At 36.2% G+C, this 144,179-nt stretch overlaps 7 protein-coding genes and 2 long non-coding RNA genes across 14 annotated transcripts in view; 6 read left to right on the top strand and 3 right to left on the bottom strand.

The window, feature by feature from the left end:
- LOC120334975 (uncharacterized) overlaps positions 1-8,336 on the bottom strand; it is a 9,718-nt gene extending 1,382 nt beyond the window's left edge. Inside the window, exons 1-6 of the mRNA XM_078120059.1 lie at positions 8,263-8,336; positions 5,589-7,914; positions 5,325-5,444; positions 4,157-5,040; positions 3,242-4,078; positions 2,755-2,923 (exon numbers count right to left, since the gene is read on the bottom strand). Coding sequence (XP_077976185.1) covers positions 2,755-2,923; positions 3,242-4,078; positions 4,157-5,040; positions 5,325-5,444; positions 5,589-7,914; positions 8,263-8,336 — 4,410 coding nt within the window. The remainder of the gene's footprint in view (positions 1-2,754; positions 2,924-3,241; positions 4,079-4,156; positions 5,041-5,324; positions 5,445-5,588; positions 7,915-8,262) is intronic.
- A 5,719-nt stretch (positions 8,337-14,055) lies between these two features.
- On the bottom strand, positions 14,056-17,964 carry LOC144432177 (uncharacterized). Its single transcript, XM_078120330.1, has 3 exons — positions 16,792-17,964; positions 16,230-16,346; positions 14,056-15,498 (listed from the first exon to the last, which is right to left on the bottom strand). The coding sequence occupies exons 1-3, from the start codon at positions 16,915-16,917 to the stop codon at positions 15,427-15,429; spliced, it is 315 nt and encodes a 104-aa protein (XP_077976456.1). The 5' UTR covers positions 16,918-17,964; the 3' UTR covers positions 14,056-15,426.
- Positions 17,965-20,465: 2,501 nt separating this feature from the next.
- Positions 20,466-21,601, top strand: LOC144432046 (uncharacterized). The gene is made up of 2 exons (XM_078120058.1): positions 20,466-20,559; positions 21,066-21,601. The coding sequence occupies exons 1-2, from the start codon at positions 20,466-20,468 to the stop codon at positions 21,599-21,601; spliced, it is 630 nt and encodes a 209-aa protein (XP_077976184.1).
- A 7,862-nt stretch (positions 21,602-29,463) lies between these two features.
- Positions 29,464-31,503, top strand: LOC120328743 (uncharacterized). 3 transcript variants are annotated; one of them, XR_013480331.1, is made up of 4 exons: positions 29,464-29,541; positions 29,841-30,033; positions 30,327-30,402; positions 31,024-31,503. It is a non-coding gene; the product is annotated as an uncharacterized LOC120328743 (long non-coding RNA). The 3 variants fall into 3 exon arrangements; XR_013480330.1 differs by having other exon boundaries at positions 29,466-29,541; positions 29,833-30,033; XR_013480329.1 differs by lacking the exon at positions 29,464-29,541 and having other exon boundaries at positions 29,575-30,033.
- Positions 31,504-39,316: 7,813 nt separating this feature from the next.
- On the top strand, positions 39,317-51,197 carry LOC120334958 (nuclear receptor-binding protein-like). Of its 2 annotated transcripts, XM_078120158.1 has the most exons (6): positions 39,317-40,735; positions 40,951-41,514; positions 44,979-45,393; positions 45,558-46,102; positions 47,839-47,958; positions 49,639-51,197. In XM_078120158.1, the coding sequence occupies exons 2-6, from the start codon at positions 41,185-41,187 to the stop codon at positions 50,857-50,859; spliced, it is 2,631 nt and encodes an 876-aa protein (XP_077976284.1). In that variant the 5' UTR covers positions 39,317-40,735; positions 40,951-41,184; the 3' UTR covers positions 50,860-51,197. The 2 variants fall into 2 exon arrangements, with proteins under 2 accessions (XP_077976284.1, XP_039258412.2); XM_039402478.2 differs by having other exon boundaries at positions 39,317-41,514.
- Positions 51,198-64,817: 13,620 nt separating this feature from the next.
- LOC120332657 (uncharacterized) lies at positions 64,818-72,420 on the top strand. Of its 2 annotated transcripts, none has more exons than XM_078120157.1 (3): positions 64,818-64,958; positions 65,037-65,096; positions 65,180-72,031. In XM_078120157.1, exon 3 carries the CDS (start codon positions 65,517-65,519, stop codon positions 71,490-71,492), a length of 5,976 nt encoding a protein of 1,991 aa, XP_077976283.1. In that variant the 5' UTR covers positions 64,818-64,958; positions 65,037-65,096; positions 65,180-65,516; the 3' UTR covers positions 71,493-72,031. The 2 variants fall into 2 exon arrangements, 1 of the variants encoding a protein (XP_077976283.1); XR_013480393.1 differs by lacking the exons at positions 64,818-64,958; positions 65,037-65,096 and adding an exon at positions 72,158-72,420 and having other exon boundaries at positions 65,203-71,936; positions 72,015-72,074.
- An 11,288-nt stretch (positions 72,421-83,708) lies between these two features.
- Positions 83,709-89,338, top strand: LOC144432176 (uncharacterized). The gene is made up of 2 exons (XM_078120329.1): positions 83,709-84,444; positions 87,800-89,338. The coding sequence occupies exons 1-2, from the start codon at positions 84,159-84,161 to the stop codon at positions 87,886-87,888; spliced, it is 375 nt and encodes a 124-aa protein (XP_077976455.1). The 5' UTR covers positions 83,709-84,158; the 3' UTR covers positions 87,889-89,338.
- Positions 89,339-93,253: 3,915 nt separating this feature from the next.
- Positions 93,254-137,158, bottom strand: LOC120340841 (uncharacterized). 2 transcript variants are annotated; one of them, XM_039409221.2, is made up of 25 exons: positions 132,937-137,158; positions 131,797-131,874; positions 131,059-131,244; positions 123,048-123,161; positions 119,134-119,226; positions 113,401-113,577; positions 113,232-113,282; positions 112,959-113,071; positions 112,007-112,083; positions 111,217-111,332; positions 107,199-107,320; positions 106,469-106,560; positions 106,177-106,325; positions 106,018-106,101; positions 105,231-105,352; positions 104,957-105,051; positions 103,601-103,805; positions 101,392-101,494; positions 98,755-98,851; positions 97,803-97,948; positions 97,322-97,460; positions 96,658-96,915; positions 96,046-96,151; positions 94,758-94,856; positions 93,254-94,418 (listed from the first exon to the last, which is right to left on the bottom strand). In XM_039409221.2, the coding sequence occupies exons 1-24, from the start codon at positions 136,996-136,998 to the stop codon at positions 94,772-94,774; spliced, it is 6,870 nt and encodes a 2,289-aa protein (XP_039265155.1). In that variant the 5' UTR covers positions 136,999-137,158; the 3' UTR covers positions 93,254-94,418; positions 94,758-94,771. The 2 variants fall into 2 exon arrangements, with proteins under 2 accessions (XP_039265155.1, XP_039265153.1); XM_039409219.2 differs by having other exon boundaries at positions 93,254-94,856.
- Positions 137,159-139,365: 2,207 nt separating this feature from the next.
- LOC144432101 (uncharacterized) lies at positions 139,366-142,063 on the top strand. Its single transcript, XR_013480394.1, has 3 exons — positions 139,366-139,564; positions 140,100-140,171; positions 140,260-142,063. It is a non-coding gene; the product is annotated as an uncharacterized LOC144432101 (long non-coding RNA).
- The last annotated feature ends 2,116 nt before the right edge of the window (positions 142,064-144,179 follow it).

Raw genomic sequence — 144,179 nt, 5'->3', positions numbered from 1 at the left:
GGCTTCCCGCTGCTTGTCAGCAGGGAACCTATTGTATTCATGTGTTTTATTATTATTATTATTTATTTTTATTATTTTTTTTTTCAAATTGGTCCTACAAACTTGAAATTCACCTCAAATGTGCAGAAGTTCTCAGCTAGCAATAAAATGCAAATTTTATGCATGACTGACCACGCTTTCACGCTCCAGTGAGCAAAACGCGTTTTCAGTTTTTTTGCGATTTCTCAAAATTGATACATGCTATTGGGTTGCAATTCATAACAATGATTAATGGACATGTTCTGGATACGATATGTCAAGGATACGCATGAGTGATCTCGGCGATACGCTCCAGTGAGCAATATAGGATTTTACATTTTCATCTTCTTCTCGAGAACGACACTACTTAGAGACTTGAAATTTACATCACATGCAGATAATAAGTCCCCCATCATAAATTGCAAATTTTATGCATGACTGACCACGATACGATATGTCAAGGATACGCATGAGTGACCTCGGCGATACGCTCCGGTGAGCAATATAGGATTTTACATTTTCATCTTCTTCTCGAGAACGACACTACTTAGAGACTTGAAATTTACATCACATGCAGATAATAAGTCCCCCATCATAAATTGCAAATTTTATGCATGACTGACCAGGCTTTCACGCTCCAGTGAGCAAAACGCGTCTTCATTTTTTTTTACGCGGGAAGCCTGTTAAAGCTGCACGCAGCTCTAGTTAGGCTTCCCGCTGCTTGTCAGCAGGGAACCTATTGTATTCCTGTGTTTTATTATTATTATTATTTTTATTATTTATTTATTATTATTTATTTATTATTATTTATTTTTATTTTTTTTTTTTCAAATTGGTCCTACAGACTTGAAATTCACCTCAAATGTGCAGAAGTTCTCAGCTAGCAATAAAATGCAAATTTTATGCATGAGTGACCACGCTTTCACGCTCCAGTGAGCAAAACGCGTTTTCAGTTTTTTTGCGATTTCTCAAAATTGATACTTGGTATTGGGTTGAAATTCATAACAATGATTAATGGACATGTTCCGGATGAGATATGTCAAGGATACGCATGAGTGACTTCGGCGATACGCTCCAGTGAGCAATATAGGATTTTACATTTTCATCTTCTTCTCGAGAACGACACCACTCAGAGACTTGAAATTTACATCACATGCAGATAATGAGTCCCCCATAATAAATTGCAAATTTTATGCATGACTGACTAAGCTTTTACGCTCCAGTGAGTAAAACGCGTTTTCAGTTTTTTCGCGATTTCTCAAAATTGATACATGCTATTGGGTTGAAATTCATAACAATGATTAATGAACATGTTCCGGATACGATATGTCAAGGATACGCATGAGTGACCTCGGCGATACGCTCCAGTGAGCAAAATAGGATTTTACATTTTCATCTTCTTCTCGAGAACGACACTACTTAGAGACTTGAAATTTAAATCACATGCAGATAATAAGTCCCCCATCATAATTTGCAAATTTTATGCATGACTGACCACGCTTTCATGCTCCAGTGGGCAAAACGCGTCTTCAGTTTTTTTTACGCGGGAAGCCTGTTAAAGCTGCACGCAGCTCTAGTTATTATTTATTTTTATTATTTTTTTTTCAAATTGGTCCTACAAACTTGAAATTCACCTCAAATGTGCAGAAGTTCTCAGCTAGCAATAAAATGCAAATTTTATGCATGACTGATCACGCTTTCACGCTCCAGTGAGCAAAACGCGTCTTCAGTTTTTTTTGCGATTTCTCAAAATTGATACATGCTATTGGGTTGAAATTCATAACAATGATTAATGGACATGTTCCGGATACGATATGTCAAGAATACGCATGAGTGACCTCGGCGATACGCTACAGTGAGCAATATAGGATTTTACATTTTCATCTTCTTCTCGAGAACGACACTACTTAGAGACTTGAAATTTACATCACATGCAGATAATAAGTCCCCCATCAAAAATTGCAGAGTTCATGCATGACTGATCACGGCTTCACGCTCCAGTGCACATAGCATAATTTTCAGTTTTTTTCGCATATCTCAATTACTATTGAATATTAAGAACTCAAACTTGGTATTTGAGGTCGGTTGATACACCACAACTTATGTTAGCCTTTTGGGGTAGCACTCCCGGTCACATGACTAAATCATACATGAGTGATTTTTTCATATTTTACGTTATTTATTAATATTTTTATTATTATTTTTTTCAAATTGGTCCTACCAACTTGAAATTCACCTCATATGTGTAGAGGTACACAACTAACAACAAAATGCAAATTTTATGCATGAGACCACGATTTCTTCCAAAGAATATCAACTATTCACTACGTGTGTATTTTGTACGTTTCTCTTCACAAAAATAGATTAATCACAACTTGCGTATTTTGAATGTATTTAGGGTGAAACGGGGACTGGGATGAAACTCAAAGCTATTCGAATACCATTATGGTAGCTATAATAGGTCGGCAATGATTCTACAGTTACTTTACATGTTTTCATTTTTATGTACACGTGATCCAAAAGAGTACACCCGTCTGTGGTGTAAGAGTGAACAACCTGAGTAAAGCCAGCAATGCTGAACATCTGCTCGATACATTTATTGTCAGCCAACAGATCTTCATTGAAATCGCCCATTATGAGACAGTCCATATCCAGATTTGCAAGTTCTTTTAACAAAATCTTTAACGCATTGCTAAATTTCGACAAAGGATAAGATGGCGGCCTGTAAATACTCACTAATACGGTATCTTTTTCGACGAGCAGAAGGCATAAAAATTCCAGGTTAAGAACTTCAATGTCCATCACCCTCACTTTCAATTCGCTTCGAAGCAAAAATCCAACTCCACCTTGCTTTTTTGTTTTAAATTGTCCGAAAAAATCATCGTTTTTATCATAGCATTCACTTCTGTTTCGAATTACGATATTAAAAACAGAAGATTGAAGTGAGCAGATTCCGTGCGTTTCAGTCAAGCAAATAACGTCGCATTCTGTAAACCGGGAATCACTCATCAAGTCTTCCCAATGTGCACGTAATCCTTGAATATTTATCAAACATATTTTCAATATAATATCGATATTATCAAATATTTTGCATTTTTCAGGTAAAAATCGAGACATATTTGACATGGCACTTTCAATTCCTTCGTCGCAATATATAGCGCTTTCCCTGAAATTTTCTATGATGAGATTCTGAACACATCTCACCCTACTGAGCGCGACATACATTTGACCAGCTCTAAAGGCTTTTTTGAAGTCAACGAGAGCTGCGTCTACTGTAACACCTTGCATTTTATGAATAGTGCATCCCCACGACAGTTTAAGGGGAAACTGTTTGTAACTGCCGCGGCCTGAAAATGAATCTTCGACTTTTGTGATAGGAACGCCGTCCTCATATCTGCATTTTGATCTCATTCTCAATGTGGCGCCAACACGATGGTCGTCAAATCGGACATGGATGACATCTACTTCAATTGTACCTTCTGCGCGGTGAATACTCACAATGGTACCAATTACACCGTTAACAAGTCCATCGGTTGCATCAATGTTGCGCAGCAACATCACCCTAGCCTCAACAGAAAATTTCAAAGTCTTTTGCAATTGAACCATTGGTATATGTGTCCGACAACTGGATGAGCGATTTTCTGACGTGGGAGTTAAAACATCAGCAGCTATTTCTACTATTTCCTTATCAAGAGAAAGAAGACGTTTCAAGTTGAATTCATTCACTTGAGCGTTTGTTGGGTAAATGTGGATGATATCTGATTTTGTTTCACCAGTTTCACGCTGAGAGAGCATCGAAATATCACATGCGTTCATTATCTCGCCTTTTTTCTTTGTGCGTATACGATTAAGCATTTCTGCAAATTTTTTATCGCCCTTTTGCCCCATAATTTTGTTAAGCTCTACTAGCTTAAAATAACCATTCCATAGATCGCCCAACGGATTTGGCTTAAACAACGGGGATGCTTTAACCGGAGGAAGTTGATAGAAATCCCCTACTGCAATTATGCTTACTTTGCCAAAAGGAAACTCATCGCTTGCGCTTTTTATTTGGCGTAATCTTCCATGAATATATGATAATAATTTGTAATCGACCATTGATATCTCATCAATGATCAATAATTACAAATTTTCATACCTGCATTTCAAGGTGTTGAGTTTTTCTTCTGCAAGTGGTCTGTATGGAATTGTCGCTTGTACTGGGATGCTAAATGTACTGTGTATTGTTGTGGCTTTGATATTGTATGCTGCAACGCCAGTGGAAGCGGTCAGTAATACTCGGATTTGAGAAATGTCTTCTGCTCTGTTGGCGAGCACCTTGGATGTCTCGTAATAAATTGCTTTCACTAAATGTGATTTCCCGGTTCCAGCTCCGCCAGATATAAAAAGATGAAACGGATCTGGATTTTTTCCATTTGCTTTTTTTACACACCATTGTCGAATCGCGTAAAAAATCTCAGTTTGCATTTCGTTGAGAGATCTTAGGATTGGCAAGGCTTCCTCTTTACTAATAAAAACATTTTTTACGAATGTTATCTCGCTTGTCGTCTGATGGAGATCAGGTATATCATCACATTCCTGCTCGTCTTCAACAGTGTTTATTACGTTGCTGTCTCTACCCTCGTCACGAGTACGCTGTTGGAGCTCTGTTATTAGATCAGCCCACTCATCTTGTGAAAGCTGTTCATCAGCTAACATATTTCCGGCTTCCGAAAGTTCTTCGCTTATATTTTCAAACTTCCGCATATTTTCTGTCACGAGCTCTTTTACATTCATGCTTCGACCATGAACCGAGCACTTGCCAAATTTGTGAAATTCTGTATAATTTTTGTAATAAAGCGGCTTCAGATCTTCGTCGGTTCGGTGTGGGAAAAAAAGTTCCAATATACTTCGATAATATTTTTCACTATTTTTTTCTTTACGAAAACGGGGGTATCGAACTATCGCGGGTTGAGTTGTTTCTCTCTTTTGTACATGATCTAATCCTTTTTCCAGTTCCAGAGCTTTTTTATTTCCTTTTGCCTGTGTTTGTGACAATACGCGATATCTTGAAAAAAAAACTCACCATAGCATATTTCGTCAATTTCCTGTTGTCTTGGCCTTGCCCTATATTTTTCTATCATACTTGTCATCCACATATCAGACGGGTTGAGCTCGCCGCCACTTGCTTTCAACTTATTTTTCAGCACTGACAATGGCAAGCTTATTTTTACAGAATCATTCCCAGTTGGTAAAAACACTACGTTTCGTGAACATCCTTATAAAGGCATATTGCAAGCTCTGAATGCCGACTCCTGTGCACTCACTTCCCTGTTTCTCAAATACAACATCCCAATCTTTTTCATAACGTCCTTTCCAGAATGATGGCCTTGGTTCAAGCATTCGTTAACGCATCCTTCCATTAGAAAGCTCATTTCTCTCTCTCCCTTAGAAATATAGGATAGAATATAAACTACACATGCTTATGCATCCGTTACAAATTACACATCCAAATTAGCGTTCAAGGCCCGCAGCAATGTAGGGTTATATGAATTAGTCCATATGCTACTACATTCTCTTTGTAATATCACCGAGACCCTCTTTGTGATCATCCTGCACGACATTTCGATATCGTCCTGAGTTATGTTCAACTCTTCAAGCAGTTTCGCTAAATTTGCATCCTCAGCACATTGCCATTTTTCATTGAAGATGTGTGACATTATTTTTTTTAATATATCCTTGGCCTTGGCAATGGCCGAATCATCTGCAGCAATACCTTGGTCACACCGAGCTATAAACGTCCTGGAAGAAGGTGGCCTGGGAAAACCATATCTACACACAGTGCCTTTCTTCCGGCACGATTTGGTGTGGGATTTACTATGCTGTTGTACACTATTAACTATGTCAAAGAGTTCTTTGTCTTCATGCTCTTGTGGAATCTGACAAGTTACGTGCTTATCTATATATGCTTCAACCTCCGTGTTGCTGTTGACCCCGTATTTCGGGGAATCTTTCACCCACAAGAGGCAGTGAATGTGAGGGGATCCGCGTTGTTGGAACTCTACCCTGAAGAAATAATCTTCCACTTCTCCAAGAGGTTTACATGAAGAAAGTATAATACTTCTCAAGAAACTCTGAAACCGATTTTGAAAAAGTCTGGCAGTCATCACACAGTTTTCGCGTAGAATTTGACATTTTTCCAACCAATCGATTTCTGATGACAAACGCTTATCACCCCTTTGACGAAGCAAACAGTCAAAAACTTCCGGCCATCTCATTTCCGCGGACGAAAAAGAGCAAAACCAAGTCGACAATCCAAGCTGGCGGACCATTGCCAATAGGTCTTTCTGCGCGGCCTGCCAGAATGCTGGTGTCCCTATGTCAGGTCTTAAAAATTTGTATGCCTCATCTGATGTTAATAGTGACCGAATATATTTTCCATCTGTTATATCCTTAATAGTCATTTTTCGAATTGAAGAATCAGTTCCTTTGCGCAATGCAATTGAAATGTTTGATAAAATTTGATTGAGTTCACTCCTATAATGTGAAAAGAATATGTAATCTACGTTTTTCGAAAATCGATCATCAGCACTCATCAAACGACAATTAAAATATCTCGATAAAGTAATTTGTTCGTCCCGAAATGCGCCAAAGGTCACACGGCCTGAGGGAAAGAGTGTTGGAAAAGCTTTGGCTTCATTTTTGTCATCCATCAATATTGAAATTGGGCGGTTCCCTTCAGCGGGAGCAATGCACAGAACGTCTTCGGAAATTTGGTCTAAAACTTCTTGAGCAATATCTACAGGTTGCAAGCAAGTGTCAAGAGTGGCATCTGATATAATAACATTTTTGGAAGGTGCCTCCAACAGTTCTTCATCTTCCTCCTCTTCACGTAAGTTTATGTCAGGATTCCAGATTTCGTTAAACGTTACATCAGTGTAAAAATCATTATTCTCTTTTAACCACATGATGGCGTCCCTTAGGTTACCTTTATCTACAACTTGGTAATCATAGTAACCCTTGTATGAAAGTTTTCTTTTTATTTTTATTGTCAACATTGGGTCATCCACTCTCACCCGTGGTAGGACGGTAACCGTTTTTTGGACATTGGAAGGTACACATATCACTGGACCATGAATTCCGTATTGGCGAGTTTTGGGCAACTGACTTATTTTCATGAAAGGAATATGTAGCGAGATTAGATAGCGCTCAATTGAGTTTAGTCTCGCTAACTCGGGCGGAACTTCCTCTACAAGCATGTTGTTGTCCCACGCTTTGACAGGAACTTTACCACTCTTGAGTTTGCTGCTACAAGTATGACATATCCAAATATTTCTTGCGTTAACAAATCCACAGGGCTTCGTGCAAAAAGTGTTACATTTGTGCTTATATTTTGTACTGATGTTCCCGCATTTATACTTATTTCTTTTGTATACGATAACGCTTTTACGGAAAAACGATCGAATGCATATGCAGCATACGCAATTTGGTCCACATTTTATCGACTTTCCGAATTTTTCAATAGAATTTTTAGCTGACATATCGCGTTTACTGCACCCGTATTTCTTTTGAGCTACGTTTCTGACAAGTTGGTTATGTTTTGCATCAAATCTGTACATATTGGCACTCCTGGTTTTAACTTCCTGCCTGTGTAGTTCGTCAAGATCGTATTTCTTCACGCTTCTAGTTTTCATTCTCTCCCTGTGTTTTTCGTCATGTTTGTACTTCTTGACACTTCTGGCTTTCATTTGCTCCCTTTGTTTTTCGTCATGTTTGTACTTCTTGACACTTCTAGCTTTCATTTGCTCTCTGTGTTTTTCGTCAAGTTTGTTTTGCTCAGCACTTCTGGTTTTTACTTGCTTCCTGTGTTTTCCGTCAAGTTTGTACTGCTCAGCACTTCTGGTTTTTACTTGCTTCCTGTGTTTTTCGTCAAGTTTGTACTGCTTCACGCTTCTAGTTTTCATTCTCTCCCTGTGTTTTTCGTCATGTTTGTATTTCTTGACACTTCTGGCTTTCATTTGCTCCCTGTGTTTTTCGTCAAGTTTGTACTGCTCAGCACTTCTGGTTTTTACTTGCTTCCTGTGTTTTTCGTCAAGTTTGTACTTCTGAATATTGCTAGCTATTACCTTTTCTCTGTGTTGTACGTCAGTTTCGTATTTCTTTACGCTTCTTGTCTTTAATGCTTCTCTGTGGCTTTCATTATATTTATATTTTGCTGAGCTTCTCAAATTTGATTTTTTGTTGTAGTTTTGATCGGTTTTATACCTTCGCCTGCTACTTTTTTTCACATTCTCTCGATATTCTTCACATAATTCATAGCGCATATCGGCTTCACTCATACTTGACGTTGTTTGCTTTTCTATGTGTCCGACCTCATACCATTCGGTATTTCACGTAACTTCGTGCTGAGTAACCATGGCCGGATCCCCCTCATCATCGCCATTCTGCCAACTCTTGACGTCCGTAACAATTTCATAATGATTTCCACCTTTGTTATTTAAATATATCGATCCCCTTGAATGCGTAACGTAATTGCGATTCAGTAACGCTCTGGAATACTTCAGCCACCTGTTTTCAAAATACGTGTATATGTCTAATGCCAGTAAGTCACAAGCAGAAATTATTTCCACTTCTGTTGCCCACGTGCCGTCATCAAACATCTTGGACTGTTTGATATAATTCTCAACCCCATCTTCCGCGTATTCATCGCGCAAAATATTTGAAAAGACGCATGGATTTTCTTCGATATTTTGCGCAATTGCTTGCCTAAGTTGTGCGTTATTGTGTTCAGTTCCGGACAGCTCATGAGATAACGCATTGAAAAAGCAATTTCCGTCTGCCTTGACTGAAACAACTTTTGCAGGTTCGTTCAGTCGTTCGTTGATTGGATTTTCATCTATTAACAATTCGATTTTCAATCCCAGTTTTTTACAAATGTCAAATCTTGTGGCATAGTTTAGTCTAGAAAAAAGCATCTCGTGTTGAGTACTTTTAACTTCTTGTACCACATCTGTGTCATTTCCAGCAACAACCTGGGTGATTTCGACGGCGACCATTTCAAACTGACAAGCAAAATCCTCCGAGGGCGAGATATTTCGGTGTAGTTTTTGAAGGTGACAATGAACGTCATCTAAACACCCAAATTCAAGCGTAATTGACGTGCCATTATAGCACACCATACCATCTCTATTACGAGAATGAGGATCAAAAACAAAGTACGTCGATTCGTCCTTGATTATTCCCAATGTGTTGCTGTTCAGCGTAAAGAGAGCACATACGCTGCTACTAAACGTCTCTGCAAGCGACATTATGCCAACCATATGTTCGGACGGAGCTTCTGACGAACCAACAGCACCAGTTAATGGGCTCTGGTACTTTATTTCGTACAGTACGTCGTTCAACTCATAAGTTGAGGGCAACTCTGTGACCATGAGATAGTTGTCAATATAACCCAAAAAGTCTTGGACCCCACGATATAGTTTGTCGCCTTCTACGAGAATTTCATCCAAATCATTTGAACGCCATAAAGTTGCACGAGTATTGGCGTGCTTAATAAGCGCAATCAGGCAGTTTGCAATGCATTGTCGTCCACGGCTGGCGAAGTTAAATCTAGCATCAGACTGGCTGAATTCACCAGTAACCACCTTAAGAGCAAGGCGTTTACGCGTCATTTTCTAGTATCTTTTTCGTGGCATTTCTACGCACAATAATAGTTATACCGTATTAGTTAGCAACCAATTCCAGAAAGTGCTGTCAACAACGATTTCTGCGAAGGAATGAATTATTATCCTTTCGTAGATCGTCTTATCAAAGAGAGCGCTTATCGCGATGCGTTTTTTCCTCGCGTGTATGCGTCTCTCGCTTACTGCGTCGTTAGCTTAATGTTACTATGAGTTCCGCGTTTTATTGCGGAGAGTAATCACTACGTGAATTAATAACATGCTTGAAAATGAAATTAGACGCTTTCTTAATATGAAATTGTTCCTGCTGTGGTTTACATTTTCGCCGTCTGAACGATAGTCAAAAAGATATTTACGCTTTTGCTTCTGTCATCCCCGAATAAACTAATAAAACTTCATTCGCGGTATTGTGTTGACTTTTTATTACATTGTTTTTATTTTGTTAGGAGGTAGGCAGTTATGAACACGATCGATTAGCGCAAGTTGTTGAGTCAAAAATGAATTCACGGCGAATGTTGTCCGCGTAGTCTCTGCTATGTTTCCCCGTCAAATACGCGTCAATTTACGAACCCAGAAGAGTTACAGAGAAAAAGTTAACACTTTACTTCAGTGTTTATCTAGCTGCGACTCATTTTATTACATGGCTGCATTACGCGGGAAGCCTGTTAAAGCTGCAAGCAGCTCTAGTTTATGTTTGTTATGGAGTTTTCAAAATAAACTATCTATCTAACGCGTGGAATCCAACGGGACCAAATGTCTACATTTGCGGTAAGCCCTTTATCAGTGGTAAGTATCCATATGTTTGCCAATAGTTTTTTTTTATTTCTGGAATTGCTCTATTTTTGATAAGTAATTAAACACTTGTAATGCTCTTTATTGTGTTTTTTTCCTGACTTACCTTATGCATGTACCATTGCACTTCTTCATTGGTGAAATAAACTAAAATATTTTAATTTCTCAAAGTATCTGACTTGTTGTCATGTCGAAAAAAATTGCAAGAAATTAATTTTTTAGGCAAACCAGTTAGAGATTCCTGCAATCCAGACTATATTCCATCAATTTTTGTATAATCCAATTAAAAAAGATCTTCCAGATACAGCAGTGCAAAAGATAGAAGTGTGCATATCAATCAATCGTTTATTTATCATCACAAAAACAAGTTCAAATAAAAACGGATACAATGAATAAATATACGGTACAGTTCGCATAAAAAAGTGAAAAGTCATAAAATAGAAATCCAGAACCAATCGATACTGCAGCTTCATCTCATAGTGAGTCAAATGCAACCGCCAAAGAAAATCAATTGGAGTTACTCGAGGGGAAAAATTTACAAATCAGAAAATAGAAAGATGGAGCTTTAGACAAATTAGGTAATTTAGAAAATTTTGAGGCAGAACTTTTGCAGCTTAGAACGGAGCAAAATGAGGCAGTGGAAAAACTAGAAAATTTTTAACATTTTCAGTTACCAAAACTTGAGCAAAAAGCCAAAGAAATTTATTTACTATACTGGTTTACCAGTAGAAACATTTGATGTTATGTTCAATTTCCTCTGCCCCTGTTTCTAGATCCGTGCCATTATAAAATTAATATATTTAGATTTAAATGCTCATGTTCATTTCCTGTTGACGACATCCCATTAAAAGCCCTTGTGCATGATTTACAGACACACAGTCATTCTCCATACTGCAAGAAAAGTGGTGGATGTAGATTTAATTACTCAAAACCGCCAAGTGAAGAAGTAATAATAGCAAAAGAAGCCGATGAGGATAAGAGTGAAATAATGGCCCAGTCTAAAATTGTTTTAAAAAAGTCCGTGTTACGCTATCGTCTTCGTACCGAGACACCAGTTCCGATGTAAGTATGGACGATTTACTACAAAATTTTTAATTGACAAGTTAGACCAAAACACCTAGCAGGTCTGATCGGAAGCCGGCAAATGTTAGTTTATAATAGTCCCGATTGTCTAACTCTAAAAAGTGTTTCAAGCCACGAAAAATTTATATGTATGATACAGTAAAACAGTTTAGAAAACTTTTATCTTACACTTAAAGGGGGGTCTGGCAGATGCTTGGTCTAATATGGTATATCACATGTTGAAGGTACCAGTATTTGGAGCCCTTCATACGCTGGAGAAGCAATGAAATGTTGTTGTTTTTTAAATATGAATACAAAACAGTGGCGGCGCGTCAATAGGTTTTTTCGGTATAATAAAAAATATTCGAAAAATACCTCAATATCGGTTGCACAGACTGTCTACACTAGCCATATTCTCCCGACATGGTTCATTTTTCGCTCGCAAAGCCTTCGCCGAACGTCGACGGGGCGACGCCGATTTTGCCCCGGTTGCTCATTGTATATCGTATTCTCTCTTTTATCTTCCACTCGCCGCGTTTGTCTCGCTTGTTTTCTGTTTCTTTTACTAAATCATCGGGGCCGATCTGGGCTTGCCCCGAAATTATGACGACACAATGCCGACGTTTCTTACAACAACGTGTTGACATATTCACGCATTCCTTCTCGTTCGTTGGTTGCTTGAAGAGTTGATAGTTTCCTCGCCTTCGTTTTTGTCGCTTGTTTCGCTATTTGAATCAGTTAGAGACCTTTAGTCCATTTGCTTTCGATTTTCCACATTCCTTTTGAGCTCCTCACTTCTTTCCGGCTTCGCATTTCTTAGCCTTAGACCTCATAATGAATAAGGTTGATGCACTACTTCGCACTCCGTTTTCGCAGCTGCCGCTGGAACAAAAATTAGAGGTACAACGTCTTGGGCCTTATCAACCAAAAAACTGTTCACTGGAACAATCCCATGACGGAGGAAAGCGTCGGCGTACATTCTGCGCAGAAACTTGGTATAAAAAACATTAATGGTTGTGTTACAGCGAGGACAAAAATGCACTTTTTTGTTTTTATTGCCTACTTTTTGCTACTGCCCGTGACTCACGTTGGTGTAAATTTGGTTTTAGAGATCTTAAACATCTTTCCGAGCGTGCCAGGGATCATCAATCTTCTATGGAGCATCTGGACAATGCAGTAAAATACCGAACATTCGGAAATGTTAATATTGCAGCACAGTTGGATGAAGGACGCGCGGTTTCTATTCGTCGGCACAACCAAAACGTCGAGAAAAACCGCTCTGTTCTCGGTCGATTGATAGATGTTTTGAAGTTCGTTGGTTGTCACGAGCTGTCCCTCCGTGGGCACGATGAACGGGCTGGCTCTTTTAATAGAGGGGTTTTTTTGGATATGGTGGAATACACCGCATCCCTAGATACAGTATTGAGAGATCATCTTGATGTCGCAACTGTTTCGAAAGGGACATCTAAGAATATTCAAAATGATTTGCTCGACTCAATGTATAAAATTTATTTACAACATTTGGCTCTGGAAATTGAGAATTGCCAGTTCCTTTCGATTCAGTCTGACGAGACAACTGACATCACGTGCGTTTCCCAACTGGCTGTGATTTTTCGGTTTGTGAAAGATGGTAAACCTACCGAGAGATTTCACAGCTTTGTACCAATCGTTGATCGCACGGCTTGCGGGATATCGGCTGTACTGAAAGAAGTGTTACAGCCTTACAACGCGAAGTCAAAATTGATAGCTCAAACTTATGACGGCGCGGCAGTCATGAGTGGGTCGAAACATGGTGTTCAAGTTTATATAAAAGAAGATTTTCCTCATGCGCATTTTTTACATTGTTATGCACACCAATTTAACCTCGTTATTAAAAATATGTGTCTTGATACCCCTCTCGTCCGTATATTTTTTGCAAATGTTTCGGGGTTTTCTTCATTTTTTTCCGTTTCGCCAAAGCGCTCTGACCTCCTTCGCCAGATATGTAGCCGCCGTCTCCCAGCTTGTGCACCAACACGTTGGAACTTCCAATCACGCGTGGTGCAGGGCGTGTCCGAAATTAGGTCTGAGTTCATTGAGTGTTTCAATGGCATTCAGAGCTCTCCGGTTTAGGACGAACGCTCTGTGAGGGAGGCGGCGGGTCTAAAGCGTCTGCTAGAAGATGGTGCGTTTTCATTTTTTCTCGCTTTTTTCTCCACAATATTCTATCACGTGGATGTATTATACGGCGCATTGCAGTCAAGGCTAATGGATGGAGCGTCTGTGCAGTCGTGTATTTCAGACTTCTGCGATGCTGTATCTCGTATCCGGGAAACAATAAAATACGACGACACATGGAGTGCTTCTTCACGCCGCGGGCAAACAACGCAGCGTTTGATTTTGTCTGCAAAGGAATGCTTTGACATTCTGGTGAATCAAATAGGCAATTGTCTGCGCACTGAACACCTTGCCGCGTTCTCTTTGATGAACCAAAAAAAATTTTCAAAATTTGCACGTCAATTTCCCATCCATTTGTTGGCTACTGTCTCCAAATTTTACCCCATGATAAACGTGGGTAAATTGGAAAATGAATTGCGATGTATATACACCAATCAAACTTTTTTGAACATCACATCAACTTGCGCGTTCTATGGGTTCCTCATAGATAACACTCTAGTAACTACCTTTGCGGCGTCTGCAAAATTTCTGGACATCATTTTGACGACGCCTATTTCTTCCGCCGACGCAGAGCGAACATTCAGCACGCTGAAGCATATTAAAACGTATCTCAGAAACACAATGAAGCAAGATAGATTAAATTCCTTGGCTGTTTTATCCATTCACAGAGACGTTATTTCTGGGATGCATGACTTTAATCAACGCGTTATTGAGCATTTTGCTTCCAAGAAACCGCGGCGTGTTGCATATATGTTCAAGCAGTAGAAGTCAAGCAGCATATATATCTATGAGTGAGCGACGCATGTCCTTATCTTTACATTAACTTTCCTTTCTTCATAGTAACGTTTTAAACCTTATTTTAGGTTTTGTCTGCTTTCCCGAAGTTTCTGTTAATATGTCATTGTATTTATCTGGGTAAATATTGCCTTTCCTTTTGAAAGAGGTTTCAAAATAAACTATGTCTATATTTATTAATCCCTTGACTTGGACCGGTTTTAAAGACACTTTCTTATCGTTAAAAATTGTCGCTTTTGCCGATTGGTTGTTACCGATGGAATTTTTTTTCTACTCATAAAATGATGGGAGAACTTACAGCGCTCATCCTGTCCCCGTAGATGGGGATGACTTGGTCCCGCAGTAGCTTGCCCCGGTTGTCAAAATGACCACGCGCCGCCACTGCTACAAAATGTGTTGCATGTAGCAGTTATTTTGTTTAAAAATCCTTGAGCTAATCACCTGTTGTAGACTTCCATTGTGTAAAACTTTATGAAATTTTATGTGATCTACTGCAGTCTTTTGTCTCCAGATGTTTCAGAGAGTAATAATAGATTTCCGTTTTTTAAGGAAGCCACGTCAGTAGTGCTGTTGCATATGTCAAAAAAAGGATTTTGCAGTTTGCAAAACTTGGCAGTTGCTCCAAATTCAGACATTTCCGAAATTCTAGCAACAGATGCAGGAAGAACCTACAAAGAAATATTTCCCCGGTTCATCTGTTATTAATGACCTGAATACTGTTGGCAATTTTAGAAATAATATTCATGACCCAAGTATATGCTCAATAGGAGATAGATCTAATAAAAAAATACAAATGAATTAATATCCAAAACAGTTCTTTGTGCTACACCTGTGCTTAATATTTAACAGACATTTTTATCAAGCTATTGAATTAAACATGTTGGTCTGTTAGTTTACATGGCTGTTTCAAATGTTTTTTTAGACATATCTTCATTAATTCCCTCTAGATGTGTTTCCATGCCAAAATTCCATCTGGTGACAGCAAACCATTCTTCAAAAGTAAGTTTCGAGAGGTCTACAAAAAATTATATTTTAGTTACGGTATTTTGAAATAAATCGCCCACAACAATTGAACCTAGTCTACCATTTAAGCATGTATGGGTTTATATATAAGTATAACAGCCACTTTGACAAAGTATTATTTGAAACAAAAATGTGAATACCCCACAAAACAAATTGGAATTAATAAAATGTAACGGTTCCAGGAGAAATATTAATGCGTTCAATAAATTTGGTGGATTTTGCAGTAGCAAAAAAGTTATTGCTATTGGTGACAAATCCATAATTTAAAAACACTCGACAAAATAATTCAAAACTTTTTGGCACATCTAAAATTATAAATATATATATATATGTTGGTATCCAATTTATGTAAAAAATGTTATTAGTACCAGCCTGAAATCAAGCAAAGTGGATTATCGTGGCAAACGTAAAACACCTCTTATTGGACACGTTTAGTGGACATAACGATCGTTTCAAAATTTTGTTGTTATTGTTATTTGTCTCCATCATTTTTAAAAAATCGCTTTTCTCTTCGAATACTGGACCAATTGCTTTGAAATTTTCAGTGGTTAAAGATAAAGTATTTCTCCAGAAGGCTATTACTTTTATTTATTTCTAAATTTCGCATGAAATCTGATATTTTGTCTAAAATTTCGCTGTATTATTTTATCCATGGGAACACTGGCTGTCCGGTTTGATTCTGTAAATTATTTCTACGCGAAACTCGGAATTTTTTGTGGGTACCGGTGGCGTCAAAGGTAAATACTGCTTCGCTCTGGTTAACGTGTCCATATATTTGAGCACAGCTCTCTTGTGTTGTAATATGCAGCTGGTGATTTCGTATACAATGACAGAATGAGTCTAGGAAAAAATTATCAAGATCAGTACAGTAGAACTCCATCATAAAACACTAATTAATTGAAGTTAAAATATGTGTGTTTAATATATGTTTTTCATACAGACGTCACAATTTCAGGGTGGTATCGCTCCCACATTTCTTTTTTTTTTGCTGACAGTTTTAGTTGCTCCACCAAAAATTTTCATTAATATGGTGTAAGCTAATTCTGATTTTTGAGATAAAGCATCACCCATCAGTCAATTTATATTCTTGCTTACTGCTTTGATCACACTGCAACTTTTTTATGATCCGAAAATATACATATCTCTTATAAAATTTACATTCCTTGACATGGGTTCCCTATAAGAACATTTACAACTTACTCTTTTTATGCTGAGCAATCGTAGCACAAAGCGGCTCTCTACTACATCTACTCATGGGAGCTTTGAGGTGAATTTAAAATCTTACTGTCAATATGCTTTCGATTGCTGGACCGGTCCTAGAGCCTTCCCACTCAATTGATTGCTCTTCTATTTTGTTTTGTAATCTGCATTCTATCAGTTCTATAGTCAAGTATACCGTGTAATATTCCATGTGCACAACTAACTTGAATATTTATAAGTCACTCACTTAATCTTGACGCGAGACAGCGCCGCCAGAAAAACGCAGAAAGTCGCACGATGATTTTCAAAGCAATAATAATCTGTCAGCACCAAGTCGAGCGTGACGGAAAATTCAACACCGGTACCAAATTTCCGGAGTTACACGGGGTTTGTTTAATTAAGTTAAAAATAAGATATGATCGAATAAAGGAATCTGTCCAAATTTGAAAAACTCTACATTTTCAAACCATAAAACAAAATAAATTGCTTGAACTCAACTTACTACCCAATCTACTTCGGTGATTAGATTACAGTACCTGTATTTTGCCTGTAGCCAAAATTCCCTATTTCAAAATTTATTTATAACGTCGTAGGCCGTGAGACGAAGCCCTGGAAAACGACTAGAAAATGAGTGTCGTAGCGCACATACGGTAACAAAATCAATTATTTAGTTTGGTATGAAATGAAAAATACTGAACGCATTCAAGATTGTTCCCACTAACGAAAAATGCACATTTTATATGAAAGTTGCTTTAAACACCATGATGCAAATATGGAGATTCCCCGAAAATTCACAAATTAACATCGTGAGCACAAAAGCACAAGTAAATCGGTTATTTCTCAATGAGAACTATACACTGAAAAGTTTTTTGACATCTACAAAATTAAATGAATATGAACATAACATAGTAAACAGAAATATTACAATTTATATATTTACAAATTATGTAGATGTGTATTCAAAACAAAGGCAATATTATTTATAGAAACAGGACTTTCGATACTAACAGTTATCTGAGATAAAACTAATAGTTATTTAATCGATTTCAATATCGAATTCACTTCCATCTGAATTGCTTCCGAAATCCTCATCCTCGAAATCGACTTTTCCTCTAGGTGTAAAGTGTACTACTTTTTTGCAGTCGATACAGATACTGTGCTACTGAGGCTGTTTTTGATACACGTGTATGAATTATTTTGACACCTATTTTTTTACACCTGCAGTTTGCCAACTCATGTACTGATTTAAGGGCTGGAAATAGGTTCGGGGTCGATTGTCTTGATTGTCGTGGCGTGTTATTTAGGGTTCCATTATCGTACATGGACATTTGCACCCAGCATACTTTTGAACCCACGGACATTTGCGCCCGTGAACAATTGCACCCATACATTTGCAACCGCAGATATTAGACCCCACACACAGATCGCACCCATGAACATTTGCACCCACGGGCTTTAGCACCCAATACATTTGCACTCTACTTTTGCACATGCGCGAATATTCACCCACGTACAATTGCACCCGCGTACATTTGCACCCACGGATATTCGCATCTATTGGCACTATTGACATTTGCGCCGAAATAGGGACTTCCTAATGTTATGAATGGTAATGAAGACGAACTCATTGCAAACCCGAACGCGATTAATTTAGATTCCCATCCATTTTAACTCAGATCGAGGAAAACAACCTCATTTACTCTATGGGATTTTATATAAAATTTTGAGATATTTCTGGCGGCGATAGCGAATTCATAAGATCTCATATTTTATTGTCCACAGATTGCCGTGGTATTTGAGAGTAATAATGTTTTTTTTTTGTCATGAGAAGACGCACTCCAGAGTTGCGTTGAACACAATTGAATTAATATAGTGTGACCCTTGTTTTATCTGTTAAATGATGTCATGTGATATTGTTTCCATATTTGGTATTTTGGCATTGAAAACACTGGGGGCGCGGTAACACTGTCGACCTGTCCTTTTGGTGTCCTAGGTTTGCAGTTGTCTCAGTGTGGTTGTTTTCGGATGGATTTTGGGTGTTTTGTGTCTGTGGGAGTGCCTCAAGTCTCTGGTGGGTGATCGGGGATGTTTGTTTGTGGTTTTGTGACTGTTGGATTGGGCTTGGTTGGATGTTTTTGTGTTGGACAGTGAGCTAATGTTGGGTCCCTGTTGCTGTTTTCGTGTAGTGCCATTGCAGCTCACTTAGTGTTGTATTTTCAGTTTTATCATGGAATTAGCTATCATCAGTACTGTTCAAATGCTGTGCACATATAGAATTGTTTACAGTCTTTTAAAATACCTGTCATAAGTTATTTTCAGCCTATTTTGCAAATTGTAGTAGCTGGTTCAGGGGCCGACAGTGTTGTTATGGTGTATATTGCTATCTTACATTTTATTGCTTGGTATTGTTGTTTTTGCTGTGTGCTTTCTTTGGAATGTTTGGTTGTGAACTCTATATAGCCTTTCTGGCTGGAGAATTTTGTATCCTCCTCCTGAAAAATGTCATAACTTTTTGTTCAAACGTGCGAGAACCTTCAGTTTAATTCCACCGGAAAGCGGTATTTCGCCGCTTTATGCCAGTTGTGTCTCTTGATGCGTGCGATATTCGCTTACCCGTGCGCGTTGTAAATGAGAGATTTTTTTTTTTTTTTGAAAATAGTTTTGTATTGCTCATCGGTGTGATCAATTCAAGCGAGACCGACTCGACAACAAAGTCTCTCAAATTAGACAATTACGTAAGCTTTCAGACAAATCCAAACATGCCGCTTCAGACGGCGTCGAACGCTAAATATTCAAGAAACAAAAGAGCGGGTTCATAGCGAGAAATTCTCAGCGAGGACGCTGATTGTTTCTTTATTATTGTGATTATTACCGTGTTTACGAGCTAAAACGATTACTGGCCTGCCCAAATAGCTTTCTTTCAAGTAATAACATACTCCTATGTGCATATCTTAGATTTCAAATACTTACAGATATAAAATTTGTAGAATTGGAAATATGCCGAAAAGGGAGTGACGCACATCCCGGGTTCATAAAACTCGGACAAGCATATATCATGCTTGAAAACGACGCAAAAGTTTATTATTGATTTTGTGTTGACTCAGTCTTTTGACTGAAAAAGTCGGCTCTTTCAACGATCGCGTAATCGCGGCGACTGTTTCAGAAGAGAATGGTAATTTCCGATTTTGAAACCCCTTCTTTTGAAAATCTTGGCCGCGCCCTGAGTAGAAGAGTATGGTCCATATGTTTGCCAGTTTTATAAAGACGTTCCCTGGCAGCATTTACATTCTTCATATCATCTTCATACAGTGAACAAATAAATTTTTCAGTCTTAGCCTGCGTTAGGTAGAATTGGTGAATCATTGCCGTTTTCCTCTGTAGTACAGTATCTAAAACAAGGGAGAAAAAAGGAAACAACGCAAGTGTTTTTCGGCGAATGAAAACACCTCTAAATACTGATTAATACTTCTCATACGATAATGCATTTTATCTGATGTATTACAGTCTACTGCAGTGCAGTGTTTGTATACTAGACCAGTGATTCCCAAAGTGGGCGATATCGCCCCCCGGTGGGCGAAAACGATACGGAAGGGGACAAAAAAGCCGAATGGGACGAAAAAGCCGAATTTCGCAAACAATGAGGAATTGCGAGTTGCTGGAGACGATTTTTGGAAATATGTAAAAAGACAAGAATTTGGAGATGTTATTGATGCCTTGCTGAAAGACAATCATAGAAGTACATCTGGAAAACCAGTACTGATGAGATTGGAGATTGCAAATTTCCTGCATAAACTCAATCCGATTGTGAAAGATGGCTTCGTCAGAGTTGATGCGAGATTGAGAAATGCACCTGGTAATTTTGATGTTAAACGTCCGATTGTACTCCCACACAAACATCATGTAACTAAGATTATTATACGAAAACATCATGTATCTTCACATTATTCTGATATGGGGCGTACATGGGCTTCTCTGAGACAACGATTTTGGATTGTTGAATGAGGCGCTATGGTGAAATCTGTCAGAAAAGGCATGCACTATCTATGTTCTGTCGAAAAATAGTTCACCTGTGAGTAAACAAATTATGGCAGATCTTCCGAAAGAAAGAGTCACACCAGGTGAAAGACCATTTGCCTATGTTGGAGTGGACTACTTCGGATATTTTCTTGTAAAGCAAGGACGAAGTGCCGTCAAGAGGCAGGGCTGTTTATTTACATACATGACAACTCGTGCCGTACACTTGGAAGCTGCATACTTGATGAATGCAGATTCATTAATAAATGTGCTAAGAAGATTTATTGCGCGTAGAATTAGACCATTCCAAGTTCATCTGTGACAACGGTAGTAATTTCGTTGCAGCAAATAAAATTCTACGTAAGGAAATAGAAGTTTGGAATTCAAGCAAAGTTGGACAGTTTTTGCATCAGGAAAATATTAAATTCCAGTTCAATCCACCTACTGCTTCAAATTTTGGAGGATGTTATGAAAGATTAATTTATTCCGTTCGAAAGATTTTGGTTGCTCTTTTACACGACCAATTGGTGTCAGATGAAGCTTTGGCTACTATTTTTTGTGTAGTGGAATCACAGTTGAATTCCAGACCCATCACTCCAATAAATTTTGATCCAAAGGATGATGAGCCACTCACTCCAAATCATTTGCTATTACTAAATCCTGAAAGTAATTTTCCTCCTGGCATATTCGACAAAAAAGATTGTTACACTCGAAGAACATGGCGACAAATTCAGTATTTGGCTGACCAGTTTTGGATCCAGTGGACAAAAGAACACTTAGCCACACTTCAGACACGACAGAAATGTACCTCGAAAGAACGTAATATGAAAATTGGTGATATGTTGCTACTTGTGAACAATACTATACCAAGAGGAAAGTGACAGACAGGACGTGTCATGGAAACTAGACACAATAAACTTGGAGATGTGCGTCAAGTTACTGTGTAGACATCCGAAGGTTTACTGAAAAGGCCAATTGCAAAGTTGTGTTTAATTCATAAAGGTAATGAGTAAAATGTTTTCAAGTGTGTGATATTCTCGATGTGAGAAATTTGTGAGTAAGATGCTTTTACTGGGTTCCAACATCTGGCTGGAGGAATGCTACATCGAGAATCGAATTAACTTGAATTTTGAAGTGACGTAGTAATTTATTTCTTTTTGTTGACGCCGTAATTTCCGTGTGTGCTTCTACACACTTTATTGCGAAACGATTGAGAGAGTCTTCGTGGGAAATTGTTTGCCCATACCCGTCTAGCATAGTCGGTACAGTATCTCGGGATAGTTTCGGTACTTTGCTTTTAGATAGCGCTTTACTTTTGTAGAGAATGGCGCTCGTTTCGTTGTAAATAAGTTGAATTGGTTTAGCGGTCTTGACTTATTGTTTTTACATTAGGATTGTTGCATGCTAGACACGATTGAATAATGTAGATCAGAATTGATATAGACATAGGCCTATTTTATGAGCATTAGATTGCTATTGTGATTGATTTTACAGTCATAGTTTATTTAATTGTTTGGTTGGATTTCATTGACGAATGATTTCATGTTCAACGTATAATATTTTAGGCCTAGAATAGCAGACAAATTCGGTAGGATATGATTCGTAACTCTTTTTGATCTGAAGGCTGCAAGTTATTTGATAGTAATTTGGTTCGACTTGCTAATTGACTATATTTGATAATTGTGTGCATAAATTTGAGTAGGCTTCCTAAAGACCGAATTGATTATGATTATTTATTTATTGAAAGTATTTGTGCTGATTTGTTTTACATTTGTAATAAGATAACCGTGTCAAGTGTATACTTCGAGTTGTGGGATTTTTTGAATTTGAGGATACAAACTTGAGGCGTGGAAGACCGCGTTATTGAACTGTTAATAAATTCTAGTATGCAACCGGTGTCGTCCAGGACCAGATCAAAGAACGATTGTTATATTTAGTGGTTGCTCGCAATTATCAAAAAACAGTTCCTTCTCCCATGTTTCCTTCACGTATTCCATCAATCTCTTCGGTGAAACCGTGGTAAAGGATTCCTCTTCTCGAAATCGGCGTTTGAAGCTCTCGAAGTCACCTGTAGACGCTCATTTTCAGTTCAGCGATACCCACCATCAAAATTCAATGAATTAATTATGATTGAAGTTTAAAGAGCGCTAAAAAGTTTAAAAATTAAAATCTCACTGAATGGGCTACAGAGAGACATTTACAGATTAACAGAGCATTAATATATCTTCGAATTACAGTTGTGCTCCTGCCACAAGATGGTAATAATGAGCAACATTAGTGTAAATTCGATAAAAAGTTGAACTTTGGAAATAGCAAGAATAATAGAAAAAAATGGGGAAAAAATGTACCTGATCAATTAATATGTTGATAAATTTTTGATTCCATATGGTGTCGGTGTAGTGATTGTGGATAGAAACACAATTCTTTTCTTACAAAGTTTCTGTATCTTAACTACCAATTATTACGGCAAACAGTATCATTATTGATCATAGTCGGTAGAGTATCTCGGGATAGTTTCGGTACTTTGCTTTTAGATAGCGCTTTACTTTTGTAGAGAATGGCGCTCGTTTCGTTGTAAATAAGTTGAATTGGTTTAGCGGTCTTGACTTATTGTTTTTACATTAGGATTGTTGCATGCTAGACACGATTGAATAATGTAGATCAGAATTGATATAGACATAGGCCTATTTTATGAGCATTAGATTGCTATTGTGATTGATTTTACAGTCATAGTTTATTTAATTGTTTGGTTGGATTTCATTGACGAATGATTTCATGTTCAACGTATAATATTTTAGGCCTAGAATAGCAGACAAATTCGGTAGGATATGATTCGTAACTCTTTTTGATCTGAAGGCTGCAAGTTATTTGATAGTAATTTGGTTCGACTTGCTAATTGACTATATTTGATAATTGTGTGCGTAAATTTGAGTAGGCTTCCTAAAGACCGAATTGATTATGATTATTCATTTATTGAAAGTATTTGTGCTGATTTGTTTTACATTTGTAATAAGATAACCGTGTCAAGTGTATACTTCGAGTTATGGGATTTTTTGAATTTGAGGATACAAACTTGAGGCGTGGAAGACCGCGTTATTGAACTGTTAATAAATTCTAGTATGCAACCGGTGTCGTCCAGGACCAGATCAAAGAACGATTGTTATATTTAGTGGTTGCTCGCAATTATCAAAAAACAGTTCCTTCTCCCATGTTTCCTTCACGTATTCCATCAATCTCTTCGGTGAAACCGTGGTAAAGGATTCCTCTTCTCGAAATCGGCGTTTGAAGCTCTCGAAGTCACCTGTAGACGCTCATTTTCAGTTCAGCGATACCCACCATCAAAATTCAATGAATTAATTATGATTGAAGTTTAAAGAGCGCTAAAAAGTTTAGAAATTAAAATCTCACTGAATGGGCTACAGAGAGACATTTACAGATTAACAGAGCATTAATATATCTTCGAATTACAGTTGTGCTCCTGCCACAAGATGGTAATAATGAGCAACATTAGTGTAAATTCGATAAAAAGTTGAACTTTGGAAATAGCAAGAATAATAGAAAAAAATGGGGAAAAAATGTACCTGATCAATTAATATGTTGATAAATTTTTGATTCCATATGGTGTCGGTGTAGTGATTGTGGATAGAAACACAATTCTTTTCTTACAAAGTTTCTGTATCTTCTGTCTTCTGTATCTAACTACCAATTATTACGGCAAACAGTATCATTATTGATCATACATACGTAATTTTAGCCTGACTCGGAATCTACATTTGAACCACTTCACGTCATGCGTCAACTAGATTTTTTCTCTTCGTGATATCAATCGTAATTTTATCCAACATAAGTACAATTGAGAATTTCCCGGTAATCATTTTAGGTATAACAATTGTTGTGGTACATTTTTGTTGGTAATCACAATAGGTTCTTAACCCTCTACTAGACACAAAAACTCTCAAGTTCAAGGTTGGTTTTTACAAATTTTTGGGTGCTAGATCGCATAGATAAAATATTATTGAAGAAGTGCTTTTTAACGATATGTAGCCGTATAGAACTCTAGTATACGCTATCTTAAAAGCCATGAGTGAATTACTAGGGCCCAATGGCCGGTGATAAAAAAATTTTCTTAAATAATTTTGCAAAATGAGCTAGAGGAAGCGGCCTGAGACGAGTTCGCAAGTAATCTCAAATTCCCAGGAAGAAAAATAAACCCAAAATACAAAAATTACAATGATTTACACCAACTCCTAAAAATACTCCGAGGAAAAATCCCTTTGTCTTTTTGGCGCTCAAACCCCTACCCATTTTGCATGGTTATTTTTAAAATTATTTTTTTTGTCAACCATTAAGCCCTAAAGCTTCTCTCATGGCTTTCTAAAAGCGTGTGCTAGAGTTCTATTCAGCATATATCTTCAAAACACACTTCTCCAACAACAACAAAAATTGTATGCGAAAAAATTTCAAAAATTTTTAAAAAAAACCCTTGACTTTGAGATATTCTGTGTACAGTAGAGGGTTAATAATTAATTCCTAACTAAATGATTTTATTTCAACGTTTTCGTAAAGATTTCCCAACAGAACAATACCAAAACGACTATTATAGCATAACTGGTTTAAAATGGTTACACAACTGTATTTACAGAATTATCATGTTCAAGGCTTCAATTACCAATTTTGATGACGTCCCTGCTCTAATTATTACTGCACAGACCCCCCAATGCGAAAGATGTAAACAATCCAATACGCACAGCTACGCGTGAAAATTACCATTAATTTTGCTTTTTTTTCACCTACAAAAAATCTCGATACCTCTGCCAAGTATGGTGCAGTCGAAATCATATTTATCAAAACATCACAGTGCCAGGGATGGTATGTATGACTAAAAATACATGCTAAACCAATACCGAGAATATCGGACGGATACCGAAGACTTATCGATCGAAAGTTAGGGATCCCACCGTGTGTCCCATCACTAATTAATTAATAACTCGCCAATTATACGACATAATTCATCCAAAATCAATAGATCCGAGATATGATGAATGCACATGCAAAATTTGAAGCAGATCCAACCTCGCTTTCGTGAGATATCGCGAGTATCTAACAGACAGACAAACAAACAAACAGACAAATACCTATCAACATCGATCTTAAGATCGATAAGTAATAAGTCATTATAAAGGAGTTAATGTTATTGATTTTCTGTCTGAGTCGCGTCAACAATTTCAGACATCTGACAGGCGATTTTAAAATAAACGCTACCATTCGCACTTTGCGTCACGACTGGAAGGTTTTATCGCTACTCTCTTATTAGGGCATTACGTCAATAAATAGCTAGAGCGATATTAACAGTAGGTTACCCGTCGCTAATGTACATAGTGCCGGTAAGCTCATATGAAGCCATAACCGACCAGCGGTTACGTGAACCACCCAACGACGGCGAGGAGTCCAGCAATCCTCTCGCACATAACCATCCCTGCATGGGATTCGAACCTGCGAACCCACGCAGAGTAATTAGAGGTGCGGTGGCGAGCGTATTCCTAACGCTTAGCCCGTTGAGCCACACCGCCGCGCCAAATTACAAGTCACCTGTAGACGCTCGTTCTCAGTTCAGCGATACCCCACCATCAAAGTTTAGTGAATTAATTATGAATGAAGTTTAAGGAGCGCCAAAAAATTTAGAAATTGAAATCTCACTGAAGGGGCTACAGAGAGACATTTAATGTTTAACAGAGCATTAATATATCTTCGAAATACAAGTGTGCTTCAACCACAAGATGGTGTTAAGAGGGAGGTGGTTCAATTTCCGCGCAACATTCGCGATTAAAAAACGGATGACGAGATTTCTGTTGCGTAAAATATTCAATCCATGACCGATGCGAGCATTTAAAGTGTCTCGTCGTTATAATGTACTTGTGCTCATCTTTACTCACCTTTGATTCGAGATTACTATTAGGATTACTAAAATGAAAGAATACTATTCTAATAACATAAAATATGTGATAAACTGCCAACTGTAAATAAATTGGAGTCGTATATTTGCGATCTTGGGATTTGTCAAACTTGATTTGTTCTTCCGCACTTAAGATAATTATTAAGCAAGATATCGCCGTTCAAAAAATCACAATGTCTGGACAAAATACGAACAATTGAAATTTATTTTATTGCATTCGGCTCCGTCGGTAGTTTCAGAATGAAAAAAGGTACATCACGGATCGCGCGCACAATTGATTGCGTGCGGCTCCGTCGGCAGTTTCAAAATGGGTAAAAAAGGTACATCGCACGCACAATTGACGATTTCGCAGTTACTACGATGAAAATTTAACATAACAGCAAATTTTGTGATTTACTATGTCTATAAAAGCGTTTTCAATCTGAGGTGAGTCTGCTGAAACCAAACATGTGATCTTCCATTTTAAGTTTTAATATTTTGGAATGCCGCTTTTCAATCAAAAAATTTGAGTTGCGGATCTACCTCTTCATTAATTATTATTTTCAGCAGTTCGTTGCCGATGACTATAAAATGGTAACATATTTTTCACATTGAACTCATAATTCCCCACGAGAATAAAAAAGCAATTAACGTCGTCCGTCATTGTGTAACAATACATGTATATATATGCCGAGGGAAATTTTTTTTTAGGGAGAATAAACACCGGCGTAAAGATTGTAGGTTCAAATACACGCCGCCATGCTGAGGAAAAAATCGGAGATTGTAACAAAATGCAATCGCGCACATTATTAGCGGCCTTTTAAGTCTTCCAAAAATGTCAAAAGATTCGAACCCGAATTTATTAGTATGTTTGTCAAGTGTCAAATTTACAGCTTTAGTATATATAATTTATGTTTGAAATTTAGATATATTTATGTTTTGTATTAACTCTATTAAAAAAGGTTCAGCATTTAAATTGAGTAAAGTACTTTTAACTTGCTCGAGAATATTAATCTGAAAGTAACAATTTTAACATTTATTTTGGGGCTCCGTGAATAATAGTCCACAATTTTAAGGGCTCCGCGACACCAAAAGTTTGAGAACCCCTGGTCTAGTCTATAATATTGAGATGAAAACCGCCACGATGGTTGGCACCTTGACGTGGTGTGGTGGCTTTCTACTAAGATCAACCATTTTAAAATTTTTTTTAAATATAGGATAGATCCCCGGTATGAAAGAACGAGATGATTTCACAATTCGTTTATATTATCTTACTTAAATTGAGGTACGCCATTATAATGTATACAGTATCCTGGGTTGTGATAGCGTTGTTTATTAATTTTGAGTCGGATTCTTGTTTGGGCCATGTTTGACAAGATATTATTATATGTTCCCGACATACAATTTTTCTCAAATTATTTTTGATGTAAAATTCCTGTTTGGGCCAATTCGTGTTTGGTTGTCCAATTCGCGTCAAATTTGGAATATATTACATTGATGCAATTCTCTGCACATGCATTTAATTTTCTCGTCAATCGGATCATTTTTTCTATCTTAATTGTCTCATTTTTCACTACACCACTAAATATCTAACTTCGGATGGGGAATCACCTCCATGCGTCACCGCAACTCGACCGAAAATTGCGTGCGCGAAGATAAAACACGCTTTACGTCGTTGCGAAAATGCCAGATGTTCAATCCACGTCGCGAGTGGCGGTGATAAGATGACCGTTGGATTTCTGGTGCGGCACTTTCAAGTTGTTTTTATACTAAAATGTCTCGTTTTATTTTCTCTTATCGTAACTTTAGATCCGAATATTCACCGATCATAGCCGATAATGTTTGGATAGCGTTTATATATTCCACATCGTATATAGTCGCACGATAAATATTATTGAGCATGCATATGACCGGATTCTTTACTAAATTGACCTATTAAAATGTCCGCCGTGCATAAATCACGACAAAACACCGATTTGGCAAAAATTACTTTAGTTAAATTCATTAAACGGAACTCACTTGCAAGTGTTGCAACTATGATTCTTGTTATTTATCGCTGATTATATATTTTTATATTTACGCAACATTTCTTGACTGCTTACAATTTTTCTATTTTAAACCATGCTGCCGTTCCAAATGGTGGAATTTGAATCGACAAATCGAACGAAAATATTCTTCGTTAATTGCCATTTCAATAAATTTAATTAAATTACATTTCCAACATTTGACGGCATGAATTTAAGATCCACAGGAAACTGTTGATGTGTATATTTTAGCCGATATTGATCCAATCGAACAAAATATCGCTGTCATTTTCAAATATACGCCAACTCGTCGGCGCCCGAATGTTTGGCGTCAAATCTGTAACGGCGACGCAACATGACGTCGTCTTCGAAGCGAGCGACGTCAGGGTGACGTCGGTTCAATGTGTGCGTCAAATTCTGTTATTTTGATGTAAAAAGAATATTTAAATTTTAATTGTTTCTCGAGTCTCCTGCGACATCTCGCGATCAGTCTAATTTTGTATATACATTGGTAACACCCTCTATCGAATGACGGTGTTTTGACGAAGTTAGCGTAGTTAGAAGTCACGATTTGAGCCGCTCGAAAACGGAGTGTCAATTTTTTGCTAAAACGTGATTTTTCAATCAAAAAATAAATAAAACTGCGCAATTGATCATGATAACAGATTTAGATATATAAGGACTCAGTATAGAACCTACCAGAAGCACAATATGACGCAATTTGGTCGAGATATAAACAATTGAAAATTTCATCCGAAGTTACAAGGCATCCGAAGTTAGCCGGTTTTACGGTACCTACCGTACTACACCCGAACAAAATTATTTACAACGTGGAATTGGGCTATACTATAATAAATCTAGTAAGGTAAATACATACCTGGCGTATTGATACCGTATATTTCTGTATGTGCGTTTTTTTAAATTTCTTAGCAGTTTTTGTGAAGATTTATTTTAGCTTAGATCGTAGACTACAGTTGTACCAGTAGTCTATTGCTATATGGGTTCTTGTCATAAACAGACATAGGGCCCAGTATTTTGGTATAGTTTCGATGGTAAGCAGTTGCGCAGTGGTACCGGTACCGTCGAACAGATACTCCTAGTTCTAATACAGTAATATAAACTTCAAAATGTTTTAACAAAAATGATATATTTTCAGATATTTAGATCTACCAGTGCCCAAAAGATTCCTTTTGGTTATATTTTGTGTGTGAGCAGAACTGAGATTTACCTACGATATCCATGTATCACTTCTGCACTGTGCCCCGGTGTATGTATCTTGTCATCGGCTAATTCACAAGTCTGCAAGTTCCCGAAGTTGGATCAAAAAAATAGGCAAGAAGCGAATAGATAGCAGAAGGTTGGCTGGATATTTTGATTACACCAATGTAAAATCATATTGCATGTTATTCGTATGCTGTATGCACAGATGTACGATATTTATGGTATTAGTAATTCTGACTCTTGCTATATAAAATGAATCTAGAATATTGTAGTACCATGCCCATGAATTTCACCACATGCTAGAATGCAGGAATGAGTATATTGATATCTATATATTGCCAATAACTTATCATGAATGCAATGGTTCATGCTATCATAACTATTCCTTTAATCTAACATTATTTTCTGATTTTTCATTTATTTCTACAGCTGTTTCAAATCAAGTAAACTGTCTGAGTGCCATGATGATGATCATTTTCATCAGCTCCATTGGAAGAGCAAATTTGTGAGTTTGTCACTATTTAAATGTCATATTATTTGTATGTAAACTGTCCTAAATTTATGTTCGCAATTTTCAGTAAAAATAGGAGCTTCTTTAGTATCAGCTGTTAAATAAAAATTATTTTTAGTTTGTGTGTATAATCTGTATTATTCGTATAATGTGACTCACATTATGTGAGGATACTTTTATCAACCAAATGCTTAAGGTAAATTTCTTATTGGTATTGTCCCAGACCTGTTCAAGTAACCGAGATGTGACAAACTTTTCAAAATCATTCCCATTAGTCATTTCTTGTTACATGCAGGCAAAACTAGTGTCACATGATTTTAGAGTAGAGCAAAGTTGTTCGACATGCAATCACAATCGAAGACAAAAGAGCCTTCATTTAATATCTGAAAACTAAAAATACTCTACTGTTTTACTTTTCCAAATTCATATAATTAGATATACATTGGATTTTATGTAATTCAAAAATATCATTTCAGAATACAAAAAAATCTGTACAAATTCGAATACAAATTATTCGGTTTTAGTCATTGCCTAGGTCGAATTTGCTTCTTTAATATCTAGCGCACTTCATCAATATACTATCTTTAACCCTGTATTTTCATTTATATTGTTCAGGTCATAAAGACAGACAACTGTTATGGATAGGATTATAGTAAAAGTGTTGTCAAGTCAAGGTTGCAGCAGTGTTTTATTTTACGACTTCGTGTCAAACAAATATGTGGAACCCGCCTTTGTGTCAAACAAATATGTGAAACCCGGTTAACTTAAGCTTAACAAACAAATAATTCTTGTATGCTAAAACATTTGAAGCAAACGTAGTTATGTCAATTTTTCGTCACTTGGCGAGCCTTCCGCAGAAGAAATAAATGAAACTTTAAATAGCAACGAAAGCAACAACTATGATTGCACCTGTGTCTGTGTGCATCTGTCTCAAAGCTGTAGAGCCAGGATAAAATTTAGCACCTCTTCCGAATTGATTCTATCCTTTTTCCATTTCTTGAATGCCAGTACATTTTAGCAGTCATTTGAACGAATGAATATTAGTTATTTTTGCAATACAAATTTTCAAAATAATAAAATGTTAAATATGTAAAAGCCTGTGGGGTGGCCCAGAACTTGCCAGGGATAGGTTTTCAGCTGAAGTGTGTTCATTTCGTCTGTTAAGTAGGATGTGGGTTCTATAATTTGAGTCTGTTTGTTGTTACGCTGAGGTTTTAGGAGAAAAATATTAGATTCAATTGGTGTTGTAGACCAGGGTCGTCCAACTCGTGGCCCGCGGGCCATATGTAGAAGTATTTCTAGGTGTTTGCAAAAATAGCCTGTCGAGACAGACCATAACTCGTCTTGTTGAAGAGCTTGGGAATTCTATTGCGAGAATTTTAATTGCAAAAGCGGGAAATTTTTTATTGTATTCCTTGGCGCTTGAGGAAGCGCTGACATTAAGTTTACTGCTCAGTTGGTGACTTGCTATCTTTTTGCGGGTAGTTAATGATGATATAAAATTACCGTGGAGACCGCAGCCATTGTTAAGGGTACGACTAGAGGCATTGATTTTTTGAGAGCTGTGATAAAAATGATTAAGCGTCTTGTCTTTGGCTAAACTTTCGGGAATAACCACTGATGGCGACCCGTCAATGGTTGGAAAACAACAGTTTTATTGTTCTAATAATTGTGAAAGTTTGATGTGAGGGTATTTTTTTATTATTAACCTGTAGTAGTGTAGCAAAACTAGATCATAACTACCATGTCAATTGGCCCGCGCAATTATTAATGAATTACATGTGGCCCTTCGACCAAAAAGGTTGGTCGACCCTGTTGTAGTTGTAGACTGTACCAGTAGTGGGAAGAATTCTATTTATGATAAATTGTTATTATTTCGATATTTCGTGTAATGCGCGTCAGCTCTTCGTAGTTCTACCGCCCAGCTTGTTTTGCTTCAGCAAAATCAACAAAATACATCAAAAACCGACTTTGCAAAGACAGCAAATTACAACAAAATTGTGTTCGCGTTGTCATCGCCATGGAAATACGGGGTCAAAGAGCAACATGCCACGACGTTTTGATGAAATGCCTCGTGGCGTCGGACTTAAACCAGGATTAGTTAAGTAACCGCTAAACTAGGTTTTTGATCTCCGGTTAACTATCGAAGTTAAACCGAGTTTAACTAACCCGAGATTAGTCTTAATCCAGGTTTAAGTTGAGTGAGGTTTTTGATCTCTGTCATGTTAAATCGTTTTCTGGCAACCCTATTTTACCGTTCCGAAAACGAGAGAGATGTCCGCTATTTATTCTTTAATTATTGATTAATCCACATTGTGGAAACATTAAAAAAAAAAAGTAAGTAGTAAGACCGCATCTAACAACTTGCAAAATTTCTGGAATTGTAGTGTCACTTGGAATAGCCCGTATTTATCCCGGGGAGAGGAAAGTCAATGAGACGGCTTAACCATATGGCGAACCACGACCACTCGTCCGGTTACCGTACCGGTCGGCCGGTACCCGGTACCATTCCATGTCGGGCATGGGATTAGTCATAGTTGGTCTATTTGTTTTGGAAGCATGGACTTGATGGTGGAGGTAGTCGTAATAACCGACCAGTGATTACGTGAACCACCTTACAGCAAACCTCTCGCACATGCAGACATGACCATCTCCGCATGGGATTCGAACCAGAAAATTCTTCCCTTACCGTACTTTACCAGTCTAAAATTCATTTTTTTGGTGCTCATTTTAAGAGTGGTTTCGCGAGTTGTTGCCTATAAAATGAGGTATTTGTTTCATAGTACCGTATCATTCTAATTCACACCATTCAACAATCTGTTTTTTTAAAAGTACCGGTGAAGAATTTTAGCCTAGTCTATCACAGCTATTTTTACACTAATTTTTGATTACTGTAATAAAACTGAAACTCCTAGGATGATCATTGATTTGTTCAGCCAGAAACTAAGGAATATAATCCAAAATCGCGAAAATGAGGTAATGTTCACGACCAAGCCTGAAAGTCTGTCTGAGTGAGGAATGTGTCTGAGCGGATGTGAAAGGGGGCATTGTTACCGTACTTTTATTTTTGCATCTTGCTGAATGGCCAATGTCACGAAGTATACAAGGAAGCATCCAAAGGCGGTTTTAACGATGATTTAATTTTATTTATTATCTACGCTCAAGGAGTAATTACTTTTTTTACATAACAGAATTTATCGTGCGACACAGTTAGACTGAATTTTAATATATCCTAAAAATTATATTGAACAGCTACTCGTTCAACGAGCCTACAATTTATTTATAATTGGACAAATGGAAATACGCAGAAATAAAATTCATATTCTATTCGAGAGATTCATCACTGCGCAATTTTTGTAAGAATGTATCTTTTAAAGAAAATCTTTATCAAAATTTCAGAAACCATGCGAAAATATTCACTTCGATGTTTGGAAGTACATATTTGTGCGAACAAATATTTTCGAAAATGAACATTACAAAGAACAAGCAAAAAACTAAGATTAGTGATGCCCATTTAGAAAATTTCGGCGTCGTAAAGCTATCAAACGAGATGCAGCTACAAGACAGTGTCATATTAAATGTCCTTGTAATAATTTTTTAATAAGACGACTGATTTGAGTTCACGAATTGTCGCAGTTTTCGTACGATGTTTCGTTTTTAACTTTCAAAAAATATATGTGATCCTCAAAAGAATAGCAACCCCAAATTTTGTCCCGCGAGCGACATAAAATTTGCCGACCCCTGGGCCATCCGAGTCCACGAATCCAAAACAAATGGTTGATTGATTATATGGACTGGGGAGGGTATCCCTAAAACCAGGCACTTGCGAATTCAGGCACCATTTCAGGCACTTTGATATTTTTTTATTTTTACCGTACGTTATTGGGGTTTCCAATTTACCTGACAAGATAATTAGACTTTAAATAATTTTTTGCATCCCTATATTGCAATAAAACAATATTATTTCCAATTTATTAGAGTATAAATAATTTTTCAATAATAAAATGTGGCAACATTGATTACAAAATACAGAAATCAGGCACTTGTGAAATTTCAGGCACTTGGTCAAAACCTATCTTACAATGTATCTGATTACTCTAAAGCAGAAAATTAAATATATACACTTTGTATGGTTGAATTTACAACATTTTGGTAAAATACAATACCGTTTGTGACTGATGGAGACGTGTCATATTTCGCAAGTGCCTGATTTTTCATTTTTCTCGGTGACAGTTGCCATATCTTTTCGCAATTATTTTCTTAAATTATTTGCGTCAGCACTTACTATTCTTTGCTTTCTAACGCAAATTCATTGTTCCACAACAATTTGAGCGTTTTTAATATTGCAATGAGCAATACCATTTGACAACATATGGTCAACCATCGTACTTTCTGGATTTATTTGAAATTGAATATGAATAATAAAATCTGGCAACCTTAAGCACAAAATACTAAAACCAGGCACTTGTGAAATTTCAGGCACTTCGTAAAAACCTATTTCTCGATGTTTTTACTTACTTTGAAGCAGAAAACTAAAATATACACTCTTTTGTATGATTGAAATGACGTCTTTTTGGTAAAAAACAAGAACGATTGGGACTGGTGATGAGGGGTCAAATTTCGCAAGTGCCTGATTTTTCATTTTTTCCGATAACAGTTGCCATATATTTTCGCAACAATTTTTCTAAATTATCTGCGTCAGAACTTACTAATCGTTGCTTTTTAAAATAAATTCCTAGTTCTACAACAATTTCAGCGTTTTTACAATGAGCAATATTATTTGACAACATATAGATAACCATGGGATTTTTTGGATTTATTTGAAATTGAATAGGAACGATAAAATCTGGCAACCGCAAGCACAAAATACTAAAATCGGGCACTTGTGAAATTTCTTCAGGCACTTTGTAAAAAACCATTTCCCGATGTTTTTGATTACTTTAAAGCCGAATATCCAAATATACATATTTTGTATGACTGAATTTGGTATTTTTATTGTCCAGAACAAGAAGAACTGTCACTGGTAGGAATGAGGCAAATTCAGCAAGTGCCTGATTTTTTGGTTTTGTCAATGGTAGTTGCCATATCTCTATAATTTTTGTCTTTTTTTTATATGTTGTTTCCCTATTGCGTTTTTTTATAAAAGTCAATGTTTGTATGAGAGCTCCACTTAGCATAAATGGAATTAAAATTTTAACATCAGTATCTACATCCGGAAATCGGTATTTAATTAAACCAATCACGCTTTTGCAAAACTATTTGAATATTGTAAAGTTTGAATGACATTGTGTTGTTTATTTTTATTAATTCAAAAGTATGACATATCTATTATTTAAATACGGGTTTAAATTTGACAGATCTGTAGGGAATATTAGTTATTCAGACGACATCTTTATAGTAATGTTCGGAACCCTTGAAATTGGTTCAAAACTTCTTCTAATTTGTTATAAACATTTCGACGTAATATATTACCCAGGTAGTAGCAATCGCATCTTTATAAACAACCTAATTTGTCTTCTGGCAATATTAGTTCGAAATTCCAGTTTTAATTGTTATCGGACGACGATTTTAATAATGTAATTTGGCCTATGACTTCATATAAACTACATAACAGAAACAATTGACTTATGTCGTATAGAATCTTTTATAATACGTATCCAAGTCACATTATCCCCTAATAGAACATAATTTACCGTTCACAAAATGTATAAAAGCCTGTGCAAAATCTATATTGACAACCAGCGGTGTTCAACCACGGCTACAATTAAGATATTCAATCACTTGCTGTTGCTGTTGTATAATATTCTTTACAACCTGAAGATCTGACTGTAATATCTTTTCATGGATAGTTTATGGAATGGATTTCATGGATAGTTTACGTAGAATTATTTGTACATTATTTCATGCTGTAACAGCTAACTGTAAAACACGTAGTTCCTAAATAAGAAGAATGGCTACAGGATGGTAAATACGAAATGGCAATGTCACCTAAACAAAATTCGCTCGGCGAATGACATCAGGTAGCTGATATGCCCAAAGTTAGGCTTAAAAGCATCGTTAAACGAATGTTACAATAAAAATCCTTCAATATTCAACACGCCAGTAGTCAGTCAACGAATTTTTTTGCGTTATTCAAAAAGTTACAAATATATAAAAACGTAAAACAGTAAATGTTTTTAATGTCACAGAAGCCGTATTAAACTCTCGATTATAGATCTTTCTCCATCAGTAATTGGGGATATAAATTTGAATTTAAATTTATTAAGGAGATAAAACATTAAAAACACTTCACAAAGGAAGTGTATGAGTGAACACTAATCGAAGCTTTCAGTTTGAAAATTATTAGAAATATTGAGTATCCAATGAAAATCCTCACTATTTGTTCTATTTTGACATGATATGATTTACGTATCTTGCAATCAGGTAAAACCACAGATCTAAGAATTGAAAATTTTAAATGTCAGTTCTGAAATTAAACATGAAAAGGTTTCGTGTATATTTTCCTACTTTTATATGTCGGGCGTATAGTATCTTCATGTCGCGAATGAGCATCAGAATAGGTTGTGCAGAAAATGGTGCTCCCGTAGTATGTGCACAAAGTTGGCACACAACCCGAACATAGTATGTGTACCAAGATAGAGGTATTAGGTTGTGCGCCATCTTGGAGCACATAGGCTACTACGGGAGCGCCCTGAAAATACCCACAGTTGCAACACCAACTTACCGAATACAAATTTTACACTTCCACAATTTCGCTTTCGATACTTTCTCATATGTATCATGATACCAACGCTTGCAAACGCAGCATTGGTATTGTACGTGCTCCTGTATACAGTTCGCGCTTTAACAGACACTCCAATTATTATTTTCCAGAAAGCAAAATTCATGCATCGGAATGTCAGAGTATATGAGTGGCGACGATGCAGTGCGACAACGTTCCAAATGTGATTGAATTTTTGTTGACTCCGCCTTGTTCAATCTTCCATTTGGGCGTTTTGAAGAGCTATGTACTCACTTCAAATATAAATACTTGCACCATCTTCGGGCAGACGTCGAATTGAAATTAGCGATAAGAATAGCACTCAATATACATCGGATTGTCTTAAAAACATTTTACCGAGAAAGCAAAGTATAGTAAGTACTAAGTTCTGACGAAAATGATTTTATTAAAAGTATTGCAAAAATATATGGCAACAGTAATCGAAAAAAATGAAAAATCAGGCACTTGCGAAATTTGACTCCTCATCACAAGTCCCAATCGTTTTTCTTTTTTACCAAAAAAGACGTCATTTCAATCATACAAAAGAGTGTATATTTTAGTTTGCTGCTTCAAAGTAAGTAAAAACATCGAGAAATAGGTTTTTACAAAGTGCCTGAAATTTCACAAGTGCCTGGTTTTAGTATTTTGTGTTTGCGGTTGCCAGATTTTATCATTCCTATTCAATTTCAAATAAATTCAAAAAGTACGATGGTTAATTATATGTTGTCAAATAATATTGCTCATTTTAAAAACGCTGAAATTGTTGTACAACTAGGAATTTATTTTAAAAAGCAATGATTAGTAAGTTCTGACTCAAATAATTTAGAAAAATTGTTGCGGAAATATATGGCAACTGTTAACGAAAAAAATGAAAAATCAGGCACTTGCGAAATTTGACCCCTCATCACCAGTCCCAATCGTTCTTGTTTTTTACCAAAAAGACGTCATTTCAATCATACAAAAGAGTGTATATTTTAGTTTTCTGCTTCAAAGTAAGTAAAAACATCGAGAAATAGGTTTTTACGAAGTGCCTGAAATTTCACAAGTGCCTGGTTTTAGTATTTTGTGCTTAAGGTTGCCAGATTTTATTATTCATATTCAATTTCAAATAAATCCAGAAAGTACGATGGTTGACCATATGTTGTCAAATGGTATTGCTCATTGCAATATTAGAAACGCTCAAATTGTTGTGGAACAATGAATTTGCGTTAGAAAGCAAAGAACAGTAAGTGCTGACGCAAATAATCTAGAAAAATTGTTGCGAAAATATATGGCAACTGTTATCGAAAAAAAATGAAAAATCAGGCACTTGCGAAATTTGACCCCTCATCACCAGTCCCAATCGTTCTTGTTTTTAACCAAAAAGACGTCATTTCAATCATACAAAAGAGTGTATATTTTAGTTTTCTGCTTCAAAGTAAGTAAAAACATCGAGAAATAGGTTTTTACGAAGTGCCTGAAATTTCACAAGTGCCTGGTTTTAGTATTTTGTGCTTAAGGTTGCCAGATTTTATTATTCATATTCAATTTCAAATAAATCCAGAAAGTACGATGGTTGACCATATGTTGTCAAATGGTATTGCTCATTGCAATATTAAAAACGCTCAAATTGTTGTGGAACAATGAATTTGCGTTAGAAAGCAAAGAATAGTAAGTGCTGACGCAAATAATTTAAGAAAATAATTGCGAAAAAATATGGCAACTGTCACCGAGAAAAATCAGGCACTTGCGAAATATGACACGTCTCCATCTCCATCAGTCACAAACGGTATTGTATTTTACCAAAATGTTGTAAATTCAACCATACAAAGTGTATATATTTAATTTTCTGCTTTAGAGTAATCAGATACATTGTAAGATAGGTTTTGACCAAGTGCCTGAAATTTCACAAGTGCCTGATTTCTGTATTTTGTAATCAATGTTGCCACATTTTATTATTGAAAAATTATTCATACTCTAATAAATTGGAAATAATATTGTTTTATTGCAATATAGGGATGCAAAAAATTATTTAAAGTCTAATTATCTTGTCAGGTAAATTGGAAACCCCAATGACGTACGGTAAAAATAAAAAAATATCAAAGTGCCTGAAATGGTGCCTGAAAAAGTGCCTGAATTCGCAAGTGCCTGGTTTTAGGGAGACCCGACTGGGGATCGGACTGGAGGACGTGGTAGGAAGAGAAATCTGGGATGAATTTTACCAAAGACCGTTATTAATCATGTGTTTTGGTGTAGGTCATCAGGCTGTTGAGATCAATGAGATGTACAAAATTAATATTTATTAGTTTTGGAAAATTAATTTTGTTTTCATTATTTTAATGTGAAATGGGGTGAATTTAGAGAGATAAATGCTATAGGGCAAGAGTACATGGTCTTTGAGAAGGTAGAACCCTGGATTTTTTCATTTCCGACCTCTAATATGGTGAAAGAGGGGTTTTCAGCCTTGCTGCTATTGCTATCAAAACAACTAAATCGCTTTTCCATCAGTAAACGGGGTAATTTAGATATGATAAAAAACTCGCTGAAGAACACCAAGCTCATCCATCTCAATAAAAAACACTATAAACTATGATTTGTCTCCTTATTTGGTCTGCAATATATATATTCGTTTCAGACTTTCAATTTTTCTTGCAGTGCTGGGAGGCGATGAAGTTGTATAAACTACTTTCAGACTTTAGGGGTGCGGTGGTACAAAAAGTTTGGGAACCACTGATTTAGATAGAGAGAGAAACAGTTATGATATGAAGTATGAACCATACCGGTACGATAATTCAACACCCAACTGTACTGTCACCATATAGTATTGCAAGATCAAGTATACCACTGAACAATTATTCTATGCTGTTCCGGTACCGATCATATTTTTTCATCGTAATCTGCTTGCTGAATATAAATAATTGTTTATTCATTGTTTAGTCACAATTAAACTGAGACTTCAATTTTGAGCAAATTTATTTATCGTTGTATTTAAGCCTCATGCTGTCATGATTGTTCTTTTCTTGTCATTGTTGTAAACTGCTTGTCTGAGGGACTCTGATAACTGGATAATGGTCAGACGAAATGTTGCAGAAAGACATTTGTGTTAAGTGTGCAGCAGGACTCCTGAATTCTGGAATTGCGTATTTTTAGAATATGTCCTTATCCGTAATTAAAATTTTTAATCAGAGTCTCCGAACAAGTGAAAATATTACTTCTGTTTTGCACCTGTTGACAAATCTAGTTTTAACATATTTTATTGTGTACTAGCAACTTCAAAAATGTTCTGCACTGATGATTTTTATGTTCATTACACCCACATTTAAAAGCTATGAAGACTATGCATTATCATGTTTAAAAAGGTCCCATTTGAACATTGCTGAAACCAACACTACATGACCCTTAAATGTATTACAGTTTTATACTATTCACTACAACTCTGAACATTGCAAAGTCTGTGTTACTGCGTAGCACACATTGCTTTATAAAACTGCATAAATGCATAGCGAGACATATTATCAAGTTTACAAGTAAAAATCAACGATCATGTTGTTTCGGTTGCATTGTTAAGTTCACTACCACTTTCGTTTCGTTGATTGTAATAATGAAATACTTCAACGAAATAATAACAGAATAACGAAATACTTGATGATGACTGTTCGATACATGAAAAAACATCTTAATGATAGACATGCTTTTTGAAAATTCTATACCTGTATGCTGATGTATAGTATAGGTACGCCAATCCAATCTCATTACTGATCCAAATTTATATGTTGACTATTGGAATATGTGCAAATATATAGGTACCATATTTCTGTATTTCATTTTATTTGTTTTCGATAGCTTCAATTATCGTATTTCTGTAATATAATTTGTAAATGCAAATTTGTAGAGTTTCTGAAATTTATTATACTTTTTGATTTGAAGTACCGGTACTCATTTTTAGATCAGACTATACAGATATAACTGTATACAATCATATTTGTGTTATGCATTCAGATATTTGAATAACAACAGCCAAGTGACTGCCTGTTCTGATGGAGGAGAAAGTGGGTGAAACCAAGAGTGAAGAGAGTGAGCATGAGAGTGAAGAAGATGAAAGTGAAATTTTGGAAGAAAGTCCTTGTGGGCGGTGGTTGAAGCGAAGTGAGGAAGTGTCTCAAAGGAATGTTCCTGGAATAGATAGAGCATATTTGGCGATGGATTCAGAGGAGGGTGTCGAAGTAGTATGGAATGAAGTTCAATTCTCAGAACGAAAGAGTTTCAAGCAGCAAGAAGAAAAAATCAAAGCTGTCTTTGATAATTTAATGAGAATCGATCATGCTAATATTGTTAAATTTCATCGATACTGGATCGACTATTCTAAAGTAAGTTTGTTTCTCTTCATATATATGTTAAGATTTAAAATACAAACTGAAGCATTTCAATTGGAGCTGGTCCTTTTGTACTCCTATAATGCTTATCTGAAAACTGAACTACCGGTATATGTCCTGTGGTATCAAATTCAGAAGCCCAAATGTAATCAAGGTTGACTTTGGGTTATCTGTATCCGTATGTACATTACAATTTATGTCTGAGCGATGATATAGCAAACATAACAGAAATAGACTGTTTGAGATAAAGTTAAAAGTTCTGATTGGAGTGTTGTTTCAATAAGGGCTGTTGCCTGTTACCATACAATAAAATAGTATTGTAGCAATGCAATAGAGCAGTGATTTCCAACCGGTGTTCCGCTTAACACTGGTGTTCCGCGAAAAATTGCATTTTCGAAGTATTATGACGTTATTCGAATAATATAAATAGAGTCGATTTGAAAACGGCGAGTCAGAGTTTTGGAAAGTCTGTATAAAAAACTTGTATTATAACCAGATAGGAAATGACAGGCCATATTCCCTTTTAATAGACTTTATCTCGGCGTGTATTTTTAGTGATCCATTCCATTCTTGACCAAATAATGTTTAAAAAATGTGAACATTATACTCGACCATGAATGGAGTCATCATCGGAGTTGATCACATTCGTTGCATTTTGAAGCTTTTCTTGCAGTAATAATTAGGGCGTGGCATCATCAAATTCGTCAAGTGAAGTGTTGAATTTGCAAATTCCGTGAATAAAATTGTGAATTTGTAGGTAACGATTTTAGCTATGATAATGGTCGCGGTATTGTTTTGTTGGAAAAGAAAACGTTAAAACTCAGGTGATTAATTCTAATCAGCACAAAAGCAATTTGGCAAAAAATTGTTTACAATTTTTTTGGCATCAGGTCGCGCTTGTAAGATATCGTTAAAGAAGTGCTCTTCATCGTCATCTCGCCTAATGACCACGTAGAAATGCCTTTATTTCAGCTTTTAAATCAACATTCTGGATTCACGCAATCACAGATTTATCTAATCACAGTATCTAATTGATTTATTCCGGAAATAACACCGACACCAGTGTGGTGCATAAGAAACTCAATTATCGTCTTGATAAATGTGTGCATCCCGTTGTCGATAATGATAATATTATTTGCTAAACTGGGACGTTTATTTGCAAACGGCGATAAGTTAGATCTAAGCCAGCGCAAAAGATAAAAATCAGAATAAAATTAAGTTGGAATTTAAAATGGCTCCTTAATGTCATTAACATCTGTCGCCGATGTGATTGCATATAGTTATACAAAAATATGAAACTTCGATCCCCGCCAATCGGCAAGAATTAATACTTGCGCACAAGAACAAAGGCGGTAATATGAAAACAGTCAGCGGGCAAAAAAAATAGCGATTATGACGAAATCAAACAGTAAAAATCGCTTTGCTGCCAATTTTCAATGTTTCTATTAATGTCCAAATCGACCTCCGACCTTCTGGACTCCTGTTGCGTATAAAAAAAAACGCGAGAAATTGAGAGCCGTTGAGAAAGAGCTGCGTGTTTGTCTCTCCTCAATTACAAAATAAAATATTTGAAACTCATCGAAACAGACCCAAATATCACACTAAAATACCAGTTCTGTTTTTAGCTACCGTAATCATAGTATTCTTAAGCAAACTTGCAAAAACATTTATTTGTACCGAACTTTAACTCCTGTAGCCCTGAATCGGAATGTGTCACGTCTTTTCCTGAAGTTGGCAAGCTAATTTTATTGATTTCGTTATTTTATTTTCATGCCGAAATGATCGACGTCAGTTAATTGCATAATATAGTTTATTTCCAAAAATTTCGTTTGGTGTTCCGCCACAATTTCAGATTAAAAAAGGTGTTCCGCGGTACAAAAAAGGTTGAAAATCACTGCAATAGAGTTCCGTTCCCTGATTGATGCATTGTGCAAAGGTTGGGAATATGCTGGTGATTATGCTGCTCTGGTTCCAGGTTCGAATCGTGTAGCCCAGGGTGGTCCAAACCGCAGCCCGCAGAACAATTTTAGCAATTGTCTTGGGTGCCAATTATGAATACAAATGTATGTGGGTGCAAAGATAATGGAACCGACATTTGGTATTCAAGCGTGCACTAAACCACATCTACCATGGTAGATATTTGTATTTATTGGCAGAACACTTTTGAGTTATTTTTAAACTATTCCAACTGGGAATAGCCCATTTCCCAATCCCGATGTCGGGATTGATGTTTGTTAAATCACAGAATTTCAATCTTGTAAATATATACGTCAAGACGGTGCCCATATGGGAATGACGTCCTGTGATTGGTTCAAGGAGAATGAATTGTCTTGTACAGATTTTTATCTAAACTTCGCACCTTGAGCTCACTTCAATTAACTCCTCATTTGGAGAGATGTTTTGTGCCTTTATTTAAGTAAAACACACTTCTAGTTTCAACCGTTAGGCATGTGACAGCAGTGACAAATCGCAGGGCTGACTTAGCCCGCGTGATCCATTTTTTAAAGCTGGGTCCGGAGTCCCAACTTAGACGGACTTGGTTATTCTTTGACGACAGCACAAGGCCTGCCCGCGCTACAAGTAATAAAATTAGTCAAAAATAACAATTCATAATAAAATGAGTGTGAAACAGGTCACCGAGGTAAACTGGGAAAAAACATATTTCCTTACCCACAGTGTCTGGTGTGTTTTCAAGTAATATCTGTCACGAAAGGATATGATTTTAAGCGACATTACGAACCAAACACGAGAAAAGATATCGAAAATACCCCGGTATTTCTCGGTAAGCAATTTTAAAATAAATAAAGGCTTTATATATGTTTCCTGAAAAACCGATTAGAACGATAAAATCTCATTCCTAAATATATTTAAAGTGAGTAAACTCGCGATGTTTTGATCACTTTTGAATTTTCTCCTTCTGCGGGGCCCGCGAGACATCAAAGGTTTTTGCGGTTCGCAAACCTCGCAACTTTGGACCACCCTGGTGTAGGGGATATACAATATGTTATAGTTTCTGGACTTCGTTCCCATGTCGTTTATGTACGGTAACTGCTGGTTACTTACGGCTAGGGCTGGGAATAATTCATCGGTTAACCGATTTTAGATGGTGAACGGATGGTTAATGGATGATTAAAAATACCATATACCGGTATGTATTGGTGAGCACCTAAAAAATTTAAAAAATAATTGAAGTACTAGTATTGGAAAATTTCTCAATGAAAAGTCATTCTATTAAAAATATGCCGTAGTTTTTATTATGAATATTTGGTTTCCGCAAGATTATTTAGCTGTAGTCTGGAATCAATTTTGAGTTGGAGTTTTTCCGCGAATTTTCCTCGTTCAGCTGTTTATCTTCAGCTTCATGATTCGCACACCATTAAAAGGAAACTATATTTTTTTATTGGGCTTTGGTCCTATCTTAATGTTTTTCATGAATAAATTCATTGCTGAATTCTCAGGAACACCAAAAGACAAGAGTTGTTTTCATAACTGAGTACATGAGCTCTGGATCGGTAAAAGAATTTCTGAACAAAACCAAGGATATTCAAAAATACAAAAGAACAAAATCGTGGAAACGTTGGTGCACACAAATTTTATCTGCTCTTACATATCTTCATAACTGTGTACCACCTGTTATTCATGGCAACATGACTTGTGATACTATTTTTATCCAGCATAATGGACTAGTCAAAATTGGCTCTGTGGCACCAGATGCTATTAGAAACCATGTCAAGACCTACCATGAAATCAAAAGAAATATGCATTACTATGCACCAGAATATGGAGCTGCTCAAGGAATCACTCCTGCTGTTGATATATATTCATTTGGGATATGTGCATTGGAAATGGCTGTTCCCCGATCTCAACTCCATTGTAAGTTTGCTTTAATGGTTCCAATTATACTGTTTTAAATCTAGTTATATAATTTTTCTGTTGCATTTTGAAAAATTCAATGAAAAACGTTACCACAATTTGTGTTACTATATTAGATCGACCTGACTTAATAGATGGGAGGAACTTTTTGAATATTTTTCCAGATAGAGAATCAAAAAGCGTAACTGCATCTGATATAGAGAGTGCTATTGATGTGTTGGAGGATCCTCATCAACAAGATTTCATCAGATTATGCTTGCAACAAGATCCATTGACACGACCATCGGCGCGGTCACTCTTACTACATCCTTTGCTCTTTGAAGTTCATTCTCTAAAACTTTTGGCAGCACATGCATTTGTGAAAAATCAAAGAATTTTGCCAGAATATAAGCGAAAAGAGCAAGACAAAGATGTGGTTCTTGCGCAAACTATCTCCACCAAGCCAAAGCCTGTGATGGTAAGATTGAAAGATGTTCCTGTTTTCGATGTTGATAAATTTTTGGAAGATGTCATGAATGGTGTTTATCCTTTGACATCTTTTGCTTTACCCCAACCACCTTGGGTGCCTCCTTCATCAGCACCAGCTCAAACAAAAGGTCAAGTTGCTGAGGGACATGCACCGACTGAACAAGCTGATGAAATAGCACCAGAAACAAGAAAGATTGTCCACGCTCAAGGCACATTAATGCCAATGGAAAAATTTTACGGAGTGAGTTGCATTATATTATTTCGAATACATGTCCTGATTTTGTGAGCTTCCAAAGCATTTTTGTAAAGATTCTAAAATCTGGAAAAAGAAATTTTTGAGTACGCCGAATATAGAATTATTATTTGAATGAATCAATATAACTATTTATGAAAAGTAAAACCAGGCAAAATATTCAAATAGCGAATCGAATATTAAGATATCTGAATGGCATTTTACCATTCGAATTTATGGTTATCTGTGCTTGACTTTGTCACATAACTGCCTATGTTTCGTGTTGTCCATCATCTCTGTGTTATGCGCATGAATTTCAACAATTTTTTTCGTGTGCAGTTTCGTAAATCAAGAAACATTAAACCAGGTAATAAAAAGACATCTGAGATTTTCAAATTTTTTTATGTTCTCGCAGAATGCTGTTATTGTAGATTTAAATACTTCTCTGCAAATTTGAATTATCCTATTAGAGGAAAATATTTAATTTTGCCCATCTATAATGATAAGTAGGGCTGTCCAAGCGAACCAAATATTCGAAATCGAATCGCAAATTATTTGAATCGTTTTTCGGCTAATTTTCGAATCGCTGAAATTAGTTACATAAAGCGGAAAAGGCTAGAAACCACCTTTCCAGGACGTTTTTCATCGGACAAGCGGCGGCGCTACGAGCTTAGACCACTATCGCTCCTGGCTTAATTTGTTTTCCGATATTTTTCTCGCCCTCATTTTGCGATAAACATGTCATTCCCAATGGCCGGTGGCACGTGATTAGCCATTTCATGCATGGTCATCATAACTTGAAAGTTATAATCGGTAATGACGTTTTTGAGAGAGAACAAGGAGAAAAAGGCAATTTAGTACCGTTAATAAACCATAGTTCTATAAATAGAATCAATTTGAAGCTAAAGAGTTAGTTATCATAGGAACATGGTATGGGCAACTCAGATCTGAAACAGGTATTGTGGGGTTCTTATGATGGCAATACTGTATTATTCATCTATTTACCAAGACAAATAATTGCACTCTTGCATTTTGATGGCTGTTGAACACTAACAATATAAAATGATATTGTCATCAAACTAGATTTGAATTTGTTAAATGCAATTATGAATTTGAGCAACAGTTTTATCTATATTATTAATGATTGTTATCATTTTGCTGAAAATCTACTTGGCTTTACATGCCCTATTAAAACATAATCCATTAGAATTGAGAGTGCAATTTTTGAATTGTGCAATTTTTACTCTCAACATTCAACAGTTTTCGAAACCCTAATTGGAGTCCTCCAATTTTTTTGACGGGTTCATACAAGCGTGTGATCTCCATCTATTTCATAAATCAACATCGAAGAGCAGGCGTTTATTGTATAACAGAGACAGATTTAGGATTACACAATGAAGCACAATAAATAATATTGCACAATAAATAATATTAGATTATGCAGTTCGATTCGGCGAAAATATTCGATTGTACACTGTCCATTGAAAAGAAAAATTAACCTGTATTTATTTGATCAATCCAGCACTGTTTATTATTAACTTAATTAGAACAATGTTCTTCCTTTGAAATATTCATATTTGTGCAAATTCACTTTTTCAGAAACAATGAGGGCAATCTGAATGGTTGTTCATTGTTTCATGAATATTTTTGTTGTTGATTAACAATCCCATACCAGTTTCCCACTGAACTGCTCATCATCTGTCTTGTTTGCTGATCTGCCAATCTATATTTTGTTGTTTTTTTAGCTTATACTACAATTACGCTTTGAAGACAAGATGAATCGACATTTAAATTGTGAGATGAATCAAGACGAATCTGCGGAGACACTTGTAACTGAACTTGTTGAACACAGACTTATAAAAGAGGTTGGTTTATTGTGAAAATGTTGACAGGATTTCATATTTATTTGAGAAAAGAGAAAGGCCAACTGGACCAGGTTCAGTCCAGTCCAAGGTCCAGCGAACCTTCAAAATCAATGCAAAATGTCAAAAACACAAAACATAATTAGCGAATGTAATTTACGACAAAAGTATGCAATTTAAAAACAGGATATTCAATTTAGTAATGTGAAATTTGCTGTTGCCTACCTGATATCATATATCGACGGTGGGCAAACCGCGACTCGGCGGAGTTTTTATGCGGCTCTTCTCGCTAGCAATAATTATTATCCAAATTTAACTAAGAGAAACTGTAGGGTGACAGTTTTTTTTAATTAAGCGGTTGAAGAAGTTTTCATCAATGATTAAAATAAATTATGTTTTAGTATGTGAATCGTAGCGTGAAATTTGAAGTTAAATCAGTGAAGAATCGTAGCGTGAAATTTGAAGTTAAATCAGTGAAACGACAAATCTTACATCAGAATGATCAAATGTCTGTGGCTGCGTTGGCACATATCACCAAGACTCAAAAACTTTCAGAACACACAAGTTTACCGTTGTCAATACAACCATACAATCAATCTGATAATTTTTTACCATAAAATTATATATATTGACTTGTTTGTAAAACAAAGAAATAGTTTGGTTACTGTTTAGTGTCACTGTCATTAACATAAAACTGCGTGCCGTAATGTATTCCATCTTCTCATACTTTACCGTTGTCAATGGAACCATACAATCAATATGGCATCATTGAACAGTATTGTTTAGTGTCACTTTGCTGTAATGTATTCCATCTTTTCACACAAGTCAGCTACTTCTGATATGGCCTCACAATATATTATACTTTGCAATATAGTTATTATACGCTTCTGTAAAGTTCTTTTTCAGTTCATGGTATTCTAATATTATTAGTTTCAAAAAATATGCGGCTCTCAAATATTTCTGACTTGCCGCATGCGGCTCTTATACTAAAAAATTGTGCCCACCCCTATCATACATATTAAATTCGATTTCATGGAGTTGGAGGTGAAGTGGAGCGTTGACTTCCAAATGATTTCTTTGTTCAGTCTGGAGTGGGGGTTGAGAACCGCTGAACTAGATGATTTGATCATTAGAGAGAAGCACAGTCCTTGTTGTCATTGACTATAGGGCCATGCTCGCCAACCGGGTGTATAGTAACCTCAGGGTGTACCAAAAACCTCGGAAGTCTGTGCCACATCGTTAGGGTGTACTGGGGTGTACCAAATATTGTGGGTTATACTCTGATACACGATACGATAGTCACGATACGATAGTTTTAAATTGATTTTTAAAAAATTGGCAGCTTGTCACAAATAAAGCAACGTATGTGTTCACACTTCATATGTCTACCGTTTTTCAGTCTTGCACAAAAAGCTGTTTCTATTCCAGTCCAAATGTCTTCAATTAATGTTTCTGAATGAGGAATTTTTGTTCGCGTAGAATAATAAAAGGAAATTCAATAAGGGAAGCAGATACACTGAGAAGGGCATTCGTAATGTTCATTATTACATTGCTTTGTACGACTTGCTGGTGAAATCCAAGAGCAACACTCATTGAATATATAATGAATCTTAATGCCGCTTTTGAGGCGACAAATTAATATTTGAATGATTACACCAAATTTATTATTTTATTTATTAACAGGCCGACAAGTCATTAATTAAGCAGTTACTGGAAGACGGTTTGAGAGGAATCAAAACCAACAAATCTACTGTTCATTTTTCTACTGGTCATCTTGTAGGAGCAGAAGACATTTCAGTGCAGATAACACCGACCCTACAACCAGTGTCGCAAACCCCTCTAGTAGATACCAACAGTTATATATTTTACTCAAATCTTCTCCCTAAAACACAGCCTCAAGTAAATGGTGGAATTAATACTCTTATTCAGCAAATTCCACCTCATACTCTGCCTATTTTTCCCACTGCCACACAGACTGTTTTATCGTCTGCGCAGACTTTGCCTGCTGTATCCCCCGCAAGCCAGACACTATTGTTGGGACAAGTTGTGCCAGCCACAGTACAATCTACATCACATCAGCAGCCACATTTATCTTTGGGACAACACTCATTGACTCTTGCTCAGCAAGTCATGCCGCAACAGCAGACTGCTGTATTGACACAACAGCCATTACAAATACAATATATGCAATATTTACAGCAGCATCAGTCTGCAAGCAGTTTAAATCTTCTGCAGCAACCACCTAATCTTTTACAAACTTCTGCGGCTACTCAGGTACAACCTCAGTCACAAGCCATACTACAAGCGCACCTTCTACAGCAGCACCTGCAATCACAACAAGCTTTGTATGCCCAGCAGCAGCCTATTATTGTTCAGCAGCCTTCCAATCAAGCGGCCCCACCCATGCCACGTCATGTTCACTTCCAAAGTGTCGCATCACATGTTCAACCACACAATTTAACGCAACAAGCTGCAATACCAGTCAACCTTTTGCCCCATGTGCTCCAACAGCAACAGCCTCCGGTTATTTCACAAACTCTGATGAATCCTCCTCTAAATGCAACACAAATTCAATCACAGCAGCATGTAAGAATGCAGGGAAAGCAAAATTTCATAGGAGATATTCAGAGATCGACAACTTTTTTCAACTTACCACCTCAACACCAACAGGCTCAACCACAGAGTAACAACAGCAATAATAGTTTTTACTCGAGAAATATTAACAGAGTTGATGATGTTGGAAGTATAGCTTTAGCAGCAGTACTCCCACATGCTGCAACTCATCCATCTATGGTATCAGCAAATACTGCTGTTCACGACATTGATGTTACAGGAACCTCTCCCTCTCCACCAACATCATTTCAAGTTGTGGGAGTGGATTCTGTTACCAATAAGGCCTCTTAATATTGTTTCACGGTTATATGGGTATACAATTTTGATTAGTTTTTTGTAGATGCTGATACAACAAACTGTGATGTGTTTTGATTGTCGCATGCTCTGGGTAATCTGCAGAAATTGAGAAGGTGCAGTACAGTTGGAGCTTTTCAAATCCCTCGGTGACTGTACGAGGTAGTACTGTAATATTCCAGAAATGTATGGTAATGCTTGTTCTTTTCATTACTAAATGCACACTGTCAAATATTTCAAGAATAACTCTTTAAAATCATGTTGGTTTTGTATTGCCATAGGCGTACAGTCCTATTAATATGTGTTCATACTTTTTAATATAGTGATATGTATTATTTTTGTGGGTAGTTACTTGAAAACAAGTGCAAACCATACCTTCTAAGTCAGGGTATTCCAAAATGGGGGTCCGCAACGATATGAAAAGAGTCTGATCGTCTTTAATGATTGATTCCAATCAAAAAGCCATGGGCAATTAAAGTTTTATTGCCTTTCGCAACGGTCTGCATGTGTGAGGCGACATTTTAAGCTCTCACCAATGTGATGACAAAATACAGGTCGAGACTTGCCATAGAGTCAGACCTATGAGTTTGCTTGTCACACGCTGCTCGGAGAATTGATAAATTGAGCTGTGTGAAGCAACCTAATCCATCATATTAATGTCGTTTGTGTTGTAAATGAAACTAACTTCCTCGTTGGTTAGAAATTGATACGGCATAGAGTGAGGGTCCGTCAAAACTAAGATTCGCAAATAGGGGTCCGCGGCCCAAAAAGTTTGGGAAACCCTGTTCTAAGTCCTTGTATGATGAATCAATTGTTTCCAATGTTAATTACTGCTGCATTACATAAGTCTATTTGAGGGGAACAAATCAAAGGAATTTTTAGTTATTGCACAGGAGAGTAAAGAGACATGATTTAGATGGGATAACGTTTAGATGTGCTGCTGAACATAGGCTAACGTATAAATCCAATACAAAGCCGTACCTACAAACAACGGACTACGTGAAGTAACATCTCAATATGGAAAATATAAAAGCTACTACCGGTAACAACCAAAGTCAACTTATGAAAGAGGTGCTGGCGGCTTTACAATGTTTACAAAAACGGCAGATAGAAATGCAACAAGTGATGTAAAGGAAAAGAAAGCCAGGGCTGAAGTGGAAACGAAATTATCAAAGATGAAAAAATTCTGGCAACGTTCAAGTACCGGCAAAGCAAAATACTAGAAAGCCAAACTTGGAGGTCAACAACATCAGACTACCGGTACCGTACCCAATCTTCCCACAAACAAGCTCGATGCCCTGGAAGAAAAATCTAGCTGCTTAAACAAACTTGAAAGTTTAGCCAAAATAGTTGAACAAATTAAAGAAAGCTCCACAAAAATGAAATTGCAATCTATCATTTAGAATTTTAGAACAATATGGGAGGAGGAACTGTATTATACCAACCCTGTGTAACTGAGTGAGTACGGTAATTGATTGAACCCCCGATGTTGGGTTAGCCGTCACGCCCGACTAGGTTCAGACATATTATTGCTTCGAAAATCATCGCGCGACGTTCTGCGTTTTCCTGTGTTCTGACGGCGTTGTCGCGTGCCAATATTAAGTGAGTGACTTTATAAATATTCAAGTTAGTTGTGCACATGGAATACTACACGATATACATCAGCATTAATAAGATTTGACTATAGAATGCAGATTACAAAACAAAAATAGGAGAGCGATCCATTGAGTGGGAAAGCTCTAGAACCGGCCCTAGCACTCGAAAGCATGTTGACAGATTTTAAATTCTCTTTAAAGCTTCCATGAGTAGATGTAGTAAAGAACCACTTTGTGCTACGATTGTTGAGCATAAAAAGAATAAGCTGTAAATGTCCATATAGATAGCCAATACAGTGATGATTTGTCAAGGAATGTAAATTTTGATAAGAGGTCAAGATATTATGTAATATGCATATTTTCAGAAGGGTTCATAAAAAAGTTGCAGTGTGAGGATTTATGATATGTTGCCAAAGCAGTAAGCAAGGATATAAATTGACTAATGGGTGACGCTTTATCTCAAAAATCAGAATCAACTTACACCATATTAATGAAAATTTTTGATTGAGCAACTGAAACTGTCAGCAAAAAAGAACGATGTGGTGAACCAACGACTAACATACCATGATGCGCAACTAAAGCCTTGACCAATGAGGAGTGTCTGACGCGATACGCTCTATTGCGGCAACTTAATTCGTTAACGCCCACTCGAGTTCCCAGCGTTTTGCTGCAGTTTCACCATATCTGTTGGTCGCATCGGACTCACTCACGGGCTGTAGTTATTATATAATCAATGGCTATGACTGATAAAGGTAAGTCTACCATTTCTATACGTTATATATATATTATAAGTGTGTTTTCCTTAGCGGGTGACTATTCAGGTAGCTACCATGTGCTGATGTATGACAGACAGAGCTGCCGAGTTTAAATCCCTGAATCAGATCCTGAATTTGATGATACATTCAGACATTACCTGTCTGCCTGTACTGTACTAGACTCATTCATGTTAGAGGATAATAAACTGACAGTATTCATAGATCTTGACGAGGCAATGGAACAAAGTTTACCTTGAATGAGCAAAAGTAAGACAGCTATTGAAAAGAGAGCTACAGAGGGCAAAAAGTGTTAGGAGAGGTTTAATGCAGGACCACTAACAGATCATGCATTCAATTATCTTATTATCAATATATTTTCTGGATTTCATTCTATAGATAACACATACTTAAATGTGATATTTTCATGACAATATTTTTGCTAATAAACAACTTATTCTGTGATTTATAAAAAGATAACTAACTTATGTTTTATTTCAATGTGCTCAACGTGTCATAAGGTATTTTCCAGCATGGCATCTTTGGCTCAACATATTCACAAACAAGGTAATATTTACATAATAGACTACATAAATTCTATGATTACTAATACAACTCAAGATAAACACGATGAGGATTTTTTTTTATAAATCTGGATAAATCTGTCATAATAATTTTGATTTTTTTCATTTTTAGGCAGAGATATTAGTGTGGAAAAATTGTAGTGGAAGATCATTGCAGCCACTGTCCCTATTTTACCAAATGTAGTCAAATACTTACAATTGTTGCTGAAGAAAAGTACCAAGTGATCAAATGTTATCCTTCATCTGTGATGCAGTTCGCGTAATCCTTACACTGGAAGGTGCGGTGCTTAATATTTGTCTGGATTTGAGTATGTTTAGATACCATAATTTGACGGACCATATGACTTACTGGCAAAAATTGCTAAAATGAGTTTTTATTCATACATAGGCTATAAAACGCAACTGTTTTCTGGGCAATATTGGTTTTGAATGTAGGCAATAAAACACTACCTGATTCATGCATTGTGCACACCAGCTTAACAGGCGCTTAATTCACTTTAATTCATTTTAAGTATTGACACCGTTTGATTAACATTCATGGTAATCAATAATGCGATATCTTAATATTACACCCCTGTTCCCTATGTTTTCCAGATTTACTAGATTCAAGTTCTATCATATTGAATGACGATGAGGTCCATATAATCCAATACATTGCTGGGTTTATTTTACAAAAAATGCAAAAACGATGCCAAGACCCGGAAGACCGCAAAAGATTTCAGTCATTATTTAATCCCGAACCGGACTGTTTGATAACTGACTCTATGATTGCAGTAATGCAGGAAACTGAATATGAACGCCCAACCGTACCATTGCCCAGTGTCCTTGAACTATGCTCATGAAGGTGTCATAGCCACAGTTTTTGAAAATTTTAATATAGAATCATTTGGTATCGCCCAAAACGATACTAGCATGCAGGACATCTTGGAAAAATTATGTATGTTCTACCTGAAAATATGGTGCCATCAAACAGCCAGAATCGTCAATAACGCCCTCTTGAAAAATAACCAGAATTTATTCCTACGAAAACTTCTTGAAAAATAAATGTAGATGAAGAGCATGATTTCTTTTCACTTTATTTTGCAAGGTAGTGCATTTAGATGTGATTCCAGTTTTATTTTTATCATTTCAGCAGTAATTAAACAAAGTAATCTTTTTTCATAACAAAATGTTCACTGCATGGAATATAGTATATTTTCATGACAATAGGCAATGTAAGTTGCATAATAAAAATACGACATTTCTAGAACTGTTTGAGTTGTCCCAGAATAGATGATTTCCAGTTGTGTATTTCTGGAATGAAAATTATTTTCAAGCTAAATCAGTGGCTCATCAATGCTATAGAATGGCCGGAGCATTTTTAAGGCGCTCCCGTAGTATGTGTACTAAGATAGCGCACGACCTGGTACACATATTACGGGAGCACCCTTTTTATATCCAAAATTTGGCCAAGTATTCATAATATCGAAACATTTATCCATAGACAATGCTGACCAAGAGCTCTGGCCCACCTCTTTGCTGCATCAATCTTGCAGCAGTCTTAGATAGCATAGCACCTGGGCTGCATATTTGACACACACTTTTGGGTAGCTTTGTAAGCACAAGTGGGATTCCGTCAATTTACAGGAGCGTAACTTTTCGGACGAAACTGCACGAAATTTTTTAATAGGCGAATTCCAACAGCGTGACTCGCAAACACAATATTGTGTACTGCTTTGAGTAAATGAATTGATCAGGACCATTAATACATGTATATGGGAAAGTTAACTTCAAATTATTTAACTCTTGGAACAATTTACGGTTTGCACTAAGTCCATCTGTAATGAGTGCGATGAGCCCTAAACCCACATTCTTGGGAGTTCTCCCAACACTTTCCCAGAAAATGCTAGCGAGATGGTCTGAGCGGATAACGTCAAGGGCTTTGAAAACTTTCCAGTCAAACCATGTGCATAAACTTGCAGTGCATTATGTGCATAAACTCTTCCTCTGCTTTCTCGACTCTCCCAAGTCAACAAAGCCAACCATCATGTTTTTTTCAATCGTAGACAATATTTTCTTTGACTAAAAAGATAGGTTTATCTTCAAATATAGCCTTGAATCGACCAAGTTATGCCAGGTTTTGAACCAAATTACACACAACTTACCAGATTTGTCTCAATTTCGCACATTAAAGTTTGTTTAATAATAATAATTGTCTAATTATAAATTTGGGCACTCAACTAATTTTGTTTGCCCACTTTACATTAATTTGTGTAAAGGAACTGAAACCTATGGACAGGTGTATGTGAGACGACCACGTCTATAACCCTGTTTTATTCTGTTCGCCCATATTTATTCTTACCACTTGAGTCACTAGTGAGCAGCTGTGTAACATTCGCTTTCTGCTGGTTTGTCAGACTGCCGGCAGTGTAGATATTTCCTCTGTGTATTAGGTTATTATTATAGTGTTTTAATGCCGTAAATCTATGTAATTCTTGTTGTAAAATGATATTAGTAGTACAGGTTTACTATTTCTCAGGTTTGGCATAGCTCTGTTCACTAGTTAGCTTGTAGTTAACACTTCCGTAACTAGTCTATTTTCGCAGTTTATTTCCTGTGTGATTTCTATGCGTATTTCCATGTATATTACGTGTTTGTCGATAAGATAGGATTTGTGTTGTATCTTTAGTGTCATACTAGTTATTCTTATGTATATCTAGGTATGTTTTACCCGGTTTTTAGTATCCCATTATAAGTAAATAGTTCATGACTGTGACGTCATAGACCAATTCCGTATCTTGTGTTACGTATGTATCCTACGGTATTTGTACTGTGTTTTATGTGTTTATTGTATTTCTTATTGGAGTATTTGGTTGCATTAAGTTCTTACAGGTGTATAATTAATCTAGTTAGTTAACTTAGTTACTCTGCTGTGGTTGGAACCGCAAGAAGATTATTTTGTGATCGACATCTATTGCAACTTCAGTGTCCAAGAAGCTGGCAGAAAGAACCTGAGTGGTGATATCAATTTTGGTACGCCACATATACGAATTTTTGGCACGCCACATATACGAATTTTTGGCGAGCACACGCCAGGATATATTATTTGACACAGGGACTATTAAGACTAAGCCGATTAGGTAGGCTAGTCTGTGACAGATAATATTTGGAAAATATTGGACATTTGAGGTTGCCGAATTTTTTTTCAATTGCGGTTGCCTGATATTTTGGAAAAATGGTTAAGAGAAGAAAGTTTGTACCGGCACCAAAGCAAGCCAAAGAGGAGAATGAACTTTTGCATCTGCAAATACAGGTATTGAAGGCGAAATTGAGGGAGTCAGAGGAAAAGCAAGAGGAGACTGACAGCCGTTTGCAACTGATAGACAGTCGTGTGCAACAGATTGGAAGTCAACTAGAATCAGTTGAACTCCAGAATGCGAAAATTGGCTCATCTTTTGAACATGTTTACAACATGCTGCAAGATATTTCTGGCGTGGTTAAAACAGGAAAAGTTGCTGATTCTGAAGAAACGCAGCCCATGTCACATGTCCCAGATGTTAGCTTGATCACTTCAACACCCGCAACGGTTGTTCCAAAAGCAGCGCCTGTTCTCAAGCATGGTGAAATTTCTGATTTTGGATCAGAAGATGGACAGCCAGAAGGGAAGCGGAACGCGTTCTCACAGACATTAGAGGTGAAATTTTTGGAGAATGGTCATGTGAGTAACCTTGCACCTACAATTCCTTTTTTGAATGATAATGGTAATGAGGGCACAAATGTCAGAAGGCAACTTAGTACTAGGCCGAAAATGATTACAGTGGCTACACAATCAGCTCCTCCAGTGAGCGCTAGTAGTGTCTCAAATGCCAATGTTAGTCGTAGTGTTCTCAATAGCACAGCTAATGCTACGTTGATGGCAAGAAATGCCAAAAAGCCAATGTATTTCGATGGATCCACTGTCATTGCGTGGCCTAGTTATTTATGCCATTTTGAATTGGTTACCAGTTATAATCAGTGGGATGACGACACTGCAGGATTAGAATTGGCTACTTGCATGACAGGTCAAGCTCTAAATGTGTTGAAAGATTTACCAGATATGAAACGTACTAGCTATCGTGATATTGTGGCTCATTTTAATCATTATTTCAAACCTGCCGGAAATGCGAGCTCATATCGTACTACATTTCATGGTCGTAGGATTAAGCCAAATGAAGCGCCACGGGATTATGGTAACAAATTGAAAGAGCTTGTTATTCTTGCCTACCCAAATCTGGATATTGCTGGTCAAGATGATATTTTGAAATCGCAGTTTCTCGCCGGTTTAACCGATGAAAGCATGATCAAACATGTTACCATGCAACAGCCTGATACTTTTGAAAGTGCACTGTCTCTTGCAACGCTGTATTACTCTGTTGATACTAACCACTCTGAGAGAAGAGACATGCCTAAACCTCGCATTGCCGCAGTGAAACAGAGTAACACTGGTGATGCAGCTAATCAGCAAACCGACCTTTTTCAGTTTCTCGAGAGCAGTTTTGAGCGACTTGTAGCAAAACTGGATGAGATCATAGGATATGTTAAGCCACGCGCTAACAACAATCGCAATTTTGATGGTGTACCACGCAACCCGTGTCCTCGTTGTGGTAAACATGGTCACTGGGGCAGGGATTGCAAGGCTTGTTTTAATTGTAAGCAGACTGGTCATCTTAAACGGGATTGTCCACATCTTCAGAACCCCGCTGATCCTGCAACAGCTGCTTCCTCTTCGACCGCAAATTTAAACGACACTCAGCGGGCTTGAGGTCCTCAGTGTCCGCTGAATTATTACTTGATGACGGACCAACGAACCAGAATATAGACCTGAATATTTGTTCCTTGCAATATGACAATAGTTGGCATGCGAAGGTACTTGTAAACAATCAACCGTTCAATTTTCTTGTAGATAGTGGTGCTATGACTACTCTGATCGACATTTCCATCTTTGAGGCTATAGGTGGGAAAGAAGCACATTTAGCACCGCTCGAAGAATCTCTTGTTGCAGTGGGAGGACATGATTTATCACCACTGGGTACATTGGAAGTTGATTTGTCTATTGATTCTTTTGCATCGCGACGCACTGTTGTTGTTGCCAACCTAGGTATGTCTAATGGTATTTTGGGCATGGACTATTTCCGAGAACATGATTGCGTTCTTTACTTATCATCTGGACACATGATGATAGAGGGTCATGAAATCAAACTGTTTACTGAAAAGTCTGTACCGTGTTGTCGTGTAACTGTTCGAGGAGATATTACTATACCGCCGTATTCTAAGGTTGTTATCCCTGCACAACTTAGTCGTCCTTGGCCGAAAAGCAATTTGTCTGACGTTGCTGCTCTTGTCGAACCGTTGAATTCTTCTTTCCTTGCTGATGGCGTTCAGCTGATTTCTTCTGTAGTGGATCCAGGAAAGTCCACTGTTCCTGTTCTAGCGGTGAACCAAAAAGGCAGACAACTTAAGATCAGGGCTGGATCTTTGATTGGTATTGCACATCCTCAACTTGTAGCACAAATTCAAGTTGACGAATCCGATAATCTGGTTATACCTTCTGAATTACCAGAACATCTACATGACATAGTCAATTCCGTTGAGGATCTAACCCCGAGTCAACGTGAACAGTTGGTCAATTTGGTTTGTGAATTTCATGATGTATTTGTAGGACCAGATCGTGAACTTGGCCGTACTTCAGCAGCAAAGCATAGGATCATCACAACCACACCACAGCCGATTCGGCAGGCTCCTCGTCGAATGGGATGGGCGCGTAGGAAGATAGCCGAAGAAGCTGTTGATAATATGCTGGCTCAGGGTGTCATAGAACCCAGCGATTCCCCATATTCTTCTCCCATTGTCCTAGTTCCCAAAAAGGATGGTTCTACCAGATTTTGCGTGGATTTTAGATTGCTTAATGACGTCACATACAAGGACGCATATCCCTTGCCGCGTATTGAGGATATCATTGAGTCCTTAAACGGAGCACAATGGTTCTCAACTCTTGATCTCGCTAGCGGATATTGGCAAGTGGAGGTTGATCCTGCAGACCGTGAAAAGACAGCATTCAGCATCCCAGGCCGTGGTCATTTTCACTTTGTAGTGATGCCTTTCGGTTTGGCGAATGCTCCCGCAACATTCGAACGGATGATGGACAATATCCTTGGTGATCTCCTGTGGAACGGGTGTTTCAATTTTCTTGATGATGTTTTGGCTCATGGTAGTGATTTCTCAATGGCACTCTCAAATCTTCGGGAAGTTTTTATAAGACTTCGCCGTGCCGGTTTACGCTTGAAGCCCTCGAAATGTAAACTTTTCCGTCGAAGCACCTCTTATCTTGGTTATCTTATTTCATCTGACGGTGTCTGTTGCGACCCTGGAAATGTTGCGGCTATCAAAGAATGGAAAACGCCTAATTCTGTCAGCGATATTCGTAGTTTTCTAGGCACAGCGAACTACTACCGGAAATTTGTTCAAGATTATTCAACAATTGCTGGACCTCTTATTCGATTGACCAGGAAGAATATTTCTTTTGTATGGAGTACTGAATGTCAAAAGGCTTTTGAAACTTTGAAGCATTGTCTGACATCTGCCCCAATTCTTAGCTTTCCGAGGACAATCGGCGAATTTGTATTGGATACTGATGCCAGTGGTTTTGGGATTGGTGCAGTGTTATCTCAAGTTCAGGACGACAATGAACGTGTACTTTCTTATGCCAGTAAGACTATGTCCAAGTCTCAACGTAGATACTGTGCTACACACCGGGAACTATTAGCTGTGGTGTGGGCTGTTCGTCACTTCAGTCATTTTCTTCTCGGGAGACCGTTCAGAATTCGCACAGATCATGCTGCTCTGAAATGGTTGATCAATTTTCGTGAACCTCAAGGAATGTTAGCAAGATGGATATTAACACTTGGCGCTTATGACTTTAAAATTGAACACAGACCTGGCGTAAAACATGGCAATGCTGATGGATTGTCACGCCAAGTTCGCAAATGCAAGCGAGAAGATTGTTCTGATTGTGGTACCAATGGTGATGTGGCTGTGAGTAATGTTATTGTAAGTGCAATATCAAAACAGCCCGGTCAATCATTGTCAGACGGTTCCGATTGTAATTGGCTAAATACCTACACGGATGAGCAAATTAAATATTGGCAAAGTGAAGATCCAGATATTTCTGTTGTTTTGAAATGGAAACAACTTACTGCTCAGAAACCTGATATTCAAGAATACATGCCTGAATCAACAGTGACCAAACGTTTGATGTCACAATGGGATTTGATTTTTGTAGATAATGGACTTCTCTATCGTTGTTGGATTCCTGATTGTAAATCGGAGGAATCGCATATCCAATTGATTGTTCCATCAAATTTGAGGCAGGATTTGTTCCATAAGCTCCATTCTTTGCGCACTGCAGGTCATCTTGGTGCCAATCGAACTTTCAAGAGTATAAGGCGCAGATTTTATTGGCCTGGTTTCAAAAGGGACATTCTCAGATGGTGCAAATTTTGCAAGTCTTGTGCTTCAACAAAGATGCTTTACGGAAGAAGGCAAGGAGATCTCAAACAACTTATATCTGGAGCTCCTATGGAAAGGATTGCCATTGATTTTCTTGGACCATTGCCTGTAACTGAAAATGGAAATGAACACATTTTGGTTTTGTCGGACTATTTCTCTAAATGGGTGGAATGTTTTGCTTTACCAAATCAGCGAGCTGACACCACTGCTGATGCATTGGTTACTCAATTCTTTTCGAGATTTGGGGTACCAAGAATTCTCCACTCAGATCAAGGAAGAGACTTTGAATCAAAATTATTTTCAGAAATGTGTCAATTGTACGGGATTCAAAAGACTCGAACAACTCCATATCATCCTCGTTCAGATGGACAAGTTGAACGTTTCAACAGGACCATACAGCAGATGTTGAAAGCTTTTGTAAATGAGAATCGAAATGATTGGGACGACCATCTCCCATATCTTTGTATGGCATATCGCTCCACCGTACATGATAGTACAGGATATTCACCGAACAAGTTAATGCTTGGACGAGAAATCGAGATGCCTGTTGATGTTATGTTTGGCAAACCAGAGTCATCAACTCATCCTTGTTACACTGAGTTTGTCGAATGGTTTTCCTGTGCAACTGAAAAAGCTTTTCTTCATGCTAGGCAACATCTAAATGCTGCTGCAACCAGACAAAAGCGGAATTTTGATCTGGGTGTTAAACCACTTACTTTCCAGAGAGATGAATTGGTGTGGTATTATTATCCACCTAAGCATCGCAAGCTGAGTATTCCTTGGATTGGACCTTATCGAATTGTGGACTGTTTACCTAATCACTTGTATAGGATTCAGAAGAATTCGGGAACACGTTCTCGAATTGTACACGTTGACAAGTTAAGACCTTACCTTCATGAAGATGAAGAAGACAATGACATTGACTTAACTGGATGTGACATTTTACCTGATGTGGAACCTATTATGGAAAATGATGAGCAGATTGCTCATGATATTTTTGATGTATTACCTTTCTCTTCAAGGCCAGACACTGTACCAGAAGAAGTTACAGTTGATGCGAACTTTGATAATGGCCAACGTACTAGGCGAAGGCCTAGATATTTGGATGATTACATTTGATTTGACTGTGATAGTGCTTTTAACAATTGATTGTTTTGATTTTAGATATACATTTCGTTTGAGTGTACAGTTCTTTACAATTTCTTCACATTTTTATGGATTTTCAATTTTGAAAATGGAAAATTTCTTTGTAATTTCCCATCTGAAAAAGGGGGGAGTAATGAGACGACCACGTCTATAACCCTGTTTTATTCTGTTCGCCCATATTTATTCTTACCACTTGAGTCACTAGTGAGCAGCTGTGTAACATTCTCTTTCTGCTGGTTTGTCAGACTGCCGGCAGTGTAGATATTTCCTCTGTGTATTAGGTTATTATTATAGTGTTTTAATGCCGTAAATCTATGTAATTCTTGTTGTAAAATGATATTAGTAGTACAGGTTTACTATTTCTCAGGTTTGGCATAGCTCTGTTCACTAGTTAGCTTGTAGTTAACACTTCCGTAACTAGTCTATTTTCGCAGTTTATTTCCTGTGTGATTTCTATGCGTATTTCCATGTATATTACGTGTTTGTCGATAAGATAGGATTTGTGTTGTATCTTTAGTGTCATACTAGTTATTCTTATGTATATCTAGGTATGTTTTACCCGGTTTTTAGTATCCCATTATAAGTAAATAGTTCATGACTGTGACGTCATAGACCAATTCCGTATCTTGTGTTACGTATGTATCCTACGGTATTTGTACTGTGTTTTTATGTGTTTATTGTATTTCTTATTGGAGTATTTGGTTGTATTAAGTTCTTACAGGTGTATAATTAATCTAGTTAGTTAACTTAGTTACTCTGCTGTGGTTGGAACCGCAAGAAGATTATTTTGTGATCGACATCTATTGCAACTTCAGTGTCCAAGAAGCTGGCAGAAAGAACCTGAGTGGTGATATCAATTTTGGTACGCCACATATGTATATTCACTTGGCTATCAGTCCCCGAGCTCGTAATAAAAGTAAAACAAGGAAAATCTATGAAACACTGTTTGCATCTTTTCCAGAAGAAATAAATATTTCACAATTTGGTGATCTAAAATATTGATAAGAGACTTTCTTATTATTGCTCGAAAGAAGTGCCCATATAGCAGTGTTGTTAAGTCATTTGCAAGATGATACTGTTAGTGGAGGCATAAATAGACAGTACTACACTCAGGCGAATGAGCTGAAGTTACTGATTAATGTACTTTTTGAGTGAGAAAATTTTCAAGGTAATTACATGATGATATCAACACCAGTGGTGATCATTGTGAATTCTTGAAACAGATGATTAGAAAAATATGTAATACCTTGAAGCAAGCAATCTAAGCTGTGGAGGCCCTTGTTTGAATTAGATCTTGAAAAGGACACCTCAAAATGTTGACTTGTTGTAGAACTGGAATTGCTGCTGCCAGTAATCCCCTCACTGAGAAAAAAATTGAATATTGTCTTCTAAATCCTGGTATTTCCAGTTCGGCAGTTGGAGGGTGAATAAGTTGATGCACTTTTTTTCAAGTCTTGCAAATTTTTATGACATATTTTTTCAGCTACTTTCCTCTTTTTTGGAGAAGATCTATTCAAAGTTGGCGTTCATCTTGGGTATTGCACCAATTTTAAGACGCGACTGTGAGGCTTTGTTGGATATTCCTCTCTTTTATTATAAAATTAAAATCTTGAAGTTACTTTTTTGAATGTCATTTTCTTCCAAGTGCCCTTCACAAATTTTATTCGTCACGTAAATACAGGTGTTTAATATCAGAATCAGCCTGCAGACATTTTTTTCACGCGTCACATTTTTTTCAACTTTGTCTGCCCATATAAATTTTTCCCTGAAACAAAATCGCTTGGATGGGGCCAAAAACAGGGTGCAAGATCCACTGACACTGTGGCATTGTGGAACGCAACATCGATTACTTATGTTGATGAGTGATGTAAATAAATAGCCTATAATACAAATTATGTAATTTTAAAAAAAAGGTAGCCTAAAAGAAAAAAGGAGTTGACTTTGAAAAAAAGAATTGGTACTTTCTGATTTTTAGTGTTTGGTGAATCTGTGAATACTATAGTGCTGGTATGTTAGTCGTAAGTTATAATAGTAGAATTGTATCTCCTATAAAATGGGGGGTATGTAACTAAAGAGATCGTAACCAAGTACCGGACTCACAGAACATAAGAAATAAAATAGCTTAGGCCCTAGGTTACGATAATCGGGTAGAATATTGTGTTACGTCACGATCCACAAGATCCAAGTATTATTGTTTGGCAATAATATTGTTGCCACATGTGGGCGCTGTTAAGTCGAGTTCGCCGCCATTAATGGATATTGCACCACGTTTTGCTGCCAAGTCAAGTTTTTAAAGTTTCTTTGTGTTGGTATTATTGTGATTTAATTATTGCTGTTTATTGTGTTTATCTTGTAGATGACTTAGACATCTAAATAAGTTAGTTACTGGATTTTATTGGGTTGTTGCCCTTGGTGTTAAGATATTGTGCCGTACATTTGTTACTGTGAAGAAAGTGTACTGATGTTTCCAGAATGTATTATGCAATGATTTTTGGGTAAGAATGCTAGTACTTTAAGTTGCATAATTTGAAGTTCACTGATGTATGTGTATTAAATATTGTCATTGTTAACAGATTGTGAAGTATTCTCGTGGATTCACAAAGTTTTCTTACCCGGTGTCATAAATATTATCGGTATGTTATTTATATTTGGATCATTGCTGAATTTGGTATTATTTAGTTTTATAAGTGTTCTAAGACATGTTATTTTGTTTTAGAAAACCGTCTTCCATCTTTCATTTCCGTCTATTGTGATGTTTGTGTATTGCTGAGCATTTCATGTTATGCTATCAATTCTTCGAATTACAATTTCATTACAAGTTTTCAACAATTGGTTGTGTTTGGACAAGGATTTGGGAGATGCGTTTTCGATTTGTTAGTTTTATCTATGTGACACCTTGTGCTACCGGGTCACGTTGAAAGGGAGGTTACATAAAGTTTTCGATAATATAGGATTATCGATATTGCAAAGCTTTGATAAGATAAAGCTTGAAGAATAATATAATTCTGGATACAATCTATTTAATGAACAAAGCAACAACATAACTTTTGAAGATGTCAAGTTCAGACTCCAGTCAACGTTTGATTTTTGAAATATTGGAAGGTCGACTGAAAGACTTGAATTTAAGGGTCGAATCCCTTATGATGGATCGCAAAAATGCTGTTTCTGTTCAGGAATTGTCGAAGCACATTTCTGAAACATTTCAGGCACTCATGAAATTCTGTAGTGAGAATCCATCTGCAATTTTTGAGCACAATGCAAATTGGATGGAAAGTATTGAACAGAATCAGGCAGAATTTGATATTAGAGTGCAGCAATGGCTGCTGGCTGTACTCAAAGCAGCAGCAGATCAGTTTTCTCAATTGGAGAAATCAACACAGTCTAGTCATCCTTCAAGTGCAAGTTCACGATCAAGTTATCGAAGAGCAGAAGCTAAAGTAAAAGCTAAATTGGCTCGATTGGAACTTGAAAAGATTAAACGTAAACATGAGCTCCAAAACAGAATAAATCAAATCCACCAGTCAATAGAAATGTTGGATTCGGAACACAAAGTTCAAACGGCTGATGCCGAAGAAGAGTTTTGGGAGCAGTCCACTAGTTCAGATCGAATGAATGTTGATGTCACGGATAATCGTTTTTCGAAGGATGTGAGACATGTGGGTTCAGAGAAGGCCAATAAAAGAGTGCTAGAAGTTGGCAAGGTAGCCAACAAAATCACATGTGAAAGCTTACATCATGTGCAGAGTACACCTGTTTATGCACAGTCTAAGTTTGGCTGTGCTGTGGGCGAAATTGATGCCGGTACTCTGGCAATGGCTGTTGAAGATTATCCTGTGAATACTGAATCAAAATCTGAACTAGATGATAAACCGAGTGCTGGGGTAAATGGCCCTGTAGTGCCTCATGTGTTGGATTGGCCTGTTCCAAGCAAATTTGAAGATGGAAAACAGGACAATAGAATTCCTGCTATGTATATTCCAAATCAGTCAGTGGTTACAAATAACCCTGATCAGGCAAGTGTTAATAAGACTTGTCAACTGGCCAGTGGTAGGCCACCGGATTCTTCTCAATCATTGTCAAATGATGTTATGACATTGATCAAGCATTTGAATAGACCAAAACCTGAAGTTTTATATTTTTCTGGTGATTCCATGAATTATCATATGTTCAGGCGTAATTTTGCTGCTCAAATTGATGAAAATGTTGATAGTTATGCTGCCAGATTGTCATATCTACTTCAGCATTGTACCGGAGAAGCACGAAAGCTCATTCAGTCATGTGCCAAGCTTGATCCAGAGGAAGGATACCAAAAAGCAATTAAACTGCTTGAGAAAAATTATGGTAGAACACATGAGGTAGTTCATTCATGTGTGAAAAAGGTGGTTGATGGACCACAGATAAAATTCAATGACCATGAAAAGCTTAAAGAATTTGTTCGCACATTGGAAGATTGCAAACTCACTTTGAAAGGCATAAACAAAGAGAATGAAATGGACAATCTACAAATTTTGGCTAGAGCATCAAATCGCCTATTTCCTAGTATGAGAATGGCTTGGAAACGTAGAGTGGGGAAGATAATAGCGAGAGATGAAGAACCATCTTTCCAAGATTTCATTGAGTTTGTGACTGAAGAAGAAACTGCAGTCCATTCATCCTTTAGTCAAATGATGGATGATTATGTGAGTGTTGTTGAGAAACCAATGAAAACTTCTCGAATTAGAACAATGGCACACAATGTCACCGAAACTGTATCAGAGAAAAAGATGCAGTTGTCATCTTCAGGTGAGCATACAAGAACTAAATGCATGTATTGTTCGATGCCTCATGATCTGTCAAAATGTGAAAAGTTCAAGAAGAAGCCGATTGTGGAACGAATTAAATTTATGAGGGCACGTCGACTTTGCTATATTTGTCTGAAATATGGACATGTTGCCAGTATGTGCAGATCTAAGCTTTCATGTGGAGTGGATGGATGCACTGCAAAGCATAACAGACTTATTCATCATTCATTTCAGGGAAATAATGAACCTGATCAAGAACAGTCTACTAATGGTGAGAAAGAAAACATTTCTTCAGCTTCCATGCCAGAATCAAGCTTGTGTCAGGCCACAGAAAGTAATAGGTCCGTGTATTTTTGTATTGTGCCTGTGAAGGTATCCGGTAATGACCGAGAAGTGGAGACATATGCATTTTTAGATGTTGGCTCAGCAATAACATTGTGCTCAGACAAACTGATTGACATGCTTGGATTACATCGGGAGCCAGCTAATATTTCATTAACAACTGTGAATGGTGAGTCAAAGATACACGGGGGGTCAAAAGTTCAATTGCGGGTTGAATCTTGTGATGGCAAGGAAGTTATGGATTTGCCTGAAGTGTTTTCAATTGACAAATTACCTGTGAAAGCAAATGCTCCGTTATCAATGAATGACAAGAACAGAATGGCACATCTAAGAGGGTTGAATTTATCTAACATTGACAATGCTGAAGTACTACTAATGATTGGTGTCAATGTACCAGAAGCTTTTTGTGTACAAGAAGTGAGACGAGGTCGTCCAAGACAGCCTATAGCTTGGAAAACTCAATTTGGTTGGACATTGATTGGTCCAAAAATTGAAAGGTCAGAATTGTTATCTTTCAATGTCAATTTTATAAAAAATGATCAAAATGACTTACTGCAAATGCAACTTGAGAGAATGTGGAAAACAGATTTCATTGATTCACAAAAAATGTCAGATACTGCTATGTCTCGAGAAGATAGGTATGCTCTTAATTTGATGCATGAGGCAATTAAATTTGAAAATGGTCACTATCAATTACCTCTATTGTGGCGTCCTCATGCGAGAACTTTGCCAAATAATCTTGATTTGGCTATGTCTCGATTGTCAAGCCTTAAGCGAAAACTGGTTCGCGATGATGATCTACGTTTGAAATATGTAGAAATAGTTCAAGATTACATAGCGAAAGGCTATGCAGAAAAGGTGACAAAATGCAATTTGAAAAAGTGCAATCAGATATGGTATATTCCTCATTTTTGTGTTGTACATCCACAAAAACTAAAACCAAGAGTTGTATTTGATGGAGCATGTCAGTATCGTGGCTACTCATTAAATGAGTCTTTGTTGAGTGGCCCAGATTTGGCAAGCTCATTAACCGGTGTTCTTATGAGATTCCGCCAGGAGCGGATTGCTCTAGTAGCAGACATAGAGGCGATGTTTCATCAGATTCATGTTGATCCGAAAGACAGAGATGCTCTCAGATTCTTGTGGTGGCCTGGTGGAGATATGTCAAAAGAGCCTATTGATCATAGAATGACTGTACATTTGTTTGGCTCTAAGAGTTCACCCACTGTTGCTAACTTTTGTCTGAAAAGAGTCGCCCAGGACTTTGGAGGGGAGTTTGACACTGATGTTATCGAAGCCATTGAACAAGATTTTTATGTGGATGATTTGTTAAAATCTGTGTGTTCTGAAAATGATGGCCTACGAATGAAACAACAGCTTACTGAAATATTGAAAAAAGGTGGATTCAAACTAACGAAGTGGCTTAGCAACAGTGAAAAAATACTGAATAGTATTCCTGAGGATGAGAAGGCCAGATCTATATTGAATTTGAAGTTTGATGAAACACTGTCTGATCGTGTTCTTGGTGTGTATTGGAAAGTCAGTTTTGACTCATTTGGTTTCAATATAGATATGACATCACCTGATGTGATGACCAAAAGAACTACTCTATCGCTTGTTAGTTCGTTATACGATCCACTAGGCTTTGTAGCAGTGGTGGTGATAGTTGCAAAAATCATGCAACAGGATTTATGTAGAAAACGTCTTGGATGGGATGAGCCTATTCCTGATTGTGACGTTGCAAAATGGACAAAGTGGCTTGAGCAGCTGAGTGCTTTAAAAGATATTACTATCAATCGATGTGTAAAGCCCAATGGATTTGGAAGAGTTGTAGTGATGCAAATACATCATTTTGCAGATGCTTCCTCGGTTGCTTATGGTGCAGTGGCTTATTTACGCCTGGTTAATGAAAATCAAGATATACATTGTGCATTTCTTTTTGGTAAAGCAAGAGTGACACCATTGAAAGCAATTTCCATACCAAGACTTGAACTGACTGCTGCAGTTTTATCAGTGAAAATAGACCAGATGTTGAGAAGTGAACTTCATCTAGGTAATGAATGTGAATCTTTTTTCTGGACAGATTCGACTGCAGTTTTGCAAAGTATAAGAAATTGCAATAAGCGTTTTCCGGTTTTTGTGGCAAACCGCTTAGCCAAGATTGATGGAGGATCAGAAGTGTCACAATGGCGTTACGTAGCTACAAAGCAGAATCCAGCTGATGAAGCATCGCGGGGTATCGGTGTAAAGAAGATGGCCACGAAAAGCAGATGGCTCAGTGGGCCTGAATTTTTGTGGAAAGATGCTGAGCAATGGCCTCAGCCTGTGTCGTTGCCTCCACTGCCTAATGAATTTCAGCTTGTAAAACAATTGCAAGAACCGGTTTGCATGTTAACAGATCAAAGTGCTACTAATCGACTTGTGGAGCAGTTTTCTGATTTGCATTCGCTGAAAAAGGCGACTGCTTGGATTTTGCGATTCATTTCATTTTTAAGAAGTAAGAAAAGTGGGGAAAACCTACACAAAGGTCCACTGTATGCTGATGAACTGAGGAGAAGTGAATTTGCTCTAATTAAATATGTACAAAGGCAGTCCTTTGGTGAAATCATAGATAAATTGTCAAAATCTTCTGATGGATGTATTGATGCTGGAAAAAGGCTGTCATCCAGAAACATCTTGCGGAAATTAACGCAAATGTTGGTGAATGGAATTTTACGTGCTGGAGGACGTATTGAGAAAGCTCCAGTGGAATTTGATGTCAAACATCCCATTATACTGCCTTATGACCATCATTTCACCAATTTGGTGATACTCCAACATCACAAAGAGGTTGGACACTCTGGAATGGGACATACTTGGACATCACTGCGACAAAAATATTGGATTATCAAAGGCGGGGTTGCTGTCAGAAAAGTTTTGGGGAACTGCATATCATGTCGTAAACGAAATGCACCTCTTGGACAGCAAATTATGGCTGATTTGCCAGATGCTAGATTGGCAGTGAACAAACCTGTTTTTTCTGAAGTTGGATGTGATTTTTTTGGACCCTTCTTAGTCAAACAAGGCAGATCAAATGTGAAACGATATGGATGTATTTTTACTTGTATGTGCACGCGTGCAGTGCATATTGAAGTGGCTTACTCTTTGTCAACGGACTCATTTATCAATGTTTTACGAAAATTCATTGGACGACGTAGTAAGCCAAGAGCTATATATTCTGACAATGCTGGAAATTTTCAAGCCACAAATAAAGTTCTTCGTGATGAAATAAAGAAGTGGAATCAGCATTATATCAATGATTTCTTGAGTCAAAGGAACATAGAATGGAACTGGAATTGTCCCACTGACAGTAAAGCAGGTGGATGCTGGGAACGACTCATCCGGTCAATAAGAAAAATACTTGGAGGATTGCTGAATGATCAAATTCTAACAGATGAAAAATTACATGTTCTTTTTGTTGAAGTCGAATCAATCCTAAATTCAAGACCTCTTTGTCCGGTGACTTTTGATGTGAATGATGAAGAACCACTAACTCCTAATCATCTGCTGCTATTGAGAGGATCACGAAACGAATCGCCAGGTGTGTTCACTGAGAAGGATTGTTACCGCTTCGAATGTAAGCAAGTTCAATACATGGCTGATCAATTTTGGAGAAGATTCAATAAAGAGTATCTTCCAACACTTATTGGAAGACAAAAATGGACTGTTCAAAAACCAAATTTAAAAATTGGTGATATAGTTATGATTTCTGAAGATGCACCTCGTTGCCAGTGGCTCATGGGGCGAGTTGTTGAAGTGTTTCCTGATAAAAATGAGACTGTGCGCCAAGTTAAAGTTAAAACAAAAAATGGCTTTCTTAAAAGACCAATAAACAAATTGTGTTTTATTATTCACAGTGATGCTTAAATTGTGAACTTGGATATTGTGATTTGTGAGGTGACGTAATTGAATTTGAATTTTTTAAAATGGCTCATATCTAATTATCCATTTTGGAGGGGAGAATGTTACGTCACGATCCACAAGATCCAAGTATTATTGTTTGGCAATAATATTGTTGCCGCATGTGGGCGCTGTTAAGTCGAGTTCGCCGCCATTAATGGATATTGCACCATACTTTGCTGCTGTTTTGCTGCCAAGTCAAGTTTTTAAAGTTTCTTTGTGTTGGTATTATTGTGATTTAATTATTGCTGTTTATTGTGTTTATCTTGTAGATGACTTAGACATCTAAATAAGTTAGTTACTGGATTTTATTGGGTTGTTGCCCTTGGTGTTAAGATATTGTGCCGTACATTTGTTACTGTGAAGAAAGTGTACTGATGTTTCCAGAATGTATTATGCAATGATTTTTGGGTAAGAATGCTAGTACTTTAAGTTGCATAATTTGAAGTTCACTGATGTATGTGTATTAAATATTGTCATTGTTAACAGATTGTGAAGTATTCTCGTGGATTCACAAAGTTTTCTTACCCGGTGTCATAAATATTATCGGTATGTTATTTATATTTGGATCATTGCTGAATTTGGTATTATTTAGTTTTATAAGTGTTCTAAGACATGTTATTTTGTTTTAGAAAACCGTCTTCCATCTTTCATTTCCGTCTATTGTGATGTTTGTGTATTGCTGAGCATTTCATGTTATGCTATCAATTCTTCGAATTACAATTTCATTACAAGTTTTCAACAATTGGTTGTGTTTGGACAAGGATTTGGGAGATGCGTTTTCGATTTGTTAGTTTTCTCTATGTGACACCTTGTGCTACCGGGTCACGTTGAAAGGGAGGTTACATATTGCAGTACTGAGTGTTTCACAGAACGCCAAGTTACCTGTACCTACGTTGGCTGTACCTAGTTGAAGCCAAAGGTAAATTTAATCTATCTTTAATTAAACTAAAGAGACGGAGCTTAAGATGGACAACCGGCATTTGATATCATATCCACTTTAAAGTACTGAACCAACCTAAAGAAATACCATAGGCTGCTGAGCTAAGAATATACAGCGAGATATTTTGTGCACCGTCTCCACCAATCCCCGAGCAAATCAAGTGACCGCAATGTAGCGTGAAGCTGCAGAAACTCGTAACGCGAATAACTTTGTTTGTTTTATTAATGTGGGCGTGGCTTTCTAGGCTAGTTTCATCCCCCTAGGTCAGGGGTGGGCAACCTTTTTCGGCTCGCGTGCCAAAATCGGCTAAATTTAAAGACAAAATTGTTCCGCGTGCCAACCAAAATTTAAAACAATGCTTTGCCACTTTCAAAGCAGAGATACACTATAATAAACCTTTTAAATATGTACAGACAGATTCACTTATCGGGAAAATATCAGTCCGACAAATGGATTTGATTACTTTTCTTATTCTATATCAGTGAGACTTGTGCTGCGGCATTACCGCTGATAGAGATTTCACATTGGGCACATTGGGTTTATATTTTATAACTTCCAGAGAAATACATGAACTACTGGTTTCATTTTTCAGGCTACTTCTATTACGAGATTCAATAAAGTTCATAACTGAGAATCAAGATTCAAAAGCATATGTAGATATGAAAACATGGAGAGTAATGCAGTTGCAAAGTTTTTAAGACACGAAAAATTTTCGGAAATGTCATCCCAATCACGCAATTCTCACGCCTCTCTTGTATTCTCTTCCCTAATCGATTATATTTCTTTCGAAATCAATTTATAACAGTAATTTAGCAAGTAACTCTAGCCAACATCAGCTTCACAACTTCATAAATCATGCAGAAATGGAGGAAAAGGGTGGCACAGACGAACTATATTATGTAAGAATGTAGCAAAATGAATGCAGCGCTCTTCTCGGAAGCTCACTCATTTGTTACGTCATAATATATATTTTTGTAGCCAACGTCATGACAGGAGAAAAAGAGTTTAAATAAATAACGGATAATGAATAAACGAACACCGGGTTTCATCAGATAATTCAGAGTCTTGAAACTTTTTATCTGAAGGAGAATGATCTCGTTTCCGAGGCCTCGCTCGCGTGCCGAATAAATAGGCTGGCGTGCCAAGTTTGGCAACTCTGACGTCACTCCATAAGACTACAGGCGAAAGATTGTATTTCATGATACGCTCCAATGCACATAGGTAGTTCTCGTCGCCTTTCGCGACCGTTTTCCGTTCGCTTTTGCTACCGGTACTGGGCGTCTTCTTTACGTGTAGTACCTGCCTTTTTGCGCCTGTAACGAAAGAAAATAATCTCCATATTTAAGAAGTTTTGCTCACTTGGAAAGCTGGAATGGCAGACAAGCAGTAAAGAGTAATTCTGGACATCATAGACGTTTTTTTATCAGAGAAGATTACAAACGCGATAGCGTAAAGATTTGTGTGGACCATTTTGCAGATAATGACAAAGTTCAAAGTTAGTAATTTTAATGTTTGCACTTAAACATTGAAATTTCATTTAAAGAGGGTGTCATACAAAACAGCAATACTGTTTTTACTTCTCTTAACGGTGCTGTGATACAATTCCATAACACAAAGTTTGCACCTATCGAACTTGCTTTAGTAGGTAAATTTATTAGACATATTACATATTCAGTTCATATTTATAAATATTGTGTGGGTTTCTATTTCAATTGATCTTTTTGTTAGCATTTTTTTCTTATTACTTGTGTCGCTACAATATTTCATGCACGACGGAAATAAAATATCTGAATCTGAAAGACTTGTTCGAATGGAAACTACCTATATGTTTTGCCTTCCTCCGATTTTAGAAGACAAATTTATTCTGGGGAATTTCGCATATAATTCTCATTAATTGTTGGCTGTTTATAATCCCTATTAATTGTGACTTCTGATCAAAACAAAACAAAAATTTTTTTAACGTAATTTACTGGCACCTTTTTCTTGTCAGTACTCGAAGCTGAGGTAATAAAAAAGACAATACATTTATGTCATCTGAAAGCAAAAGATGCACACTAATTAAAAGTTTGACACATTGAGATAATACATCACGACAGAAAATACAACTTAAAGATATGTATGACCATCACATGGTAATTAAAATTAAAAAAAATTAAAAGCGGCTGTGGAGTATGAAAAGTTCAAGACAAAGAAAAGAACAAAAGTTCATAGCTCATGAACTCAAAAATTTTGCCTCCATTGCTTTGTGAAGGCCACTATATTTCGAGTGGCTGAATTGGTTTACCTTTATGATAGCAACGATTTTGTATTTAATATAGCGAGATTTTTTTCAATTAAATTAAAAACATATTATTTCCCAAAGCAATGCTTGAATCGTCTAAATCAGGCATGTCCAACCTTTTTAGTGTCGCGGGACACTTTCACATAGGGAAATTCATTGCGGCCCGCAAACGTTTTTACCAAACTTAAATAGCAACCCAATTCGGATTTACGTTAGAATTTGAGCGTCGCTAAAATCAAACGCCAATATTGAACAACATATTTGCGGATTTCTGAACACAAGATGCACACAAAGACCATGAAATTTAGCTCAAATTTTTGCAAAATGCACATACATGGGTGTAAAATAAATAAAATCAGCAATTTTTCTCTTCAACTAGTTCGAAACTTGCTTTTGATTGTCATTGCTCAACTGTTAAATATCAACGGATTGTTTTGATACCGCTCAATGTAACTAACTGGCTTGTCAAATTTTCGTTCCTCAGAACCAGATTACTCCTATACTTCGACTTCATAATTTTCAAATTATACGACTTCAAGCTCGAAACAGATTTATGGCATATTAGGCATACATCGTTGCTTACAACTCTTCCCAATTCTTTTGATATTTCCGATTTTCATTCTCAAGCTTCATCTAATTTGTTCCAGACATACTGGTGAATTTGTTTTCGTGGTACAACATCGATAGAACACAGTACCGGTATGTGACTTCAACCTTAATGACTTCACAATGGGTAGGAAACTCATTGAATCGACACAGATGTTGCACGCTTTAGCCCGCTCTAAAATCATGTACTGTGGCGCTCAGCAACGCTTTTCTTATGGCGGAGTCGCGTGAAATTATAGCCTAAATTCTAGTAAGATTTGATATCATACCAGGAAATTTTTATGTTTATATGTTCGTATTTATATAAAAACTTCAAGTGGGCCGCACGAATTCTTCCTGTGGGCCGCATGCGGACATCCCTGGTCTAGATCAGTGGTGTCAAACTCATGGGTTTTCTAGAGCCGCATTGCATTTTGGAAATTGTAAAAAGGGCCGCAAACAGTTTTTGATAATGTATACTTGAAAGATATTTATATATTATTTAAGATAATTTTAAATGCTATTACATATTAATATTTGCATTCCACTATTATTGCAAGTTACTGTATTTATTACAAAAAATCATAACATTCTATGTACAAATATCAAAATCATTTTTGAACAAGCTTTGGATAAGGAAAGAATAATACATACACTAAAAATGACTTAATATAAATATATGGACCTAAAATTAACAAAAATACTACAGTATAAACTCAATGTTTTTTTAATTACATTCGTCCTGACGTTTGGCATCTTTTTTGTGTCACCAGCATACTAAGGCCAGGCTGAAATGATTTTATAGTACCAACTCTAACTAACGAGGTCACATGATCAGGGGTTAATCTGGATCTTTGAGAATGTTTAATTAATTCCAGTAATGCAAAAAAGTTACTTTTATCATTTCATGTATAGATCAGTAAAAAAACAAATGACAGATTTTTTCGACAAGATATTTCGCGCCACATTGCGTGGAATAGGATTGCTTGAATTATTATTGATATTGATTTTTGGTAACTAAGTCGTTGTATAATTATAATATACAAACACATGGAAATTTTCTGTTCGAAGTTGGCCTTCGAATTTGTCATATTGACCGCTGAGCTTATTGTGTTTTTTCATTGTACTGATGGAAATATGACAAATCAAACAATGCGCTTCATAATTTTGAGAAAAGCAGAAATATTGCAACTCCCATTTTTCTTCGACAATGCCACCTTCTTCATGTACTTTGCGTTTAAGTCAATCACTCAAGTGTTTTATTCAAGTATTGTCAAAGTGTGAACAAATAAAATTATTTTTCCAAAACTACTTTCAGTAAATTGTTTTCTTTGTGAATAATCAATTTCACTTTAAAAAGTTTGAAAAATCTATTACATTTAGATAAAAAAAACTTCCAAAATACTATTACAATTATTGTTAAGCGTTCGTGGACCGCACTTGAAGTTCTCTGGGACCGCGAGTTTGACATTCCTGGTCTAGATTGAAGTTGTCTAAAATATATAACAGTAATTTATCATGAATCATGATTATACTCTTCCCTGAATTTCTTTTATAGTAGCCTACGACCAAAAGTTGATGAACCAATTCAAACACAGGTGTAGTGAGTGACCCGTAATCATCATTTTCCAAAGCTGTTTTAAGTATGTCTGGCGTTTTTTGTGATTTTTTTTTAAATATAAGACCGCTTATGCAATCTTACGCATTGGAATTTTTAATTATTTTCCTCAAGCCCTGCAGGATGTGGGGGCCATACACAACTCTACCGGAGGGTCAAATGTCTTTGCATGCCTCTAATTATATTTCTTGGAATCACACTGTCATTGATATTTCGCCAAACTTCTGATATCTCCCCTTCTGCTACAGTTGTCCTGTGAATGAATAATAGGAAATTGAGGTTAGACGAATAGTTGAAAGTTTTGCTTTATGTCGGCTTAATTTCTTGATTGATATACTTACTATTTTTGCTATTGCCTCTTGTGCTGCAGGAGTCTCACAATGCTTGGACAGGTTTGTTCACAACTTTCACATCTGAAGAAAGAGAGGAGATTTATTAATTTTTGTCAAGAATAAATGAAGCAGTCTATATGATTTAGAATGGAAAAGCTAATAAATCCAATATCTCATGTTTTTGGTAACTAATGTTTTACTGAATTTGGTATATAAACCAACTAATAAAGGGGTTTAGAAAATTACAAGCATTCGTGGCTCCAAATACTTGAGAGATCAGACTATACAATATAGACCGGTATGAGTGAAATGTTAGGTGAACTTGTTAACCCTTTGATTCAATACGTAAATAAAAGTGAGTAAGCAATAGTATGTTACAGCAATGAGTATATATCCTCATTAGTTGAAAAAAAATCTAAATTGAGGTGCATGAACTATTTGAAACCATAAGGGGTAAGTAAATATGCAATTTCGGCAAATGGGCAACTACGTACCGTACTGAATTAATAACTTCGTAGTATTTGAAAAAGCTGGCTTTCCTACATGTGCTTAACAGTGCGATGCCCGGGTGTGATATACAACAATAGTATTTATCTCACCTTTTTTTGATTTCTCTTTAACTCAACTTTCCAAAATATCATTAAAATCGACAACAACTGTCAAAGCAGGCACGAACACCATTCGTGCTATGCCTTGAAAGCAGCACACATCCGCTCGTTTTCGTCTCGTCAAGTATGTGCGAGCGTGTTATCGGATACGATCTTCGGCCAAAAATGCCGGAGTTGCGCATCATGTTGTTTAATGTCATTGGGTGAACGATACTACCCTGAAATTGTAAGGTCGGTATGAAAAACATAAATTAAACACACATATTTTAACTTCAATTAATTAGTGTTTTATGACGGAGTTATACTGATCTTGATCATTTTTTCCAGACTCATTATGTTATTGTATACAGAGTCATCAGTTGCCTCTGTCAACATAAGAGGTGTTTTACATTTGCCATGTGAATCCAATTTGCTTGATTTCAGGCTGGTACTAATAACATTTTTCACATAAATCGGATACCTATTATTGCTATTATCTAAACATGACTTCAACATATATATATTTAAGATTCTATATATGGGGCCAAAAAAAATTTGCAATATTTTGTGAAGTGTTTTTAAATTATTGATTTATGATCAAAAGCAATAACTTTTTTTGCTACTGCAAAATCCACCACATTCATTGAATGCATGAGTATTTCTCCTGGAACCGTTACATTTTATTAATTCATTTTCGATTAATAGGTATTCACCTTTTTGTTTCGAATAATACTTTGTCAAAGTGGCTGTTATACTTATATATATATATAAACACATACATGCTCAGATGGTAGACAAGGCCCAAGGTCCAATTGTTGTAGCAATTTATTTTAAAATACCGTAACTAAAATATAAATTTTTGCAGACTGCTCGAAACTCACTTTTGAAGAATGATTTGCTGTCACCAGATAGGGTTTTGGCATGGAAACATCGAGAGGAAAATTTATGAAGATATGTCTAAAAACAGCCATGTGAACTAACAGACCAAAATGTTTAACTCAATAGCTTGATAAAAATGTCTGTTAAATATTCAGCACAGGTATAGCACAAAGTATTGTTTTAGATATTAATTCATTGGTATTTTTTTATTGAATATATTACCTATTGAGCATTTAAATACTTGGAGCACGATTATTATTACTAAAATTACCAGCAGTATTCGGGTCAATAATAACAGATGAACTGGGGAAATATTTCTTTGAAGGTTCTTCCTGCATCTGTTGCCAGATTTTCGGAAATATCTGGATTTGAAGCAACTGCCAAGTATTGAAAACTGTGAAATACCTTTTTTTGACATATGCAGCAGCTCTACCGCTTTCCTTAAAAACGAAATACTACTACCCTTTGAAATATCTGGAGACAAAAGACTGCAGTAGATCAGCCAAAATTTCATAAATTATTTTATACACTGGAAGTCTACAACAGGTGATTAGCTCAAGGATTTTTTAACAAAATAAATGCTATACAGTTGCATGCAACACATTTTGTACTCATATTTTCTGTTGTAGGCCCGCGGGCCAAATCCGGCCCGTTGCGTAATTTGATCTGGCTCGCCTGATGCTGCAACAACCAAACTGAAATCAAATTTTGATGTTTTAGCTAAAATTACTCAAGGAATTTCTTGACGATTGTGATTAAATTTAGTTTCGGCCAAGATTTATTGTTTTCCCCCTTTGCTTTGTAATACTGTAAATATTGTTCATAAAATGTAACTTTTTACGTCACACTTTCATGACCCGCCAGTCAAGGTAGACAACATTTTTGGCCCTTTGTTTAAAAACCGTGCCCACCCCTGCCCTAGGCCCTTACTTTAAATATTGAATGAATCACCAAAAGATTTTCGATTTGAAAGATGCATATTTTGCAGGTCGTGGGGCTGAGAATCTATCGGCGCTTCAGTTCATACATAATGAGAAGTTGATTAAAAATCAGCGATCACTAGAAGAAATATGTGGCAATGTCCACATAATAAAACCTAAATTGCCTCTTTACTCCAGTGAAGAACCACCCCAAAGCGTCGAAAAACATCAATACAACTATTAACATAACTCGATATTCAGTGTTTAATCACATTAATAATTAAAATTTTAATTTGTATTTCTACGGATTATTGAGAAGCAAAAACTTGGGTACTCCAGAAGAACATGTAGGCTACCCAGGTCAAGGACAACGGAACATGGTATGTGTACCAGGTTAGAGTTAGGCCAGAATTTTAGGTACAAATACTACAAAACTAACTTGGTTCGCCCCCGAACTCGTAATAGAAGTAAAATAAGGTAAATTGGAAATGGCCTAATAACCCTAACGTGGTACACATACTACGTTCCGGTGTCCGCATTTCTTGGTACGCTTACTTCAGAAGTACGGAAACATGGCTGTTATCACATATATCTTAATCTTTGTTTCAGCTGCTGTGTTTCTTCAATCGTTTTTTTTTATTCCATGAGCCCTATTGTCCATCTTGTTGTTATTATTTTGGCTGCAGTACTTTGCGTATACATTTGCTCTAATTTTTGTAAATTTTTTGAATACTTTTTCAAGTAGTGTTGTTACATCTTGACATTCAGTTACATTGTTTAATAGGTATTCGCTCATGAATGATTTGAAAATATTTATCTTTATAACAAGTGTAGGATTTTCATTGATATGATGGAATTAAATTTCAGTTGCTTGCATGTATTGAGGTAGCCATTTCAATGTTCCCTATAAGCATGTTTCGTTGTGAAATCTTTTCTTTCGGTCATTTCCGTAAGCGTAATTTTTCTGATTAATGTGAGTTTATGTGTCTTCATAAAAAATTTTCACAATTATTTGTTCATTTTCATCAAACTTCATTTCTGCAATGAAGTTCTCCACGTCTTTCAGCAAATATTTCGACCAGTCATCGATAAATAGGGCGAGTTTGCAAGCTATGATGCAGGAGCGTCGTCGTCGTTAAGCGCCTTGTCTGAACCAAACCGACCGTGACGCCCGCCACTTGGAGGTGGAACATCGCCTTTGTTTGTTTTATATACGGCGAGCGGAGTTGGACATCTAGTAGTAGTATATATTTATGATTATACTGGATGGGTAGGGTTACCATATTTTTGTGACTTCAAAGCGGGACGCCTCCAAAGACAACGACCCCTTAGCTGTGATTTTGTGACTTTACATTTTCCGATTTTACACATAGGCCTACATTTAAAGCCATCCCCGACTGTCTTCATTGACCATATTGCTACCGAGAGTTCATGCGCATATGATCTGTCCAAATATCGGGTTCAGTTCGAAAAATAGAAAGGAATTGACGTTAATGATACAAATAATTCGAATTTAGATTTTTTTTATGTACAACAAAAGGAAGAAAGATAGCCTGCCGTTTTCAAGCATTGAGAATTTACTTATTCGTCCAAGAATGCCTTTCCGTAGATAACGTCGTCCAGCTAAATGGTTCGTTGCATATGGAGAAAGCATATCGCTCGCTGCAAAAATCCCTTGCTTCGGCCGCGCCGGTTGCGAAATTGGCCGTATTGGGGCTTTTAATTTTTCGATTCGTGTTCGGTTTTGGGTTTCGAAGTATACTAACTATAAGCATATGCTTATTGGGAATGCATATCTATTAGCTATAGCACAGAATATGAAGTCTAGTGCGGTTATTTCTGATTATAGCATAGGATTTAGGTACATATTTATCCATGAGAAAAGAAATGGATAAGAAGTCCTAAATATATGGCGAACCACAGCTTCTCGCAATCATAGTTTATAAGGCGCTCCATACGAAGCCCCAGGGCTCTCCGATTTCAAATCACTCTGGCAGTCTGGGATATCTTGACAATAAAAACGAAGACAAAAATTAGAAGAATAGCAGGGAATCGGCTTATCGGCTTTCCTCTCCACATGAGTAAATATGTTGACCCCATCCTATATCAATGAATACAAAGCCCCACGTCCCCCTTTACATGGGTCGTAACGAGTGGTGGGATTCAAATTTTTGTCAGCTGGTTCCATCACAAAGTCATAGTTTTCGGCCGGTTCTGTTACATGTTTTTTAATAATGCTGACCGATTCGCTGATCGCATTAAATTCCGTGAGACGGTTCTATAGAACGGGCTAAATCCCACCACTGGTCTTAACCACCCCCCCCCCCCCCTTGGTTTGAGAAAAAAAATTCATGCGAAACTTCTTCCACAAAAAAGCAGCACCGTCGTTTTACGGTCGCGCATTGTGGTTTCGTCAAAACGATATTATTCTGCTCATTATCACCGCAGCGCAATTAACACCGCCATACTTTTTTATCTTTACGTTATGTTATTTTTTTTGTTGGCGCTGATAATGACAAATAAGAATGCGTGATTGTTGATTGTTATTCAGTAACGCGTATGTAACCGCCGTTGTGGCCGTTCGAAATGAAAGAAGGGTTATGAGCTAATTTCGGGACATTCTCTTCCCGATTTCGTTTATTTTAATACAAAGCAGGGCGCATTGAAAAGCAAAATATAATTTATTAACATAAATTTACAACGAGTTACGTAAAATTTACCGACGGCTATCGCCAACAGACAGAAACGATGAATGTGAGAATTTTTTATTTTGTGTCATCATATTTTTCAATTTCTAATTTTACGTAAATCGCGTCAACATCGTTTTTGTAAATTTAGAAAACGTTGAATCAGATAAGCAAGGCATGTGAATAATGTATTCTATGCAAATTTCCCAAGATATTGCGGAGAAATAATATTTTGACCACGTAGAAATGCCATTATTGCTGATTTATTCACGTGTTAAGTCTCAGTGTTTTAAACCAAAGCTGAGTTACGTGAATACTCAACACCGAGTATTCTAGAGATTACCAATTTGCGAAGTTTTTTAATTATTATTTAATATGAAAGTAACATGGAAACGATATAAAATTAAAACATAAAAATGTCAACTATCAGCTTCACAAATATCGCATCCCGGGGTCAGTAATGATAATATTGTTTGCTCAAAATTGGGACCGTAACTGTGATACAAATCCAACACAGAAGATAAAAATCAAAATAAAATTAATTTTTGTTGTGAATACATTCCTTGATAGTTGTCTTTAACATCTTCGCCGATGTTCGTTAAAATATTCGAATAATTTTATATAAAAAAATACGGTTTGTCCACCACCAATCACGGCGCATGTAAATAATCAATAAATGACAATAAAAAATCAACTTTGTTAGCATTAAATTTCATGTAAAATTTCCACATTTCATGATTCGATCGGCGCTTCACGCGAGCGTGTTTTTGTATATATATTTATTCATCAAACACCGTCAAGAAAACAGAGGCGAGCTACACGTGACTGTGGAATTTCGCTGTGAACGACGCATTGTTTTTAATTTATTACACGCCTCACGCAGTCGTGAATTGAGCTTTTGGCGCACTGTTTTAATTTCACCGTATGCCCGCCACCCGTTGGAAAAATCCTGGCTGCGACCCTTGTTCAAATTCTATATCTCACTATTGATTACAAAAGTATAATTGCATCCAAATCAACAGTACAGTATCTATATATATGACTATATGGAGAATCGGTAAAATTAAATAATATACATGCAAAAATCATAATTGATAACAAAATGTACTCTAAAGTCTAAATAATGAAATAAAAAACAAACTTTTTTGTGTAAATTCACAAGACATGAAAATGGCAAATTTTAAATTTCAATGGCAAGATATCCCAGAGTAATTTATAGTTAAAATCAGTATTTTTAATAAGTATACGAATAGCTCACAAAGTCCAGGCAGCCTGGGGGTTCATATGGAGCACAAAGCTATTTGGAGAGGCCATGGTTTGCTATTTAATAGGCTTTCGCCTTTATCGGCTTTCCTCTCCCCCTGGATAAATATGTAAGTCCCATGTTATATCAATGAATAAATACAGCAATAACCGCACCCCACGTGGCGACTGATTCATATTCTGTTCTGTAGCTACGTTTTCTGCCTAATAGATATGTATTCCCAATATGCATATGCTTATAGTTAGTATGCTTTCAACGTACCATACTTCGAAACCCAAAACCGAACACGAATCGAAAAATTAAAAGCCTCAATACGGCCAATTTCGCACTCGACCCAGCTGAAACAAGGGATTTTTGCAGCGAACGATGTGCTTTCTTCATATGCAACGAACCATTTAGCTGGACGACGTAAAAATGCAGGGCACAATGGATTAATGAGCAAATATTTGGAAGTTTCCACTCATTGTATATAACTATATATGCTCATTGGTCTGTACTAATTATTTGCGTGATGTGACGTAAAAAGGATTTCGAACTATGATACAGCTCACCACTGCATATAGCCCTATACAGTATGGGGATATAGACGTTACACATATTCTCCCAGCTGATACTAATGGAAATGTTCCGATAATAATTATATTTGTACGTCGCAGCACCAACAATATGATTTACTCCATGAAAAGAGGACTTAAAAAGACTGGACTCTCAATTACCGAATCGTCGACAAAACGTCGAGTCGAACTTCTCACCGAAGCTAGAAGAGTACTCGGACTTAAAAATGTTTGGACTATGAATGGAGACATATATGGATTTCATAACGGTAAGAAAATATTTATTAAAACCACATCCGATATCATGATATAGTTGAGATACCGTAGGATTACGGACTATAATTTATCGATATGCTAGAACAGCCCAAATTCTGATTGTTCGACAGCACTAAACACAAGAGTACCTACCTTTTGTTTTTATTTTTTTTGCCCATATGAATGTTAATAGGAGAAATTTACCATGTCATGGATGCCAAAAAGCTGTAAAGAATAAGAAAAAGGGAATCTACTGGGATAAATGTAATCGTTGGATTCATCTAAAATGCAGTGGTTTAAAATTACAAGAGTTTCGAAAATTATGTAATGAACCAAATGATATATCTTGATACTGTAGACTTTGCCTACAAAATATCTTGCCATTCAGCTCGTTATTTAATACAGAAGTAAATGACCTATGCCTGAGTGATGACTCTGACCCCAGAAATTCTTAATGAATTTTTTACTGAGGCTTCATCACTGAACATTGATAATGATGAAATAAGCTATTCCACAAAAATTTGTATGTCTGATTGTCAATACCTTTCTGACGCTAATTTAGATATCCTATGCAAGGATAACCTGAACCCGCTTGTCACAATGTGTATCAATATGCGTTCATTGGCCAACCCAAGAAACTTTTTAAAACTTGAAGCTCTTATAGCCTCAACGACAGTCTGCCCAGATTTAATAGCAATCAATGAAACATGGCTAAAACCAAACCAGATAGGATCCCATATGAACCTGGGTGGTTATACTTTTTTATCAAATCCTCGAGTGACTTTTGAGGATGGAGGTGTTGGCCTATACATCAAAAGCAATATTACATTTTCAAGACTAGACCTGACATTTCAGTTATGAATGAGCGAATTTTTGAATCCATTTATTTGAAAGATAGAATTGTGACCTGTGGAACAATTTACAGATCTCCCTTATCAGATAGTCAAAGCAATAATCAATTTATTAGTATTCTGGAATCTACACTACCAAATTTTTCGAAAAATAGTATTATCATGGGAGACCTCAATTATGATCTTCTGGAAACAAACAACAAGACTGTACATGAATTTTGTGAGCTGATTAATTCGGATTCATTTTACCCGGTGGCGTAAAAGCCAACTCGAATCACTCAAAGCAGCTCTACAATAATTGACCATATTTGGACCAACATCTTTGATTGTAAACCCAGTAGTGAAATAATAGTCGATTCTATTTCATACCACCTGCCAGTCCTGGTTTGCATTCCACTGAGGAAAAAACTTTGCTAGGCAGAAAACGAATACTTCGGGCAATATAATATCTCAAATTCAGATAAATTTGAACTCATGATAGAACAAAGTGACCTTTTGTTGTGTTCAGCAAAACAGATCCTGATATAGCCCTCAGAATTTGTAATGAGTATTTTTCTGAATCTTTTAACACTTGTTTCCCTTTAAATAAAAATATATTAAAAATATCAATAAATGGTTTGACAAGCAACTCTTAAAAAATGCATAAAAAAAGCATAAGCTATACAAAAATTATCTCACTGAAAAATCAGAGCGGGCCAAATTCAAATATTCAGAATGCAAGAAAACATATGAGAAATTGATATCTGCTAAAAAACGGAATTATTACAAGTCATTACTAGATAGACATCGTAATGACCTTAAGAAAACTTGGCGTACTATGAACGATCTGCTTGGGCATTCAAAACCGAATCTAACAAAAGTATTTTTTATTAATGGCCAGGAAACCTCGGATTCTGTCAAAATATCAGATCATTTTAACTCGCACTTTTTTTACAATTGGAAATAAAATGATCGAACAGTTTACTCATACTAGAAGGGATGACTTTAAGCAATATATGGGACATCTCAGTAAAACATCCATGTTCCTTGCCCCGACAACAGCTTTCGAAGTCCAAAATATTCTGAAATCTTTTCGACTCAAAACCAGTTGTGGAATGATGCCCTGGAATTGTATTTGTGCTCTCACACATATCTTTAACTGCTCCTTACAATCTGGTAAATACATAGACCAGTTAAAATTATTCAAAGTTATTCCATTGTTCAGAAAAGGAAATGCGAATATTGTAAAAAATTACCGACCGATAAGCTTACTTCCTGCATTTTCCAAAATTCTAGAAAAAATTATGTACAAAAGACTCGACCATTTCCTAGACCAAAAAATTGTTTTTATTCCCAGCAATTTGGCTTTTGTCTAAATCCCTCAATATGTCATGCAACATCTCTACTTGTCAGTAAAACTTTAGGATTTGAAAGAATGAGCATACTCTTAGTATGTTCTTGGACCTTTTCAAGGCATTTGATAGTATTGACCATGACATATTACTAGCCAAATTGCACCATATTGGCGTTAGAGGTCAGAGTTATAATTGGTATAAAATCTACTTATCAGGAAGGAAACAAGTAGTAACATACAATGATGTAGCATCTGGCACATACTGTAGACACTTTACAAGGTTCTATTTTGGCTTCATTATGTTTTTCAATCATTATTAACGACGTTCCAAATTCTCTTCTTCACTCTGATATCATACTTTTTGCTGATGACTGAACGCCATATCTTCGAGGCAAAGACTTGCCTGAACTTCTGACCAAAGCAAATACTGACTTGCGAACAAACTCACTATTAATTTGGATAAAACTAAATATATGGTATTTAGCGCGCCAAAGCAAAAGTGTCCAACACCGCAACAAAATCTGGAATTAAATGGAATAAATATAGAAAGGGTTAACCAGACGCGCTTTTTGGGTGTAATAATTGATGATACATTGTGTTGGAAACAGCACACAAACCTGATTCTATCAAAAACAAGGTCATCTCTTAGTGCTATCACAAAAATAGCCAACAATTTAAATACATCCTGTTTAATATCTCTATACTACTCACTAATAGAAAGCCATATTCGATATTGCGCTTCAACTTATGTTCATCGTCAAACGTCCATTATCAAAAAAATTCAAAGTGAATGCAACTGTTATATTAGACAAGTTTTCCATAGAGGAAATCGAGAAAAAAGTTGATGACTCATTTAAAGAGTATAAGCTGTTACGTGTTGAAGATTTAGCTAAATCCGAACTATGCAGCATGATGTTCTCTAGCTACAACGGGCAACTTCCATTCAGCCTGAACAGATTGTTCCGAACAAATCCTAATTCAAATAGCAGAAATAAAGAAAAAAATTTCATTCCATTTGTTGCTAAAAGTATCTCACAAGAATCCATTGCATTATGTGGACCAAAAGCTTGGAATTCCCTACCTAATGGCTTAAAAAAATCAAAATCAAAGTTAGAATTTGTGATCATCATATTAACCGAAATCTTTGTTTTGAACATATTACTGTTTCGGAGTTTATTTTTTTAGGGGAATCGATTACTAAGATGGGCTACTGGAGACTATTTGGATTGAAAGCACCCACAAGAAATTCCGAAGGATATCAAATCACCACTTAGTAGATGGCGACTTCAAACTCCGCAGGATGCAATATGAAACAATGGACTGAATTAATATTTAACTCACCCTTCTAATTTTATTATCATGCTTAATTAGACAAAGACAATAAAAAACAGCAAATTAGGTTAAAGATAGTAAATTACATTTACATCAAATCTGAATCCAGCCATCAATAGAAACAGTTCTTTTTGTCAAAGTAGCATGCCCTTTCTTTCTCATATAGGTCATCGCACAAAATCAAATATATTCCTCCCTTCCCTCACCCCAGGAAACTATATTACTCTATTGTGATTCTAACAAAATTAGAAAATTAAAATTAAAAACAATGCTTCTTTTTATAAAATATTAGCCCTAATTAAATAGTACTTTTATATATTTATTTTTTTCTGGCAAAAATGCAATCATGACAGGTTTTGTTGAAATGCTTTTCATTGAGTTTATTTTTCCTTTAATTCTTACCACATTCGGCTTTAATTTTATAAATAAAACAAGAATACTTAAGAATTTGACACACGATCTGAAGTATTTCACCAAAATCTGTATGGTTCACATTTTTGCTGGAATAGATATATTCTATCAAAGACTCTCCTAGTACCCTTGAGTGACGCTTACCATATGGGCACAAGAACCGCAAATTTATCTTTTATACTTCGCCACTTCATGTTATATGGCCTCACCACTCTAAGGTGCTGTATTTGTGCCTAAATTTTGATTTCATTATCATATATGTATATTTGGTGTTGTGTTGTCTCTATTTATATATATTGTCTTGTCCCATAAACTCCCCTGTATAAACAGTTTTGTATACTCCACCCTTACCACTTTCACCACACCAACCGACCCATTGCCCCACCTTGCACAACTGTCTATATAAGGGACCATATTATACTTATTTCATCTAATGTTTTTTTGTGTTATATTTGTGAAAAGGGGTGCATGCCGCACATTCGTGTTTTAGGCCAGTACGGTCTTGTGCATGCATCCCGTCTTAAATAATAATAACTGTTCATTTATTTATGTATCACTATTACGAGACGAATAAACATACATACTGTACATACATTCGAAATAGCACAAATAGGATAATTGTTTCCAAATTTCGTTTGCATGTATTTGCGATTTCAGCCTGATGTGGATATCGTTCTTTCTCGATATTTTGTTAAGTTAGACGTGAAATAAACAAGCTGCATTGTTTTGCTTCATTTGCAGATTTTTAGAGCAAAAATTAAGTATGGCTACATCTTCTCTTAGGCGACATTGTTTAAACAATTTAAATTTATTTTGCTATATTTGCGGAGAATATACATTGCAATCCATCAGAAAAGGGATCAGTAAATTTGTGAAGTGTCCTTTTCTTGCCTACTTCAATGTAATGCTGGGCGACCAAGATAAGGTATGGGCACCACATATTGTATGCAAGCAATGTGTTGAGCATCTTCCACATTGAACCAAATACGATAGAAAGTCACTCCGCTTTGGTATTCCAATGGTCTGGCGGGAACCGGAAAATCATTTTGATGACTGCTACTTCTGTGCAGTAAACACTGAGGGAATTAATATGAAGAAAGAAAATGGTTGGTTTATTCAAACCTTTAGTCTTCAATTAGGCCAATTCCACAATGCAATGAAATTCTTTTTCCAGTGTTTGAAGGCTTGCCCGAATTAGAATTGCCTGGCTCTGAAGAAGACCAAACTTCCGTTTTGTCCACCGATAGTAGTGAATGCGCTGTTTCAGATGTTGGTTTTTCTTCTTCTTCACTGCCATAATCTTTTTCTCGTGGATAACTTAATAATCTGACTTCTTTTCCAAAGAATCTCCTGAATTTCCAGCTCCAAGACTCTCATAACTTTCTATAGAAAACGCCTTATTGAATTCTTGTCATATTTCACTTAGCTCCAATGTTGGACACCAAGTTTAAAAAAAGTTTAAAATTTGTTTTTCTTCACAATTCTGGCTCCTCCTTGGGTTGAGCGTTCCAAAATTGGGTTTTCTTCTCTTCTCATAAAGCTTGGCAGTTTGTGAATGATCTTGAGAAAGATGGCGACTGTTTCAAATATATTTGCAGGAAATTTCCAGGTCTAACCGCAGAAAAATTAAAAGCTGTAATTTTTGATGGACCCCAGATTCGAAAGTTAATGAAGGACGCAACTTTCTGTAATTTTATGAATCCATGGACGACGTTTACAAATGTAGTAAAAAAATTTTTTGGTAAAATCAGAGGCGCCCCACTACAGAGAGCTTGTTGAAAAACTACTCACAAGTCTCCGTCAAATATAAGCATCAAGTTACATATTTTGCACAGCCATCTTGCCTGTTTTCCAGCCATCTTGTCTGTTGGTCTATCAAGTGCGATGATGCCGGGGCCTACCATTCTAGAAAATCAGTAAAACGTCAATTTATAGTTGATGACATCTATTAGTTAGCATTTATGACAACTTCCAGCTTCAATATTTTGGTGAGATTCCATGAATATGTTCAATAAAATTACAGAAAAATGTTGTTTCTTCAATTTGCCTATCTTTGTCGTAGCTATCGGCCATCCTGCAGAGAGGGATATACCATAGAAGAAAAACTAGACCTGATAGAGACAAAGTAACAGCATTTCTGGAATCAGCGCCCTCAAATTTGCTAAAAACGGTAAAACATCTTAGGCACCATAAAAAAAAATTTTTGTCGGCCAGTGTTATCAATCAATTAATACGTGTGGGAGTAATTTCTTGCTGTCCACTACGTCAAAAAAAATCATTTTTAAAATTCAGGCTAGGTCTTATTTTCGGGAAAACACGATAGTACAAGTACCGAGGCTTGCACGTGCGTCCTCCTCTATATTTTAATAATTACCTTCTACACGTAAAAACATTTTTCCCACAATTTCGTATTCGATTCTATATTCTCCTATCATTATTATGATAAATACACTACTTGTAGTTAAACTTGTATTGAGGGGAAAATTTATATATCCTTCATAATTCAAATTCATTGCACTGTGGTGAATTAGAAACCCAGGGAACACCGTTTGTGCGCGTAGGATTTGATTATACATGACAACGTTGGTGTCCTGCAGAAGCAAAAATGAAAATAAAATCGTTTGCCAACGAAGGAAGTCGGCAGACGGCCCATCGTTGTCAATCTTTTTTATTTTCATTTTGATCCTTTTTGCATTTTTCCTATTTTGTATTCCATTTTTATTTTATTATCGTTTTTTTTCGCATTTTATTTTTTTTTCGGCAAATTTTTTTTCTTCAGTTTTTTATTTTGTTTTTAATTTACGCGTGATAACGATGGGCCACCATAGATGTGTTTTATAATTTATATTTAATCAATGAATTGGTTTTTATTTATATATCTCATTGAATTGCGTCTAAAACTTTCATGGAATGATATAATTTAAACAAATATATATGCGGAAAAAAGTTTCGGAGTGGGTTCGAATATTTTTTTCGAATGAATTGATTCCAACGATTACAATATATTTGAATGATTTTAATCTGCAGTTGGAAGCGAGCCCTGAGAATCAATAATGTCTTCCTACGGGATTACCAAGAAGTTGTTAACAGCGCAACGTAATTCTTGCCAGCTTGCTTATTTCGGGGTGCAGACATTCAAATGAGTTTTTTTTGCAAATTCTCCTTCTCTTACAGACAAACACGACTGCCACCACCGACTTATCAAACAAAAACTGAAGGATTTTTGTAAAGACTATTTTCACTTACTTCTAGTGATCAGTAATTCCTCAATGTTACTTACATTCCTTCGTTAAAATACTGATTAGGTCGATAATAATAGCATTTCTATATAGTCAAAACGATAATTCTATATTATAATGTGGAAAAATGTAGTACATCGGGTAGGTATTGTTTGTTGCCTTGTGTTTATATGCAGCTAAAACACACACCATCATGGATGCACGTTACATGTTCGGCAGCCGCAGGTTGTGCACCTCTGAACAAGGTCTCACTGTTATAGGTACGCGGAACGGGGGGTTTCAGTCGGGTAAAGATCAAGTGCTATTCTTACCTCATACTCGCTAGGAATGTGCCTGGAAGCAAGAACACAAAAGAAAAATCCCTTCTTGCATTTGCTGCTCTTCTCTATATCTTTGCGGAGCTGGAATTATAATTAATGTCACGCGACAACACGAGGAAGGCAAGTTAAGCTAGGGTTACCATACTTGAAAAAGCAAAATTCCGGACAGTGCATGACTATTTTCATGAGACCATATATATATATATTCGCTACCGAAATGCTAAGGTTGCAAACGTTGAACGATACTCATGCTAAAGCGCTAGCTACCGAAATGAATCTCAACTTCAGAGTAAAAAATAATAATGAGAATTAGGTTGTGCCGAAAAGGAAGAACAGCAATTACATGCTAAAAACACAAATTAAAGACACGCTTGTAGGTCAAGTCACTACAAATTTACTCTTCTAACCATGCATAATTTTCTGAAGATCTAATTTCAAAAATTCACTACAGCGCATATCTATTGAAGAGTCAATTTCATAGTCGTTACGTAGATTTTCCCTGATCTAGCGTTGTTGTGATTGTGACGCAACAATGTGAATCGCACAGCTTTTCAGCCAAACTGTGAAATCTCAAAAGACAATGTGATGCGAGCATTGCAGAAAGTGATATGCATCGAAACAGAGAGGGGGGTGGGTACACATTTTAAGTAAATCTCTAATCATATGGGCGAAATCGCCTGCTTTTATATACTGTTGGAATGTTCTAGTAATTTTCGCATCATCTAACCAATTCGGATTCAGCACAACGGTCAATAAGTTCTAAGTGATAAACATAATTGGTAAGGAAAACGCTCTGTTATCATAATAAGTCGAAATGAACTTATACCTATTATAATTCTATACACCCGTGTAGTAAAAAATATGTGCACGGTACGAAATTACAATGTATGCGCAGTGTGCACAGTACGATTGCAGATGCAGTAAAATTCCGGACATTTGAGCATTTTTTTAAATTCTTCCCGGACGCAAAATTTAACCCTAAATTCCGGACGGTATGGCAACCCTAAGTTAAGCATGCCCGAAAAGATGGATTCTCAGATTCCAAGTGTTATTTATAGTCGTAAATATCGCTTGACAATAATTTAAACGCAGTCTGTTCAAGATTGGGATATTTTTCCATGGACACAAGTTTCCAGAACTACATAGCCCCTTTCCCTGGAGACGTTTCCAGTTGGCCTTTTTAAAAATATCGATATGAAATGTGGCCAGTAAAGCAATGCAAGAAGACACAGATCCTAGAAAATAAGATTTCAAAAATTCGGCAGTCGCAGTGTTGCAATGGATGACATACCGGTAATAGAGCATGTTCCCTTATTTCGCATATTAAACGAGCAATGGACATTGTATATATTTCTTTGTTAAAAAATTTGCAATTGATTTAAAGCAGGAAAGGGAAGAAAGAGCACATTGATAAAATAAGAGATACGCTAAAATCAATATCAGTAGTTTAATTTAAAAATTACAGTTGATCACGAAAAATACAAATAAGTGTAAGCATCGCAAATTACAGAAAAATGTGCAAGAAAATATTTTTGCAACTAGTTGCTTTATTGATCATTTTTGGAGAATAGCAGATCGTGAATACAAAATCATGCACTCTAAATGTTTTTAAAGGTGTGGAGAACAAACTATTAGTGCGTGTATTTTTACATATTGGCTTTCAGGTCACAAACAAGCAATTTCAATGAAACCTGGTTGAAAAAAAGCCATTACCATATTGTTGCTTTTAAAAGTTAATCTTGAATTCCCCCGCCCCAAGTATATTATGAATTCGGCAGAGCAGCACAGCTTAGTTCCGGGGGTATAAGCACAACTTTTCTAAAATAATAAAACTGTGACAAAATCATTCATCGAAAGGCAGTCGTGAAACTGACAGGCTTGCACCTCGATGATGCAAGATTGGCCAATCAAAGAATATTCTGTTTCAAATGAATATAATTTCAAGTACTTGAAGCAGTCAATCATTCAATCTGGCAAGACATCGTAAGAAATAGTTTGTCAAATGATATTGGTTCAGAACAAGACATAAAAAGTATAATACGCTGGTACAAAACACAAAAATCAGACATTTCAGGTCATAAGCACTAGTAAATATGTAACTATGTACAGGTACAGCCATATTTATGATTAACGAAATTTATAGTGATCATCTTATAACTGGGCTATACTTTTGTTGTAAATCATTAAACAATGCCTGAAAGTTTAAATTCAATAATTACAAAATATGAATGGATTCCTTCAAGTACATTGGAACACCATATAAAAAATAAGAAATATATTTCAATGAGAAATAGAAATAAAAGTTACTCTTGAACTCGTTATAAATTGAAATCAAAGTTCAGTGGGATGTTTTGATAGTTTATGTAAAAGGGCAAGAGTAGTTTGTCAGCGTTTTTGTTGTTGAAAGTAGAGGTCGGGTACACTGATTTTGTTTTGATCGTTGTCTCGGTTGACTTTCAGCATATTGAGGAACTTTTTAGAACTGATTATTCAGCAAGAAATCTACGGAAATGTAAATTCGCACATACTGAATTTTCACAAGTTTTTTTTAACTTTCTGCTCTTAATTAGGCTCCAGACGAGCAGTCAATGATGCATAAATAAAGAGTTTATTTACTGTATTGACCGGCATATTTCAAGGTTGGCATTGTCTATATAATTTTAAAATGGATTGACACAAAGATATTTGTGTTGGATGTAGTGTTTATTAAGATGAAATTGCAGGTTTGTATATGAAGTTTGTGTCCCGGTTATTCCAAAAATGAAACCCAAGTGTATCACTTCACCCATGTCATGACAAATTCAGCAGCAGACAGGAAAGTAAACAGTATTATTAACTTGCCAATATTTCTTTATTCATGCTCTCCACACCAATAGATGGTTAGTGCTATCATCACGTCCAGCCGATTCACTGGTTGAATTCATTCGAAAATCTTCATAACTAAAAAATTGTTTCGGAATTACATATACCTCCTAATTTTGACTCAAAGAGTGATGCAGGTTGAATTATTCTTGATAAGGATAATCTACAGCAGTAGTTCTCAACCTTTTTGTCTTTGCGGACCCTTCTGGTGCTCTCAAAGCGGTCGCGGACCCCTCAAAAGTTTTTCATTTGAAATTTAGTTTATAGCTTAAACAGCAACCTAATTTTCCATACAGATTTAACCAAGTCAAAAATAACACTAAACTAGTGGACATTTTCATTTATTTTGTCAAATCGAATACACTTAAATGGATTTCTGCTGTTGTATATCAAAAGCAAGTCTTGAAATACGTGGTATGTTTTTGATAACGATAGACGCATATCGTCGTCGACGTTTAGTTGGTTACGAGCCTTGGATTTGATATGAACGAGAGCAGAAAATCCACTTTCACTAAGGTATGTGGAGGCGAATGGAACAATAACTCGTAATGCTTCCATCGATACTTTTGGGTACGATAGCAAAATGGCGCACCAAAACTGAGAAAGTGATCACTGTAGCTGCGTTCTCGTATTATCATGTCATGTAATAACTCGTATTTGTCACAATAGGTCTATGGGAGATAAATCAAAATAGTTTTTGTAGGCTATTGTCACATTGTCATAGGCAGCAAATGTTCGATCGTATCACAAAAAAAACGATATTAAACTGCAAATAATTTCTCAAAATCTTAATTCAATCACGGACCCCCTGGAAATGCTTCGCGGACCACCGGACTCCCGGTTGAGAACCACTGATCTACAGTCTAGTTCAGCATTACTGTCTACAAAATGTATTACATTGCGTGTGCTTTGGTTTTATGGGCAGTTCACTCTTCTAGGCAAAAGACACAAATGCTCTATTCTATAATTTTCAGATATGAAGATGGTGCCAGAGGTAGAGTATTGATTCGCATATATCTTATTTTGTGCATGTATCTATTCTATATGAATTTCTCTCCACAGGACAAAACAACACATATTTTTTTTTCTGCATTTTCCAATTGTCCAAAGATCAGAATGCATTATCTGAAATTTCTAGTAGATTAAACTACTACTAGTTTTACTACTACTAAACTAGTACTAGATAAAAATAACAGCAAGAAGTTATTCATAGTGACCTGTTAGAAGAGTGTTGGCAATCAAAGAGAAAAACACAAACTTATCTTACCCATCTCCACCACTGATTATGATTGAAACGTTTCGAGATTGATTTGTTAAATTGGAACTGGATGATAAACGCCTTTTATTTCCTGCTGAGGAGGTTCGCCGTGAATCTATGACAATGAAAAATTTAGCATTAGGTGCTACAAATCTTGATAGTTTGACGCAGGTTTGACTCTTAACAATATCGACAGTGTGGCAGGATTGGGAATGACGACCATGAAATATGGTGATATGCCCATTATCATGAATATTTTCAAAGGCTCAATGTTTGCTGGTTTATAAATAAAAGATTTAGTGTAACAAGCTTCGGGGCTCCCGAAGTATGCGAACCAAGATGGCGGACATCGGAATGTAATATGTGTACTAGGTTAGGGTTAGGCCAAAATTTTAGGTATAAATACTACGGGAGGCTCTTGGCTAGTCTTCGAACTGATAATAGGACTAAAATAAGGAAAATTGGAAAAAAATTATCGGCTAACCCTAACCTGTTACCCATGTTACGTTCCGATGTCCGCCATCTTGGTTCGCATACTTCGGGAGCACCCAAGCTTCTTTGCATGACATTATGAAAACATGTAGGTTTTGAAAAGAAAAAGAGAAAAAAATCCACACTCACTTCCTCTAGATAAACTGTTTTGTTCTTTATCAGCTAGCTCTGCTGATGCAAGAAATCGTACATGACCAGTATGCCCATATGCGAGTCCTTGTGGTATAACAGGCATAGCTAGGGCTGAAGTGTGTGATGTTATTTTGGGTAATGTCAAAGTCAACACAACACCAGCACTTGTTCCCACCCAGAGCAAGTCATTGCATACTAAAAGCGCAGTGATCCGGAGACAAGCTGATTTGTGTTGCCGAATGATGGCATCTGCACCTGAGAAATTTCAAGAGAAAAATTAAAATATCGAAAGGTGGCTATGATACCATTCAGTTGAAATGTGCATACAAAACCAAAAAATTGTCACTGGCCCTCTAAATCAATGTTGCCAATATTATATTCCTCATAGAAAACATTATGTTCAACTTTGAAATCATGTCAAAAAAATTAAACAACAAAATTTCTTAATAAAGTCGAAATATTAAAATTTATAATTTGTCAAGCGTACAGCGGCAAATTATTATTATTACTGTGTGAATGTATCTACTATATAATTTATACTAACATTTCCAGAAAAGAATGGCACCCAGAAACACATCAAACATATTCCCACCCTGAAAACTTGTGCGGTTTATTCAGATGGACTTGCTCTTTAGAGTCTAAAGAACTAGTGAGAACTTACTTGCAAGCATTTTGCTGACAGGAGTTGATACATCGACATCAGTGAGTAAATCATGCGTAACTGTGTGGTAAAGTTTAATCTGTGGACGTTTATCAAGTGCAATCCAGACGCCATACCCACAACTAACCATACAATATATCTGGAAAATTTTAATTACAAATACCTACAATCATGAGAATTAGGAACACAAATACAAATGAATGTGCACTAAACACAAATGAGGAACAGTTAGCCCAAACATGTATGTCAGAAGTTGGGATTACAAGATATGTTGTGAAATTTATAAAATGTATACAAAAATATTTCGTTAGGATACTGAAAACATTCCTGTTGAGATGACATGACCTCTATAAAATAAACCTACAATTTCAAACTGATATTTGTGCCAGTACTTGTTAACATTATATTATAATAGAATCTCATATGAAATATTTATGTAAGCAGACTGAGAACACATAGAGGTTCAAATGAAACATTCTACCTGTCTTTTATTGTCATTCGTGACTGGAAATTGACTGACAACAACATGCTGCTGAATATCAATAATTTTAATCATATTCTGACAACCACACCATAATTCTTTCTGCCCAATGACAACCATCTTTGTGATTGCATGTGGTGATGACACTAAAAGAAAACAGATGCTTAGTGCCATCAAGCAATTGTGAACCCATAAAATCACTGTTGAGTCAGTAATAGATCATATGCCTCGTCTCATGACTATCGATTTATAAACTATTATCACATTGGGACTTGGTGACATGAACAAAAATGCAATTAGGATGATAGTTTTAGCGCTTACCGGAAGTAAAAAATTGACATGAGTATGTATATTCAGAGGTGGGAATCGAAATAAATGTCTACTCGGACTGCCTATAATATTCTAGAAAATCACAAAAGAAAATATGCAGGGTTCCATCATACTGATCTGTAAGACATATACAACTAGTTTATTATTCATATGACTAATAAGGTATTGACTTGTACTACGATAAACATCCCCGTGAATAAAATTGGAAATACAGTAGAACCTTCACTAACGAGACCCCGGATACGAAATGTCTTTTCTTAAAAAAATTTTGCTACGAATAACGAAAAATGCTTCTAATTCTGGAAGATCGAAAACCAAAAATTTAAAAAACATGCTACTGGCTGTTTAATTTTGAATTTACTGTGTGTGCTTTGAATTAAGGGTGTGTGTTCATTTTCGTACATTATGTTCTCTCTCAACTGTCAACCGTTTGCTGCCTCCTCTCATTCACCGTGGCCTTTGATTAACCTAGCCAGTCAATGCCAAAGGTAAACAAGCATACCGCTCCTAGTTTTTATTCGTTATTTTAATTACTTGATTTTCATTAAGTAGAATTTCTACTGTATATATTATAGCAGATAATATTAAGAATAATTCAAGATATTGATAATTAAATCCTTACCTTTTGATTTTGTTTTCTGATTTTCAAAATCCCATTCACCATTAGCTAAATTTCTGCTATAAATAACTAAATCTCCATTGCTGAGTGCTACGAATACCTAAAAACGTGTAGTTTCAGTACAAAAAGAAGTTGAGAGGAATAATTGTACCTTCAAATAAAAAATTCACACTTTGCTGTATACAACTGGTTCATAATACGAATCAGATGAATAATATGTCACTTCAACACCCCTAGACTAGAGGTATGGATCAGTGAACTGGGGGAATGAAGAGGCATTTAGGCAATATTATATGGCATACCGAATGTTTCATTTCTAGTATTAGTAAGATCTTATAATCCTTATTGAATAAATCATGTAACAGTGGCTTCTGATATATACTCTAATAAATATTAATGCATAAGTAAAACATGAACCCGAAAATTGGCACTTACTTGCCACTTACAAGACTTGGGTGGTCTTATTTTATCTTAAAATGATATAGCCTAATATTGCAGCTTTTGCTGAAATGTTGCATTATTGGAATGAGGTTGTTCCCTACACCAACATTGCTATTCAACATGAAGACAACACAACTTTATAATCAACTATAACAGGGTGGTCCAAGGTTGCGAGGTAGGCGGGCCGCAAAAAAATTTGAGGATGTCTCGCAGGTCGCAGTCGGAGCAAATCCAAAATTGATCAAAACATCGCGAGTTCACTCACTTTAGATATATTCAAGAATGAGACCAATTACCAATCAGTTTTTCATGGAAGATATATAAATCCTTTAGGTATTTTAAAATTGCTTCCCGAGAAATACTGTGATATTTTTCTCGAGTTTGGTTTTGTAACATCGCTTCAAATTATATTCTTTCGTGACAGATATTACTTGAAAACAAACCAGACACTTTGGTTCAACGTTGTTGTAGATTAAGAAATACGTTTGCTCGCAGTTTACCTCTGTCACCTCTTTTTACACTCATTGTATGATGAATTGTTATATCTGACTAATGTTACTACTTGTAGTGTAAGTAGGCCTGGTGCTATCGCTAAAGAACATCTAAGTCCGTCTGAGTTGGGACTCGGGGCTAAAAAATGGATTGCGGGGTGCTAAGTCAGCTCTGCGGTTCGTCACTGCTGTCACATGGCCAATGCTGGAAAATAGAGGAGTGTTTTTACAAAAATAAAGGCACAAAATAAAGGAGCTACTTGACGCGAGCTTTAGGTACGAAGTTTAGATAAAAAAGCGACTCATCGGCTCGGTCCTGTCTGCACAAGACAAGTCATTCTCTTTGTACCGATCACAGGGCGTCATTCCATATTGGCACCGTTTTGACTTTTATAGATATATTGAAATTCTGTGATTTTAACAAACATCAATCCCGACATCGAGATTAGGAAAAGGACTATTCCCAGTTGGAATAGTTTAAAAATAACTCAAAAATGTTCTGCCAATAAATACAAATATTGGCCAATGGTTTAGTGCAACGGTGCACAACCTGCAGTCGTAGTGAAAAAATATTGCGGCCATCCAGATACAAAATTCTATAAACAATAAAAAAAAAGTTCAAAATATAGGATTTGGCGGCTATGCTGGCGTATATTGAAGCAAAACAGAAGCACTGCAAAAAAGTCAGACGAGACGATGCGTCACAATCTGGATGGTGTATTTGCTGTTAGGGATTTCCCCTCCATGGTTCAGATTGATCACATGTTTCGGAAGCCTAGAAACACAGCAAGCTAGCCCAACAAGGTATCCGCAGCTTACAGTCGAGGAGATTGTAGCAGTTTTATTTGATTCTGACTCTGATTTGTATGACAAGCCTGATAGTGAATCTGTCGATTGGCCAAATTAGCAGTGAAGACTACCATTTCAAATTAGGTCTAATTAAGCTTGCTGTCAGCAACCAGATTGTTTATTACAGCGCTAGCCTATATTAAACTGCCTGTAATTACTTCATGTCGTTAATCGGAAAAGAACAGTGGCAGGAGAGGGAAGGGTATTTAATTCCAAATGGAAGATAGATTACTTCATGATCGAGACAGCAGCACATACCATGATGCGTCTTATATGCAGTCGACTTTCGATTTTTTTCAAAATTGTGCAACCATTATGCAACTTGCTGCAATATACCTGCTCAAGAATAGGTCCACCGAAAAAAAAATCTGTTTAAATAGCGGATATTATACTTCCAAGTAGTCCTACATACTTCATAATTGGGCAGATTGCACCTAGCATGGGTCAAACACGCGGTTATGATGTCATAAAAGCCAAAATAGTTTCGTCAACCCCCTGGCGGCCGTATTGAATACAAATAAATGCAATGTGGCCGCCAATAGCAAAAAGGTTGTGCACTCCTGGTTTAGTGCATGCTAAAATTTTCCCGCGGGTCGCACGAAATGTGTCAGCTGGCCGGATACGGCCCGCAGTTTGAACCACCCTGAACTATAATATCATTATCAGTTATAATAACTAAAAAAATAAGCACATTGAACAAGCATTCCACAAATGAAAATTATTTTGCAGGGCAGAAATTAATTTTAGACCAAATTGCAAACTAGGTTAGGAAAAGTTTAATAAAAACATCAGAAAAGCTTTAGAGAGAATTTACAAGACAGAAAAAGTGAAGTAGCATAATTATACTTAGAAACTCAACCTGTGCTTCATGATAAAGTATACATTGAACTGCTGCATTGTGAGATAACCGAACACAATGTTTGTTTCCTCGAACACTTCCCGATGATTGATAGATGTGAATTCTGTGGAATAAAAACACCAAAATTGAATTTTCCCTGGTAAAATCCGATCATTAGGAAGATCATGTAAAATATAAGAGTGTAATAGAGTAATTTAAGCCATGACAGCAATCCTAACATTATTCATGTCTATTATACAAGTTAAAGCTTCCATGCAAATAAACATCCTTTCAGGAGCCAATCAGATTAAAGTGATTCAAAAATATGGATGGCTATCTTTTAATATAATATGCACATCTGCTGAAGATGCCAGGCCAAGACAGAAAATTAAAAAAAATGACTTTGATGACTTTGGAAATTCAGATGCTCCTGCTGCTAATTTAGTGAACGAGTGACGTTCCTTCAAATGCCAGAAATTGTTATTTATAAGGTATAATATCCTTTAAAACAGGGCTTCCCAAACTTTTGAGCTCGCGGCCCCCTTTTAACATTTCAAAATTTTTTGCGGCCCCTGTTCAGGTTTAATAATGCTGAACAGTTCGAAATATGCATTTTTGATATTTTAATGACACAGTTAATTCTCAACTTTTAGTAGACCTACTCAATAACAAACACATATTCACTCAGGTTAACATTACTCAATTATTCAGTGTGATGGGTGCGAATGCTTTTTGCTGCACAGCAAGTCCTGTCGTGGCTCAATGTTTGTTAATGCAGGCCTCAATGATTATGAATTACGATGTCTGGCCACCGACATCATTGTCCTTTGGCATTGTTACTCATTCTTAATGATCAAATTTAGCATACGGCAGCAGTTTGTGCGACGCCAAATTAGCAGCAGGGAAAAAACTCACGGCGCACCTACACGAAAAAGAAATGCTGCCTCTGAATAAAATACAATTTTGTCATCGTTAATGAGTACTTTATGACTTTTAAAGTTTATAAACATGTAGGCCTAAATATAAATGCAAAAGGTCAACTTCTTTTCCTTATCATCTCTGCCTGGTTTTTCTTTGAAATGCTAAAAAAATCACTCATGTTCGATAAACACGGTTAAGCAAATAAATAAACTGCAGCAAGTAGCGTTTACTTCTTCTGTTACGTAACAATAGAGGTAAATACCACGTAACAGAAAGTAAACAACACAGAAAGGTAAAACGAATTTATTGATTCATATACACCACTTTCATAATAAAACATTTGGAATAAATAAAATATCAAATCATATATAAGTTGATATTTAACACAAATCTCTTAATTTTCGGGGCGCATTTAGCAAATCTCCTTCGGGAACCGCTGGCTTAACGATTAAAGCCGTCAATGTTATGCAAGCATGCGCAAATCGGGTTTTACGATCAGAATAGGCATTGCTATGCAAGCGCGATGATTCTACCGCGTTTACCCAAAAATAGAACCCAGCCTGAAAATGCAACCTAGCCTGTAATTAAAAAATGATTTTAATTCAAGCCCTACCTTTTAAAATAAGACCTAGTTGATAGATCAAATTTTTTTTGACCTAGTCAATAGCAAAAAATCTTTCCTACTCTTTTTAAATGGTTATTAGTAATCTATGTTTACCAGTTATTTTAAATAAAAATGTGTTATTCAAAAGTGAATGGAAATCGGTTTTCATATTTTGTATATTTGAAAATCTCATAATTGTCTACTTTGTAATTTTGTGTTTCATGCATGAAAATTAAAGACATCCCCCTGAAATAATCCCTAGAGTTATTTTTTGAAAAAAAAAAAATTGAAGACAATGTCTTATTTTCGGGATATGATAATGTATTCACTTGGAATCGTTAGATTTTTCTTTTACACAAGTTTTGATAATTGTGTTTCGAATCAAGAGTCTAAAAAAGTACATTAGATATATATAGTACTTTGTGTAAAACTAGTGTTCTCTTCGCGGCCCCCAAGATTCGTTTCGCGGCCCCTTGCAGGGCTGCGGCCCCTAGTTTGGGAAGCCTTGCTTTAAAATACATCTTGAGAGCATTGTTTGTCATTAACATTTCATTCATGTAGGAAAATGAATGCCGATTACCAGTATATCAAAACCACTTATACAATTAGGAAAAATATATTCATTCTAAGTGGAAAAAAAAACACAGACCTCAAAGCTTTGAATGAATAAATCTTAAGTACTATCACAAAATAATATGATCTTACTTTCCATCTTCAGTACCAAGCCACATTAAATCTTGGCCTGCTAATATTTTCTGCGCATCCCTCAATTCTTGTGAATTGTCACCTTGTCCAAGCAAATCTTCAAGGCTACCATGTAATGTGGATCCATCATTATCAATCTTCCAAGCCCCACCATTATGGTTATCTGATTTACCAGCATCGGCTATGGATGCAGTGTCTGGATATTCTGTGAAGAGAACTTTTTTTACTAATCGGTAGTGTATCTTCTGCTGAAAGCAACAGCCAAATTCCCACAGATTTTTTTAGCTTATAAACTATAAAATGTCCTGGCAATTTGAAAAGGCAGCACGTATTTACATAACTTCAAATAAGTGATTAGCAGAAAAAGTAAGGTTGCTGAACATACAGTTAGAAATTGTTAATCCACCTTTTAGAAAACAGATGTTCACTTCAATAATAGGAAGCAATATTGGAACTTAATTTAAAAACAATTATAAAGGATAACTAAGGCCAGTTTAAGCTGATATATCCATATGCTGAGTGGCCTGAAGAACTTTTTTCAGCTTTTGGAATATGTAGGAACTAACAAAACCACAAAATTCATATTGGGTACACTGTAATGCATATTTGTCCGAGCCTCGACCCAGGAAAATTTTCCTATCGTCGTAATATTTCTGATGCATATTTGAGAACGGCTTTGCAAGGGAGTTTAAATGTTCATACCCACGATTTACAATATTCATTCAATAACCATTTAAAGTTCTCTAGCTGATTTTAGCCTAGTCTTTCATAGCTCTCTCCGTACTAATTTTGATTACAGGAACTAAACTTCTCGGAGGATAAATGACCATTGAGTTATTTAATATGTATCTAAATTCCAGATCACAACTGAAAATTGAGTAAGCTATCGAAACCACAAAAATGAATTGTTTACCACCATGCCTGAAACAAGGATGGCAATGCTTGTGGAAACATCCTTTGTACATATAGAGTGTTTCACTCTTTCGCTTCACAATTGGTAAACACCAATTTGTACCAAAATTCTATTTCTATGAATTTACCATATGAATGTACATCTGCATTTTTTGAATAAGATCGCTATACCCAAAGATTATGCTTAATGTGCATTATGCATGATTATATAAGGTGTGGAACAGCTCATTTAAACAGAGACCACAAACTGGAGTTTGTATCAGAATGAAGTGGGAGTTTATATATGATAGGGTATACCTATATTTTAAACATAATACATAAAAATGGGATATCATACTTCATTTATATAGAAAAATGGAACAACTACTCATTTAAAGTTGACTGATACGAGGAAACAATGTCTAGATACCACTGCCCAGTGGATGTAAAGAAGAGAAAACTTACCAGAAATACTGGCTATTGTACTATATGGACTTGGACTATATGAACTGTTGCTCATTGTGCTATGAGGACTTGTGTTCTCTTCATCAGTGTCATCGCTAAGAAAGCAATGACAAAAATTTAGATTTGTCTTCGAAGATATCGCTGCAAATCAAGTTTGATCAGGAACAGATTCAATGAGTTGAGAGGTTGTATAGGTAGACTTTACAGAATGAAAACTGCCATCATTAGTAATGTTATGTCAGAAAAACCTAAGTACATTTTGAATTAATCTTACATGTCATCATCCCAAGCCATTATATTGGCAGCATCATTATTAGTAGGTTGAACAAGGGGGCCTTTTGCAACTTCTTGTAATAGAGTTTGTGCTGGAACAAGTCTACGTTCCCAAGATGGAACCTAAAATAATGTAGATTGTTTCTGTATAATCAAATTCGATAAATCACATGCTGGCTGGTGTTATTATTGGTGGCTATTGGCGATATTATTAGGGTGTGGGCGTGGCCACAACATATGAAACTCATACCATAAAATGAAACCCTAGTACTAAGCCAACATGTATCTGTAATCAGCAGAAATCCAGACATGGCCTCACGTATCAACTCATGCTGAAAAATATGAAACCATGGTTTCAAACCTTGTGTCCAAATACACCAGGTAAATCTCCAGTCACATATCCAAATAAGGAATCAGCTGATTTTGTGCGTTTCCCAGACTGTGGCTGCATGAATTTAGTTTTTACATAAAATACATCATAATAGTAATATAATAACCATCCCTACGGACGACTATGCTTTTCCATCCTAAACAATTTCACAGCTACACTATCAGGGCCTTAGAGGTATCTTCAAGCATTGGAATTGGAGTTAAAATGACTGTTTTCAGTAAAGCCGAAGCATCAGGTTACCTATATACCGCATGAACAGAGCAAGTATTTTCATTATTGAATGCAAATTTGTTAAAATATATTTTAGTTTCCTGATCTTCTACTTCTTGTTCTGAAGTTATAAAAAGGGGTTTTTGTTTATGTGTTTTTATCCATACAAAAAGTCAAAAGATCTTACTTGAGCTATGCAGCATATTTTTGCATGACATACAGTGATACATTGAGTCTGATTTGGTTCCGGGTCAAGAGTTAGGAAAACAACCTAGAAAGATATCCTGTTTTAATATTGAGAATATTGAATGATGAATACAAAAATAAAATAAAAACGAGTGTTTACCTGACCAACATAACCATCTGTATTGCAGACCCAAACTTCTCGAACATCATCGACATTGGAAGCCGCACAAGAAAATTGCATTCCTGCTCTTGTTCTACTGATTGGAATCGCCTTCATAAACGTTGGCTCCCATCTATTTTTTTGATTTGCTGTGGAACATGGTTATGCAAATTTATGTCAACATTGACTCAATAGCCATCAAAATCGCATTACAAGTTACATTGACCATTACGAGACAAACTCTGAAGTGCAAAGGTATAAGAGCATTTCCAAAATATTAAATAAAACCTACATAATCGACTCTTTGCATTTGCAAACATTCTTTCAAATTGTATTTTATTGTCATCTGTGAGAAATTCAAAAATAAATGTCTTCATTCCATCCCTGAAAATAGTTGAACGAATAAAATATAATTTCTACTAATTCATGCGACAATTAGATATTCCATTATGTGGTGCAGAATAGAAGTGAAAACAAGGTTTTGTGGATTCCCTAAGCTTTGTAAAAGACGTGAACACTGATATGTAAATTAATTATGTACTTTATATAAAAAATGAGAGTAACATCTAACTATAAGATTTTGCAGGTAGAATATGCCAAATTAGGTTACAATATAAAAGTATGTAGCTAAAACATTAATTTGCAATGTAGGCTACACACAGACTGAAACGATATATATCAAGAGCGGAAGAAGCATTTTCATCTTCCGACCATCATTATAGAAGCAATACTACCAAAAATATTGCAAAATATGTTAACAAAGAGTACATAACAAAATGGGATTATTGTTTTGCATAACAATTTTAAGCATAATAACTTTCAATCCTAAATGGATATTACAAGAATTGATGTGCAACATGTGCACATAAGGCCAAAATTCAGAATTGTTCCTGAAATTTTATTGCTGATGCGGCTTATCATTAATTAAACTTTCAAGTAAATTTCTGATGCTTGAGTACTAGAATAAAATGTTGTTTCGACAAGATGAATATTTGATGAACTGAAAGTAGGTAGATTCTTACCCGGTCGAGATTCCAAGTTCAACCCGGCATGGAGGGCAAATAGGTTGAAAAGATATAATTTTTTTTTCTGCAATTTGTCGACTGACATGACTTATTATTTCTTTCAAAGACTCATCTAATTGCTGTAACAAAAAAAAGATGATTTTAATGTGAAATACTATTTGTTAACATGTCGTGATAACTAACTTCTTGATATAAAAGGTGATAAAAGGTTAGGTCGAATCAAAAGTTCACCATATGGCTGATGACAGTTGTAGTCATGAACAAAAGTCTTTAACATGTGGTATTTTAATTACAATCTTGCTTTAGGTAACGGTGCGAGTGTTAGCTTTCTAACATCTGTGGTGTATCCGAGGTGTATCACTGTAGCATCAATTTTTATTGTACTAAAATAAATTGTTGTCTTTAACATTTTATCGCAGATCTAGGGATTTTTCTAACATCGATATCTCGAAAATATCAACTAAATATATCCCGGCAGTTTGCCACACTTTCTCATGGGCGTGGATTGCCGCGATATTTCATTTCCATGGGGATTTGGAGGCGATGAATGTGTATCCAATTAAGTGTACCGAAATAAATCATACAGTTTGAGTTTTTATTGCAGATCTTGGGATATTTCTTACAGCGATATCTCGCAACAGCGTGATACCATGAACACAAGTAAATTGATACGATAACACACTTAAAATGCTCGTATCGACCATGGATTGAATACTTTACATAACAGAAAAATCCGTATCCGCCGAAAAATTCGTTCTTTTTCATGAGAGGCCTAATTGCGGCGACTGTTACATGGAAATTTCCAGATATCGATCTCCCCCCTCCTGGATGCGCTCCTGAACGTATGTATTTCAACATACGTCCTATCGAACCTTACTTTATGACATTTTGTGTAGAGATCATATGCAAAATCCCTGTTAATCATGCCTCAGACAAGTATTTTGCAAGCCTTCGGAAACAGAAATTATGAAGGAATCCATTCTGTGACAATTAATCTATTTTTAAAATGTAGGCATTTTTTGGCATGCAGGTATATCCGTCACATCCGTTCTAGACATAACTTGTGCAAAGTGTACTAGATCAATGTTCCCAACCTCTTTTTCAAGCGACCCATAAATGGGCTATTCCGAGTGACTTTACAGAACAATTCCAGAAATTTTGCCTGTTGTGAGATGCAATATAGAGATGCAATATATTTTTACATTCAGAGCAACATATTTTGTTTGATTGTCCAATGATTTGCTTTATGTGGGTTGAACAATACTGCACTGAAGTTACAAAGAAGACTTACCTAGTAGATATGAAATATATAGTAAAATATAGGGTGACACTACGGGACGGCAAGTATTAACGTTTCATTGCGTTGTGCACTAATTTTCGTGCTGGTACAGCAAAGGCCCTCAATATCTTCTGTTGCAGTAGCTAAGGATCTTTCCTGCAAACACACTTTTCACGCTGTTCTGCAGTAACTTTACCAACTTCACTTTATCGACATTGCTTAAACCTTCCACTGCTAATCTAATATTTTTATGAGTCATACATAGACAAGATGTGAAAGAAATGCTTTTACCTGTAATTACGGTATGTGTGGGACCACAGAAAGTAGACAAAGCAATTTTGTTGTTTGGGTTCTCAACTTTAATAAATGTCTTGAATGATTCTGACAGCTTATACTTCAGATATCTTTTTTGCATTTCGACCATTCACCTTGGCTGAAGTAAAATCCTTATGCCTTGGCATTGAAAATATGATTTGGTCATCACTAAGAAACTGCAATACTCATCCAACAATATCTTGGCCTACTGCGTTTCCTTGATTTCTTTGCATTGCTTGTATGGGAATATGATTGCCATCACTATCCGATAAGTTTTCGCAAAAGACTTCCCTCGTTCCTGTGATGTGGATGGCAATGTTATTGGCCGTTTATGACCTTTAACTTGGCACTCCTGTAACCAAAACAGAATTCCGGAGGTATTTCTGGTTGCTTATCAGCACTTTTCGCCCTACTCTGTTTACGTCTCCTGTCTCTCTTCGTTTTTATGTTTCTTTGTTTACCTTGTTCTAATAGAGACTATGGCTACTACTATTTTCAACTAAAGACCGAGTAAACCCAGTGGCTAACCCAGCGATACATTTGTGCAAGATACGACACCACCAGATGGACCTATAAAATATGGCTCTCCCAAAATGCTGTTATACTGGTAGAAGCATTCCATTATGGCTGTTCTACTGTTCTAAACACTGCAGTCTGTTTCCATGTCACACATCTTTTTGTAAAATACTGAAGTCTTATATTGTAATACCAGAAAAAAGGTATATTTTTGTGACCCTACGAGACAATTTTCAATGGTACTATTCAAGTCCAGAAAAATATGACCAGATTAGTGGAAAAAACTATTCCAACAGAAAATCTGTCTTTGTTTTCCATCGAGTTTTTGAATCGTGGCGTGAGTTTATTCAAGTCAAATAGCTATTGCCAAGATTTTACGCTGCGATATTTCCCAAAATATACAATCTATGAGCAACACTATGATACCGAATATAAAATAATCAATAATTTTCACCACTTTGTTGAAAAAACGTGGAACTTAAGTAGATTTTTAGGTGACCCAGTTTTGAGTTGTGAACAATAGGTTGGAAAACACTGTCCTAGATTATTTCTTCATTTTCGTAAAAGAAATGGGTTTCGTTTTTGGGCTCCAGAAGTGTGTGTACCAATATGGAGGTAACTAAATTTGTTCGCCCATTTCACATCAAGTTGTGTAAAGCAGGGGTGTCAAACTCGAGGGTATTCGAGGGCCGCATTGCATTTTGGGAATTGTCCCATGGGCCGCAAACAGTTTTTGACATATTTTGATAATGTATACATAAAGCATATTTTTAGATAGGTGTAGTTTGTGACACATATTGTGATCTAATTAAACAGACAAATAAAATAATGTTATTTTCCTAAATTTCAAATGCCATTTACATATTAATTTCTTGCATTTCACTATTATTGCAAGTCACTGTAGTTATTACAAAAAATCATAAATTTTTATATACAACTATCAAAAACATTTTTGAACAAACTTTTGATACGAAAAGAATAATACATACACTACAAATGACTCATAGACCTAAAATTTACAAAAATGCAGAAAAAACTTAAGGTTTTTTATCACATTTGTCCTGACATTTGACATTTCTTTTGGGCCACCAGCTTACTAATATCAGGCTGAAAAGATTTACAGTACCAACTCATATTACCGAGGTCACATGATCATCGGTTAATTTGTGCAGTGCCTGATATATCACACATTTCATCAATTGCTAAGGAAAAATGTAGTCGGAAGAAGTAAATTTTATTTGTTTTTTTAAATTTGCAGACATCTTGTCAAGTCCAGTAGCAACTGTATTTCTTGTCAGCGATAAATATTTGAAATTTGAAAAGCTTCAACTGTTTTTACAGGGCAATTGATCATGAAAGCTCTATCAGTATACGGTACTTTCCGTTTCTTCTTAATCACTAAAGTTTTTTTTTCAAGTATTTTTTCGCTAGCTTGAGGTGTATCCATAATCGGGTCAAAACAAGAACAAAAAAATTAGTAATTTCTTACTACTTTATGTACTACTTTATGTAAATTGTCGTTTACTGTGTGGATAATCAATTTCAATTTGAGAAGTTTGAAAATGTATTACATTTGAATAAAAAAAATTACAGAATATTACAAGTATTGTCAAGCGTTAGAGGGCCGTATTGGAAGTTCCCTGGGGCCGCGAGTTTGACACCCCTGGTGTAGAGGGACTCAAATCTATGGGTAGAGGGTATATTCACTTGGCTAACACAGACAGTCCTCGAACTCGTAATAGAACTAAAATAGAAAAAATCGGAATAAAATTATGGCCTAACCCTAACCTGGTACACACACTACGAAAGTACCCTGTTTTTTTTTTAGATCAACTGCATATAAATGAAGATGAAAAAACATACCTAAGGTGATTTTCAAACAAAATCGGACAAGTTTGTACTTACAACATGATTGCATTCAATTTGAGCAGCTTGTCTGTGCATACTTGTAAGAATTTCTAAGTCATTTTGTAATGATTGTAGTTGTTTATCAACGGCATGTCTTCCCGGTACAGTGTTCCCTGGAATAAAAATACACAGAAGAATATAAATTCTAACCTTTGGAACAGACGCTTAAAATCTTTACGACATGGTAGTGGAATGCTGAAAGTGTTTTCTGCTTGGCTGAAACCAGTAGATTTGGTATATTAATGAAGAAAATGAACATTCGAAAACATTTTGTAGTGTTGGGTAAATAAGTTATGGATGTATAAAGAAATACAATTAATATAAAATATTTATGATGATCTTCTTATAAAAAATTATTGTTCAAACCAATCTTCCTATATTACACAAAGGAACATTAGATATTCTAAAACAAAAAAATGAGGAGTCAAATTCATTCGAAGAAAGATCAAACGCTTTTTATATGAACTACAACATAACGAGATCTTCTGTAATATGTCGCAAACTGTAAATGTATCTTTCTGAAATGACATGCATAAATTAGTAATAATATTCAATATACCGCATTGCAAATTTAAAAGTCGCAATATCTTCGCCCATTTTTTGTATTTCATAGTCGGTTGCACAATAGTTGTACAATGCTCGTACATGATCCTCCAATAGTTGTCCATGATGCATAATCATTTTGTATTATTTTGCAGGCGTACAAAATGTGTTCCACTAAGTGGACCAAATGCAAAATCCGACCTTGCCATATCGTATTAATAAAATAATAAATGTAATATCATACCTTTTAAATGCTCCACATCCTCAAGTGGAAACTTCCACAGAAATTTGTATTTATTTGAATAGTCAACCCCCATAGACCTACAATGATGAAAAATAATAAATATATCAAAAACTGAATAGTGTAAGCAAAATTGCATATCATGTTTATGAATCATAATAAAAAATCGTTTTTATGGGCTTTGAAGGACATATAGTTAAAATGTGGGATCAGAAAAACATTGAAGCATTAACCTTGAGGCCACAAAATTAAAACGTTTTGTTTGATCTATACAAACAAAAATTGCCCTAAGGCACAAGGAAGAAAAGACGTATGTGAACATTCTTCAAATACCTTGAATCATTCAAAATTAATAAATCCTGATAAATAGGATGAAAGCAACTTGATGCTGGTCAAATTCTAACAGAGCATATATTCATTAAATTTAGGGCAGGCAGTATTAACAAAAAAATTTTTTACTTGCACAATACGATATTTTGGCAATATGTCTATATTTTCGGTTGTTTTTATGACATAACCTTTGCCTCATATTAGTGTTTTGGTAATCTTTGGCAGTAGCATCACTGCATTCCATTAATTTTGAGTATTCCAATAAACAAAAAATACAAGTACAATTCAACTCAATAAGTTGAAGATTGTTCGACGAGTGGTATCTTCCCAGTTCCGGATGTGGTATGTTTGTTATAAGGTAGAGGTTAAAAAGAATATTATAAAATTTACTCTACGTGACGAGAACTCATGCCAGAGTTTCTTCATTTCTATCTGGACTTCTATTTCCACAATAATTGTTGGAGTTTTATGAAGGCTTAAAGCAACCACATTCCCTTGAAACTTGATGACATGTTCCAAGTAATTTACAGATGCTTTATATCTAAGGTTAATTTCCAAATCTTTGATACACCATAGTTTGAAGATCTAAATTATGGCAAAATTTATGTTAATAAAATTTACTTACAAATTTAGCATGGAACCTCTTCTGAAAGTGCTGCCAGCCCGCCCCTTGCGCGTGGTACAGACGATGAGATCACTGAATAGCCACAAACTTCTATCTTTTTTATTTGCCCCTTTCTGTAGATTATTGTCAAGAATAAAGGTCAATAGCATTAAAACCACTACAATATACTAAAAATATTTCCATCAAGCATAATCTCTGAGCTGAGTTACAACGAAAGCTGTACTCATAAACAGATCATTTTTGACTGAAAGAGAATCACATTAAAAAACTTACAATTTCCGAAATGATGTCCTGCCGCATGAATCTTCGTTTAGGAATACAGAGCTGAAATACAAAAAAATAAAATTATTTCAGAATAATTGAACAGTATGCCGCAATCAATACATTTTTCTATTCTTCCACTAACTCGTCAGTTGTGCCTTACAGATAATAATTCACTCACGTCAACACAGCCTTCAACAAGCTGCTCAATTTCCAGGAGAAGACGATCATGTTTCTCTGCCATTTCCGCCTCTTTTTCACTCACATTCATCTGAACAGCAAGAGTATGAATCTCCTTCTGGGCGATCAGAAGACCATCTCGATCCGGATGGCCATCAGGTGTATGTTTCAGCATGTCCTAAAGTTATGAAAAATAAATATCTCATTAACACAAAAACAGATGTAAAATAAAGCAGTATACAGCAGTTAGAAAGCCTGAGATGGAGAGCCAGTCGTAATCGCAGATTTAGATTTATGATTACAACAAACCAAATTAAATCAGAAAACTTAACAACAGTTTACTAGCTAGAGTTGAATCATGAAATATTAATTTTTCTCATAAATATCAGGTTTATCATTTAGTGTTTTTCAATATTCTATTTTAATGAAATGTACAAATCATCAAAAACCTGCTGCATTTAACCTGTATAAATACAATTGAGACACAATTCACAAACTCAACTACCAGAAGGCACGCATCATGCTCGCTTGCCTATGGTAAATCTGATCTGAATATAAAGTCAATGCTAGAACTTTTCAAGCAATCCCTTTTAATAACAAACATTCACATCCTCAGACATTAAAATTCATGTATGACGTACAGAAGTAGCCTATGATTTACACGAGAATTGGGATTGATTTATATAGCATGTCATCCCAAAATAATGATAATCTTGAAATACGAAATAGTCAGAAAGGAATGGGACTTACAAAATGTTAGGTTTGCTTAAAAACACAACTATGTCTAAGCTAAAATGGTCTTCTCACGTTTCTCTTCCATATACAATATGTAATTGTAATTGTAAAATTGTAGCCCAAGGTCACTGAAGACATACAATAATACCTTCCTGTTGATAGAACTCTCACCACCACATTGTTTTATCCGTCATAGAATAATAGGTATGTATAATAGTTATAACTTAACTTAAAACTAACTGTTATAACTTAACCTTGATATGACCTTGTGTAAATGCAGTAATTTTTGTTTCAACAACAAGGCCAAAATACACTATTATTCTTATCAATGAGTTTCCCCAGCGATTCAAACTTGAGTGGAGGTTCAGTATATCTAACATTTTTCTGATATGTAACAGCGATCAGCAATATTGAGTTTAAAGAATGCACTTTTAATGCATCATCCCGTTGCGTATGCTACCAGCTCATAATTTTCAGTGCACTGCAGTAGAAATATGGGGTTCTGCATCAGTGGTTTTGATCAATTGCTTCTGGATTCAAGATTGATGGATTGGATATCATTTTGTCATTTGAGTTCATTTCTACTTTTATATAAGAACCAAGGATGCTATTTTATGCATAGCATACTTCATCTGTGAAGAAACTATGTGGCAAAATAGATACAGTAGAAACTTTACCTACAAAAAATCCAACTTCTAAAAAATATAAAATATTGATTCGACGGCACTCCAGAAGTATGTGTACCAATATTGAGGATACTAATTTTGTTTGTATGTATGTATGTTTATTCGTCTCGTAAAAACAATATAAAAGAGTAATTATCAACATTGAAGACGGGAGGTATACACAAGACCATACTGACCTAACAAAACACATGAAGTTTGGCATACACCATACACCCCTTATGATAAGCAGAAAATGCAATAAATCAAATAAGTATATGTTCCTTCATACAGACAGTTGTGCAAGGAGGGTGGATGGGTTTGGCAACAGGGGTGCAAGGGTGGAGTATGCAAAACTGTTTGTACGAAGAAGTTCGTAAGACAAAACAACATCAATAAATAGAGACAATACAACATGAAATATACTGCATGTAAACATAATAATAAAATTTGGACATAGACTAAATATAGCACCCTTGAGTGATGATACCACATACTATGAATGGTAGAAATAGTTTATGAGAGTATGTGCATATATGGTATGTACCACTCAAGGGTGAATGTCTTAAGTAATATATGTCTAATCTAGCAAAAATGCCTTTTCACATCAAGTTGAGTAAAGGGACGAAGCCTATGGGCTTGGGGTATATTCTCTTGGCTGATACAAACAGTTCCTGAACTCGTAATAGATCTAACATAAGAAAAATCGAAATAAAATTATGGCCTAACCCTAACCTGGTACACATACTACGGGAGTACCGATTCGACTAGCGTAAGATTTTCTACATACGAAAGGCCGAAAACCGAAATCTTAAAAAACGTGTGTAGTGATATTTGCTTATTTTAGGTTAATTTAATGCAGGGATGTGCAATATAAATTTAATGTTCGAAAATCGCGACCTTCGAATATCGTTTTTTCGTGTTTATAAGAATACCGAAATTGGCGCACATATCCAAGCGCATTAAAAACATTTTACAATTATTTCATTTTCTTCTCGCAATCGAAGGCAGCCGGGTGCGATGCCATAATAAGCGCCGACTTGAAGTGCTTATAAGAAGTCGAGGATGAATTTAATTGAAAATACAATTATTATCGTATATTTCAATTTAGTCGAGATAGTGTGTGCGACCTAGGAAATAAATCTAAAAGCAAATTGTATCGTAATTAATTGTTTTCGTCCTCAGTTTGTGAGTGACCGAACAATTTTGTCATTAATAAGCATATAAAATAGCTCTTAAATCATTTAGTATCTATCACAGATTTTATCATTATCCCGACGTTGTTGATGACAATATCGTTCAGATTGAGTTGGCGGTTCTAATTTATAAGTAGGGATGCCACTTTTGGATTTACGAATCGGATTGATTCGAATCGCATCTTTTCCGAATCGATTCGAATCAGATTTGCGCGATTCGGAAAGAGAGCGATTTACCGAAAACAAAAATTCAACGTTTGTTAATCATTGTTTTCGGCGGCTTCAAATCTGCCGAATGCGTTTATTCGGCACTTCAAATAACACCAAACTACGGGACCTACAAAAAACATTGAACGTTTGTTAATCGATGTTTTTGGCGGCGTTAAAACTGCCGAATGCGTTTATGCCGCACTCCAAATAACACCAAATTACGGGACGGAAATAAATAGGATAGGATTTACATATTTATCCCCGGGGAGAGGAAAGCCGATAATACGGCCTAATCATATGGCGAACCACAGTCTCTGGTCCGGTTACCAGCCCAGGTCGGGTATGGGATTAGTTAGCTAGTTATTCGTTTTCCGAAGCATGGACTTGCTGGTGGAGGAAGCCGTTACCGACCAGCGGTTACGTGAACCACCCTATACGGCGGCGAGGAGTCCAGCAATCCTCTCGCACATGATCATCCCCGCATGGGATTCGAATGAAAATGAATTTTTCGTGATTGACTTCTTTACTTATCTGCCGTCATTTGTTTCAAGTTCGGCACAACAAACTCTTTTACGCATCACTCGAGATGATGTGTGGCGTAATTTCCACCAAACTGCGAGTTCAGTTTTGCACGGAATAGCCTAAATTTCTATTATGCGCGAATTTAAATGGATCGTATACCTGAAAATTCGTGACAATTTTGATGAAATTTTTCGACAGCACACCTGCGCCGCGACTAAGTTATTGTACGCCCTGGCCTGATTGGATAAAGAATCAGCTACCGACGTCAAGATAATATTTAATTTTGATTGAAATTTAATTTAAACTTTGTTCTGAGTGAAATATTTCGCATTTGAAGAGAACTATTACTGAATGAGTTAATCGGCCGACAATGTTAATTGGCAATCATGTTTCTCATCCTAAAATATATATTTATTTTGTTTGCGTTTGTCAGGCTTACAAAATCAGGGGAACATAATGTAATAGTACATATACGTCTTTTTTCAGCTGTTACAAAAAAAAGTATTTACTTTGAATTTTGTTAGCGCGATACAAGCGGGAAAAAACATTTCGGATTATTTCTAGCAAATGTCATAACGGACAGGCGGGAGTAAATAATACTTGAGGAATGGCAACTTGTGCACTGTTTTACATCAACACGTGCCAGATTTCATACCAGACCAAACATACTGTGCGAATGTCGTCTTACTTTAGCCCCAGCGACCATGTTTGATCGAGATACATCGTCGACCAAATATCGCTCGTCAGCGCGGCGTTCGTTATGCACATTTGGACTTTCTGAATTACGATTTTAAACGTAGTCCACGATAAATAATGAAGTCCGAGTTACCCAATAACGCTGTTAGCCACAAATAATATCGTCTCTAATTTTTATGGAAATTTTTATTTGCAATCGTAGTCGGGTAAACGATTTTTTTTTCTCGAAATTAATTCAATTTAATTGTGGTTAATTTTATCGTCTTCAAGCATATTCTTGCAAGCATTTGCCATTTATAGTAATTCAGATGCAATTAGAATGTTTTTGTCGTATTACTCTATGCTGCTAGCATAAATATAAAATATTGGACTAAAATTTTGAAGATAAAAAATCGGTAATAAGGCCGGCCTTAATTCAATATAACAAGAAGTGAAATACCACAGACACATATACTGGTGTGGGACTTGGGAAAGCAGTGCTGTTACTGTGTTTATGACATAACAGTACAACTGTTCCCTGCTTATTTTCTGACATGAATTCCATCAAATTGCCTCAGTCCTGATACAAGTATAATACAATAATAACTCAGTATTGTAAGACTCACAGATAAGTTGCAACAGCAAGTTTTTCATCAATGCATTTATTGGTGATATTTAAGACCTACATATTTTTTATCATGATGGAAATAAGTGTGGCTCACCACTGGCTCATTCACTGAAAAACCCTTATCATTCTTGCTATATAGTGCATTACATTTTCAATTTTTTCTCTTCTAGATTTGAGCTTTTTTGTGACTTTGAGCAAACATACGCATGCAATAAAAAAAAAGCCTAATGGAATCAGATTCGGAAAGATTTAATTCGAAAACTTTTGATTCAAGATTTGATTCGAAAAAAAAATGTATCCAGAAGTGGCAACCCTATTTATAAGCAAAAATAAAATCATAATAGCCGACTTGAAATATCTAAATCAGCGCCGATTCGGAGAATAAAACACGTTTTCCAGTTTTAATTTTCCATCATTGGTGGATGGAAATTTGGTAATCGGGTTCACTAATTTGATTATGATGATGGTAAACAAAGGTACCGTTCGCATTTTTTATTCGTTGTTTCTCTGTTTTTTCTTCTTTCCAAGTGTACCCTTTCTATTTATAATGCAGTATTCTAATTCTAACATGTATTTGTGACAGGTTTTAACCATTGTTATAATCTATACAAATATCATGTCCGAGTTTTGTGTGAGCTTGGAACGGATTAGGGCATTTACAGGTAAAATGCGTCCCTACTAACAGAATTTTCTACCTACGAACAGGCTTCTGGAACGAATTAATTTCGTAGGTAGAGTTTCTACTGTACTATGAAACCCCAGATTAAGAAAATGAGTAGCACTGATTGTTTGCACTATAACAACTGCTGAATACATTCTGATGTTTTTAATTGTGTCATGTTCAAAAGAGAACACATAGAAGTCTAGAGGATGTGTAAGCCAATGAATGGAAATAATTTAAATTAGCAGTAGTAAAGTAAAGGAATAAATAGGAAATTCATATACGAGCCAAACTTGTTAAAGTACTATTTCATGCATATTTTTAACATATTATTTTCACTGAAGGTGAAAGACAAAGCGTTTGATTCAGGCCCAACAGCTGGATATATTAGGTAGCGTAGTTTCATACTGGAAAGAAACATAGAAATATTATTAATCAAACTAACCTTTATTAACAATTCATATCTTGGTATCCGCTGTACTGGCTTGATCATCAGATCTGCCAGCCCCTGTTTTTCTTTGTTTTCGCTTCGACATTGCTGAAAAAAAAATTGGTTGTAAAATACTTGTAATCAGTTATTTCGTTTTCATGTTATGGATTCAAAACATAAAAAAGTGACCAGGGCATGATTAAACATATCTTGTCACCAACAACATTGAAAAAAGTACATTATTATTTTCAGTTGAATATGTTTAAAAATTAAAGTATATATTAAACATCTTTACTCCGATTTAGTGCAGCTCTTATCATGTCACTAGTGATCATGATATCCTAAAATGGCAATTCAAATTTATCCCAATGGAGGATTTCGAGGCTGCCCCATGTCCGAACAAAGATATTTAGTACAAGCTTGAGCTACTATGTTGATATTTGAGCCCTAAGTATAAATTAAAACAATGAACTTTTTTGCAGTTATTTGAATTCAACAATTAATAGCGTTCAATAGATAGAGAGTGCATAAGGAAATATGAAGAAAATGATATTAGGAAACTCAGACAAAAGAGATTTTCTCTACAACATACCAATTCTGATAACAAGTTGCAACATATTGTGATACAATATTCATTGAACTCTACTTATGCTATGTTTATGTAGTTACATCATATCTTAAGCCACAGAACATGGCTGATGCAGTGTTTCTGATGATTGGTCAAGCTTGTAAGTTGTAGCATACTATAATTTCACATTGTCTACAATAAAGAAATATTGTTTGTTACGATAGTTTTTTAAGGTGAGTTTTTCCTGCAGAGGATCGAAAGTAATCTGAAGATACAACGCTTGTAATAAGCCAAAGGACAATCATTTATTTATAATTATTGAAAGGACTAGTGAGCCAATGCCATTCTTTCAGGCCAAAAAACTATTTATACTAATACTTTCTCAGTCTACTGTCTGGCACATTTCATAACCAATTTGTCATTCAAGTCAATATTTTTCCTTTCTAAATATGCTTCCCAAATTTAGGATCTAAACATTTCAACAATCTGCCAATTTCTCCTCTGTCCCTTAAACAACGAAATTACAATGCTTTTGAAAAATATATTCAATTTTGAACGCCGATCTCGTACCCTGGTCAGTGCGTCCCTTGTGAGGTCAAGAATCCCGGTTGGGTATAGCAACAAATAACAGGTTAATCGGTTCAGGTTCAGGTATAAGAAACGACCAGCAAAGACAAAAAGTCTAGCAATTCTCTGGCACTCAATTATCCGCCACGGTCAACACGCGTGTAATCAGCGCTACCGTGTTTCAAGGATTAGCAAAATACGTTAAATTATCGCGTGGTATTTCGCACGATACGGGGACAATACGAAAGATATCTAGAGTTCATTTAACGCAATTCATGCAAACATAGATATCCTCTGCAAAAAAGAGCGTCACCAACCATCATGAAACTACATTTGAGAGTACTGAAAAATATACTAAGTACGGTACACGGCGAGGCGCTTAATTCAAAATTGTGGCATTGAATAAAACAAATCCTAATCATGATTTTAAAACCTATTGTTAACTTGCACTAAATTCGAAGTGAAGAAAAAACTTAGGTTTTTTAACCTTTTTCCAACTTACAATACAATATAATAAGTTTTTGTGCCTGTCACAATTTTTCAAAATTATTGAACCTTTTCTACACCGTCAGTAGCTCGGCAACGTTATTCTATTCTTCTGAGTAAAAAAACATGCAAACAGTACCTAAATTCCACAACATCATCAAAAGACATGTTGACAACATACTGGCCATGCATGTTTATCTCAAATTTCAATTATCAGCACTATGGACTCCATGCAAGGAGCGGGGATTACATGACAGTTAGACACACGAGAATACAACAAGTAGCACTTTTACGTTCTACAAAAACGGACAAATCTGATGAAATATCTTTGTTCTTGTCAGGCCATTGGTGCAACTTTGTTTCACTTACGAACTACGGCGAAGTTACGATGCCCATGTTCACAGAAAAAACACTAGAGTTGAATAAAGATCGAGAGAGGCCCCTGACGAAATTTTTTTAACGCGATACCTTAGAAACTACTATAACTAAATAGGATGTATTGAAGGGAACGGCAATGTCATTTCAATTCCGCTTTACACAGAAAGTCCTATCATAAATTTCGCTTGAATATCAAAAGTAATTAGTAGGTGAATGAAGCAGAAGCCTTTAGGATGCAAACCCTTAAAAACGAAATCCTCAAAAATTGAAACATATGCAAGATTGGGCAAATCTTGAACTTGCGTGAATAATTTGCACAACATACATAAAAGATCGAGCTTACTCTTGCTATTTTTAGGGAGGGTTAATCGGATGCGAACCAATGGTGCATTTTTGCTATGTGGATAACATCGATCATAATTTTAGTGTTCTCCCAGGTTTCAGCTCAATTCCTGGGTAACATGATAGATCAGGTATGGCTTACTTTAAAGCGCATTTATCGGCAGCAAACGCTAGGCCAAATGAAGATATATCAATTGCTTTGCTCAAACTGCGCGTGAATGATCGATCGGTCAAATTCATGCGATACATATTCACAACCAGAATGTCTTACCGCAAAAATAACTTTTCGAAATGTATATAATATTCGGAACTATATATTGGCATATCTTAAGTTTAATATATTTGATTCAGTAAAGTAAAATGAAGGGATTTTCTGTACAAATACCCGAAAGACCCGAAAAGACGAAAAGCAGGCACGACATGTAAAATTTGATGCACACGTGGGGAGGGGCGAAAATGGCGTTTCCGTTTCACTATACACGCCTGTGAAAACTTGAAATTTGTTAAAAATGTATCGATTATCGCATCAATATAAAAAGAGCAAGTCTTTAAATAAAAACGTGAACGTTCATTGAAATAAAAAAAATATCAAGAAGTGATACATCTCTAGAATACAATATAGATTTTATTTTATTTATTGCATTGCATCTCAAAAAGCTCTATCGAATAATTTCTGCGCCATTGAACCCTCTTCACTCAGCATCAAGTTTTCTGCGTGTTGCCGTTTGTCTTATTATAATTAGATTGTAGGCTTGTTAAACGAGTAGTCGTTCACTAAATTGTTAGGTTATAATATAATTTAATCTATGTCTCACAATATTAATATGTCTTAATAAGTCTCACAATAAATTCTGTTACATAAAGAATATAATCAACTCCTCTAGCGTGGATTATAAAATTTCTTCATCGTCAAAACCGCCGTTCTGTCGCTATAATTCAGTGAAGCGTCGCGGGCGGGATTATTTTACTCCGCGGGGCGGATCTGGCCCGCGGGCCGTTGGTTGCCGACCCCTGACTTAGATAAATAGTCTGTCTGACAGCGCAATATGAAGCATGTATTGCCACAAACTAAAAAGTGATGATAAGATTCAGCCGGAACGGTAATAAAATTGGAATACCAATAGATTACAATCATTCCGAAGTGTTCGATGTAAGTCATAAAAATATTCAAATGTTGAACAGATGAATGAAATCATACGTGACAAGTTTGTAACATACTTCAGTCATGCTAATCGAACAATATTTTAAATGGCTTTGATGTCATTTATTAAAGGAGCGAAACATACCGAGTTTTTTTTTTTTGCGAACTATCTAATATGCTAGATTCTATGTTTCACGAGACGGTAAGTCAGGGTATTACATATGAGAAATGATATTTTTGCCTTGAATTTCAAGAAGTAACTGGCTATCTCATACAAAAGTTATCTGCTGAATATGTGAGTTTCAGGTAACAGAGCTCATTTATCATCCTGCTCACACCTGTTCTTTGCTTAAATTTAAAAATGTAACAAACTCCTATATAATGTGACCTTTACTTGAAAATGCTATTAAAAAAATTCATGAAAAGACAATATATATGGGTAAATACCTCTATAAAACGCCTGAAAGCTTCTTTTGATTTGGCAGTCCGCACTGCTTCTCTCGCGTTCAAATAATTGGTGATATATGATGTGTATGTGTCTAGTAGTGCATCTTTATTGAACTGTAAAATAAAAATTCGTTGATATCACTATTTTCATTGAATCCAATTTATCAAACCGAAAAGCACAGTTTCATTATCTATCAGGTAGTGACAAAGACATTCACTTTCTAGCATACACTCAAGTATAATGTCACTGTTCTTATTAAAATGCTGACTTTTAACTAACGCCGAAGACCCAAAACTTTGTCTCCGGGCGACGATTTTGTAATTTGATATAGATTCCAGAATGTGTTTCCCAATGAATGAGTCGCGACAAAAGAAGAAACATGGATACAGAAAAAAGATTTTTGGGAATTCCTTCCCAGAATAGGAATGCGGTATTTTCCTGCTTTTCCGTCAGATTTTCCCTCGCCGCTCCCACGTACCAATCTTACATATCAACGGGATATTTTTATATAGAATATGAGTCCATTTAATGATGTCCTGAGAAATGACTACATAGAACAGTCATGTACATATGTACAAGTATGGGATCCTAACTACTGAGACAACATAACCAGTGGCGCAGCCAGGGTCGACCCCCCCCCCCCTCTTTTGAAATTTTTTGAAAACCGAAAAAGTCGCCGATAACGCGTGCAATTGCCTTCTGCTAAAATCGCCGATTGTTTTCATCAGCGTGTCATTTCGCCTTTGCGTTGGTGTTTATTCCCCACAAATCACAAATTTGTGCCAGGATAAACATGATAATTATTTTGTTTTTGTACTCGCACGGAATTGTGAATTTGGTCAGAGTTATTATACGTTCATCGGCGGCGAGGTTCTAGACCAGGGGTGGGCAACTTTTTCCGGCTCGCGTGCCAAAATCGACTAAATTTAATGACAAAAATCTGCCGCGTGCCGACCAAACTTGTCGAGAGCTCACTCAGTTGTGACGTCATAATATATTTCTTTGAAGCCATATGTCATGAAGGGACAAAAAGAATTTAAATAAATAACGGATTGTTAACAAACAATAATGATTAAACGGACGCAGAGTTTCAACAGATAATTCAGAGTCTTGAAACTTTTTATCTGAAGAAAAATGATTTCGTTTCTGAAAACTTGCTCGCGTGCCGAATAAATGTGCTCGCGTGCCAAGTTCGGCACGCGTGCCAGGGGTTGCCCACCCCTGTTCTAGACAAATGAAGGAGTAAATCCGCGATCTAAATTTTTTGATTGAAAAGCGGCAATATAAAATACTAAAAATAAAACCGTTAACAATATAAGCTTTGTTGAGTTCCGCGACAGTCTAAAAACGCTTTTCTAGTCATTAAAAATCGTAAAATTCCGTATGCTCAAGGCACACATTACCTTTGGTCGCCGTTTAGAAACATACCGTCACTACACGGTTGTTACATACCGTCGAAACACGGTTATTTGTGAGTGGGATTTGCCTTTTTTTTGTCCATTACTTTAAGATTGTGGTCAAAAATTTTCGTGTTACATTAAACAAGGTTGGAAACGAGATTTTTCCCGGTTTGTGATGATATATTAGATAACTAATCTGAAGTATATCGATCAATTTTTATTGTACCCAAATGAATTTTACTCCATGAGAATTTACAGCAGGTTAACGAATTTTTCGAAAGGTTTTATCTTTAAAAATAATCGGAGTGGCAGCATTGCCACTGAACGGAGTCAGTGTTACAAGTACATCTCAAATTTGTAGAATTCTCAAAATAAAAAAAATACGGATCAAAACAATATTTAATCAGGCAGTTCACCACACATTTTTATGTCCGCAAAAGTCCGTGGTGTTTTAGAATGCCTCTTGTTTTGTCGACGCAACCGCAGGTTAAATTGAAGACAATTAAATTAATAAAGCAGGAGCAGGACATTTTAAAAATATGCCCTTATCGGTCATGAATTGATTACTTTGCACAAGAGAAAAATCATTTTTCGTTGAAAAAGTCGACTCTTTTAACAAGTGGCGTAATCGCGGCGACTGTTCGGCATGGATTTCGAGGCGGTGAATTTGTATTTTTGATTTACTGCTGTACTTTATGTCTGTTTAAATTAAATTAATAAAGCAGGACATTTTAAAAATATGCCTTTATCGGTCATGAATTGATTACTTTGCACAAGAGAGAAATCATTTTTTGTTGAAAAAGTCGGCTCTTTTAACAAGTGGCGTCGTAATCGTGGCGACTGTTCGGCGACTGTTCGGCGTGGATTTCGAGGCGGTGAATTTGTATTTTTTGATTTACTGCTATACTTTATGTCTGTTTTCTTCATATGAAGTAAAATTGTACTAAATGTGATTTTATATCAGATATCAAGATTTTACTAACGGCGATAACGAGGTCGCAAGATTGCAAAAATACGTATCAAAATTAAATACATCAGGGCAGCTTATCTCATATATTTATGTCTACAGATCGCCGTGGTATTTTATTGCAGTAACGTTGGTTTACGCCTGATCGTGGTGACTGTTACTGGAAATTTCTGATTTTGACCCCAGCGTGAGATCATAGCTGTGGGAATAAAACGAAAGCGACGAAAATTAAACAATGCCGCAATGGATTGCTTGATTAACATTCCCTTTGGGAAACTGTAACCGCTGTGGCTTTGTTATTTTGACCCAGTCACGAATGAGGCGTCAATATTACGACCAATTGTAATCCGCGAAAAATTTAATCAATAGAAAAATAGCTTCTTATTTTGATTCTGATTTATTTACTAGTTAGGAATTAAATATTGCTCAACGCGAGAGGGCGGCCATGGTCTCAGTGTCCTAGTGATTATGATCTACACGCATTGATTGCAGGTTTGTGGGCACGAAACCCGAATGAAAAAGACGACTGTTCTATGTTCTGTATATATGAATATTACGTCTCTATTTATTTTCTGATCTTGCATATCAACTGTAAACTAAAAAAAAAAATAAAAACACGCTAGACACAGAACTCTTATAAACAAAGTAAGCTAAAGGTTTTACGGAACACAGAACAGTGCAGAATTGAGAGCCAGTTCAACGTCCGAACCATACTGTTCAGTCCGAATTGAAACGAATGTCAACATGACTGGGATCACATCGTTGGCCAGACCCAGTCAGACGATCGCATAGTTGCCAAACACCCAATTTATATCTGCATCGGTAATCCGGCATCTTCGGCCGGAATCAAAACTCAAAAAGCCGTAGAAATATAACCAGATCTGGCAATGTTTCGCCATTAGTAGTGGAAGTTATTTGGTAAGTACAATACGTCTGAAAAAGAAAAATTATTTCAAGCATAGAGTTTCAAAATTAATGTGCATCGTACTTCCTCCGACAGGCAGGCCAAGAGAGGGATCTACAGCGATCGGAAAAATACACGATACGGTATGTTTTCGACCCCCACAGGTCAGGGCTGATATTTGCAAAGTTTCATTTTAAAATATTCAGTTCAACAAACATCACTTTTTCGAAATTCAATGTGTAGGTTAGGTGTTGAACACTATTATGAGTATGATGCCACTGTTACAAGTTCTGTAAGTAACTTTAGGAGCAGTGATGCATAGGAGAAAGTGGGAACCTAGTTCATTTATATCAGGGTCGTCCAACCCGTGGCCCGCGGAAGCATTTCGAGTGGCCCGCGCTGTCTTTTTCGAAATTAAAAAAAAAATTGAGTATAACTATTACTTGAGTGATGTAGTATGCAAAAATACAAATGATTTGTTTATTTTACTAAAATGCGCTCTGCCAGCCCTTTCAGACCAGCCATGAGTGCCATTTTGAATAGGAACCAACTAGGGGGAGATATCGATACATAAAAGTGCCATAGTCGCTACGTGCATACATAAAAGCGAGCTACTTCGTGGCAGAAATATTCGCAAAACAATCAAAGCCATTTTCAGATTGATTGATCGGGTTGCCAATATTTTATGTCCGGAAATAAGAGGCATTTGCAAAACTAGGCATGTCAAGACAGAAGGTTCTCGCCGTGTTGAAGAGCGAAGGCGCGAAAGTTTTCATCATATTCCTTGGCGCTGGACAATAGGGCTGTCCAAGCGAACCAAATATTCGAAATCGAATCGCAAATTATTCGAATCGTTTTTCGGGTAATTTTCGAATCGCTAATAGTAGGTACATAAAGCGGAAACCTGCGTCGCTTAGAGCTTAGACCACTCTCGCCGTCATTTTGTGATAAACATGTCATTCCTAATGCCCGCCTGGTGATTCCTTATGATGGCTATACTGTATTATCCATCTATTTACCAAGATAAAAAATAATTGCACACTTGCATCATTTTGATGGCCATTGTACCAAATAATATTGTCATCAAACTAGCTCCGAATTTGATAAATGCAATTTTGAATTTGAGCAACAGTTTTATCTATATTATTAATGATTGTTATCATTTTGCTGGAAATTACACAAAAAAACATAAAAATAATGATAATAGGATTAAAATAGCATCTACAGGCTTTACATGCCCAATTAAAACTTAATCTATTAGAATTGAAAGTGCAATTTTTACTCTTAATACTCAACAGTTTTCGAAACCCTAATTTTGGAGTTCTCCAATTTTTTTGACCAGTTCATACAAGCGTGTGATCTCCTTTCATAAATCTGAAAACATGGTATTGCAAAATACCAGCAGTAAGTCAGATGTAACTGCACATGCGTTACCACACCATTGAAGGGCAGTCGTTTATTGTATAATGAAGACAGATTTAGAATTGCGCAATAATATTCGATTATTCGGTTCGATTCGGCGAAAATATTCGATTCGAATCAAAAAATTATTCGATTTTGGACAGCCCTACTTGACAAAAACACTGACATGAAATCTTCTGCTAATCATGCGGGGAGTTAATGATGATTTCAAAATTACCGAAAAGCTCTCAGCCATTGTCCCAATTATGGGCACGACTCCAGGCATTGATTTGTTGTAGGCTGTGATGAAAATGATCAAAGGTCTTGGTTCGTCTTTGGCAAAACTTTCGGGAATAACCACTGATGGCGGCCAATCAGTGGCTGGGAAACAACAGTTTTATTGTAGTCATTGTGGCAACCTGTAGTCATTGTGGCAAAACTAAAACATAATTACCATGTTGAGTGGCCCGCGCCCTTAATAGTAAACTAAATGTGGCCCTTCAGCCAAAAAGGTTGGACAACCCTGATTTATATTAACAGCAATAGCTTCATATAATTAAATTCTGAATGAATGATCTAATTGAACATGAAGTTTCTTTATTAGGCAATCTTAATGTCTATAAAATAATTACGATTAAGAAATAATTACAGAAAAATAGCGAACAATGCTTGTGGTCAGACCACACGTACAGCGGGAACCAAGCATTCGATTGTAGATCTAAGAAGTATTGTCTTGTTTCATTTTATTTTCAAGAAGGTGCTCTGTCATGTGGTGTGCATAGTGGTAAATTTGCATGCATGCTTGCGCGTGTATAAATAATATTCATGACTGTGCTACTTTTCTGTCACTGCCATATTTCAACCTTCCTTAAATGCTTTGCGGAAACTGTCACAAAAGATACAAAATTAAAATAATGGTCGTATTTTTGCTCTCCTCTAATCAGCGACTATGATAATGCCTCTTTTAATGAGTTCATAACGATATTAATCTTATCCAGTCATTATCACTTCACAAATACAGTAGCCAGTGAATAGAAATTCCGAAGATAGAGCAATATTATCATACAGTGAATATACTGAATGTTACATATAGATCACCGCTGTTATCGAATCCATCTCAAGGGAATACTCACACGTAAGCATTTAATGCCCACACTGCAATACCGCATTGATACAAGAAATATAATAGTATCTCACTCTTGGTCTGTATGAAAGATGGCCAAGTTGATTTCATATTATAAAATGTACAATATTTCTCCCTTATCAAATTGACATATTTTGCTTAAACATTTGTATACAATAGAAATTTCAATTTGAATAAAATTGATAGTTATGGCCCATAACTTATGGCTATGGATGGGTACCATATTCTATTACAAATTTAGCTTTTAGTAAGTAAGATGTGTGTTAGATACATACACGCAAACATCGATGTCGAAATTCCTTGTCAGAATAACAAGAATTATTAATAACTAGAAATGTACTATTAGGAACAAAGATTACTACTTCAAGGTTATATCAATATTGTCTATTCTCAACAATATTGGTTGGATCGTAAAACAGAGAATTAGAAAATGCTATAAACCGGATAGAAATATTAAAATTGTCCTTCAGAAAAATGTACCGGTAAATCAAAAAGATTATTAGGAAGTCACCATCACTGTTTACGTTTTAATAGAAGTTCTTCAAAACTAAAAGTTTATGAATAAGCGACTTCATCAATGCTGAAGCTTTTTTGGCTCTTTCGAATTTTGCTGTTGCATTTATATAAATTCGAGAACATGTAATGATATATACATTCAAAATAGGCGTGAGTAACCCTGGCAGTTTCATTGACCCCAAAGGCTTCAATTTTATTAGAGGATTGGCTACTTTAGCCAGTGGTTATTTACTATGCATGACTATGTTTGACAAACAACATATAATAACTATGGTACTACGATGTTTTTTGATATACTGATACATCTTCAATTAATACGTTGGATTAGATATTGATCTTTTATAAATTACCTTCGCCGATAAACACACCCAAACAAACTGTTGTGGTAGGCTTTCTTGTAGATCTAAAAAGCATTACTATGCATACTTCTTCATTTCAACTTTATTGGTCGAAATATACAAATATCTTTTCCAGCCATTCCTACCTCTTTTTGCATAGTCTATTTCTCAATTTGAGACATTTTCACAATAATACCATTTGAAATGTGATTAACTTTAAGCTGCCCGAATTGGGAACAGAATTTAAGAAGGCTGCATAGGCCCACTGCTGTACTAGAAGTGCTAACTGACAAGTAACAGATAAATAGGTACAAGTAGGTATGTTTCATTAATTGTATCAATGTTGGCCTGGTGGTTAGAAATAAACATGTTGCCATATATTAAAGGGCATAGATTTTGTACTATGACAGTTAGTTGTTCAAGTTCTACAACTGCTGTGAAAAATCAGGTAAACTGACGAACTACAAATAATATGAGTACTAAGGCAATGATCATATTTTATATTTTGCATGTGGTGTTAAGCAGGAAAGACTGATTTAGAAATGAAGGGATATAGAACTTTTATTCATATATAACTTTTTGCAATACATGCTAATGGATTTCAGCACATTCAAGTTTGGCTAATGGATGGAGCATAGATATGCATGAGTATGACTTGGCCACAAGCCCACAACATCAATGTGTATGTTAATACCACACCAACTCATGTCATTGCCTAACAGCAATAGTTTTCTTTTGGACAACCGAATGTATTTCTAATTATACAGTTGAAAGTAAATCACAACATCCCTGTATATTTCCAAATTGATAAATATTACCTATTAACAACTGACTTCAAAATATGGGACAGTCCCAGCTATTTGGCTTTATTCAACTTAAATAATAGACTGAAATATTTTGAATGCTACAGCCTGAGCCAGCTATATCAAACACTATTAAAACCTCAGAATGAGTTAATATGAAACTCAAAATAGCCAAAATTATTAATAAACTTTGGGATATCGCCATTTATCCTGACAAGATTATTCAATCAGATAAAAACCACCACATGATCACCAGAATAATTCAACTTTAAAATCAGCAATGGCATTCTACACTGTCCTAAAGGATTCAATCACCATGCATTGGTTGTAAAAGAACACAATTTATTCTGTCAAAATCATGTTATAAGGAGATTTTATGAATTAGATAATGTTGATGCTACAAATCCTGGATGTTCGTTCACCCTGAAACAAATATTGTAAGTGAATGGATCCCAATGGATATAAATATCTATTAGAAATGCAGTTTGTTTTGCCTAAAGAAAACCAGTCACAAAAAAACCTACTTCCATCACATACCGAGTTTAGGAACAGTTCTCCAAGTCGCACATCATTACAAGTCCAGTCTTCATAGCATTTTTGAACATTCTCATAAAACTTTTCATGATGTTGGTACAATTGTGGGATCTTATAAAACATTTCATCTACAAGTCTCGGCTCGCATGTTGAGTGGTTTTCGGGATGTTTCAGTGGTGTCATATAGTCCTGACAAGTAAAAATATTAAACTTCAAATTGTAGCATCTCCTTGTCGATCCTACTATTTCAGACTCAAAAATGATAACCATAAATAAAACGACTTTGATGAGTATGGCTACTAATTGAATACGGTAGTTGAGGAAAAAGTTTGACAAATGCATTAGTAATCCTGGCTGTAAATAATAATAACGAGAATATCGGTCAGAGACCGAAGACTTATCGATAGAAGGTTAGGGGATCCCCCAAAACAGCGCTCTTACTCCATAGTGACACCTTGTGCCCCATCACTAATTAATTAATAACCCGCTAATTATACGACATAATTCGCCCAAAATCAATAGGCTACTGGTCCGAGATATGATGAATGCACATGCGAAATCTGCAGCAGATCCAATCTCACTTTCGTGAGATATCGCGTGCATCTAACAGACAAACAGATAAACAGACAAATACCTATCAACATACTTGCCGATTAAAATCGATAAGTAATAACATAAATATCAACAATTCGACAAATAAATCCATTTGATATGTAACATTTCACAGTTTATTATGTTTACCTGATACAATATTCTTAAAGAACTGAGGTAAGACTCCTCTGTCTCTAACAAGTTTCTAAAAGCATGTAGACGCATGTCCTGAAAGACAAATACAAGAAGTACAGTTTTCTGTTAACAGCACACTCATGTCTAGTAGATAAAAACCAACAAAGTAAAACTGATGGTCTCTAAGCAATTCGAAAATAAGCCACACAGATATGGATGAAAAAGACATTAAAAATATATTTGCTACAGTCCAGTGATTTTAGTTTTGACATGTGTCATGATAGAGCAATGTTTCCCAACTGGGGAAGAATTTTGTCATTCTTGGGAGAAAATTTTGCTTATGACACTCACATGAAATACTCAAAGTGTACAGAAGTGGAAGTGCGCTTGCGCATAATACAAGCTAATGATTTATTAAAGATAGTTCATAAGGAACTGAATAAGACCCTTAAGTTTTTGGTTGTGATATTTCAAAGAGCGTCATTGACTTGACAAGTTTAGCAAAACATTTTCACTATAGTCTAAGGGGCTATTGAAAAACTGAACTTCAATCCAATAATCCCTAATTTCAATCAGAATTGATAAAATGTTTATGAAATAATCCCCTGTGCGCATATGCTATTTGCAAGACCTGAGAAATATTTAATTACATTTCAATTAAGTCGTTCTAGGCATTGAGCAAAACATTTTCCAACATCAAACCATCTACATGCATAATTTATAACTTAAGTAAATAATAATGTCTCTGAGTACATACTGGTAAACATACACAACAGTAATTCAAATGAAATTTATTAATTATTTCCAGGATAAGACACTAAAATTATCATTAAAACATTCCACTCATTTATTTCAAATACTTTTAAACAAATAAACAGTTTCTACTGCAAATTACATAGCAAAAAACCCAACAACAATTTTCTGTTGGATAGATGTTTCGGGCAGGCTAGGTCTAACTGTTGTTTAACCCAAAGTGAATATTTGGTCTATAAACTAGGAATTTAGATTCAGATGGACAAAAAATCTCCCAATTAGGTACAGATCTTCATTGTATTTAGTAATGTCAAGTAATATCGAATGAGATCAATTGAATACAAATATATAGTTACATGTGAATAACAGAATAAACATTTGATACAATAAGCATATACTCACATGGCCCCTTTTATCTTTATTAGGTGGGAATATATAGTCTTCCTTTCCTTCTGATATAAATACTGTATCCACAGATTGTGCACTCTGTATTCGACTTATATCAGTATCCACATTTTCAAAGGTAGGAGCCTGTATAATGCCAGCTCTCCTGCCCCTGTTGCTTGAAATTTCTTCGAATTTAGGGGAATCTGAGATGCAATCATTTTGAACAGGTTCACTCATAGAACGATGGTGATCAACAGAATATGATTCCTGATCGAAAGCCTCACGATGTGTGTCTCTGGGTTGCATGCTGGCAAAAACCTTATTGAATTGCTTCAAAGATGGTTCAATAAGCGTATCAGGTTGATGCTTCTGTACTGGGCCCATTTCTTCAGAAGCCATAGAGGAAGATGTTGATGACAGCCGGTTAGTTAAAACAACAGGGTCTGAATAATTGTTGTTCTCTGCCATTAATTGTTTCACTATGCTATATCCAACTGGCATTGCAACATTTTGCTCTCTTATTCGTGATTTCATGCTGCTCTTTCTATTTCTTTGAGACATTTGAAGACTTGTCTCGTTAAGTACCTGCTCATCGGTTTTTCTATTATCATTCTTTGTTACTTGGTATTTTTTAAATTGGTCTAAGGGTTCGAGTTCATCAATTTGCTCCATAACATTTGGTTCACTAGATGAGCTAGGTATTTTGAAGTTATTAATACCAGAACCGGAGTCTCTTCCTCTAACATTTATGTCCATTATCCTTTCTGGATTTGGATCACTTCTAGATTTCTTTTTCACAGCCTTTACTTGATACTTATAAATATCATGATGTTGCATCTCATGAGATTCATTTACAAAATCCATATTGTTTAAAGTATCACCCCATGAAGATGAAGGCTTACTTGATTTACTATAACCACTTTGTGATGTTTGGCTAAAGGATACAGTTGAATCTCCTTTTCCAACTTGAGAAGGAAGAATATCACCTCTGGGATGGTTAGGTTTAATCATACTATTCTTGTTTAAATTTTCAGATGATGTACCACATCCTTTTCCAGCATTAGACGTAGTAATTTTTCCATCCGATTTTGAAAATATACTTGGATAAGCGTGTTCAATCTTTTGGGTATGTATGCCTCCATCATCTTCAAGTAATATCGCATTTTTATACCTTAATTCAGGTTCTGAACTCCTTAGGTAATTTGTCTGTGAAAGATCAATTCGATCATCACATTGTTTGGAAGTAAAATTTGGTGAAGGGGGCTCGGGATGTTCATTCAATGTCTCAAGATTGGGTGGATGGCTTGTTACATTACCCCTTGGTGATACACTTAAAACAGGTTCAGTTCTTGAAACTCCTTTTTGCCAAGTAGCGATACTTGGATGTTGAGGTGGGCTCATTTTTTTCAATGACTCAGTCAGTTCCTTCATTTGTTCGAGCATTGACTTGCTACTCTTCGACTTACTCAAATCTACAGCAGAATTTGAATAGATGCTTGAATTTGAAAAAGTAGATTTTGTTTCAATAGGCATTTCCTCAGGACCTTCAACGATTATAAGTTCGTTACTATTAATTGATTGTAAATGTGCATACTTTATTTTTGAGTTTTGATGCGTGGATCGTCCTTGCTTAAAACTCAATGGAGTTTCAGGGTTTGATGTGGTACTGTCAACACACAGGGATGTTGACTTATGACCTTGGTATTCACCTGATCCATCTTTCAGAGTCTCTGTACTGCTCATGCAAGGCGATAAATCCTGAGAGGAATTTTTGACCATTTGTACCTTAGGAAAGTTTGTAACGTCATTACGGCCAGTTGGACTTATTTTTCCATATATGCTACGCTCCATTTGATGACCATCTAGCTCATGTTTCATTGGTAAATCTCCACTGATGCATGAATACGAACTAGATCGAGGTTTCGGACTGTCATCAGCAGAAGCAATTTTAGTTAATTGGTCTATCGTTTCCTGCATTGTCAATGTTGTGGAGAATTTATAGTGATTGTTGCATGTCGAGGCCAAAGTTGATGGGATGGAAGTCGATCGTGAGTGAATGAGAAGACGCTCCGTATCCTCGTCACGTGGCCAATAATCTTCCCCCACCTTGGTAGCTTTGATTTTAGGAGCCTGAATTAATGGAACATCCTCTTTTTTGGTTTTTGAAGTTTTAGAAATGCTGGTACTCCGAGTAGTCAGTTCATTTGTTTTTGTTACTTCCACTTCAAAAAAGTTTCTTATGTTTTCAACACTTCCAGATTCTTTATTCCTTCGCTTTTCTGACTTTGCTACTTCAATATAAGCAACGCTGCTAGATGGCGACCGTGGTGTGCTTTGTTGTGATGTATTCGAACTAGCAGTCCATACAGACTTGTTAAAGTGATCTGAGGCAATAGACTCTTGATCTGGTTGTTCTACAGAGTCAGGACTAATACTTCTGGTGTAATTAGCCTCACTGCTACCACTAATTATTAACTCATTCCCATTGGAACATGAAAAATTATCATCCCCTTCCTGAAAGCGAAGGCCGTCTGACCGTTTTTCCGTGCCAATATGAGAGTCAGTGCGTCGATCGCATTTGGAAGATAGTTTTCTCACGTTACTGCAGCGTTCCTCTTCCACATCACCTTGGGAATATTGGAACTCTGTCAACTGCGCCATGCTGCCATCGCCAGTCAAGTTACCGAACTCGCAAAGGTCAGTTTGTTTATAGTTATCAGGAAGACTCACGTATTTGTCTTCCAGAACCGGTAAAACCTGGCGTCCGTAACGTCTGGTTAACCCTTTTTCTGGACGGCCCCTCCCCCGACGTACCGGTACCACGTCTTTTACCTCGTTATCGGTGGGATTCACAACTCTAACACTTGCACTTTCTTTACTACCACTATCAATTACACGCACCCTCCTGGGCCTTCTTCTTCGAATCTCCGACCTTTTTCTTTCGGGGTCCGATGTATCAGGTGTTTCAGTTGATAGCATTCGAGATTTGGTTAAGGTTTCAATAACCGTCTTCGAGTTGCGGTGATTCGGAGAATTGCAGTCAGAATCAGAGCTTGAACTGCTGCTAGTACTAGAAAACTTATTCATTTCCGTTGAAATTTTTCTGCTGCGTTCAGCAGCAAATGGCCGACGACCGTACGAAATGCAATTACTTTCGGCTCGATGGGTGCTTGTTTCTGCAACAACCGGCTGTATGTATGAAGGCAAATATGGAGAGTACTTACGCCTATTGCTATTAGAATTGCCCACGGCGTTGGAAGGCTTATGCTCGGAACGATTTTGTTTACAGAGCAGCTCATTAGAGTGCGCTTTCAGTCGTTCAGGCCTTCTGCGGCGCCCGCCAGTACCCCTCCCGCGTGAGCCTGTCAAATTTTCTTCACAATTATTTGAATTTCGCAATGAATGCTGATCATAACCAGCAATGTTTCTATCCTTTCTACGTTCTCCATATTTTTCGCGTATGGAAGCGACATCAGATGAACCGTCGAACTTGGTTGTGCTTACTTTACTTGATGTAGTCCTTTTTGTGTTAGAACGATGATCACGGCCGTCCTGAACTTCGCGTGAATGGTGCGATTCATCTGCTCTGGTCGATACAGCTTTGTTCATATCATTGATATGTGTCCCTTTGAGGGTAATATTTCCAAACTCGTATTGGCGAGGAGCGGATGACTCGGACACCACAGCGGCTTTTCTATTAGCATTCGCTATTCCTGCATCTGAACGCCTGTAAGTCATATTTTCTATACTCGACTTGTGTATGGCTCCAGTTTCTGACAAAATAGTCGAAGTGTCGCTAAGATGTCTTTTGCTGTCTGTTACGTCGGCCGGGACATGCTCGTATTCAAAAGCGATCATTTTTGCTTTTTGTGGGGGAACGATGACATATCCCTTAGCCGTCGTGGTGTGGCCAGAAAGAGCCAAATTCATTCTGTTGGAAGCCCTGTCGTTAATAATGCGTCCGTTCGGATTATCTTGAACAGAAGACATGTCGCGAGAACCGGACATTGTATTGGAGACGAGCTCCCGGGCATGCATTCTTTTTTTAATATCATTTTCATCATTTGTACTTCCCATAGCGGTAGTTTTTTACCAGATCATATATCCACGGGGCTTAGAGATAATTTTCACATTTATTATAAAAGTAAAGTAAACACATGCCAAGCACGTTTCCAATGTCATTAATCCATAACGTTTGAAACAACATTTATTTACATAACAAGGTCACAAAAGTATCCCTAAAATATAGACAATTAACGTATTAGGCTTATACAAGGAAATAAAATTCAAAATCGTCTTCTTCAAACTTTTCTTACATACATAAACCTAAAATTACAAACACATGAGTTGGTTTAATTTCACTGATGAAATAGTAGGCTACTGATAAACGTTGAATGGAGCTCGATGGTTGAAAACAACCTAATAACAAAAAATATTTTACGAAAGCCATGTTTTATAAATGTATCGCTTCTGGCACGCAACTTTCGCGACTAACATCAACCTTACGATTTTAGTATGACGTACGAAGAAAACATTTGCAGTCATTCATTATTTCATGGCACCGTTTCAGTGTTTCAAAATCGAAAATAAAAGCTGTGAGGCAACACAACATATAATAGGCAGAATTTCAGTGAAAAAGTATGAACAACTTTGTTAAAAAAAAACCGAAGAAACTTGCAATCGTCAGATTTCTCAGGAGGAATGATGTATTTTCGAAAATTTAGCAAAATTTCAAGCGTTTCCAAAATTCTTAATTGATTGTCATGCATTTTATGTAACCTCGCTGACTACGGCGAGACAGTTGTTGTTGCGATTGATTATGAAGTATGACTATGATTAACGTTTTTTAATCATGTATATTATGGGTCTAGATAACTATAACTGTATACATTGCAAGCATTCATATATGCCTATGTAAAACATACAATATAGCATAGTGTTAACGCCAAAAGTCATTGCTAAAAAATTGACTCAGCAGAAATCGATAATTATAAGCTACCCAATCAAAATTTCGCATGACGTCGAAGACCTTATTTGAAGATAATAAATAAATGTCAGAGTTAGCTTTTGAAGCAGAACAACGAAATAAATACCTTGTAAAATCATAACTTGTACTTGACTGAAAGATTATATTACAGAGGAAACTAACGGCGTGAGTAATAATCCAAAACCATTTATGGTAAGTAAAACCGCGCTTTCTACAATTTACGGTAAACTTTAAAATAGTCGATTTTCAATACAATAACTTACACTGGTTTTGTCGACAAAATATACCACACTAAACTTATCTCTTTCCCAGGTCGAAGGGTTTATGTAATTCAGTCTAATCTCGAGGCTACCAAACACAAATCAGCCCGGGGGAACGTTTACTCAAAAAATAAAAGCATTCTTATAAAGCGATAAACTGAGCGTAATGAATCAGATTTCTGTGTTATTCTCTGATAGTAAGCCCCGCCTCATTCAGGCGTAAAATCTTCGCTGGTATGGTCCGTGTCACATAACATAACAGGAATGTGCGACACTTCGAGAGGCCTATGTACAAAGAAAAAGGCATCACGTGTGTGCTTAGTCGGTTAGTTACACAATGAGGTTGATATGCGCTTATATACTTGCGTTCGTTTGATTGTCGACATAAATTTCTAAAAGCCTGTAAGGCTTTGTGTGAGAATACCATTGATTGAAGCAATTTCTTATTTGATAAACTTCATATAATATACCTTTTCGTTAATCTAAGACTTATTTTTATATTTGATATATTTTTATTATGAGCATAATCGTGCACCATTGTCAGTATTTAAAAACATAAATATGTTCAATTTTGGCGATTTATGATGTATGAGGTCTATTTTATCCGAGCTTGGTTAGCCCCACTGAATTTCTGGAAGACAAAACGTTTTACTCTTATATAAATCATCATACTTGTTGATAGATGGGTCTGCTCCGAATATTAAACAGAATGTACGCCTGTTTATTGTGTATGTAGAACACTAAGGGAAGGTCTTCGTTACATCCATTTCCAAATGCCGACTTCGATTTGTATCGCGTGTGTCCTCAGACATCAAGATAGACTTACTGTTGTATGTTTTTAACATTATCTAAACAAGAGATCAATGCTCCAATATATGAACATGTAAGCCAAAATTGAGTATCAAATCTTTCACAGTACCACAGTCTGACCACCAGATCAAGATAATTTATCTTGAACTATGCGATAATACAAAAAATGACAAATACAAATGACGAAAATTATGGTAGCTGCCAAAACTAATAGTATAAGCATAATAATAAGGAATGAACATGAAACATAAAACGACTACACAAAAGAATTTTAACCACTTTTGAAAATCTAAATAAATCCTAAATATAAAAACAAAAATAGGAACAAATTGCAAGAAAGAAAATCCATTGAAAATGAATTTAAATCTGACCAATGACATTAAACAACATGATGCGCAACTCCGGCATTTTTGTCCGAAGATCGTATTCGATAGCACGCTCCAATGCACATACTTGACGAGACGAAAACGAGCGGATGTGTGCTGCTTTCGAGGCGTAGCACGAATGGTGTTCGTGCCTGCTTTGACAGTTGTTGTCGATTTTAATGATATTTTTGAAAGTTGGGGTAAAAAGAAATCGGTAAAAGGTAAGGTGAATACTATTGTTGTATATCACACCCGGGCATCGCACTGTTAAGAACATGTGGGAAAGCCAGCCTTTGTCAAATACTACGAAGTTATTAATTCAGTACGGTACGTAGTTGCCCATTTGCCGAAATTACATATTTACTTACCCCTTATGGTTTCAAATAGTTCATGCACCTCCAGTTAGATTTTTTTAATCAGTGAGGATATATACTCATTGTTGATTGCTGCTCATTGTAACATACTATTGCGCATTCACTTTTATTTGCGTATTGAATCAAAGTGTTAACAAGTTCACCTAACATTTCACTCATACCGGTCTATATGGTATAGTCTGATTTCTCAAGTATTTGGAGCCACGAATGCTTGTAATTTTCTGACTAAACCCTTTTATTAGTTGGTTTATATACCAAATTCAGTAAAATATTTTTTACATAAAACATGAGATATTGGATTTATTAGCTTTTCCATTCTAAATCATATAGACTGCATTATTTATTCTTAACGAAAATTAATAAATCTCCTCTCTTTCTTCAGATGTGAAAGTTGTGGACAAACCTGTCTAAGCATTGTGAGACTCTTGCAGTACAAGAGGCAATAGCAGAAATAGTAAGTATATCAATCAAGAAATTAAGCCGACATAAAGCAAAACTTTCAACTATTCGTCTAATCTCAATTTCCTATTATTTATTCACAGGACAACTATAGCAGACGGGGAGATATCAGAAGTCTGGCGACATATCAGTGACAGTGTGATTCCAAGAAATATAATGTTTGCAATAGAAAAACAACCTATGGAGGCATGCAAAGACATTTGACCCTCCGGTAGAGTTGTTTATGGCCCCCGCATCCTGCAGGGCTTGAGGAAAATAACTAAAAATTCCAAAGCGTAAGATTGCATAAGCGGTCTTATTTGTAAAAAGGCACAAAACACGCCAGACATACTTAAAACAGCTTTGGAAATGAGGATTACGGGTACCTCACTGCACCTGTGTTATATTTGGTTCATCAACTTTTGGTAGTACTATAGAAAAAATTCCGGAAGGGGTATAATCATCATTCATGATAAAATACTATCATATATTTTTTGAACAACTTCAATCTAGACCAGGGATCTCAAACTCGCGGCCCCAGAGAACTTCCAGTGCGGCCCTCGAACGCTTAACAATAATTGTAATAGTATTTTGGAAGTTTTTTTTTTATCTAAATGTAATAGATTTTTCAAACCTTCTAAAGTGAAATTGATTATTCACACAGAAAACAATTTACTGAAAGTAGTTTTGGAATATTAATTTTTTTTGTCCACATTTTGACCCAATTAAGAATACACATCAAGCTAGCAAAAGAATACTTGAATAAAACACTTGGGTAATTAAATTAAACGCAAAGTACATGAAGAAGGTGGCATTTTCGAAGAAAATGGGAGTTGTAACATTTCTGATCTTCACAAAATTCTGAAGCACATTGTTTAATTTGTCATATTTCCATCAATACAATCAAAAAACACAATAAGCTCAGCAGTCAATATGACAAATTCGAAGACCAACTTCGAACAGAAAATTTCCATGTGTTTGTATATTAATATAATTATACAACGACTTAGTTACTAAAAATCAATATCAATAATAATTCAAGCAATCCTGTGGCACGCAATGTAGTGCGAAATGTCTTGTCGAAAAAATCTGTCATTTGTTTTTTTACTGATCTATACATGAAATGATAAAAGTAACTTTTTTGCATTACTGGAATTAATTAAACATTCGTAAAGATCCAGATAAACCCATGATCATGTGGCCTCGTTAGTTAGAGTTGGTACTATAAAATCATTTCGAACTGGCCTTAGTATGCTGGTGACACAAAAAAGATGCCAAACGCCAGGACAAATGTAATTATTAAAACATTGAGTTTATACTGTAGTATTTTTGTTAATTTTAGGTTCATATATTTAGATTAAGTTATTTTTAGTGTATGTATTATTCTTTCCTTATTCAAAGCTTGTTCAAAAATGATTTTGATGGTTGTACATAGAATTTTAAGATGTTTTATAATAAATACTGTAACTTGCAAATGTTGCAATAATAGTGGAATGCAAATATTAATATGTAATTGCATTTGAAATTGAAGAAAATAATAAAACTTAATCCAACTGTTTAGTTGCATCACAATATATGTCACAAACTAAAACTATCTTAAAAATATCTTTTAAGTATACATTATCAAAAACTGTTTGCGGCTCTTTTTACAATTTTCAAAATGCAATGCGGCTCTCGAAAACCCATGAGTTTGACACCACTGATCTATTCTAGACGATTCAAGCATTGCTTTGGGAAATTATATCACTTCAATTAAATTGAAATAATCTCGCTATATTAAATACAAAATCGTTGCTATCATAAAGGTAAACCAATTCAGCCACTCGAAATATAATGGCCTTCACAAAGCAATGGGGGCAAAATTGAGAGTTCATGAGCTATGAACATTTGTTCTTTTCTTTGTCTTGAACTTTTCATACTCCACAGCCCCTATTAATTTTTTTTAATTTTAATTACCATGTGATGGTCATACATATCTTTTTTTACTTGTATTTTCTTTCAGGATGTATTATCTCAATGTGCCAAACTATTAATTAGTGTGCATATTTTGCTTCCAGATGACATAAATGTATTGTCATGTTTATTACCTCAGCTTGGAGTATTGACAAGAAAAAGGTGCCAGTAAACTAGGTAAAAAAATTTTCAACTCATTGTTATAATCAGAATTCACAATCAATAGGAATTATAAACAGCCAACAATCAGTGAGAATTATATGCGAAATCCCTCAGAATAAATTTGTCTAAAATCGGAGGAAGGCAAAAAATATAGGTAGTTTCCATCCACACAAGCATTTCAAGAAGACTTGCTCGAGCCAAACTAAATGAGCATCGTCAGGTGATCGGTAAGGCTGCAAGTTGAATTCAGCCTTGCAACCTCCTGCATAGAAGATAATATTAATTAGTGGGCTATGAGCTAAATTTAAACAAACCTATCTACGATGCATTATGTACCAGCAATGTTACCTACGATTAACTGAATATGTAATATGTCTAATAAATTCACCTACAAAAGCAAGTTCGATAGGTGCAAACTTTGTGTTATGGAATTGTATCGCAGCACAGTTTTGTATGACACCCTCTTTAAATGAAATTTCAATGATTAAGCGCAAACATTAAAATTACTAACTTTGAACTTTGTCATTATCTGCAAAATGTTCCACACAAATCTTTCCGCTATCGCGTTTGTAATTCTGATAAAAAAAAACGTCTATGATGTCCAGAATTGCTCTTTACAGCTTGCCTGTTATTCCAGCTTTCCAAGTAGGCAAAACTTCTTAGATATAGAGATTATTTTGTTTCGTTACAGGCGCAAAAAGGCAGGTACTACACGTAAAAAAGACGCCGAGTAGCAAAAGCGAGCGGAAAACGGACGCGAAAGGCGACGAGAAATATGTGCATTGGAGCGTATCATGAAATATAATGTTTCGCCTGTAGTCTTATGGAGTGACGTCAGAGTTGCCTATCATGTTGTTTAATGTCATTGATCTGACTAACAAATTTGGTTCATGTCCTAACTGAAACAATATCAGTAGTACTAAAAATTGGAGAAATATAATATAAATATATATACGCAATCCTGATAAATCATATGCTATTTAAACCTTCGCAAAAACAAAAAGAAGACTTTTAGTAAAATTTATTTCACCGAACGTCTTCTTCCAATTTCGGATTCGATATTCTGGTCGCCGCACACTCGAGTGACTGGCCGCGAACATCGAGTGTCTGATGAGAACGGTTTCTCAGTTACAGACCGGACTCATGAGCCGTATGAGAACGGTTTCTCTGTTACAGACCGGACTCATGAGCCGTTTTCCAATCAAAGGTTGCGATCGGAGTTCTGGATGTCCCGAATGTTGTCAACAAATTTGACATATTTAGGGTTATCCAGTCGTTCCAAACTTTCAACTTTATGGTCCATTCGGTTACTCGTGCAAAGTTTTACCAGCTCCAAGAGGCGACGCATGCTCAGGGCATTTTCAGTCGTGATCAATCCTCTGAGTTAAATGGACGACGCCTTGGCGCATATGGTAACTCGTGGGAGCAGTTGGGCCATATGAGCCTTTGCTGGCTATTCAGTCGGAGGGGAACTTCACGATCACTTCTGACAATCTCTTGATCGAGAGCGGAAAAAAAGATAATCGTGGTGTTGCACCACATAGTCGGGCGCTGGGGCGAGCTTTGGGCCCAGGGGAAGACAGTTTCCTGCCATTCCTGGTTCGGTTGCTCAAACCAAATTCTTTCCATTTCTGTCTTAGTTGTGATTTACTGCCGCTGCGATCCGTTCACAGAAAGTTTTCGATATATGCGGAACCAACATTGACTTGTAGGAGGTGTGGTTGCACGAACGAGACTCTTCTTCTGTATGCTGAATGCTCGTCGTCCTAACATGAATATCATCAAGGAAGAGCATGGTTCGCTGAAGAAAGAGATCTTGGGCCTTCCCCAGCTAAGTTTTCCAGGCAAAATGTCGACGAATTTTGTCGAGTGCGCACTGATAGAACAGCTGAGATGCTTCGGTCCGATT

This window comes from Styela clava, chromosome 14 (assembly GCF_964204865.1).
Source record: "Styela clava chromosome 14, kaStyClav1.hap1.2, whole genome shotgun sequence".
NCBI lineage: Eukaryota > Metazoa > Chordata > Ascidiacea > Stolidobranchia > Styelidae > Styela > Styela clava.
Note: the sequence above shows the minus strand (reverse complement) of the source record. Positions and strands in the feature narration are given on the sequence as shown.

Excerpts from the sequence above, each read along its gene's own strand:
- LOC144432177 (XM_078120330.1), bottom strand. The coding sequence starts at position 16,917 with ATGGAATATTACACGGTATACTTGACTATAGAACTGATAGAATGCAGA. Across the intron at positions 16,347-16,791 it reads CAATCGAAAGCATATTGACA|ACTCATTCTGTCATTGTATA; the intron begins GTAAGATTTTAA and ends ATTTTTTCCTAG. Across the intron at positions 15,499-16,229 it reads ATTTACCTTTGACGCCACCG|ACCTCTCGAAACTTACTTTT; the intron begins GTACCCACAAAA and ends AATTTTTTGTAG.
- LOC144432046 (XM_078120058.1), top strand. The coding sequence starts at position 20,466 with ATGAGATTGGAGATTGCAAATTTCCTGCATAAACTCAATCCGATTGTG. Across the intron at positions 20,560-21,065 it reads GAGATTGAGAAATGCACCTG|CAAATAAAATTCTACGTAAG; the intron begins GTAATTTTGATG and ends ATTTCGTTGCAG.
- LOC120334958 (XM_078120158.1), top strand. The coding sequence starts at position 41,185 with ATGGAGGAGAAAGTGGGTGAAACCAAGAGTGAAGAGAGTGAGCATGAG. Across the intron at positions 41,515-44,978 it reads ACTGGATCGACTATTCTAAA|GAACACCAAAAGACAAGAGT; the intron begins GTAAGTTTGTTT and ends CTGAATTCTCAG. Across the intron at positions 46,103-47,838 it reads CAATGGAAAAATTTTACGGA|CTTATACTACAATTACGCTT; the intron begins GTGAGTTGCATT and ends TTGTTTTTTTAG.
- LOC120332657 (XM_078120157.1), top strand. The coding sequence starts at position 65,517 with ATGTCAAGTTCAGACTCCAGTCAACGTTTGATTTTTGAAATATTGGAA.
- LOC144432176 (XM_078120329.1), top strand. The coding sequence starts at position 84,159 with ATGATACAGCTCACCACTGCATATAGCCCTATACAGTATGGGGATATA. Across the intron at positions 84,445-87,799 it reads CATATATGGATTTCATAACG|GGGAATCGATTACTAAGATG; the intron begins GTAAGAAAATAT and ends TTATTTTTTTAG.
- LOC120340841 (XM_039409219.2), bottom strand. The coding sequence starts at position 136,998 with ATGGGAAGTACAAATGATGAAAATGATATTAAAAAAAGAATGCATGCC. Across the intron at positions 113,578-119,133 it reads GATATGAATTGTTAATAAAG|GACATGCTGAAACATACACC; the intron begins GTTAGTTTGATT and ends TCATAACTTTAG. Across the intron at positions 112,084-112,958 it reads AGAGGTTCCATGCTAAATTT|GTCTATGGGGGTTGACTATT; the intron begins GTAAGTAAATTT and ends TCATCATTGTAG.